The sequence below is a fragment of the Coregonus clupeaformis genome, chromosome 1, assembly GCF_020615455.1.
Source record: "Coregonus clupeaformis isolate EN_2021a chromosome 1, ASM2061545v1, whole genome shotgun sequence".
NCBI classification, from domain to species: Eukaryota; Metazoa; Chordata; class Actinopteri; order Salmoniformes; family Salmonidae; genus Coregonus; species Coregonus clupeaformis.
Window position 1 is genome coordinate 58,523,640 of NC_059192.1, and position 144,179 is coordinate 58,667,818.

At 42.5% G+C, this 144,179-nt stretch overlaps 2 protein-coding genes across 3 annotated transcripts; both read left to right on the forward strand.

The window, feature by feature from the left end:
* The first annotated feature begins 344 nt into the window (after positions 1-344).
* On the forward strand, positions 345-45,473 carry LOC121571206 (protein FAM53B). 2 transcript variants are annotated; one of them, XM_041882545.2, is made up of 5 exons: positions 345-488; positions 24,722-24,979; positions 25,631-25,685; positions 28,003-28,853; positions 43,437-45,473. In XM_041882545.2, exons 2-5 carry the CDS (start codon positions 24,899-24,901, stop codon positions 43,794-43,796), a joined length of 1,347 nt encoding a protein of 448 aa, XP_041738479.1. In that variant the 5' UTR covers positions 345-488; positions 24,722-24,898; the 3' UTR covers positions 43,797-45,473. The 2 variants fall into 2 exon arrangements, with proteins under 2 accessions (XP_041738479.1, XP_041738487.1); XM_041882553.2 differs by lacking the exon at positions 345-488 and adding an exon at positions 8,166-8,215.
* A 53,409-nt stretch (positions 45,474-98,882) lies between these two features.
* nkx1.2la (NK1 transcription factor related 2-like,a) lies at positions 98,883-101,410 on the forward strand. Its single transcript, XM_041899363.1, has 2 exons — positions 98,883-99,282; positions 100,248-101,410. The coding sequence occupies exons 1-2, from the start codon at positions 99,066-99,068 to the stop codon at positions 100,862-100,864; spliced, it is 834 nt and encodes a 277-aa protein (XP_041755297.1). The 5' UTR covers positions 98,883-99,065; the 3' UTR covers positions 100,865-101,410.
* Positions 101,411-144,179: the final 42,769 nt, after the last annotated feature.

Genomic DNA, 144,179 nt, shown 5'->3' on the forward strand with positions numbered 1-144,179 from the left:
CAGATTTGTGATAGTGGACACATTTTCAAGTTAACTAGTTACAGTGTTACTACAGAGTTGTAAATTCTAATTGTTTGTGGGGGAGAAGGACACACGAGCAGACGATACCAATACGGAGGGGGGCGTGTGTTAAATGATGTAGTTTCTATTTAACTAGAAGTAAAACAATGTGTAATGAATGGCAAAAAACATAGCATGCCGGATCTATTACATATTCTCTATAGAAGCATTGCTAAGCTGAATTGTTAAAATTGTCTACAACACTGGGGAACCAATAGTTGCTTTCCCGCCTGCGTGAGAAATGGTTTTGCTGAACGCGGATTTTGTTACAACCTTCTAGCGAGTACGGAGTTTCATGCAGTTGCTCAGTCCCACACTGGCAACGTCGCTCTGGTGGCAGCAGTGCGCATGAGGACCCACATACTTTTCAGGTCCTTTGTTGCGGAAATCGAAGATGACTTAACTTCGACAGACACTCAGCTGGCCAGGTAGTAAGGCATCCATCCCGATATCATTGTACTTATGACAATGTATGTTCATCCTCTTTTGGGTGTCTTTGTTGTCCAAAGTAGTTTATTGATTGCTGAAGTTTGCTTGAGATTTTTTCCATTGCTAACTGACATGCAAAAAGTAAAAAAAATGCATACAATATTGTTGCTTAGGCTAACCTATGGCTAGAGAAAGTCAAATATTGTCAACAAAAGAAACTTGGAAGTGTTGCTTGATTGTTATCCATGCTTTCATAATAGCAAGTGTTTGGGAAATTATGATTATCGTGTTTTATTTATCTTAAAATAGGCAACTGCACAATGTAATTGAGGAACAAGGCAAATACCGTTTTGCGATTCTGCGCTAATTAAACTTGCTTGCTTTCTAGCTGCCTGTTGACTCCACAGTAGTGGAACAGCGCGTAGTCGTATAGGAGAATAGACTCCACTGTAGTAGAACAGCGCGTAGTCGTATAGGAGAATAGACTCCACAGTAGGAGAACAGCGCGTAGTCGTATAGGAGAATAGACTCTACTGTAGTAGAACTGCGCGTAGCCGTATAGGAGAATAGAGAGTAGTTGATTGATAGATGATTTGCTTTGTGCGCTGCGCAGTGCTTGGGCCACTGGGACAAAAACCTTACTGTATTCAAGGCTCCAGCTTTGTAACGCCGTTCGGTTAGCGGTACTTGACTCAACTCAACCCCCCTCTCGCCCTCTTCTACCCGCACTCACCCCTGTAGAGTGCTACTTTTTTCTCTCCCCCTCCTCTCACCTAGCCTAGGCAGCCTCACTATCGGCTGCTTAGGCTACCTCTCACCATGCTTTCATACCCTCAAATATCCAGAGGGGGAATTGTCGAGCTGGATATGTTGTTATTATGGTTGTGCAGGCACATTGGGGTTTGGGCAATTTCACAGTAACAGAGTGATGCTGAGACTCACTTTTTCACTTTAAAATGTATGCCAAGCAAAAACCATTGATTGCTAAGTTTAACAAACCATACACCTACACTGAGTGTACAAAACATTATGAATACCTGCTCTTTTCATGACATAGACTGACCAGGTGAATCCAGGTGAAAGCTATGATCCCTTATTGATGTAAATTGTTAAATCCACTTCAATCAGTTTAGATGAAGGGGAGGAGACAGGCTAAAGAAGGATTTTTAAGCCTTGAGACAATTGAGACACGGATTGTGTGTGTGCCATTCAGAGGGTGAATGGGCAAGACAAAATATTTAAGTGCCTTTGAATGGGGTATGGTAGTAGGTGCCAGGCACACCAGTTTGTGTCAAGAACTGCAACACTGCTGGGTTTTTCATGCTCAACAGTTTCTTGTGTGCATCAAGAATGGTCCACCACCCAAAGGACATACACCCAATTTGATACAACTGTGGGAAGTATTGGAGTCAACATGGGCCAGCATCCCTGTGGAATGCATTCGACACCTTGTAGAGTCCATGCCCCGAGAAATAGAGGCTGTTCTGAGTGCAAAAGGGCTGTAACTCAATATTAGGAAGGTGTTCTTAATGTTTTGTACACTCAGTGTATATGCAGAAGTCTACTTTTAACAATTGGCACTGAAAATGTTACTAAAACACATTTACTTGAGGAACAGTGCAGATGCAATGACAGTAAAATCTCCCTCTGCTTTTTATGTGACCACGTTTTCCAAAAACAGTGAAATATCTACTTCGAATTGAGATTCAAAGATGTCTGAGAAAGAATGTGGTTTCAGCTATGATATGACACCTTGAGTTTGAAAAAAACCTATTTTGGTTATTTAACTACAGTAAGTGAAGTGGATCAACAGCCGGTAACAGAATAACATCATGGGTCCTTGATCTGTAATGTACAGAAATGCATAATTATGAATGCTATTCTCTTCATGGTGATGTATCCTGAATAGGTACACAAAGGTAGAAAAATGTAATATCCTCCTATGTATGTTTGGGTATTATTCTACACACTGGCTATAATTCTAATGAGCTCCGCCCCCAAACAAGACCAAATTTGGTTGGTCCAGACCGGACCTAATCTGTACCAATCATAGACATCTCTGTTTCACAGTTTGGACATCACAGCCAATCCAGTAAATGTTGGGTAACAGGCTCTCTTTCCATTTCCCCTGAAAAACGGATGCATCCAATTGTTTCCGACCCCGCAGAGGGTGGTACCGTAGAGCACAGTAGAGTACAGTAAAGAAAAGTAGAGTATAGTACAGTAGAGTACAGTCCATTAGAGTATATTACATCACTCATGTGTGCTCTACTGTACTGAACTCTACTGTACTTAATTATACTCTAATGTGCTCTATTGTGCTGTACTGTGCTCTACTGCACCTGTGGTTTGTGACTATTGTGACTTCCCATTGTGGCCAATTCAATTGCAGTCATTCTGTTATAGATATTTTGATCACTCTGTTACCGATTTGGTAACAGAGTGATGCGTTTTAATCACTTAATAATTCATAAACAAAATTGATATCAGTAAAAACACTATAACTAGTTGATAGGTCTACCTTTACTTGTTACTTCTGTGAACTTTCATAATCCTCCCTCTTCATGAGTGAGAGAAATTACAAAATATCTTAAAGATATGTGGGTTTTTGGTAACATAATGACAAGACACTAGGCAGTATTTTTTAAACTTACAGAAGGCAAATAGTTTCTGCTAATCTAAATAAATGTTGATATTAGTTGGCAGGGTTCTTCACTTCAACATTATTGTGTTTTATGTATTTCTAATACCTTTTAAGACTTTTAGACTTCTAGTAGATGTTTTCTAAGACCCCTTTTCCATCTGTGTGACCAGAAATCAAAGCCTTTGCTTATTCCTAATTTTTAGGATGGAAAAAGGTTGAAAAATGTATCTATGCCTTCATTTCCCCAAAATATAGACTCTTAGCTTCCATTTGACACCAAATTTCCACTTTCATGTCATGTTTTGTGCCTGTAACCGTTGTCTGTTTTCAGGAACTGCAAGTCGGAGGGTAATGTTGCTTTATTATCTAATTGTATTCATTGACACACTCCTCCGCACCGCAACCTGAGAAGAGATTGTGGTGTTCCATGAGTTATGACACACACACGCATATACACACACACACACACACACACACACACACACACTGGGCAAGACACCACACTCAACAATATATTTCAGTCTTCTCGTTCGTGGTTTAGCAGAGGATGGGTGCAGCAGGTATATCTTGATATGAGTCACTTTGTTCTTTGTTTTTGTTGCTGAATGGAATGCAACACCTAGACTTTCGAGAAAACGCTTTAAATGCAACTTGGACAAAGTTGGTCTGAATTGTGTGCTCATTCAGTTTCAATGAGCTCAGGCAACCAAACTTCTCCTCTGCTCTCTAAACAAAACAAACAAAGTGATGAGATTGAGGAGCTGGCAGGGAAGTGCTGTATTGTTAGATTGCATTGTTTTTGGAGTCTTATTTTGGATCATGGTTGGAGTGTGTAATGTAATTGGGGGGCTACAGAATATTTGGGTACACTGAGTCACTGACAATCGTACACTTTGACTATGGGTTTGTCAGGGTCGTTTCCTTTGGGACTAGGGAAGTTCGATCCCCGGGACCACCCATACACAAAAAAATTATGCACGCATGACTGTAAGTCGCTTTGGATAAAAGCGTCTGCTAAGTGGCATGTTATATATGTTATATATTATTGTTAGAGTATTTGTTTTTCCCCTCTGGTTATGTTGAGGGAGAGATGGTTGATATTTGCAGACATCATGCACTAAATACCAGGCAGGACTGGTTTTGTATCAGGATGGCCTGAAATTCTATGGAATGTTTACAGTGTATCTGTGTGTGTCTCTTCTCACCTTACTGGGACAGCCTGAAGGGAGGTATGCCTATGTGTGTTTATATGCCTTGGTTACCTCTAGGTTTACTAAGGTGGTTATTGGCAAATAAACTAAAGTGTGGTTTTAGTGAACGCCCCATGTACATAGTTGACCTTTCCCCTTCTTACTTACAGCCAGGTGTGAATTTACTCATTCACTTGAAAACGAATCTCAGTTCAACTGGCAAACTAGGTGCAAAGTCAGGCTTAGATTGAATCTGATGCCCAGCTCTAGTATCTAAATCAGGGGTGTCAAACGTTCAGCCCGCGGGCCAGATCAGGCCCGCAAACGGGTTTAATCCGGCCCGCGAGATGATTTTGTAAAGTATAAAAATTAGCTGCAATTTTTCAATAAAAGAAACTGCTGTTCCAATTGTGTCCACTGGATGGCGCAATAGCAATTGTGTTAAGCAAGCAAACTGTTTATACCGGGGCAGAGCAAATAGGTCAAGCAAGTGCAGCCAGTCCGGATGAGCTACTTTGTTTTGCCCGCAATATTTATTACGGCTTCTACTTTTAACATTATGTGCTTTGGCACCCTCATTGCCCCTTCTATTTATTCACGGAATTGAATGGGAAAGCTGTATGTTTGGTGTGTTCACAGCATCTTGCAGTGCTGAAAGAATATAACCTTTGTCGCCACTATGTGAGTCTTCATGCCGACAAATATGACAACTTTCAAGGACAGCGGAGAAGAGAGAAGGTGAATGAACTGTTGGTGGGTCTGAAGAAACAGCAGTCTGTGTTTACTCACAGCCGAGACATCAGTGACGCTGCAGTGAAAGCTAGCTACCTCATTGCTAATGAAATCGCAGTGGCTTCAAAACCATTTAGTGAGGGTGAATTTGTAAAAACATGCATGATGAAGGCAGCAGAGATTGTGTGCCCTGAAAAGCACCAGGCTTTTGCAAATATCAGCCTGACAAGAAACACAGTTGCAGACAGGATTTCCGATCTTTCAGTGGATTTGGACAGCCAGTTGAAGCAAAAAGTAAAGTCATTTATTGCGTTTTGGTTGCAATTGATGAAAGCACGGACATTACAGATGTTGCACAACTGGCCATTTTCATCCGCGGAGTTGATGACACATTGACCGTCACCGAGGAGTTCGTGGAGTTGGTGCCGATGACAGATACAACGACAGCAGCTGATATTTTCACTGCACTCGTCGACGCGCTGGACAGGGTCGGAGTGGACTGGTCCCGCGCTGTCAGCCTGGCTACAGATGGTGCGCCCTCAATTATCGGGAAAAAAGCAGGCGTTGTGACAAAGTTCAGAGAGAAAGTGCAATCTGCAAATGGAGGACGTGATCTTTGGACTTTTCACTGTATTTTGCACCAGGAGGCTTTGTGTTGCAAGTCATTAAAGATGGATAACGTCATGAAGGTGGTCATCCAAACTGTTAATTTCATCCGATCCAGAAGCCTGAATCACCGTCAGTTTGACAGCCTTCTCAGAGAGAAAGACCACATCTATGGCCTGCCATACCACACTGAGGTAAGATGGTTAAGCCGAGGTGCTGTGCTGAGGCGTTTCTTTGATTTACGAGAAGAAATTGAACAGTTCATGGAAGAAAAGGGCAAACCAGTGTTAGAATTTAATTCCGCAGAATGGATGCAGGACCTTGCATTTATGGTGGATGTTACAGAGCACCTGAATAACTTGAACAAACAGCTGCAAGGGCGCAACAAAGTTGCCACGCAGTATTATGACAGCATACGTTCTTTCAAGTTGAAGCTGTCGTTGTGGGAGACGCAACTCGCTGGTGGTGATGCAGCTCACTTCCCCTGTCTGAAAAATGTGTGCGCGACCCAACATGTGGCAGACATGAAGCGGTTCAAAGATAAAATAACGGGACTGTTAAGGGAGTTTGAGCAACGCTTTCAGATTTTTGGTGAACTGGAGAAAGACTTCAAAGTTTTTTGTTCGCCATTCACCGTGAATCCCTCTGATCTGCCCGTCAGCATCCAACTTGAAATAATAGACTTGCAGTGTGACTCTGATTTGAAGGGCAAATTTGCCGCAGCTGGCTTGGACACATTTTATCAGAATCTCTTGCCAGGTTACCCCAACTTGACAGCCCTCGCTGCAAAACTGTTGTGCATGTTTGGAACCACATATCTTTGTGAGCAAGTTCTCTGTAATGAGCATAAATAAAACAAAGCTGCGCTCAAGGCTCACGCACAAGCACTTGAATCACATCCTGAAGTTGTCTGGCACTCAGGATGTGACGCCTGATATTGATGCGCTGGTGAAAGCTAAAAGATGCCAGGTATCAGGATTCAAATAAACTATGCAACCCCACTTAACGTGCTGAATGAGACACCCTGATATAGTTCTGTGATCTGTGATATACTTCTGTGAATCACTGAGGCATTGTGTGTTTGTGTGTTGTTTGTCCTCAGAATTTCAAATAACTTGAGATGTTTTATGATTAATAGTGATGTTGTGCTTTTGGACACACTATCCTCAGGCTCCAGCTTTATGTTTATATGTTTTTATGTTGATGTGCTATTGTTTTTAATTGATTTTATTTTATTTGTATATTTAACCTATTCTTGACTCTGTGGTTCTTGCACTTGTTTGGGGAACAGGATTTCATTATTTGTATCTACATTTCTGCCTGAGAAATGACACCCTGATATAGTTCTGTGATCTGTGAAACAGTTATGTGAATCACTGAGGCATTGTGTGTTTGTGTGTTCTTTTTCTTTAGAATTTTCAAATAAACTTCAGGTGTTTTATGATTAATAGTGATGTTGTGCTTGTACTATTTTGGACACACTGTCCTCAGGCTCCAGCTTTATGTTTTATGTTGATAGTATTAAAACAAAGAAAACAATCTGAAGTTGTTGTTTTTAAGTTATATATACCATGATTTTACCGGTCCGGCCCACTTGGGAATAGATTTTCCTCCATGTGGCCCCTGAGCTAAAATGAGTTTGACACCCCTGATCTAAATACAAAGGGGATGTTGATAGGGGTAGGCCTCCAGCCCTGTGTGTGTCTGAGACAGTCTAGGGGCTGTTTGTTCAGGACAGAACAGTTTATTGTGTGTTGGTTCATACTTCTTAGCTATGATGGTAAACACAGTTATGATAACTAAGCTTTGTCTTTCTTGTGATTGCCAAAGAAAGCTGTGATACTCCGCATTGTTTAGTGTCACAATGATTGAAGATCATATCTTCCTCAAACCTTTCCAGACAATCTGTTGATATCAAACAACTGTGCTGTGTGGCTATTTGAAGAATCTCAAATATAACATATATTTTGATTTGTTTAACACTTTTTTGGTTACTACATGATTCCATATGTGTTATTTCATAGTTTTGATGTCTTCACTATTATTCTACAATGTAGAAAATAGTAAAAATAAAGAAAACCCTGGAATGAGTAGATGTGTCCAAACTTTTGACTGGTACTGAATATATAATAACGTTTTGTTGTTACTGTTCTGAACTTATTGCCCGCAAGTCGTCGTGACGTTGCCAAGACGTCGTCAAGTTCGCCACCCCATCCGTTGGTTGCGCCTGTTGGTCTGCCCTGTACAGAGCTCGCACCTTTTCCCCAGTCTGCCCTGTAGGCTACTGAGATTGCGCACGCCCGGTATCCAAACATGCATGGCTTGAGATGCTGTCACCGGTTAAGTGTCTGTAGCTAGCTACCTAATATAAATACCAACAGTACTCCCACAGCAGCATAACATTTGATTAACACTTGATAACACATGACTTACATCATCAATATTGGGTCTGGTTGGCTGATAGGCGCAGCAGAGAGAGGCAGAAAGACAGAGAGGAGAGGCTGCATCAACGACCCTCGCGCCGACCCAACTCCATCTGGCAGCAGCTACACAGGTAGTCTAGACTCTAGCTAATCATTATACCCGAAAATATCCACACAAGCCACTAGCCAGCCAGTCATATATTATGAGTTAGAAGAATATGAATATAATATTATTATTTAAGATAAATCACAATCAGTAAGAAGCTTGCAGATTTACATCAATCATCAACATCAATGATCAGCTGATAGCCCGCCCTCTTTTCCCGATGTCAATCATGTCTTTAGGAGGCACCGTAACTAGCTTACTTACAATTAGTCATGAGTCAGTATGAATTTCAAGATATGTTTTTTTTTTTTTTTTGCTTGAGCACCTGCCCCCTGAAAGATCTGTGCACGGCCCTGCAAAGTAGATTTGCATGACAATCATGATACCCCAAACTTTCCACTGCAGTGTTAAAAATGGTTGTCCTTGCTTCAATTTCTTATTTTTAGCACAGTAAAACCTGAAAGGCCTATGCTGGAATCTGCATGTGAAACACAGTCAAGTTGAACAGGGTTGTCTCAGATAGCTAGACAGGCGGTAGGCAGACAACAGGGACTTGTTTTGGACATGGGATAGCTGCAGTAATGTATGGAGGTAATTCAACCAAGTAGGTTTTTAAAGGGGATCACTCTATGCTCCTGTGTGTGCTTAAGACGCACACATTTGCAAGACCTTTGTGTGTGAGGCCCTAATAGGGCTCCATTCTCTGAGTGGGCAGCTGCGTGCCTGTGTGCAAGGCACTGGCCCATTCTCTCCCTCTCTGTAACCCTGTCACTCTCTCACTTTATCTCTCTCCCCCTCTTTCTTTCTGTGGTTCCTTGGCCCAAGGCATTATGCAAAGCCTCCAGAAAAAAGTATTGTTAGTCATGCCTGTCTGTGCCTCTGTGTTGCACACATTTAATTTTAACGACGGCCCTTTCTCTCTTTCTGTGTGACCTTCAGTCATAACTGCTCTGCTTCGCCCACAATGTCAAAATCTGTGAGCTGAGTTCAAAATAAATAGTAATGTTCCCCGGTTCCCCCCACGTTTCTGTGTGTATGTCATCTAAATTATGCATTTGTAAATGTTGCATCTCGAACGCCCACAGAGTCTAAGACCGGCTGGTGATAAGAAAGGAGACATTTTGGCGTACACCAGAGAAACCCTCCCCAACCCCCTGCCAATGGCAAGATGCGGTTTTAGTTGAACAAGGGAAGCAAAAAAAATTTAAAGCCGTGAGGCACATCGCCACATCTTTCTGTTGATGTGTCTCATCACTAGTTTGAAATGGCTTCTTTTATTACCACTGATTGGTGAGAGGCCTGATGAGAAGCCTTATGTTGAGATGGACAAAGAAAGGACACTATTGAAGACTGTTGGGTTCAATAAGTCAGGGTTCGATGTAGTTATATTATGTTGTGGACCGAACCTGAGAGAGATGACTGATAGTGTTTTTGTCTAGAATTTCAATGTATGCATGTCCCCAAGAATTTCAATACATACATACATACAATACATTGACTTTGGCTGAAAGAGAACTCCTGTCTGCATGGTGTAAAGTTTCCAGTGTTGTTCTTGCACTGCATTCTCTAGGGGCGGACTGGGACAAGAATTTGGCCCTGTCCCTGGCATTTTATACACACCAGCCCACATCACTGTGCGTGCCACCAACTCGAAACCCCAAAAATATTTTTTTAGATTTTTTTTATAGATTTTCATATCGTCATACCGTCCTACTCTCATCCCGGTATTTACGTATTACCAGCTTAGTACACAAGGGGACACCAAAAAACACAAAAAATCCCTTTGGGCGTCTATTACCAGAATACTAACAAATTAGCACAAGTATTAGCGAATTTGAAAGGATGCTGCTAGCTAAATATGCTAATGAGCGCAAACGAATATAAACAAATTGCAAAGACAGGCAATCCAACTCATAAATTAATACATATATAGGTAGGAGCTACCAAATGTCATTTTTGGTGAGTTTGGACATTTACAACGAATGTAAACGAGAGACATTGTGCAAATGAACAAAGTTTTGAAGCAAGCTTGTCTGAAGGAAGAACAGAACTGGCTCTGGAGCAGCATGTATACACACTGTGTCTGTGTGGAGTCTGGAGCCGCTAGGGCAACGGGCCTGCCTGCTCAGCTCAGAGAAGATCGGGGAGGAGCAGAACAGAGAGGAGAAAAAACCGCAAGGAAATCAAAATATAGCAGCGACAGCTGTACAGATAACTCATGCAAAGGGCTTTGACTTCTCAAACACGGCAGAAAGCTAACACAATATGATGCCCTGTCACCTTATTAATTCAGCCACTTACTTAGATAACTAGCAAGTTAAACTTAGGGGTCGAGTTAACGCAGAATTCTTCGTTTTTTCCAAATGCATAAGAAATGTCTTGCTGCGTTTTGTAAACGCAGATCTAAAATCCTTCTTATTATAATTTCTGCTTGGCATCAGACAAATGTTGTGCTTCAGTTGTACTTCTCTAGTCGGATGAGAATTCACGAACAGGCATTCTATCAGCAGACAGCACTCTGACTGATGTGTAGCTACTTTTCTCAGTGTAGCCAGCCTACTTTTCTCTGGTAAAATGCAAGATTCAAAACATTAGGAAATGTAGCTGGCTACATTCTTTCTATTATAAACATTGATGGCCATGCATCATTTTCTGCATAAAAGACCTTGCTGAAATACTTTCAACGTTATTGAGGGTATTGAAAACCATCCCGTGGCTATTTCCAAATACCTCGATATACGGTATACTGCCCATGCCTATATATTTTTACTAAAAACTTTGGGGGGCCCCAAAAAATCACTTGCAGGCCTGTTTTGTCCCACGGGCAGCCTGTTGCCGACCCCTGCCCTACCCTGACCCTACACACACCCTACTTAGACACAGGCAGTAGTGCTGACACATAACATTGGCAGTACAGTACAGCATTTCTCAAAAATGTCTGTAGCAGTGACTGGCGAGACATGGTCCTCCTCATTTCTTTTAACCAGCTCATGTTTAAAAGAAATACAATATGTAAAAACACCACTGGAGATACAACTCACCACTATAACTGTGCCTCTGCTCTAGCCATTTTCTTTGCCTCCCTGTTGTGCTTTCTATCTGTCTCAGCATCTTCTCTGCTGTCACTCTGTGCTTTTTGTTGTCTTTGTTTGTCTGTCTGTCTGCTTAAGCCTTATACATTATAAAAGCCAAGCTAAGCATATACAGTGGGGAAAAAAAGTATTTAGTCAGCCACCAATTGTGCAAGTTCTCCCACTTAAAAAGATGAGAGAGGCCTGTAATTTTCATCATAGGTACACGTCAACTATGACAGACAAATTGAGAAAAGAAAATCCAGAAAATCACATTGTAGGATTTTTTATGAATTTATTTGCAAATTATGGTGGAAAATAAGTATTTGGTCACCTACAAACAAGCAAGATTTCTGGCTCTCACAGACCTGTAACTTCTTCTTTAAGAGGCTCCTCTGTCCTCCACTCGTTACCTGTATTAATGGCACCTGTTTGAACTTGTTATCAGTATAAAAGACACCTGTCCACAACCTCAAACAGTCACACTCCAAACTCCACTATGGCCAAGACCAAAGAGCTGTCAAAGGACACCAGAAACAAAATTGTAGACCTGCACCAGGCTGGGAAGACTGAATCTGCAATAGGTAAGCAGCTTGGTTTGAAGAAATCAACTGTGGGAGCAATTATTAGGAAATGGAAGACATACAAGACCACTGATAATGTCCCTCGATCTGGGGCTCCACGCAAGATCTCACCCCGTGGGGTCAAAATGATCACAAGAACGGTGAGCAAAAATCCCAGAACCACACGGGGGGACCTAGTGAATGACCTGCAGAGAGCTGGGACCAAAGTAACAAAGCCTACCATCAGTAACATACTACGCCGCCAGGGACTCAAATCCTGCAGTGCTAGACGTGTCCCCCTGCTTAAGCCAGTACATGTCCAGGCCCGTCTGAAGTTTGCTAGAGTGCATCCAGAAGAGGATTGGGAGAATGTCATATGGTCAGATGAAACCAAAATATAACTTTTTGGTAAAAACTCAACTCGTCGTGTTTGGAGGACAAAGAATGCTGAGTTGCATCCAAAGAACACCATACCTACTGTGAAGCATGGGAGTGAAAACATCATACTTTGGGGCTGTTTTTTCTGCAAAGGGACCAGGACGACTGATCCGTGTAAAGGAAAGAATGAATGGGGCCATGTATCGTGAGATTTTGAGTGAAAACCTCCTTCCATCAGCAAGGGCATTGAAGATGAAACGTGGCTGGGTCTTTCAGCATGACAATGATCCCAAACACACCGCCCGGGCAACGAAGGAGTGGCTTCGTAAGAAGCATTTCAAGGTCCTGGAGTCTCCAGATCTCAACCCCATAGAAAATCTTTGGAGGGAGTTGAAAGTCCGTGTTGCCCAGCGACAGCCCAAAAACATCACTGCTCTAGAGGAGATCTGCATGGAGGAATGGGCCAAAATACCAGCAACAGTGTGTGAAAACCTTGTGAAGACTTACAGAAAACGTTTGACCTGTGTCATTGCCAACAAAGGGTATACAACAAAGTATTGAGAAACTTTTGTTATTGACCAAATACTTATTTTCCACCATAATTTGCAAATAAATTCATTAAAAATCCTACAATGGGATTTTCTGGATTTTTTTTCCTCATTTTGTCTGTCATAGTTGACGTGTACCTATGATGAAAATTACAGGCCTCTCTCATCTTTTTAAGTGGGAGAACTTGCACAATTGGTGGCTGACTAAATACTTTTTTCCCCACTGTATGATAACTGAATATATGAATATATCTGAATGAATATGACTTTGAATGTTATACCTGTACCTGTAACCCCCTTCTGAAAAAATGACAAACTAAATAAAAAAGCCAAGCTAACGACTTAGGATATATTGTCATATGTTCCCCTGAATCAGCACCTACCCTAAGTGTTCATTACTACAGGGCTCCAGAGGAACATTTTCCCCTGGTGTCACTGGTGCCTCTAACTTTTGGTTGGACCCAAATCATGAGTAATCATCTTATAAAGCCATTCATAGTGCTTTATTAAGAAGTGTAATAAATAGACTACTGATGTATTCAAGAAATAAGTTGTTTCATCTAACACGTCCAAGCAGGAATGCATATACATATTTTTATGTGCAACCTAATCCAGTGATTTACATGAATTTTGGGTTGCCAATTAGACTATAGTTGCCATATTTTACTGTCAAATTATGACTCCAGAATGTCCAGATTTCTGGGGGGTTCAATAGAGATGAATTATATACATCTTTATGTGCACTAACTAATACCATAGGCTAATTAATTTGGGGTTCAACACCTGAGGAAGTGGAAATTCAAAACACATTAACTAGATCGCTAACTCTAAATATAATACCCACTGCTAGTAGCCATGTATTCATCCAACAGTAAATGTAATGTCCTAAAAAAGACATTGCAGCTGTATGCAACCACCCATGAGACCTATAGGCCTATGCCCTCGCAATGGCCGATGAGCATTTCATGCGCGTGCCACTCCGTATCTCAAAGCCATATAAAATATATTGGTTGTGGGCCTCCCGAGTGGCGCAGCGGTATAAGGCACTGCATCCACCTCTACGCAGACAACACCATTTTGTATACATCTGGCCCTTCATTGGACACTGTGTTAACAAACCTCCAAACGAGCTTCAATTCCATACAACACTCCTTCAGTAGCCTCCAACTGCTCTTAAACACTAGTAAAACTAAATGCATGCTCTTCAACCGAACGCTGCTTGCACCCGCCTACCCGACTAGAATCACTACTCTCGACGGGTCTGACCTAGAGTATGTGGACAACTACAAATATCTAGGTGTCTGGTTAGACTGTAAACTCTCCTTCCAGACTCACATTAAGAATCTCCAATCCAAAGTTACATCTAGAATCGGTTTCCTATTTCGCAACAAAGCCTCCTTCACTCATGCTGCCAAACATGCCCTCGTAAAACTGACTATCCTACCGATCCTTGACTTCGGCGATGTCATTTACAAAATAGCCTCCAACACTCTACTCAGCAAATTGGATGTAGTCTATCACAGTGCCATCCGTTTTGTCTCCAAAGCCCCATATAATACCCACCACTGTGACCTGTACGCTCTTGTTGGCTGGTCCTCACTACATATTCATCGCCAAACCCACTGGCTCCAGGCCATCTATAAATCACTGCTAGGCAAATCCCCGCCTTATCTTAGCTCATTGGTCACCATAGCAACACCCACCCGTAGTCTGCGCTCCAGCGGGTATATCTCACTGGTCATCCCCAAAGCCAACACCTCCTTTGGCCGCAATTCCTTCCAGTTCTCTGCTGCCAATGACTGGAACAAATTGCAAAAATCTCTGAAGCTGGAGACACTTATCTCCCTCACTAACTTTAAGCATCAGTTGTCAGAGCACCTTACCGATCACTGCACCTGTACACAGCCCATCTGAAATTAGCCCGCCCAACTACCTCATCCCTATATTGTTATTTATTTTGCTCATTTGTACCCCAGTATCTCTATTTGCACATCATCTCTTGCACATCTATCATTCCAGTGTTAATACTAATTGTAATTATTTTGCACTATAGCCTATTTTATTGCCTTACCTCCATAACTTGCTAAATTTGCACACTGTATATTATATGTATTTCTGTTGTATTTTTGACTTTGTTTTGTTTTACCCCATATGTAACTCTGTGTTGTTGTTTTTATCGCACTGCTTTGCTTTATCTTGGCCAGGTCGCAGTTGTAAATGAGAACTTGTTCTCAACTGGTTTACCTGGTTAAATAAAGGTGAAAAAAAAAAATTTGCAGTGCTTGAGGCATCACTACAGACCCGGGTTTGATCCCAGGCTGTGTCACAACAGGCTGTGACCGGGAGTCCCATAGGGAGGTGCACAATTGGCCCAGCGTCGTCTGGGTTAGGGGAGGGCTCATCGCGCTCTAGCCTGCCTGTTTAACCCGGTCGTCAGTTTAACGGTGTTTCCTCCAACACGGCGGGTGTTAAGAAGTGCGGTTTGGTGTGTCATGTTTCGGAGGATGCATAACTCAACCTTCGCCTCTCCCAAGTCCGTTGGGGAGTTGCAGCGATGATATCACGAAATTGGGGAGAACAAGGGGGTAAAATAATAATAAAAAAATATAGATATATATCTTGGTTGTAAAATAGTTGCTATTAAGCTGAATGTTGAGAGATACAAATTTTACCTACAGAAAGTTGAGACCGTCTTCTCTCCGACAGGGACAAGGGGACAAACTTCCAAAGCTGTATTTTTCCCGCAATTGCATGTTTTCCATGCTAGTGCTGAAGCAGTGGCCTTCCTGCACTTTACAATTTTTCATAGTATTTGCCATTGTATTTCACAGTTTCTCTGCCAATAAGTTTTGCCTCTCATAATTGTGAAGTTTAATGAGCTGAGGGACATCATGTTTCTTCCATCTCAGTTGTGGTCATAATGGTAGCTAAATTAGGGTTGGTGTGTTTTGGCAATCCCTTTGCACTACACTACACTACACCTTTTACATTATGTGAACGTATACTTTTATTATTACAGTGTTACACTTTAGTAAGTAAAACTTAGCAATCATCTCTAATGTATATTTGCAGGATCAATACTTGATTGTGATCGCTGTGTGTCAGGAGAGGAGACACACCTGTATATGTGTGTAATGCACATTGCTTCTATTACACCTGAGGTATGTCCTTGAACCGATTATTTTAAAATTGCACACAGAAGACGTTATAAGGATAATTTAGTAGCGAATGGCAGCCTGCGGTACCCCGGTCGGCCTTCAACTTCAGATACTCAATGAGAGGGGGCAGCACCAAGCTAGCCTGCAACGTCTTTTCCTGTTGTAGCTCAAACTGCATGTTATGTCTACATAAATCTCCCACATGAGACGCCACCTTAACCGATTTCCTTGGCTTCAAATGCGCTATTGAGTCTTCACATAGGAATGAATGCTATCACGTTACCGATGGCTTTGTCCATTCATATATACAGTCATTGGCACAGACATTGACCAGTTTTTTTCCAACCCTGGATCCACACACCCACACACATACACATGAATACACACAAACACACACACACAGTTCTCAAGACAGTTGCCAAGAAAGTAACAGATGGATGTTTGGTTGAATGGGTCAGGCTCACCTTTCTCATGAATGAGTGGATGTCTTGACTCAATAGAATGCCCATAATTGCCCGTCACCCTCCACCCCAGCACTCCCCCACACCCACACCATTCATCCCCTAGCTCCCCCCATACGAGACCTACAGTGTTATGTAACTAGCTTGGAGGGGACAGCTACCTGAGACATGCGATATGGGATTGGAAGTGACTGTCTGTATAATGTCACCTATTTACACACCATAGGAGTGGCCCCCTTCCTTAGGCTTGATGGACTCCTGTGAGGTGGATTAACCATCATGGTCTGGTCTGAAGGCTCTCATGTAACGTATCCCTGGTGGATAAGGGCCTGATTAATGTGCATAGAGCAGCCTGTCAGGAGTAATGGGAGAAACCATATACTGAGGGAGGAAGGGGTGAGGGGGTGAGAGAGGAGGTAATTAGTGGCATAACTGATGTGTGGAGAGCCCTGGCTGGCATGCAATGGTTTTTCCAGAGGCCAAGGAGGGCCCCTGGCCTATACCTCCTTTATAGCTGTCTCCAACACATGGACCTACCCGGTTCAGTTTTGTGCTACAGATTAGTGATGATTTGGGAAGAAGTGATCCTAAATCAGCTTTGAAGAGCATAGAATCATTACTGCTCATTAGGGCTGGCACAATTACCATATAACCGTGTAACCGACGGTTATGATTGAACGAGCAGCTGACTGAAGACGGGACAACCGGGCATTCGTGTGGTTGAGTCTGTTTCTGCGGCAACATGTTGCTCATTGCTGAAACAAGCAAGGTGTTGTAGCAAACAAGTCTTCGGTTGCCTTGGCAACGTCCCCTCCCTGCAGCAGCAACACACATAGAAATAGAATTCATAGAAAGGGCTTGGAACCTTTAACCCTGGCAATTTGAATGGTAAACTCATGGGTACACTCGCAATGGCTGCCGGGTATTGTGATGCAATAATTTCCATGGTAATGTAGAATGTTCATTTAAATGCGTGGAATGTATTTTGTGTAATGTCAGTTGAGTAGAATCAACAAATCAAAGCACATATTGATAGGTACACTTCCTGCTTTTATTTCCTGCTTTTACTTTTTGCTTGGCTCCTTGCAATGACCGCCAGTCCACCCATTATACCATTATTGACTTGAATGGGCAGCAGCAGTCATACTGGGCAGCAGCACTGTTTGGGGTCTCCGATGTCTTACTCTCAAGCCTGAACTAATGTACCCCATTGATAAGGAAGTGATGTTCTGTCTAGACATGATGTAGTCCTAGTTTATAACATCCAGGTGGAAGATTGGCCTTTTTCCACATCACTACATGTCTGTGTTATGCCCAATGTTACACATCCATACTGTTGCTATGCCCACCCAATTTGGACTAGTAATTGTACAGATTAACTAGTAGCACTGTAGTGTAGTGAAGAAACACAGACAGATGTTGCGGTAGTTTGAAAAACAGCATTGGCACATCTGGATGGATGTGTTGATAACATCTTGATGTTTACTGTGTACTGACCAATAAAAGTGGATGTGAAAATATGATGGGATATTGCACAAATGGACTGTGTTCCTCATTTTCTGACTGAGGGGCAATGTGTGTGCAGCACCAGATATCTGGGCATGAGAGTATAGCTTTGACAAGGGTTTGTGGATTTCCTTAGTTTTCTTTCTTATCACGTGTTAGCTAATGAAGTCACTGCTGCTCACCAGCACCCTGACATAGAGTGCTGACTTGTGACCACAGGGGAAGTGTTATTTGTGTATGTGTCGGTCGGTGATTAAGAAATCATAGGCCCTGGGGTGTAGTTATTTTTATGGGCCTCCCACGGGCCTGGGCCCAGGGGCTTCAGTCCCCGGCATTCATCCGGCCCTGTGTGTCGGTAGCTTTAAAATGGCAACAAAGCAGCAGTATTGTAATCAACACACACTTAGACCTCCTGTGTGTGTACGTGTGTGTATGCCTACGTGTGTGTGAGCGTGTGTGTGTGTTTGTTTAACATGTCAGCGCCCTGGAAACCTTTCTCAAGAAAGGTGTGTTTCTTCTCTGTTTTGTTTTTCTCTGTTTGTCACAGGACTGGGTTGTCATGGTCACTGCTCTTCTTTCAGAGATAAATAAGTTAATGGTCTTTAAAACTGCTCATAGAGATAAAGACAGCTTTTATTTGTGTAGAAGCTCATGGTCACTGTTGTTAAAAAAATGTCATTTAGAATCGACTTGGAAGGCCAAAATCAACCGCAGTTACCGCATATCAAGTCAAATGTTGTCAAGTAAAAAGTTGAATTAATGAGAGCTGCATTGTTTATGTTCTCACAAGGCTCCTGTTGCATGATGGGGTGGTGTTTGGGACAAAGTGTCCAGCCAATGGGTGCTGGGGTGATGGCCGGAGGGCAGCTTGGTATGCAGTGACCTCTCCAGCCCTGTTTTACAACCTCATCCTCAACATGAGAAAGGGCTGACCCAGCATTAACTCTTCATGCCCACACAGACGCTGTCTGAGACTTTCACAAGAGAATGGTAGCTCTCCTTCTCTCCGAGTGGGCCTGAAAACACCGCCTGATGAGGAAGAATAATTTTTGTACCACCTTTTAAGACAATATAACTATAATATAGTCAATAGTGTGTCTTTTGTCATAATAAAACCAAGTCATCACATTAAATCGCCTGAAGAACTTGAGTATGCAGAGAATGGCCTGGTTGGTTGGTTGGTTGGTTGGTTGGTTGGTTGGTTGGTTGGTAGGTTGGTTGGTAGGTTGGTAGGTTGGTAGGTTGGTAGGTAGGTAGGTAGGTAGGTAGGTAGGTAGGTAGGTAGGTAGGTAGGTAGGTAGAACAAAAAGGACAGGATGACATTGTCATAGCCTAGGGGTACTCAACTCTTACCCTACGACAGGGTTCCCAACTGGCGGCCCACGGGTGATTTTATTTGGCTCCCAAAGTATTGAGGCAAAAAAATATATATATAGTTTTTTATTTTAATGTTAAAATTGTTGGACATAAAAGACTGTAAAAACACCAGCAAATCAGCTCCAAGTGATTTTAATTTGTAATTATGTTCCGGTCCCTTGACCATCCGCTCAAGAAAAAAATGATCCCGCGGCTGAATCTAGTTGATGATCCCTACCCTACGAGGTCCGGAGCCTGCTGCTTTTCTGTTCTACCTGATAATTCATTGCACACACTTGGTGTCCCAGGTCTAAATCCCTGATTGAAAAAATGCAGTGGAACTGGCTTCGAGGTCCAGAGTTGAGTTTGAGGGGCCTAGAGCATTACATACAGACATTACATTTATTTTTCTATTGCTCGATCAGCTCTATTTGTTATTTTCTTTGACTCACCCTCTCATCAACCCCAAGTTGCGGAGTTAATTGATGCATTGTGTTTGTTTATTTCAACATAACTGATCAAAGCTGTGACACTAGACGCACTCCTCACAAGTTTACCGTAACCACATCCAATCTGTGATGGACGCCAAACACTGTGCCACAGAACCGTACAGTGCCCCATATTGTCCCCCCAGGTGCACATTCATGTGTCTGTGCAGAATCAGCCTGGGCATGGTGCCATTACCAGTACTGCCCTTTCAAATCCTTCTCAGTAATCGACCATTGAGAGCCAAGGGGCCTCTGCCCAGACCCAACTTCTGTGATGAAGGAGAATCTGGTTAGAATTACTGTTAGGTACAGTACGTCCCCTATGGAATTGGATCATATTTAGCTATTTTTTCCTTTAGGGATTTATAGATTGAATTATTATTGCCATTTAATATGATCCCTTTTTGGACCTAAACTTGAATTGGAGCCAACGAGTCAGCCATCTGCTGCAGTATAATCTACTCAGATATTAAACATGATTTAACAAGCATAGCACCATGGTAAAAATGTTACACGAGGCAAATGTAAGTTGAAGATGTACCACAGAAATGTGCCAATGTAGAACTACTAGGGTTTTGAGATTCCTCAAGTTCATTAAGCAAATTAAAGAGAAGGGGGTAGCTGCAGCCCAATATGGCGAGTGAGTGTGTCGAAAGGAAGGTAGTGGGCGTGTGGAAAGGAGTGGGTGTGTCGAAAGCACTCTGCTATAGGTTTGACGGTTAGATTGAGCAGTTTTTTGTTTTGTTTCTTACAATGCGCCTACTGTATATTGAGCTACCGTACCGCGAGAGTTTGGACTTCTGTTTGGAAGCTAGAGGATGAGTCTGAGTCGTATTTCAGATTTGATTTTTTGATTTTAGATTTTTTTGGGGGGGTAGATCAGCTTTAATATTGCAGATAGATTGTAACTTCCATCAATGTAATTTTCTGCATCCCCCATATGGTTTTTTTCTCGCAAATATATACATATACACATACATACATATAAATACATATACATACATATACATATCCGTTTTTAAAATATATTTCCCTTTATTACTTTCCAACCCCACCACCCCTTCCCTGATTGGAGTAAACTAGTGAACAACAAAGCTTAGGCCTCTACTTCCAGCTTATACATACTATATACATTTTATGGACACAGTCAATTTGACAATAATTCTATTTTGTTTGTTTTTTACCCTGAACTTCCTCTACCCTTAACCTCTCTGATCATTTTCATGATGTCCATCCGGTTTGCTTCTAAATGCCATATCTTTCTAACTGTGCTCTTTCACAAAAGCTCTCAACCTATAACCTATATACTTATTATGGACACAGTATTCTTTACATTAGTTATCTTGTTGTTATTAGTTGTTATTAGTCCCATCCTTCAGCTCCATTCAACACCTCCCATCTATCTCTTAACACCATGCATATTGGATTTCTATTTGCCATATATTTTTCAACTGTACTGTGATGTTTCACAAAAGTTCTGAACCCTTCTATTCTCATTGTTTCTACAGATTGTAAATTGAAAATAAACATTTTTGCTAAAAGTATTATTATATTATTGATCGATTGACTATGACTTTTCAGATCACCCAGTAGTGCTATCTGCAGGGTGAGCTCCAGGTAAATATTGTAATCCTTTAGCCATTCCAGGACCTGTGACCAAAAACAAGCTACAAATGGACAGTACAAAAACAAATGATCTAATGATTGTGTCTCTTCGCAGCAAAATCTGCAGAGCTGGGAAGATTGTATCCCCCATATAAATAACATTCTATTGGTAGCAAGAATTTTGTATAATAATTTAAATTGAAAAATTCAAAGTTTTGAATCCGGCGTCGTTTTGCGTATCAGTTCATAAACACTATGCCATGGAATCGGTACGTCAAAAATCTCTTCCCAACTATTTTGCTATCTGTATGGGACGGCTGTCAATCCATTGGTCCTTAAATGAAACTGGTACACCTTTTTATTTATCACAATTTTCTTTAACCAATTATGTTCTTTAATGCAGGGCCGACAGACAAGTTCCTTACTTTTTCCCCCTTCCACTTTCCTCTTCCATTTTTGCGGTAATGTTGCAATTATTTGGTTGTAATTTTGGGTAGAGCAGACATTTCCATATGTTGTTGTTAGCTGCATGTGCAACATAATTCCACCAGTCCTACCTATGATATCATTTACGAAGATTATACCTTTTTTAAACATTTTTTCAAAAGATAATGGTTTTTTATCAATTAGTATATTTGAGTTTAACCACAATATTTGTTGCATTATTTGTTCTGTCATTTCTGGAGGATTAAATTGAAATTGCAACTAACTTTCTATGGCTTGTTTTAGAAATAGTGATATTTGGGAGATTATTTCCTTTTCAAATAACTGAAAGTGAGAGGTTGTAATCTGAATAAGGGAAAAAGGCCATTCTTGAACATGGGGTGAGACAATCTTGCTAATTTGCTAGAGAACCAGTTTGTATTTAAATATAACTTTTGTATGACTGAAGCTTTTAGTGATAGGTCTAATGCTTTAATATTTAATTAATTTCTGTCCTCCGAATTCATATTCATTATATAAATAAGCCCGTTTAATTTTGTCTGGCTTGCCTTTCCAAGTAAAATTGAATATTATTTTCTCATATAATTTAAAAAACTGTTCGCTAGGTGTAGGCAAGACCATAAGCAAATAGGTAAACTGGGATAATACTAAAGAGTTAATCAGGGTGGTTTTTCCACAAATTGACAGGTATTTACCTTTCCATGGTAGCAAGATCTTATCTATTTTTGCTAACTTTCTATTAAAATGTATTGGAGTGAGATCATTTATTTCATTTGGGATATGTATTCCGAGTATATCCATCAGACCATTTTATTGGTAAACTACATGGTAATGTAAAAATTTTATTTTTTAGTGATCCAATACGTAATATAGTACATTTATCATAATTTGGTTGTAATCCAAAGAGATTAGAAAAAGTATCATCACAACACTGAAGTGTAAGGGGCTTCCAATTTTTTATTTCACACTTAGTTTTACACAAATAATTGTTCAATTTCAGTCATGTAAGTACTGATGATGGGTGTACTGTTGCTTCATGCGTTCTATGCATGTGCCTACTGTGACTGTCACCCTGATATTGGCTACTAGGTAGCTACTTCCCAAGCTGTTGGCGGACAGTAGTGCTTGGCAAGCGTGCACGAAGGGCACTGTGTCCCAGTGTTGTTGCCGTTCATTCCCTCCCTATTGAGTAGTAGACCGTATGTACTGTATGTATCAAGGTGACATCTAGATGGTTATCAATATTAATACCGTCGGCGACATGACCATGATGCAGCAGCAAAACGGTCTCGAGTGGCAACAAATCTGCTCAATTAGCTGATTCGCTTTCCATACAACCACTCCTTTCAACACACCGACTCACCCATACTCCGGTCACCATATTGGGCTCCAGCGACCCATACTTGAAATAAAATGAGTCAGTAAGCATTGACCAATTGACTAATTTTGCCAACATAAGTCCCAGGGTGCTCCTGGTTCTGCATCATGTGGAATCGGATCACATGGCTCCAGGGGGTAATTCTCATTGTGTTTGCCCTCTCCCATGACCCCCCGTAGCCACCTAGGCTACACACATGCTTGTACTCACGCACACACACATGCTCGAACATATGCATACACACGCATGTGTACACCTCAGTGGTCTAGGGTCCTGGTGGACACTTGTCTTCCTCTTCCTGACCCCATCACTCACATGGTCCACTGTTAAGACCCCCCCCACACACACACACACACACACACACACACACTCCACCGCGGTGCTGTCTCACCCATAACTCTGTGCCACTACTAATCAGTAAACTAATCTGAGTTGCCAGATAAAGAAGAACATTCTACCTCTCCCTGCCTCCCGCCACCGCCACCCCCTCCAGCCTCATGAGACCCAGTCCTGCTCCACCGCCCCCTCCAGCCTCAGGAGACCCAGTCCTGCTCCACCACCCCCTCCACCCTCATGAGTCCCAGTCCTGCTCCACTGCCCCCTCCAGCCTCATGAGGCCCAGTCCTGCTCCACTGACTCCCAGGGTTACATGGAGATAATGGGAATCATATGCCGGCAGTGGGCCTGCATGGGCTGGGCTGGCCCACATGAAACATTAGGAGGCTACATGCCGTCAAGGGGCCAGAGAGGAGAGCAGAGCCCCTGGTCTCTTTGGCCCCTGTGGGTGGAGGACAGCCGCAATAACCCGTGAAGGCCTCATGTCACCTTCTTTGTTTCCCACAGTTGGCAAGCCTTTCTTTGTCATGTAGTATATCAATGCAATCTCACCGTCCAGTACTTTCCTCTCCAACTGGCCCCATCCTTTTTCTGTCATCAACCCTTTACATGCTCTCTCTCCTCCCACTTCATTCAACCATATATTATGGAGAACCCAGAGTGGTCATGGGGTTAGCTGAGAAGCTCTGGAGGCTGTGGTAGCTGTGTCTGTTGGCCCACAGTAGAATCTGAAAGCAGTCAGTAGGCTGTTGATTAGAGGATCAGGCCTGGTCCTCTCTAATCAGCTGTTTTACAGCGTGTGGTCGGGACAACCCCAAGGTCACTGCTGTGATAGCTATTCCTGATATAGCCTAGCTCTGTCTGTCTGGGGGATTCAACTATATTGTTTTGGATTAGCTCCCTAGTGTTGTGAGTTAAACATATGTAAAGGAGGACTCAGCACATACTGTGGTGTACTCTGTATGTGCTGTCCAAGCCCAGTGTGCTGTATGTGTTTAGGCCTGCTGCCTGCCATACAGACACCCACGAGGAGCAATCCTGCTGTCCTCCTCACCCTGCGCCTGGGGACACACTGTTGGGGTTTGATAGAAAAATGTAATCATGACATGTACTGCAATTCTGACGTGCTCACACACGTGTGCCCACATGCACTCACGCAGGCGTGCACTTTATGGATTTGTAAATATGTGTGTGTAATGTGTGCTCACCACATCTCTCTTTCTGTCTGTTGTTGCACAGGGATGGCTGAAGAGTGAGAGACGCTCCCCTACCACCCGAGGACACTCTGCAGATGGAAGGTGGTCATCTGCCCATCCAACCTGCCCAAAAGACCGTCTTCCCTCCGCCCTCACCTAAGATGGCTTCCCACGGCCTTCTCCTGCACTGGAACGGACTGGAGCAGAGCTGCGCCCTACCATGGTGATCATATTCTCAAAAACACTGGAAAATAAGAAGGGTGTCGATGATGTAAGGTCCAAGGACACTGAATTACTGCTGGTGAGTACAACTCTGCTAGACCTATAACTAAAGAACTGTAACAAGTACCTTACAGGTGCCTCTCTCTCAACTGACCATGGAAACATGAGTCTTGGGCTCTCTACTGCCTTCTCTACAGTACAGCGTATTGTAGTTTTTGGCAGGGTGCTTGCCACCAAGGTCTTAAATTAATTGATATGGCCTCTAGGTTGGCCCTTCTAAATAAATTGTATATTATTCTATCTCAGCAGTCGATGACATACAAGGGCTGCTTTTCAAATCAAGCAATTTGGGTGAAAAGGCTTCAACAGAAATGGGGCCCATTTGAGTAGTTTTACCTCTTTATAGCCACCAGTGTGTACTGAAAGGTGTCTAGCAGCGCTGACATAACACTGTATTGTTGTGACGATGAACCTAGTGTGTCTCCCAGTAACGTTAATGACTCTGTCCCTTTACCCTATTTCTCTATGAGCCTGCCTGCACCACCCTGTTTGTTCTCTTTTCTGAATTGTTCTGTACATTCTAGGACAAACAGGGATAGGGGATAGGTGTGTGTGTGTGCGCAGGTGCTCCTTCATGTTCGATGCTTGAACAGTTATGTACGGACATGTTTAGAGTCTGATAGTCTAAGCCATGTCCTCTTTGTCTGTTCCTCCATCTCTCCATCAACAGCGTGAGCTCCACACCATGAGCAGAGGGACTACCCTCTTCTCCTGTGGCACTGTGGGTGAGTGCATCCATCCCTCAGACTATGGCCTTTGCTCTGTTATCCTCACCATTACGTTTCTTACCGTCTTCTATCAGGCTTTATCTTCATTTTCTTTGTGTTGTTCACCAGCTTTATGTCTTGTTATAAGCTCCCCTCCTCTATAACTGTTTCTGCTGATCCCCTTCTGTCACTCTCCTCTCTTTTTCTTTCATGTCCAGTGTGCACCTGCCTTCACACAGAGCTGTGCACTTTTTTAATTTTTTTATAAAACCTTTAACTAGGCAAGTCAGTTAAGGACAAATTCTTATTTACAATGACGGCCTACACCGGACGACGCTGGGACAATTGTGTGCCGCCCTATGGTACTCCCAGTCACGGCCGGTATACAGCCTGGAATCGAACCAGGGGGTCTGTAGTGACGCCTCAAGCACTGAGATGCAGTGCCTTAGGCCGCTGCGCCACTCGGGAGCACTCATGGGACTTAAAAGTAATTGAGTGTTGTGTTGCCTTTGTCAATGATTTCCTTGGCTCATTGAATATCACACTCCTTACCCCATGTGTTGAAAGACAAGCTACTGTATATAAGAGTCCGATTAGACCCGCCCTGTCATCTGTCCCATGTACCGGAGAGGGGGTAAAACAAAGGGATGCACATTGCATATGTCCTACAACTACTGTATCTGTTGTTACAGCTGACATTACAAGACATAGTATACTATTATATGGCTCTTGGTGGGATTTCAGTCCTTTGCTGAACACATTTTTCACTGTGCGAGGCTATTTCTTTTAGATTCTTTCTCCTATTGTCATTTTGTATTCTTGACATTCTTGTCAGGTCATGTCATAGCCCCCGTCCATTGTTCTTTGGGACTGAAAAATACTTCTGCCCACCAAAGAGAGTAGCATTTGAAGGGATGGATTTGGACAGAGATGAGCCCCTGGTTGCCAATTGGGTATCAATAGAGTTCTGTGCTAGCTTTGAGATCAGTAGCGGCTACGTTAGCCAGAACCAGTGTGGTGTTTTGCCCACTGGACTGTCATATTCTTCCTTTGTGCCTGTGATGAGTAATGTTGGCATAGTCATTTGACAAGTTCTGTCTGAATTTAAACCAATCAAGTCAGGCTGCAATTCTGTCATTGATGGAGGAAGCCACCATCAAAGAATAGTTAGCCTAGCTAGCCTATCTTTCTAACCAAACCAGCCTTCGGACTAAGACATATTTCCCAGTCAGAGGACTTTTGGAAGTTCTCCTTCAGTCTAAACTTGTCTGCACTTAACTTTTCAGTTGGAGAAACCCCCATCAACAGTCAAACAAGTGGCACAACATTGGCCAGTTCATAGACCTGAAAGTCAGTGTTTGTTATGTGACTGGTACCGTTGTTGGCCAAACACCACCGTGCCAAGTTTGGTTAGCTAAGCATTCTGTGACAACTGAAGCGTTCTGTGACAACTGTAGTGCTATATAATAAAAAATGTGATTGATTAATGACACACGTATGTTGTCATTTGACATTTACGTGTCTAGTAGAGGCTGCCAGGTTGCTTGTAGAATCCTGTAATACCAATAAGCTCAGACTATTTCCCTGCCAGCCATAATGCAACTGTTGATCTACCCAACTCAGGAGCTAGCAGCTCTGTTTCAGATAGTGTACTGTCAAGCAGTGTAGCTTGGGTTGAACCAATCCCCTGTCTATAGCTAGCTGTTTTTTACTATCCTGTCTTAAACCACCTTTACCGAGAATCTAGACCTTGAGTAATGTGCTCCATCTCTCTCTTTTAGAGTTTCTACAGATTTGACGATACTCACCAGGACACACTGTACTGTCTTACTAATCAAGAGCTGCTACTGCTTACTGTCTATTGTTTTCTGAAGTGTGTGTGTGTGTGCATGTGCATGCGTGTGTGGTTATTTACTGGGTTGATCATCCTAAGGTGAGGCCCTACGTGAAGAAGATGCACACTGCACATTGAACCTCACCCTGGAAGCTTAGCCCTGTTTTCCCTGTCGTTATTGCCTCACTTAAAGCTACACTTTATCTTGACATAGCCTCTGTAGAGGAGATAAAGTGGGATTTCCAAAACCCCATGAGATGGCAAATGGGAGCTTATGTTGCCAGAGGGGGGACAAGTAATATAGGAGGAGCATTATGAGGTATTATGATACTAATGATTTCAAATGACAAGCTTCCCATCTGTTCTGTCTGGATTTATATGCCCACTTGGAAATTACATTAAGTCAAATTAGATTATATATACAGTATATAACATATCTGAGTTTAATTGTCTGTTCATATGTGTGTGTTCATGTATTTATTCTGTGTCCTTGTGTTCCAGAGGCAGACAGGTGGCTGGACCTGGGCAGAGGCTGTGCCATCCAGCGAGGGACCCCCTGCCAGTCCAGCGCCAGTCTGGAGAGCCTGTGGGACGTTCTGCCCGAGGAGTGCCAGCGGAGTAGCCGGGTCTGGGGCCATGAGGTGGGCACCGCCACCGCCATCACCAGCCTCATCCGAGATCTCAACCTGGGCGATGCCAAGCTGGCAGCCACCCAGTCCCTGGCCCTCGCCACCTCCACCTCAGCTGCCACGGCGCCCCCTAGCAAGCGCCAGTGCCGCTCACTCTCACTCTCCTCCGAAGAGTTTGGGGGCTGCCGGTCGTCATGGAGACCTCAGGGGTCGCGAGTGTGGACGGCGGTGGAGAAGAGGAGGTGCCACAGCGGGGGGAGTGTGCAGCGCTGCTCAGGAGGAGGTGGAATAGGAGGTGGTGGAAGTTTTTCAGGGGTTCATTTTCCTGCCATGCAGCGGAGCTCCAGTTTCAGCCTGCCATCCAGCTCCAACAACCCCACAGACGGCACCCTGGAGCTGCCCTGCTTCAACCACCACCTGCCCCTTCACCCCCTGTTCATTGCCTCCCCTACCTCCCCCTCCAACCACCACTCCCTCAGGCCCCTCTCCTTGTCCCATGAGCAGATCAGCCTGCCAGACCACCACAGAGAGGGGGCCAGCTCACCGGACTGCAACCCACAGCTTGAGAGACGCGCTGGGCAGAGAGCAGGGGGGACTGGGGGGCTGTCGCGGAGCAAGTCCCAGCCCTGCGTCCTGAACAATAAGAAGATCGGTATGAAGCGCAGGAGACCAGAGGATGCTAAGGAACCACGGCCCTCCCTGGACCTGGCCAAGATGACCCAGGTTAGTAACCATGGACACACACACCCCTCAATAGTCTGCCCAGAGTGTCTGTCAATGCCAAATTACTGAAAGGCAACTTTAGATCAAAACATATTAGTGGAATTTCATTATATTATGATGACATCATAAATAAACTTGTAAGAGTTTAGAATTTGACAGTGTGTTTCCCGGGAAACAGAACCAAAGTCAAATGTGCATTCTACACCAAAGAGAGATGCTTCAAATCAGAACACTAAGACATTTCACAGAGCTTCATCGTTATTTTCTCATCTTGATTAAGAATGGATTAAATGAAGATCTTACAAAGGGCATACATCACACCACACAAGTTGTAAAAGTTGGAGCAAAGCCTTTCAGACTTGTGTTGGCATGGCTGTGGTGAGGTCGGTACACTAATGCATCTGTTCTGCAAATGTCCAGCTTTCAAAAGATTCTGGACTGAGTTAGTTGATATGTCGTCTGAAATCTTGAATGTATGTATCCCACTGTTTCCTGTAGTGTGCCTATTAGGGAGTAAGGTGGGTAATATCCAACCTAGAACCACGCAACACATCATTGCTCGGGCCCAACTATCCGTAAAATGGACAATTCTTATGATTGGAAAGTGCGTAAACCTCAGTGTTTCAGCACGGACACTTGGTTAAAGGACTTCTTGGACTATGGAAGGAGCGGCCTCCAGGACTATGACAATGGACTAGATGGTCTCTGGGACACTATCAGAACACGTGTAAACCATAGATCAAGGGTATTCAACTCTTACCCTACAAGGTCCGGAGCCTACTGGTTTTCTGTTTTACCTGATAATTAATTGCGCCCACCTGGTGTCCCAGGTCTAAATCAGTCCCTGAAAAAACGCAGTGGAATTGGCTTGAGGTCCAGAGTTGAGTTTGAGGGCCATAGAACATAACCTAAATAAATCAAGCTGTAGAGGGCATGTGTGCTGGTCCTGATGATTGTGGGTGCGCTCGCTTCCTTGCCCGCCCGGGTGTCCAGAGGGGCTTGGTCCTTCCCGTCCTTGGAAAATCTCTTTGGGCAGGGGGCAGGGGGCTTCGCCCTGCCGGCGGTTCGGAGCGTGTGGTGGCGAGTGCACCCACTGATGTATTAAGACACCTTAACTTAATTGTTTTGTGTACTGTAAAAAATATATAGCTCAACTTTCAAGTCTTTAAACTCCTTAATACCTTTAAAAACCTGACTACATAAGGTTAGATCAGACCAAACAAAATGACCAACAAAGGTATACTTCTGTTCAGAGATGGGGAATGTTCAAGAGCTCTTCAAACATAATTTGGCTTCTTTCTTTGTGTCTGATCTGGGGGATTAAATCAGGCTGTATTAAGTTTTTCTGGGTCGATGGTTTGTAGTGCGGGGGTAAATATTTTAAAGTCTTCCCTTTGGGAAATGCCGTTAACTAAGGAGCATTCCTTGTGTTTGGTCATGCTTCGCACCGCCATGCTCTAGCACACTTGGCTCCAGTTATCATTTCATTGACTCTGTTGGGTAAACACACGATGCAAAGGTTGAACCCACACAATCCATTTCCCTCTCCCTCCCTCCCTCCGTCACTCTATCCCTCCCTCCTGTGGTTGACTCGTGGGGGAGGGAGATTTGATTAATGATCAAGCTATTTAGTCACACAGGTTTTTATTTTTAGCTGGATCACATTATGCCTGGCCTGCAGGAGGCTTGTTTGTGCTTGTGTAACGTCATAGGAAGTCGTGGAACTGCTCTGAGATTACTACTTGATGGCTCCAGCCTGCTTCATGTAGAATGGATGGATAGCATAATGGATACAGTCTAATTTTGCACATTAATCAGATGTTGAATGCAGCCAATTAATGATGATACAGCACTATATGCAGTCCCTCTCTTAACTTGCCTGGCTCACTTAGCTCTATCCCTCTGACGAAGGTGTCTCCCTTGAGAATGTGCTGAGATAGCACAGTTTAGAATTAAATCCAGCACATATAGGGGTCCTCCAGGACTAGCACAGTGTAAACACTGATGTAGCTAGCTGATATCATTACTTTGTGCCTCTCCTCCCTCCTCAACCCTGCCAGGGTTGGATCATCAAGTGTTCAGTAATGGAGCCTAGCATGTTTCCTGTGTCCATGCCAGCCACTAAGAGGGAAAAACCAAGAGCATTTTCGTTATCTGCACCAGTTACCTCCGCTCTCTGGAATTACCTAGTACGCCTCTCCAATGGCTCACAGGCTATTCTTTTCACATGGATAGTACCAATAATGAATGGCGGCTAGTTTTTTATTACTTTGTTTTTGTTTGGGGTTGGGATTGCTCAACTATGCTTTAGCATTGTGTGAGGAGGACTGATGAGATCGGGTGGTGCAGGTTTTATCAGTAGTTTCAGCCACCACACACGCATGAAACCAGATATGCACTTACCAATTTACTCTCTCACAGCACAGAATACTGTAGGTCACGAAAGCACACTGACACATACACACACACATTGTTACAGATGCACACACCCAAACTCGGTCACTCTTGATCAAACTTGGTCCTGTTGAGTATAGTATGGCTTAGGTAAGGTATTGAGTCTGACTCAGTACTATAAACTTGGCTGCAATACTGATACACAAGCAGAAACAGTCCGTATATAGCACTACAAATGTACGGTAGCTCCATATAACCGCACTTTATGTATGAAACTATGAATATGGTTGTTGTATTTGTACTGATTATTGCTTTGGAAGTTGTGTAATGTCGGTTTAGGGGTGAGGGGTTTGCCAGACGCAGAGGGGTGTGCTTCCTGTGTACAAACAAAAGCTCAAACAGGAAGTACCGTGACGCGCTCCGTAGAGAAATGGTCCTCCGAATTGGAGGCTATGTTGTAGGACTGCTTTGCTGGAATATGTTTTGGGACTCTGCTGATAGCATCGACGAGCTAACCACCTCCGCCTCGGGCTTCATCAGGAAATGCATCACTGACGTTGTCCCCACAGCTGCTTCCCCAGTCAAAAGCCCTGGATTAACACAGAGGTATGCGCTAAACTATAGGACAGAGTTACCGCACACAGGGCTATCGCAGCCAACATAGAGGCTACGACTGAGGAAACGAACGCGTACAATAAGTCCCGTTACGACCTCAGCAGAGCCATCGAACAGGCAAAAGGAGAATATAGAAACAAAGAGGAATCCTATTACACCGGCTCCGACGCTCGACACGTGGCAGGGGCTACAGTCCATTACCGATTACAAAGATAGATTTAGCCGTGATCTGCCCAACGATGCCTCTCTATCAGACTAACTCAATGCATTTTATGCACGCTTCGACAAAAACAACACAGAGCCGTGCACTAGGGCCCCCACCGCACCAGAGTACTGGATGATCTCGCTCTCCGAAGCCGACGTAATTAAGGTTTTTAATCTGGTCAACACTCGCAAGGCCGCGGGGCCGGACGGTATTTCATGGCGCATTCTCAGAGCATGCACTGACCAGCTGTCAGGCATCTTCACGTAATTTTCAACCTCTCCTTGTCCCAGTCTGTAATCCTCAAGTCTCAAGCTGACCACCATCATTCCTGTTCCAAGAACTGTAATGCTACCTGCCACAATGACTATCGTCCTGTAGCAACTAACATCTGTAATCATGAAGTGCTTTGAAAGGTTAGTCATGGCACACATCACCTCCATCATCCCAGACACCCTAGACCAACTCCAATTTGCACTCCACATTGCCCTCTCCCACCTGGACAAGAGGAATACCTATGTGAGAATGCTGTTCATCGACTACAGCTCAGCATTCAACACCATAGTGCCCTCCAAGCTCATCACCAAGCTCGAAACCCTGGGACTGAACACCTCCCTCTGCCACTGGATGAGAGAGGCCAGAAAAATTGCCAAAGACTCCAGCCACCCGAGACATGGACTGTTCTCCATGCTCCCGTCCGGCAAGTGGTACCGGTGCATAAAGTCTCAGACCAACAGACTCCTAAACAGCTTCTATCCCCTGGCCAAAATACTGTAAAATGGCTAACAACTACTGCTCTCCCGCTCCCACATACTATCCACAATGACTCTATGCCCATCCACAGGTCTTTACCCACCCCTCAACCTACGCTGCTGCTAATATGATTATTGATTTGATTTATTACTCCATTATGCTGCTGTCCATTGATTATTGATTGCCATTACCATTAATATTTATATTTTATCTTCTACTACTGTTTCTATGTATATATTACCATTAGTATATTATAAGTATTTTATATTCCTGCTACCAGTCACTTTTCAGCCCTGTTTACATGTATATCATACTACCAGTCACTTTGTATGTACACAACCACCTCAACCACTCCAGTACCCCTGCACATTGAATAAGGTACTGGCACTGACCTGTATATACAGTGGGGAGAACAAGTATTTGATACACTGCCGATTTTGCAGGTTTTCCTACTTACAAAGCATGTAGAGGTCTGTAATTTTTATCATAGGTACACTTCAACTGTGAGAGACGGAATCTAAAACAAAAATCCAGAAAATCACATTGTATGATTTGTAAGTAATTAATTTGCATTTTATTGCATGACATAAGTATTTGATACATCAGAAAAGCATAACTTAATATTTGGTACAGAAACCTTTGTTTGCAATTACAGAGATCATACGTTTCCTGTAGGTCTTGACCAGGTTTGCACACACTGCAGCAGGGATTTTGGCCCACTCCTCCATACAGACCTTCTCCAGATCCTTCAGGTTTCGGGGCTGTCGCTGGGCAATACGGACTTTCAGCTCCCTCCAAAGATTCTCTATTGGGTTCAGGTCTGGAGACTGGCTAGGCCACTCCAGGACCTTGAGATGCTTCTTACGGAGCCACTCCTTAGTTGCCCTGGCTGTGTGTTTCGGGTCGTTGTCATGCTGGAAGACCCAGCCACGACCCATCTTCAATGCTCTTACTGAGAGAAGGAGGTTGTTGGCCAAGATCTCATGATACATGGCCCCATCCATTCTCCCCTCAATACGGTGCAGTCGTCCTGTCCCCTTTGCAGAAAAGCATCCCCAAAGAATGATGTTTCCACCTCCATGCTTCACGGTTGGGATGGTGTTCTTGGGGTTGTAATCATCCTTCTTCTTCCTCCAAACACGGCGAGTGGAGTTTAGACCAAAAAGCTATATTTTTGTCTCATCAGACCACATGACCTTCTCCCATTCCTCCTCTGGATCATCCAGATGGTCATTGGCAAACTTCAGACGGGCCTGGACATGCGCTGGCTTGAGCAGGGGGACCTTGCGTGCGCTGCAGGATTTTAATCCATGACGGCGTAGTGTGTTACTAATGGTTTTCTTTGAGACTGTGGTCCCAGCTCTCTTCAGGTCATTGACCAGGTCCTGATGTGTAGTTCTGGGCTGATCCCTTACCTTCCTCATGATCATTGATGCCCCACGAGGTGAGATCTTGCATGGAGCCCCAGACCGAGGGTGATTGACCGTCATCTTGAACTTCTTCCATTTTCTAAAAATTGCGCCAACAGTTGTTGCCGTCTCACCAAGCTGCTTGCCTATTGTCCTGTAGCCCATCCCAGCCTTGTGCAGGTCTACAATTTTATCCCTGATGTCCTTACACAGCTCTCTGGTCTTGGCCATTGTGGAGAGGTTGGATTCTGTTTGATTGAGTGTGTGGACAGGTGTCTTTTATACAGGTAACGAGTTCAAACAGGTGCAGTTAATACAGGTAATGAGTGGAGAACAGGAGGGCTTCTTAAAGAAAAACTAACAGGTCTGTGAGAGCTGGAATTCTTAATGGTTGGTAGGTGATCAAATACTTATGTCATGCAATAAAATGCAAATTAATTACATATAAATCATACAATGTGATTTTCTGGATTTTTGTTTTAGATTCAGTCTCTCACAGTTGAAGTGTACCTATGATAAAAATTACAGACCTCTACATGCTTTGTAAGTAGGAAAACCTGCAAAATCGGCAGTGTATCAAATACTTGTTCTCCCCACTGTACTTGCATTCTCGTGTTTTCTTTAACTCGTAGTTCTTGTGTGTTTTTAAATGTTTTTAATTATATTTTCTATTATTATCTATATTATTATTCTCATTGCATTGTTGGAAAAGAGCTCTCAAGGTAAGAATTTCACTGTACTGTTTTATACCTGTTGTATACTGTGCATGTGGTGAATAAACTTTGAAACGTTAAAACTTTGGTCTCTGGATGAGGACAGATGAGGAGGATTAACTGCTGGTTGGAAAAGGAAATGTGAAGGTGGAAATTTGAGGCTGGTTACAACCTGTGTTCTGCCTGGCATCTAGAGAGAATTACTGGAAAGGAGGGAATGTTGGGAACAGATGCGATTTGATGGCTTGTTGCTGGAATTCTGTCCTCTCTAATCCAAGTAGGATTGGTGGGGGAATAATTGTATTTTCTGGTAATTGAGATGTTCATTTGTCATTTCACTCTGTTCATGTTTATTGACATTTGACTTGTTCGTGTGGAAAGCAAATCAGATTGAATTAAACAAACATAATTGCATGAGAATGTGATTGCCCAATTCTCTCAGAGGCTGTTTTCACTCACTATGGGTGTGTATGCATATGTCCTAGAATTAGAAGTGAATGCTTCTTCACGTATGAGAGTTAGACCTCACCTTAGGATGATTAACCCAGTGAATAACCACACACACACACACGACTCTGTGTAGAGAAACTAGGTGTGAGGTGTCAGGACTATTGCATAATAGTCTAGGTCTCCCATGGATTGTTAAAAACTCCATTGGTCCCAGGCTTCCCACAGTGAAATTGCTGAAATTCACTACTTTCATTCATCTGCTTGCTCTGCCCTCATATTTAGCCTCACATTGAATTGTTTTACAATTTTCTTTTCAGGACAACCAGGGCTACAAGTAGAACACAATTTGACATAAACAGTTGCTTTTATGAGTTTTATTGACAAATGTCAATAAACAAATATGGTCCGCCAAGCAAAACCTGATAAAAAATGAATTTATAAAACTGCTGTAAGTACAGAAATTGTTTGCTGATGTAAAAAGGGCTTTATGAATACATTTGATTTGATTTTGATTTGGTTTTCTCAGTGGGAAATGAATATCCAACTAGTCAGTGACAACTGTGTGTAGTTTGGAGTTTGTGACAGCAACTATGTGAGTTTATTACAGTATCATGGACACTATGTCCTGTGATTTCCTATGATCTACAGTGCATTCGGAAAGTATTCAGACCCTTTGACTTTTTCCACATTTTGTTACGTTACAGCCTTATTCTAAAATGGATTAAATACACATTTTCCCTCATCAATCTACACACAATACCCAATAATGACAAAGCAAAAACAGGTTTTTATAATTTTTTGCAAAAAACAGAAATACCTTATTTACATAAGTATTTGCTATGAGACTCGAAATTGAGCTCAGGTGCATCCTGTTTCCATTGATCATCGTTGATATGTTTCAACAACTCGATTGGAGTCCACCTGTGGTAAATCCAATTGATTGGACATGATTTGGAAAGGCACAGACCTGTCTATATAAGGTCCAACAGTTGACAGTGCATGTCAGAGCAAAAACCAAGCCATGAGGTCGAAGGAATTGTCCGTAGAGCTCCGAGACAGGATTGTGTCAAGGCACAGATCTGGGGAAGGGTACCCAAAAAAGTATGCAGCATTGAAGGTCCCCAAGAACACAGTGGCCTCCATCATTCTTAAATGGAAGAAGTTTGGAACCATCAAGGCACTTCCTAGAGCTGGCCGCCCGGTCACACTGAGCAATCAGGGGAGAAGGACCTTGGTCAGGGAGGTGACCAAGAACCCGATGGTCACTCTGACAGAGCTCCAGAGTTCCTCTGTGGAGATGGGAGAATCTTCCAGAAGGACAACCAACTCTGCAGCTCTCCACAAATCAGGCCTTTATGGTAGAGTGGCCAGGAAGAAGCCACTCCTCAGTAAAAGGCACATGACAGCCCACTTGGAGTTTGCCAAAAAGCACCTAAAGGACTCTCAGACCATGAGAAACAAGATTCTCTGGTCTGATGAAATCAAGATTGAACTCTTTGGCCTGAATGCCAAGTGTCACGTCTGGAGGAAACCTGGCCCCATCCCTACGATGAAGCATGGTGGTGGCAGCATCATGCTGTGGGGATGTTTTTCAGCGGCAGGGAATGGGAGACTAGTCAGGATTGAGGGAAAGATGAACGGAGCAAAGTACAGAGAGATCCTTGATGAAAACCTGCTCCAGAGCGCTCAGGACCTCAGACTGGGGCAAAGGTTTGCCTTCCAACAGGACATCGACCCTGAGCACTCGGCCAAGAGAACATAGGAGTGGCTTCGGGACAAGTCTCTGAATGTCCTTGAGTGGCCCAGCCAGAGCCCAGACCAGAAACCGATCGAATATCTCAGGAGAGACCTGTAAATGGCTGTGCAGCGATGCTCCCCATCCAACCTGATAGAGCTTGAGAGGATCTGCAGAGAAGAATGGGAGAAACTCCCCAAATACAGGTGTGCCAAGCTTGTAGCGTCATACCCAAGAACACTCAAGGCTGTAATCACTACCAAAGGTGCTTCAAGAAAGTACTGAGTAAAGGGTCTGAATACTTATGTAAATGTAATATTTTATATTTCTATATTTTATAAATGTTCAAAAATTTCTACCAACCTGTTTATGCTTTGTCATTATGGGATATTGTGTGTAGATTGATGAGGGGAAAAAACAATTTAATCAATTTTAGAATAAGACTGTAACATAACAAAATGTGGAAGAAGTCAAGGGGTCTGAATACTTTCCGAATACACTGTATGTAAAATAACTTCTTACCTTCTAACGACTCTTGTGTGGCTTGTGAGAGAGTAAACAGCAGTTCCGACTGTTTACATAAGACAAAACATTGCACGTTGTTTTGCTTGAAAAATACTGCACACCTTAGTTAGACGTAAAATTGTGCAACTAAAACATCCTCAGCAAAAACATCAAAATGAAGTGTTATTTTAGATTAATTCTGGGGATTTTGAGGAAGTGAAATAGGCTTCCGTGTCTACAGTGTCTCATGGGGGACAAACATCATTAACCAAACATGGAATCGGTCAGGAAACACACCTCCAAGACTGAAATCGTGTTTTTCTAATGAGCAACAGAAAAACATACGTGCCAATCGGCGTGTTCAGTGTTGCTGTAGCTACCATGTAGGCCTAGCAGTGCTCCTATGGCCTCTGTCAAGACTACATCTAAAGGAACAATGGTGTTTGGCTACAGTGAGAATAGAAGGTTTCTGTTATTCAGCAAGTGAAACATGTTGTACCCCCATGTGTTTTGGATCAGACTTGTAATATGTGTCCAGTGCATGTTGTAGATCATGGAACATTGTGTTAGTGTAGAATACCAGGGTGGCTCTAGTGTATATCCTTCAGCCACACTGATGCAACGGATGCATGCCGTGCTAGTGGGCTACGGGATTTGTGTGGTGTTTAAAACCACTCCCCCATAATTCCCCACATAGCGTATATTGTGGTTGTGAACTATGTGTCTATCATTTCATCCATTCTCCCTGTAGTCATTTACAAGCTGAAATTAGGGCTGTAACTATAGTGAGCTCCAAAAGTATTGGGAAAGTGACACATTGTTTGTTGTTTTGTATTTGAAATGATACATTGATTATGAGGTTAAAGTGCAGTCATTACGTATAGTCCTGAATGAATCCTGAATAATGATGAGTGGGAAAGTTACAGACAAACAAATATCATATATCATATATCATACCCCCGCCCCCAAAACAATGCTAACCTGTTATTGTAATGGTGAGAGGGTAGCATGTCTTGGGGGTATTCTCACTCATCATTAATTACGATTAATTCAGGACTATACGTAATCATGGTAACATCCAGATGAATGTAGAAGTGTTTAGAAACATATTATATTCTTATTTACAATAAAAGTGACTCCAAAATGACACAATACATTATTTACCATTCATTTCTATTAACCTCATAGTCATTGAATCATTTCAAATCCAAAGTGCTGGAGTACAGAGCCAAAACAAAACAAAAATGGTCACTGTCCCAATACTTTTGGAACTCACTGTATATTAACAAAACTCTGTGCTTGTCAGTAAGTGGCTTGTGTGTGTGTTCTTGTGTGTGTGAACTATAGTGGCTTTGCACAGTAGAGCTCACTGGCTATGCACCATATTGTCTCCCCTTCTTCATTTTTGTTCTCACATTTTGTTTTCACATAGGTAATTGCAGGGTCTGGCGACACCAAAAATGTCAGTTGGGAAAAAATATTTAGTTTCTAGTTATTTTGTGTCTTTGCTGTGATCCTGGAGGTATTCAAGAGAACTAGGTGGGATGCCTTCCCTGCCTGAGTTAAACTATGAATATGTGTGTGCGTACGAGTGTGCAAGAGAAATTGCAGTGTAGAGAGAGGGGTTATTTATTTCTCCCTAAATCTCCCCTGCTGGTGGAGGGCTGGCAGAGCAGAGTCATCGTGGCCTATTAATACCTCCTCATTGGCCTGGGTTCAGGCTCGTGAAATGATTGGGGGCACTTCTCTCCTCCTCTCCATTCCTGAGATGACAGGCATGGTGAGCATAGCTGAGCTGCAGTCCCTATGGGGTTGTGGGAATACCTAAGTGGGTGGGTTGGTGTGGTGGCGTGGGGCCCTGCTGTGGCAGCAAACTGTGACATGGTGACACAAACACACGCGCACACACACATACACATACACATACACACACGCACACAGGTAAATATGTTAGACTTGTACTAGTCTCTGTCTGTCTGTCTGTCTGCCAGTAATGGGTAAAGCTCCATTATTTCCCTCCTGTGTGTCTGTGTTTGTCTGTTCCAGGAGGTCCCTCTCTCTCCCATAACACACTGTCTCTCTGGGGGCATTTTATTATACCAGTACCATGCTTTTTATATGGGGCTAGGAAATACGCTCTGATCAAGAGCTTTAGCTGAGTGACTGCTATTTTATGTGTGTGTGTGTACATTGCCTTCAGAAAGTATTCATATCCCCTTGACTTATTCAACATTTTGTTGTTTTAAAGCCTGAATTCAAAATTGATTGAATTATTTTTTTGTCTCACCCATCTACACACACTACCCCATAACAACAAAGTGAAAACATGTTTTTAGAAATGTTAGCAAATGTATTTCAAATGAAATATCTCTATTGCATAAGTTTTCAGACCCCTGAGTCAATACATGTTAGAATCACCTTTGGCAGCGATTACAGATCTGAGTAATAATAATATGCCATTTAGCAGACGCTTTTATCCAAAGCGACTTACAGTCATGCGTGCATATTTTTTTTTGTGTATGGGGGATCGAACCCACTACCTTGGCGTTACAAGCGCCGTGCTCAACCAGCTGAGCTACAGAGGACCAGTCTTTCTGGGTATGTCTCTAAGAGCGTTGCACACCTGGATTGTAAAATATTTGCACATTATTAATTTTGAAATTCTTCCGAGCTCTGTCAAGTTGGTAGTTGATCATTGCTAGACGGCCATTTTCAAATCTTGCCATAGATTTTCAAGCCGATTTAAGTCAAAACTGTAACTAGGCCACTCAGGAACATTCAATGTCATCTTAGTAAGCAACTCCAGTGTATATTTGGCCTTGTGGTTTAAGTTATTGTCCTGCTGAAAGGTGAATTTGTCTAGCAGTGTCTGTTGGAAAGCAGACTGAACCAGGTTTTCCTCTAGAATTTTGCCTGTGCTTAGCTCTATTCCAGGTTTTTGTTTCATTAAAAACTCCCTAGTCCTTGCCTATGACAAGCATACCCATAACATGATGCAGCCACCACCATGCTTGAAAATATGAAGAGCGGTACTCAGTGAAGTGTTGTGTTGGATTTGCCCCAAACATAACGCTTTGTATTCAGGACATAAAGTTCATTTATTTGCCACATTTGTTGCAGTTTTACTTTAGTGCCTTATTGCATACAGGGTGCATGTTTTGGAATATTTGTATTCGGTACAGACTTCCTTCTTTTCACTCTGTCATTTAGGTTAGTATTGTGGAGTAACCACAATGTTGTTGATCGATCCTCCGTTTTTTCCTATCACAGCCATCAAACTCTGTAACTGTTTTAAAGTCACCATTGGCCTCATGGTGAAATCCCTTAGCGGTTTCCTTCCTCTCCGACAACTGAGTTAGGAAGGACGCCTGTGTCTTTGTAGTGACTGGGTGTATTGATACACCATCCAAAGTGTAATTAATAACTTCACCATGCTCAAAGGGATATTCAATGTCTGCTTTTTGTATTTTTACCCATCTACCAATAGGTGCCCTTCTTTGTGAGGCATTGGAAAACCTCCCTTGTCTTTGTGGTTGAATCTCTGTTTGAAATTCACTGCTCGACTGAGGGACCTTACAGATAATTGTATGTGTGGAGTACAGAGATGAGGTAGTCATTCAAAAATCATGTTAAACACTATTATTTCACACAGAGTGAGTCCATGCAACTTATTATGTGCTCTAGAAAATAAAAGGTGGGTAAACTGCAGAGGATTAAACCCCTCCTTTTCCCAAATCCTGGTCTTAGCTCAAGATGATTTAATAGGAAGCATATTGTAGAGAATACCATCCTCCTGCCATCCTCTTCCCCTCTACTCTGTGTGATATAGTTAGAAAGTGGGTACTACAGGGGTTGAAGAAATATAGTGAGGCACTCAAAAATCCCCTTTCCACTCCATTGAGGTAACTACAGCAAAGCATTGGCCTTCAGTGGTCACCTGATATATTATTGGTATACCAGAGCGTGTCTGAATGTTAGCTTTGTGAATGTTTTAACCACAGAATGTAAAGCTGACATTGTCCAAAGATAGTAAACGTTAAAGTTATTTAAACCCAGCACTTTATATTTGTATTTTATTTCTCTAATAACAAAGTGTATTTGGGAGCCACAACCCAAAACATGTAAGTTTTGTAAAAACATTTGGTAAAAGTCTCTACCAGTCCATTGTAACTGGAAGAAGTCAATGAGGGATTTGAGGAACATTAGAGTTGTCCATCATGTGTGCCGTGGGCTATAGGAACACACTCATCTCTATTCACCTCCATGCCTTCAACATCTGCTACTGGGAGAGAAGGATGTTTCACCCTTTCACTGCTGGAATGTCTCTGCTCTGGATCTATTGTAAGGTTGAGGGAATGAATGGCTTTGCCATTCATTCATTTTTGAATGATTATCAGCTGTTGTCAAACACACGTGGGTGTGAAAATACAATTATCTTCCTCAATAGTGTGCAGTGAATTCTATTTGATGAAAAGCCTAAATGAGTATGACATCCTGGCGTTTAAAGCATACATTTTTTGAAGTTGCACATTATACTATAAAACATTATATTCTCGCATAACCAAAAAGCCTAGTGTTTAGAACGCAAGTATGGGTATTCAGACACCACCAGTCTAACTAGCTCTCTCTCTCTCTCTCTCTCTCTCTCTCTCTCTCTCTCTCTCTCTCTCTCTCTCTCTCTCTCTCTCTCTCTCTCTCTCTCTCTCTCTCTCTCTCTCTCTCTCTCTCTCTCTCTCTCTCTCTCTCTCTCTCTCTCTCTCTCTCTCTCTCTCTCTCTCTCTCTCTCTCTCTCTCTCTCTCTCTCTCTCTCTCTCTCTCTCTCTCTCTCTCTCTCTCTCTCTCTCTCTCGCTCTCTCGCTCTCTCTCTCTCTCTCTCTCTCTGTGTGGTTCACTCGTTAGTAAACACACACACACACGCACTCTCTTAAGCAAACATTTAATATAATTTAATATGCCATTTAACATGTAGTTGTCACCCAAATAGCCTGATTTACACACCTTTCCTGGGCACGGTGTGTTTGTCATACACACATGGCTCTGGTCTCTGAAAGGAGAGATCACACCTAAGTAAACCCAGAGCTGCTCCAGAGTGATCTCTCCTCTCCTGAGGGCTTGTGACATCCATTTGCTGGGTGTTTGCTCACTAGAGCATGCACAGACACACACACACACACACACACACAGACACACACACACAAACACACACACAATATACATTTTCCCTTTTATCCAACACACAATTGTCAACTTGATGATGGGTGTGTGAGTTGACCAGTGCAGGAAGTTCAAGAAGCTAGGTCAAGCCAAACAATAGGAGGAATCGTATATAGAACATTATAAGTCTTCAGGAAAGCTTGTCCCTTTGCCTGGTGTGTGTTTTAGTGCTTCATCCACTCAGTGCAGCAGGACAGGGAGAGACATGGGGTTGGGAGGAAGAGGATACCTTTGTGGTTTGCAACTGATCTCACCATGTTGTCTTTCCACTGTGTTTCCTCTGACTGTAAACAGACTAACCAGGACATTAACAAAACCAGCTCCCTAGTGGGAGGGTGTGTTCAGCTCCACCAGTGAAGCACAAGTCACACATCCACATGCCATAAAGACCTAGCTCTCAGGTTTCTCTGAACAACTCTCACAGAGTGTTACTGACGGCTTAATGAAGTTACTGAGGTGTACATACATAGGTTGTGTGACCTGAATCAAGATTGAACAGTAAGACAACGATACTGTAAATGTGTTATGTGTTGTTATAAAGTTATACCAATCAAAATCACCCTTTCTTTCCCTCTTATTTCTTCTCTCAAACAGAAACTCCAGACTTTCCACAGCTTGAGCTGCCCTGGGTTCTCTGGTCCGGACAGCTGTCAATCAAACATGCCCCCACCCTCCTCCAGGAGCTTGAGCCAATCGGAATCTTACTTCACCTTTGCGTCTGACCTAGGTGCTGAGACTCAACAGGAAGTGGAAGAGGAGGAAGATGAGTCTTCCTATGAGGAGCTGGACAGTGACTCTGCATGTAGCCTGGACTCTAGGCCCGGGTCCCCATGCAGGGGAGGGGGGGAGAGAATGGGGGAGGGACACACCCTCTGGAAGGGTGAGTGTGGGACAGAGAGGGACATCTACCAGCTGGGGGGAGAGCTGGACATCGACCAGATCGAGAGGAACTGAACGGAACCTAAAGCCTTTGGATAAAGGATTGTCGTAACGTTTGGGAATTTTGCGGAAAGACAGAGAATTTGAAACTTCATGACCACGCGAAGGATGCCTTACATATGATAGGTAAATATTGAGTGGATTGAAAGGACCTTATAGAGAGGAACTTTTTTTGGGGAGCCGAGTTGTTTTTGGAACATTACAGGGATGTTTGCGAATGCAGTGGGAGGCAAGGGATGTTGTACTGTATGTGATGTCAATGAAGCACAAAGCATGTGGAACTATTGATAGAAAGTGTTGCATGTTGACTTTGGTGGAACTTTGAGGTCCTGCGGGACAAACAGTTGTTTTGAACTGTCTCGTTGTCTTTCTGAATCTAAGGGCAGTGGCTTTTGCTTAGTGACGTGCAGCCTAACTCTGGAGTGGGGAAGCAAGGGATAGTCTTTAACACCTCCAAAAACCCCTCTCTCCTCAACTTGAGTACCTCCCTATACAACTGGACTGAACTAACGATAAGGTTTTTGTACTGTAGCATTTGCTATAACTTCTGATTTTCTCTACATTATGACCTGAGAGAGAGAGGGATGAATTAGAGGAGGAGAGAAACAATATGTTATTTTCATATAGACCTCCCCTTGACCCTTTTCTTCAACTATTCTTACAGGAAGAATATCCCCTGCTGAATTCCAAGTTAACCCCTATACCTTAGGCATTCCTGTAGATCTGAAAGGAAGAAAGTACCAGTATTATGGTAATTTCTTCATCTTTCCTTCTGATAGGCTGTGTGTTGTTTTCATCATATTGCTTACATCTATCCAAGTGTTTCAGGTCTACAGGAGTGCCTTTCAATTTGGAATTCAGAAAGTATTCACACATTATCGCTGAATGTAAACAAGCTTTAAGTGGTTTGGAAATACCTGGCGATTTGTTCGGTCATATACATGTCCTTTTCACCTCAGAAATCCCTGCTCGAAACAAACCTTTCTGACTTTTTATAGATTCTAATATGCAAACTGTATATTTGAATAAACACAGAATTTTAAGTTCTAATATCAATGTATATTTTTCTAAATGTATGTTTTTATGATCTGTTTGTGAAGGATCAGCAATAAGAGGCTTTACTTTTACAGGATAGACATAAAATAAAAACGCAAACTGCCTCTGCTGTGGTCATGTTGTGTTTCATTATTATCAGGGAAGGGTGCCATTATACATGATGGTACAGCTTGACATTAAGCCTTCATGTCATAAACATGACATAGTGTGTGGTTACATAGATGTGCTTTTGATCTGATGTCCTCTAATTGTTTATGAAGTCATTGAACTGCCATTGATGTCACGTAAGCTGTTTATACCCTGTGATGGATACAGTCAGTTAGGTAAACATCTGTGTGCTCTATGATGCCGTTACACAGCCCACCGGCACCAAACAAAATGGCAGGAAGTCTAGACACAGAAAACCCCCGCAACGCCACTGACCTTTCTCTGAGGCAAGAGGAAGTGATGTCACAGCCACAGGAAGGCTTCTTCTCTCCTCAGTTCAGTTGGAAGGCAAACAGACACATCGTCAAGGCAGGGCTGTTTTGCCTGGGGATATCCTGTCATGTGTCTCTAATGTCTGTCCATGTCGGAGGGAGCTAAAAGCACCTGCTGCCACAGTGAAATAAAAAAGACTTAAAATTAAGTTCTAGAGTTACATGTCTACACTGTATTTTCTTCTGCACCCGGGATGCTTCATTATTCAAATAAAGTCTTAGTGGAGTGTAGTTTTCCCACAGTGGACTGATAGGGAGAAGGAAGTGTGCGGACCTGTTTACAAGGTCTCTCACAACCAGATGTTGCTACCAGCTGAATGCCCTATCCAAACTCTAACCCCAGTGGGGTGTTACCTTACTACACACACACACACACACACACACACACACACACAGCAAAAGGCCCTTGAATGAATGCTAACTGTGCACTCTGTCAGTAAACAGAGAAAACTGGTCAGAAAATATTTGGACTGCCTTTCTCGCATCCATGAAGGGATGGGATGTACTCCCAACGACTCCCTCTCCTCAGAGCTGTTGTCACAGCTGCCCACACAGTGCCAGAGGGGGAGTACCGGGTCGATTAAAGGATGGATGGATGCAGGGAGTTTTGAGGGGGGGATGAAAGATTCAATGAAGGAAAGGGAGGCGAAGCTGTCTTGGCTGTTGAAAGCAACAAACCTCCAGTTCACAGCCCACTTCTCTCTTCAACACAGTGAGCCTGGAAACACAGCATCACGTTGCCACGGACAACACGTCAGTCGCTCGCTCAGACCCAAAGGTCACTGACCGCCCTCCACACACTCATATACACTTCCTGTCAGACAGGAAGTAGCAGGCTGAGAGGAATAGAGATTTAGAGTCTGAGGTAACAAACACCCACTTACACAACTGGCCCAGGCCTATAAATAGGGGGCATTGTGTAGTAGAGGATGTTAAATGTGGGCATTAGTGAGAAAGAGGGAAAGAGTAGTGTTACTCTAAGTCACAGATCCTGGGCTATATAACCTCGATTACTTGTGTGAAAACACTGGTGAGGTTTTCAGGGAAAGCAGAAAAGGGCGTGTGAAAAGGGCGTGTGAGTTGCGTACGATGCATTCATTAGTCTTGTAATGGGTCATTTCAACACGGATTCAAAGAGCATAGCCCAACCACTGCAATAAAGAATAAAGAAAATAAATCTGGTCTTCCATGTTCATAAAGGCCAACCTACAGTGCCTTCAGAAAGTATTCACACCCCTTGACTTTATCAATTTTTTGTTGTTTAACAGCATTCATTTAAAATTGATTAAATTGATATTTTGTGTCACTGGCCTACGCACAATACCCCATAACTTCAAAGGTGTATTATGTTTTTTGAAATGTTAACACATTAATTAAATATGAAAAGCTGAAATGTCTTGAGTCGATAAGTATTCAACCCCTTTTGTTATGGAAAGCCTAAATAAGTTCAGGAGTACACATTTGCTTAACAAGTCATATAATAAGTTGCATGGACTCATTCTGTGTGCAATAATAGTGTTTAACATGATTTTTGAATGACTACCTCATCTCTGTACCCCACACATAAAATTATTTGTAAGGTCCCTCAGTCGAGCAGTGAATTTCAAATACAGATTCAACCACAAAGACAAGGGAGGTTTTCCAATGCCTAACAAAGAAGGGCACCTATTGGTGAATAGCAACAACAACAGAAGCAGACATTGAATATCCCTTTGAGCATGGTGAAGTTATTAATACAATTTTGGATGGTGTATCAATACACCCAGTCACTAAAAAGATACATGCGTCCTTCCTAATTAAGTTGCCGGAGAGGAAGGAAAGGAGTTAGGGATTTTACCATGAGGCCAATGGTGACTTTAAAACAGTTACATAGCTTAATGGCTGTGATAAGAGAAAACTGAGGATGGATCAACAACATCTTTACTCCACAATACTAACGTAAATGGCAGAGTGGAAAGAAGAAAGCCTGTACAGAATAAAAATATTCCAAAACATGCATCTTGTTTGCAATAAGGCACTAAAGTAAAACTGCATAAAATGTCCTGAATACAAAGCGTTATGTTTGGGGCAAATCCAACACAACACATCACTGAGTACCACTCTCCATATTTTCAAGCATGGTTGTGGCTGCATCATGTTATTGGTCTGCTTGTCATCAGCAAGGACTAGGGAGTTTTTAGGATAAAAATAAATGGAATAGAACTAAGCACAGGCAAACTCCTAGAGGAAAACCTGGTTCATTCTGCTTTCCACCAGACACTGGGAGACAAATTCACCTTTCAGCAGGACAATAACCTAAAACAAGACGACATTGAATGTTCCTGTGGCCTAGTTACAGTTTTGACTTAAATTGGCTTGAAAATCTATGGCAAGACTTGAAAATGGCTGTCTAGCAATGTTCAACAACCAACTTGACAGTGCTTGAAGAATTTAAAATTTGCAAATATTCTACAATCCAAGTGTGCAAAGCTCTTAGAGACTTACCCAGAAAGACTCACAGCTATAATCGCTGCCAAAGGTGATTCTAACATGTATTGACTTATGGGTGCGAATACTTATGTAAATGAGATCTTTCTGTATTTCATTTTCAATATATTTTCAATAATTTCTAAAAACATGTTTTCATTTTGTCGTTATGGGGTATTGTGTGTAGATGGGTGAGAAAAATATATTTAATCCATTATGAATTCAGGCTGTAACACAACAAAATGTGGAATAAGTCAAGGGGTATGAATACTTCCTGAAGACACTGTACCTCATAACTACCTCACACTGCATCATGACCAGGGCTTTTAGTTCACTGAATTTCATGTCCTATACCTATCTCACTCAGTGGGTCATATTAGTCTCCACTGTTTGCTGGGTGAGCAGAGACACCTATCTGTGTCTGACAGGTGGCCAGTGTCACGTCACTGATTAACTATACCTCTCCACTCAAAGGTCAATGGGATCTGGCACCACGGCCCTACAGTTTATCACCATGGTTTCTGCTAAGCCTTTCTCTCTATCGCTACATCTTAATCTATTTTATCTCCCTCATAAGGCCAGAATGGATGGATTTGTGTGGTAGTGCGTTATACAGTTACACGGACCATTTGTAGTTCAATTCAAGGTGGAAAGGTAGATTAGTGGTTAGAGCGTTGGGCCAATAACCGGAAGGTCACTGGTTCAATTTCCCTTAGCCGAAAAGATGAGAAATCTGAAGATGTGCCTTTGAACAAGGCATTTAACCCAAATTGTTCCAGGAGTTGCCGTTGATAATGGCTGACCCTTGATGTGACCCATTTAGCAGACGCTCTTATCCAGAGCAAGTTACAGCAGTGATTGCATACATTTTTCATACTTTTGCAAGCGCCATGCTCTACCAACTGAGCCACACGGGAGGAGTTGGGTTATGCTCTACCAACTGAGCCTCAGGAGGTGTTGGGATATGCAAAAAACACATTTCCAATTCACACAAGCATATAATACACACTTATACTGTCACGCCCTGGCTCTGGGGACTCTTGTATGTTGAGCCAGGGTGTTAGTTTCTTTGTGTAGTGTCTATGTTTCGTTTCCTATGTTCTGTTCTAGGTTATGTGTTTCTATGTTGGCCGGGGTGGTTCTCAATCAGAGGCAACGAGAATCAGCTGTTGCTTGTTGTCTCTGATTGGGAACCATACTTAGGCAGCCTTTTGTGCACTTGTGATTCGTGGGATCTTGTTCCGTGTAGGTTTGTGTATGACCGAGGACTTCACGTTTCGTTTTGTTATTTGTATCGTGTTGCTAAGTACACTATTAAAGAGATGTACGCATATCACGCTGCGCCTTGGTCCACTCATTATGACGATCGTGACATATACATGTGTGAAATAGGACAAATATAAGCACCCACCAAATTTGTATTATTGTATTGACTTTTTATTGTATCAACACCACATATAACCAATTCATATACTTGCCTATTGTCTTTGCTTAACCATGACATAAAATGTGGCATTCAAACATGGCAGCTAGCTCTCAGTGGGTCATATGAACATTGTAATTATTGTACACTGAACAAAAATATAAACGCAACATGCAACAATTTCAAAGATTTTACTGAGCTACAGTTCATATATGGAAATCAGTAAATTTAAATAAATTAATTACGCCTTAATATATGGATTTCACATGACTGGGAATACAGATATGCATCTGTTAGTTACAGACACCTTTTTTTTTAAATGTAGGGGTGTGGATCAGAAAACCAGTCAGTATCTGGTGTGACCACCATTTGCCTCATGCAGCGCGACACATCTCCTTCGCATAGAGTTGATCAGGCTGTTGATTGTGGCCTGTGGAATGTTGTCCCACTCCTCTTCAATGGCTGTGTGAAATTGCTGGATATTGGCGGGAATTGGAACACGCTGTCGTACATGTCGATCCAGAGCATTCCAAACATGCTCAATGGGTGACATGTCTGGTGAGTATGCAGGCCATGGAAGAACTGGGACATTTTCAGCTTCCAGGAATTGTGTACAGATCCTTGCGACATGAGGTGATGGTGGTGGATGAATGGCACAACAATGGGCCTCAGGATCTCGTCACGGTATCTCTGTGCGTTCAAATTGCCATCGATAAAATGCATTGTGTTCGTTGTCCGTAGCTTATGCCTGCCCATACCAAAACACCACCGCCACCATGGGGCACACTGTTCACAATGTTCACATCAGGAAACCGCTCGCCTACACGACACCATACACGCTGTCTGCCATCTGCCCGGTACAGTTGAAACCGTGATTCATCCATGAAGAGCAGACTTCTCTAGCGTGCCAGTGGCCATCGAAGGTGAGCATCTGCCCACTGAAGTCCAGGCATAAGCGACATAAATGCCCCCGAGTTTTTAGGAACTGAGTTGGGGTCTCAACTTACTTTTGAGAGTTAGAATAGTAGAATACATCAGGTGCAATTCTGAAATGTGGTTGTGCATCATTCAGGAGTTTTTCTCTTGCTATGTCATTCACTGACACTCAAATAGCCATGTCAGCTAACAATGTTTAGATCAGTAGTTAGTCTAGCCAGCTATCTAAACCATTGATTTTGTTAGTCACTCACACTGAGATATCAAATTAATATGGCATAACTCATGTCAAAACTTTTAGAATTGGATGAAATTAGCTTTAGAACTGAAATACATTCTCTACACACCAAGGAACATTTGGAGAATTGCAGGAAATTAACTTCAATCAAGAGCGGCCCACTAAAATGTTTTGAAGCAAGGTGGGGGGGCCCCAACCAAATCTCGCTTAGGGCCCCCAAAAGGCTAGAGACGGCTCTGTCCCCAACCAGTGCATTAGTGAGATTGTATGGGAGGAAAGAGGGAAGTACAGCACTGTTACTCTGTGGAAGGACACGTGCTGAGAGAAAGGAAACACATGCTCTGTGTATTTCCCATAAACTCTCCTCCCATCCTATGTGAGGTGAACTGGGCTGGCTGTTGACTGGCTGCTAGTGATGACTGAACGCTGAACTGAAATAGACGAACCATGGTAACTCTCCTCCACATCCACATCATTTCTGTCACATCTGGGTCGGCTTGTTGTGCTTTGATTGTTCCTGCTGTCCTGGATCCAGAATGGTTACCTTCTTATAGGCCACCTTACACTGGCATTGCATTGTAGACCCCTTTATGTACATGGACAGGATTAAAGGGAAAATCCATTGTTTCATTAGTCCACTGTTGATACAGTTCCAAAATGTTTTGCATGTCAGCAGCCAGGTTTTCAAGATTTTGGACTTTCAAGAAGCAAAGTGTCACCGGCCACATCATAATGATGCAAAATGCGTGTGTGTAGGAGTCCATTTTCTTTAACATTATGCTTAACCTTTATTTGTCTGCCGTTAGGATGAATACACAATTACACTTATACAACCGTTCCGTGTGTACAATGACTACATGCCAGCCCAAGTGAACCCTATCCATATGATCACCTACGCCGCAGTGTACACACAGCTAAATCCTGGCTTACGTAAACAGATCTGTATCTCAGCTACTGAGGGAACGGTGGAGTGGAGTTGAGCTGAACCCTATGTTCGGTAGTATACTGTACTGTATGGGAGGGAGCTGCTTTAACCCAGGACTCTGATTACCTCCACGTGAGTGTTTGTTTAACCCAGGCATCTGAAGGAGACGTAGGCAGGCAGGGAGGTTGAGTGAGGCCGTCTGTGCTATAATCGTACGATCCCTTCGATCTCCACTGTGTTAGGTACATTTGCTTTTAGCTTTTTTGCACCTTATTTGTGGAATAATCTCCAAGGCTCTCTAAAGTTTGATGAATTGGTGCCTCTAGGAGGGCAATTCAAAAGGCTGATTGAGGACCTTTTTACTGAAGAATGTGTTTGTTTTCTATGATGGTGTTTTGCTTTTCATGTATTGATGTGAATATTGATGTACATAGTGTATATTGATGTGTTTGATGTGTACTGATGTCTATACAGGCCTCATCTGTGAAAGAGACCTTGGGCTCAGCATGACTTCCTGTTAAAATAAAGGTTAAATAATAAAATCAATCTGCAGTGATTAGAGAGTCAGTGCCATCAGAGGAAACTACAGACCTGTGAAAACCATAGAGAATGATAGAGGCCTCTAGTGGCCAAAAAGCCATGTTAGCATGGGCAGTGCCATTGAGGGCTTTCACCATTTTAATGTAGTCAACTGGGGTGGGATTTTCAACTTCATTGGCTGATCCCTCCTGGTGACCCTGTTGGAGTCATCAGGAGGGATCAGCCAATCGTGAAGAATAAAATGTACTACTTAAAAATGGAGATTGCCTCAATGGCCCTGCCCATACTGTCACAGACGCATAATGGCACAGATAGAAAGATGACTCCTCCATCTATCTCTATGGTGAAAACACACAGAGACAATGCAGCTGCCATGTGGCCATGACCTTTGACCCAGCGTTCAGACCTTAACGACTGGCTGCCTTAGCAACCTTATCGGCTGGCTAATGGAGGACTGGTTAGTGTGTTACTTAGCTACCTGGGGTCATTTTGCGGTTTTGTCTAGAAGGATACAAATGTTTTCAAAATTGACTTTTCGTAGCAGGTTAGGTGAACTTATGCAGCAGGTTAGGATACTTAACGTAGCAGGGTAGGAGAATTAGGTTAAGGTTGTATTATGGTTAGCTATTGACGTCAATTTGACAAAAGCTGTATCCCATCTAGACATGACCGTCATTATGGGTGTTAGCATGGACATTACTCTTGGTATGCTGTGAAATGTGCACTCTTTGTCATGCGTTTTTGTTTACAGGAACTGATCAACAATTCTGAGCAGAGCAGTCTTCATAACTTGCAAGTCAGCAGGTAGACAGCTGCCAGAAATCACCTTTAAAGACCTTACCCTTGCAACTGACAGCAATGAACCTTTGACCTTTGTCTTGATTTTGACACCCACATGGGATATCTATGGACTGGAGCTTGGTCTGAATCACAGAGAGGTACAGTAGCCTACAAATAACATGCTGATCTACACCACTACTGGTAGCAACCTGTATTAGAGCTAACGTTTGCTTTGCCATAACATTTAGCGAAATGGAATTTAGCCAATATTGTTACTAATTTCATTTCATTTTTATTTTTTATTTTTGTGTTGCACTGGTGCCCCCAAAATCAAACTCCGGGTTGCACATCAAATTGGTCGCACTTTAGAGCCCTGTTCACAGCTCTCCTAAATGTATGGGCCAGGAAAAGGAAACACATGGGAATGTTTTATGATGCTCTGACTGAGCGATGGCAGATGCTACTTGTAGCTCTGCACCGAAACGAAACAGGCGGGAATCTCCAGCCGATGGGAATTCCATGAGCTGCAACAATCGTTCCGTATCCCTGTGGCCCCTCACTGGATCCCGTGTGGAGAAAGTGATGTAAGCCCATGCCCGAATGAATTTGTGGTCCTCTGTAGCTCAGCTGGTAGAGCACGGCGCTTGTAACGCCAAGGTAGTGGGTTCGATCCCCGGGACCACCCATACACAAAAATGTATGCACGCATGACTGTAAGTCGCTTTGGATAAAAGCGTCTGCTAAATGGCATATTATTATTTTTATTTAATTTCCCAGGTCATCTGGATCTGTCCATTTGACATTGGCTGGGGCCGTGATGTCCTCCTGTCCTGCATTCTCTTCCAGTGACTCTCCTGGTTGGATTGACCTACATGTATAAGAAGTAGAGAGGTTTCAGAAGTTTCAGAATACATGATCTGTAAGTGTGCATTTCAGAATATCAGCCATGGTGCACTGAATCACTCAGTCGACCATACTATCAGGCCTACCACCCTTCAAGGCGGCCCTGTGGGCACTAACAGGAAGGGGCAAGCACCTGCCACACACCCACCTACACATCTGTAAACATCTGCAGACGTGTGGGCCACTGTCACCGATGCTATCACCGAGAACATTAGCTACTGGAGAGATAACAGAACTAGAGGAAGGGGCTGATTACAAATGGATGGGGTAACTGAGTCAGCTAGGGTGACTGGCTGACCAATAGGGAGACAGCAGATTATGTTTGGGTACAATTTCATTGTAATTATGCATTGTTGTAGCTTATTTTACTGTAATCATGAACATTCTAACATTTTCTGTGTTGTATTACAATGAAGGGGTCAATTCGTCTGGACATCAAGTCAGAATGATGCTAAATTGATAGCATAATTGGGAGCTAATTTCAAAGGCATCTGGTTAGATCTGTTATAATTTTTCCCAAAATATCTCATAAAAGGAGGAAAAGTTATGTGGTTGCCATGGCGCCGTAAGGCAGCCTTTTAACAGAGAGCTCTGTAACTTTTGTACATATTTGAGATGTTTTAAAGTGTTTTTTTTTATCATTTTCTAATAAGCTTTTTTTGTTTTTGATAAGTCATTGAGTTGTTGATTTGATATATCTGGTTGTTTTTACCCACAGAGTTGCATGACTGATGGCTTTTCTGGTTTGGCTAGCTAGCTAGCTGGCTAATGTTTGCATTTAAAACATGCATCTCAGCACTGGCTGCTTCTTGATCAATAAGACCTGACTGCATTATGGAAATGTAAGAGAGCTCGTAGTGAGGATGACTAGTGCTCTGGACTGATGTGTGGTGGGATTTTTTGCACCGTGTAGCAGCAGCAGAGGTCCTTCTTTGCAGCACTTGACCATATGACTGGACAATAATCAAGATAAGATCAAACTAGAGCCTGCAGGACTTGCTTTGTGGAGTGTGGTGTCAAAAAAGCAGAGCATTTCTTTATCACGGACAGACCTCGCCCCATCTTTACAACCATTGAATCAATATGTTTTGACCATGACAGTTTACAATCTAAGGTAACACCAAGTATTTTAGTCTCCTCAACTTGCTCAACAGCCACACCATTCATTACCAGATTCAGCTGAGGTCTAGAACTTAGGGAATGATTTGTACCAAATACAATGCTCTTAGTTTTAGGACCAGCTTATTACTGGCCACCCATTCTAAAACTGACTGCAACTCTTTGTTTAGGATTGCATTGATTTCACTAGCTGTGGTTGTTGACACATATAGAGTTGAATCATCAGCATACATGGACACACAGGCTTTGTTTAATGCCAGTGGCAGGTCATTGGTATAAATAGAAAAGAGTAGTGGGCCAAGAGAGCTGCCCTGTGGTACACCACACTTTACATGTTTATCATTCGAAAAACTTCCATTAAAGAAAACCCTCTCTGTTCTATTAGATACAGTGCCTACAGAAAGTATTCACACCCCTTGACTTTTTCCACATTTTGTTGTTTTACAGCCTGAATTTTTTATGGATTAAATTGAGATTTTTTTGAGTCACTGGACTACACCCAATATACCCCATAATGTCAAAGTAGAATTATGTTTTTTGAAATTTATGCAAAAATGAAAAGCTGAAATGTCTTGACTCAATAAGTATTCAACCCGTTTTATGGTAACCCTAGATAAGTTCAGGAGTAAAAATGTGCTTAGCAAGTCACATAATGTGTGGTCCTCTGTAGCTCAGCTGGTAGAGCATGGCGCTTGTAACGCCAAGGTAGTGGGTTCGATCCCCGGGACCACACAAAAATGTATGCACGCATGACTGTAAGTCGCTTTGGATAAAAGCGTCTGCTAAATGGCATATTATTATAATAAGTTGCAGGACTCACTTTTAATAATAGTGTTTAACATGATTTTTGAATGACTACCTCATCTCGGTATGCTTCTACAAAGTATTGACTCAGGGGTGTGAATACGTTTGTAAATGAGATATTTCTGTATTTCATTTTCAATAAATTAGCTAAAATTTCTAAAAACATGTTTTCACTTTGTCAATATGGGGTATTGTGTGTAGATGGATGAGACAAACAATCAATATAATCAATTTTGAATTCAGGCTGTAACACAACAAAAATGTGGAATATGTTAAGGAGTATGAATACTTTCTGAATCCACGATATGGCAGAGGTTGAAAAGCCATAAGACATACGTTTGTTCAACAACAGGTAATGGTCAGTAATATCAAAGGCTGCATTGAAAGTTCAGCTCCCACTTTCAATCTATCATCAGTCATTTGTGTCAGTGCAGTACATATTGAATGCCCTTCTCTATAAGCATGCTGAAAGTCTGTTGTTAATTTGTTTACAGAGAAATAGCATTGTATTTGGACAAACACAATTTTTTCCAACAGTTTGCTAAGAGCTGGTAGTAAGGTGATAGGTTGGCTGTTAGAATCAGTAAAGGCCACTTTACCGTTCTTGGGTAGCGGAGCGACTTTGGCTTAACTCCAAGCCTGAGGACAAACACTTTCCTCTAGGCTCAGATTAAAGATATGACAGATAGGGTTGGATATAGCATCAGCTATCATCCTCAGTAGCTTTCCATCTATGTTGTCAATGCCAGGAAGTTTGTCATTACTGATCAATAACAATAATTTTTCCACCTCACCCACACTAACTTTACAAATTTCATACTTACGATGCTTTTATTTCATTATTTGTTTTTTTTATGCATGAATACGATGGCTCACTGTTCGTTGTTGGCATTTCCTGCCTAGGTTTGCCCACTTTGCCAATTAAGTAATCATTAAAATAATTGGCAACATCAAATGGTTTTGTGATGAATAAGCCATCTGATTCGATAAAAGTTGTAGTTGAATATGTCTTTCTGCCCATAATTTCATTTAAAGTACTCCAGTTTTTTTGTATATAATTGATCTTGGCTTCTTAATACAGTTTCTTCTTATTTTTGTTGAGTTTAGTCACATAATTTCTCAATTTGCAATAAGTCAGCCAGTCAGATGTGCAGCCAGACTTATTAGCCACTCCTTTCTCCATACAGTTTTTAGATTCCTCATCAATCCATTGAGCCTTAACAGTTCTGATCAACTGAGCGAGTCCTGCTCTATGGCTATGACAATGTCGTCCTGTCCTTTTTGTTATGTGTTATATGTGTGACCCAAGTATACCTAGTAGGCTAGGTCTACTGTGTAGCCTACGCCTACTATATTGACATGTTTGTAAACATTTTTAACCATTTATTTAAGAGGACCACAATGAAAATACGTTTTCAAACTATTTTTTGTATCATCCTCGATGATTTTAAATGCCTTATCCACATGTGTGGTTGTATTCTTTTTTAAATTGTCAAATAAATATATCTATCTATAAAAGAAACCGGGAACCTGGAATGCTATCCATCCAATTTGGCATGAGACTGGAATGTGAAGGGACTGAAGGGATTGTGCCTATAGTTTTCCAGGTTCCCACAAATGTTTATACCCCTCTTATCTGTTGATGTTGCTGTTGTTCCTTTGTCATACAGTAGATCTCTGTCAGTTATAATGGTATTTGGCATAGGTCTCTGTCAATGATAGCCATAGGTAGGTTTGATCTAGCAGGAAGGACAATAAGAATGTTTGCAAAACTCTAAGGTATTGGTGCTCTTCCTGTACCATGTGCATCTTTGATGTAGTGGTGGGCTGAATTTCAATACAATTCTGCTTCTGTAGGGGTGTTATCATATTAATGTTCACTCTGACCTTAGCCCTGCTCAACAGTGGGAATAGAGAGGGTTACTTTGATGTAGTCAGTTTGACAGTCTACTGAGATAGGAGAGACATTGTTGTGTTTATAGTTGTCTGTCTGTGGCTTGCTCTCTGGAAGGGCTGGGTTTTCCTGGGTAACACCAACTCCGTTGTGTCTGTTGAAATGTTTTCTCAACCCCTCCACCCCTTACCCAATCTTTCACACATGCACGCATAAGCACAAACAAAATCAAATGCAAGGCAACCCAGTGTTACCCAACTGTCCTTCTGTGTCTACATTGTTGGGGAAGTGTAATAATGAGATACAAGAGATATGCCATGTTATAGTTTTAGTCAAATTAACTTATTCTGATCTTTTCTAGATCTTATATATGTTATTCTAACACACACACACACACACACACACACACACACACACACACACACACACACACACACACACACACACACACACACACACACACACACACACACACACACACACACACACACACACACACACACACACACACACACACACACAGTACACTTCAGTACAGTGCAGTATGTCAGTAGTAATTAGGGGTGGTGTAACATAATAATAATCCAGGCAGGTTTTTCTTTAGCAGAGAATCGTATACAGTCTCTACAGTACCTGGAGAGATGAGCTGTCCTTGGAACCCACATATGCATGCAAGCATGCACACACACACATGGTCCTGTGGCATCACAGAGATATGAGAGTGTGTGAAATACCTTCATACCTGCACTTGAAAGATGTGAAGGATGATGGATAGATAACTGGTCAGACTAGGACACAGCTGATGTTTGTGTGCGTGCTATGTGTCAGTGAGAGAGAGAGAGAGAGAGAGAGAGAGAGAGAGAGAGAGAGAGAGAGAGAGAGAGAGAGAGAGAGAGAGAGAGAGAGAGAGAGAGAGAGAGACAGAAAGAGAGAGACAGAAAGAGAGAGGGAGATAGCGAGAGAGAGAGAGAGAGAGAGACAGAAAGAGAGAGGGAGATAGCGAGAGATAATAAGAAAGTGTCTGTACATGCCAATGTTAACTGCATTCCAATTTTGTAGCTTACTGTACTGAACACTTTTTGTACAATACGTGACTGTATACAGTAGTTCCATTATCAAACAGCCTGGCCTGTGCATGAGAGTCAGTGTTTGTGTATGTGAGTGAACAAGTGAACGCACTTCACACTTGACTGAGATGTGAACGTTCCCTTCTCTCTGTCTCTTTACCCTTCCACCCGCCGTTTGATATACTCACCTAATCAGCAGACTGGCATAGTGGGAGGATGTCGAGGGGGGGGGGGCAGGATAACATGACATGAGGGTCTTCATCAGCAAGATGTGCGACCTCTAAATCTGGAGCACGTGGCATCTCTTTCCCAAGGTTAGGGAGGGGGAGCCACTCTAAGCGGAGGAAGTTCAACCGTCACGGCTGCTTTGATTTATCAGCTTCCTTTTGAAATTTACTGCCCTATCTGTCTCTACTCCCCAGCACTGGAATCCACAGGGTACTATGGAGACACACAGTCATACAGTACACTCCAACACAAACACACACCCCGGGACCCCCAGACCCAGACGCTGATTTGGGCCAGCCTTCTTTTTCACAAAAGAAAGGGAAGAAAATAAAAAAGGGCAAAAGGGGGGAGTACAGGGTCAGTGGCTGGCTGCATCTCCCTGTGTGTTTTCCAGTGCGAATGTAAACAAATAAAGACTTAAGAGGGCAAAACAGAGGATACAAAAAGAGGGAAAGAAACGGTCAGCGGCATATTTTGGCACTAGGCGTGAGACAGAAGTTACCCACTCTGTTATGTGTACCACTGCCAAACACAAAGACAAAAAAACACTGCACTGTTACAGGACAAAAAGGCTACAGTCCAGAGGCATTGGCAGGGACATGCCAGTTTATGTCAGTTTATGACAGGGTTTTGACATCGGAGTTGACACTTATTGGAACTGACATACTGAAGTTACACAGCATGACACAGTAAACAAATTAGTTTGACAGCTCGTGACCATTTATGACATCCAATCTGACACTTATAAAAATGTATATAAGACATGCCACACAGAGCTGTAACATCTGAACAGGGTCGTGTTCTCCAACAGACCTCTCTGTATGAATGAGGCCTCTGAGGTGATTGATTTGGTGTCAGGAGACGAGGAGGAAAGAGCTCTATGAGTTAAAGCTGCGGTTTCTGTTTTCAACATTATTCACTCGCCTCTCTCTCTCCCTGTTAATGACTGAGGGATCTCTATGCATGCTACATGGGTTATTTTTCACCTGTCAGCAGTGGACTGTTATTTTCCTTGGGGGCTGCCAAGCTGTGTGTTTTGTTTGGAATTACCTGAACACCGTCTGCTTTAAGGGTATGAGGGCCTGTAATGTAGAGCATGTGTGACTGGCAGACAGAGAGCGAGGGGAGAGAGAGAGACCATTACTAGGGGATCTGGCATTGAGTGTGTGTGAAGTGTGGGTTTTTAGAGGGAGGGGCTTGATCCCTATTGATCAGCCTTGCCCCTTTGGATGGTAGAGTGAGGGGGGTGGGGGAGAAGTGCTTCACTCTCAGACACACACTTAACAAGTCTGGTGTAAAGTTTTAGCGAACCAGCGTCTTTCTCCTCTTCTGTCTCTGTCTATCAATGAACAACAATTGTAGTGTGTGGACAAAAGTCTGTCCATACTGTAAAGGGAGTGCTTCTGTGCCTCTGTGAGAAAGAAATGTATTAATCATTTAGAACTGGACTAATTGACATAAAAAGAGGGGGTGATGCAAAAAACGTTACATGTACACTCCCCTCCATATGCATTTGGACAGTGAAGTTAAAATGAAAAGTTGTTCTATACTCCACCATTTTGGATTTGAGATCAAATGTTTCATGAGGTGACAGTACAGAATGCCACATTTTATTTGAGGGTATTTTCATACATATCTGTTTTACCGTTTAGAAAGTAATGCACTTTATGTATCTAGTCCCCCCATTTGAGGAAGTCATAAGTGTTTGGACAAATTCACTTAAAGTGGATTAAAGTAGTAAAAAGTGTAATATTTGGTCCCATATTCATTGCACTCAATGACTACATTAAGCTTGTGACTCTAAAAACTTGTTGGATGCATTTGCAGTTTTTTTTGGTTGTGTTTCGGATTCTGTTTTGCCCAATAGGAACTGAAAGGTGAATAATGTATTGGGTCATTTTGGAGTCTGCCCTTCTTTGCGAGGCATTGGAAAACCTCCCTGCTCTTTGTGGTTGAATCTCACTGCTTGACTGAGGGACCTTACAGATAATTGTATGTGTGGGGTACAGAGATGAGGTAGTCATTCAAAAATCATGTTAAACAATATTATTGCACACAGAGTGAGTCCATGCAACTTATTATGTGACTTGTTAAGCACATTTTTACTCCTTATTTAGGCTTGCCATAACAAAGGGGTTGAATACTTATTGACCCAAGACATTTCAGCTTTTCATTTTGAATTAATATGTAAAAATTTGTAAAAATGTCTAAAAACATAATTCCACTTTGACATTATGGGGTATTGTGTGTAGGCCAGTGACAAAAAAATCTAAATGTAATCCATTTAAACTCAGGCTGTAACACAACAAAATGTAGAAAAGTCAAGGGGTGAGAATACTTTCTGAAGGCACTGTACATACATGACCCACCTCTACGTCTGAATGACTTGGTGTGCAGTGACATGCAGTGATGTCTGATATCGGGTAGGCACTGTTTTTCGGTATGACACGATCACAAAGATCAAACAAACACAACCAACCATCAAACAGCAGCAGGTAGGCAGTGATACCATTAGACACACACAACTGCCCTGCACGAACAGGCGACATTCAGCACCAGACAGCGACCCAAATACCAGCGGGTAGGCCTACTTGTAGACAGCGCTACACACACAAAATGCCTAGTAGTCAGCGCTACTGATTGGGATATACAGTGAGGGAAAAATGTATTTGATCCCCTGCTGATATTGTATGTTTGCCCACTGACAAATAAATTATCAGTCTATAATTTTAATGGTAGGTTTATTTGAACAGTGAGAGACAGAATAACAACAACAAAAATCCAGAAAAACGCATGTCAAAAATTTTATAAATTGATTTGCATTTTAATGAGGGAAATAAGTATTTGACCCCTCTGCAAAACATGACTTAGTACTTGGTGGAAAAACCCTTGTTGGCAATCACAGAGGTCAGACGTTTCTTGTGGTCCTCTGTAGCTCAGCTGGTAGAGCACGGCGCTTGTAACGCCAAGGTAGTGGGTTCGATCCCCGGGACCACCCAAACACAAAAATGTATGCACGCATGACTGTAAGTCGCTTTGGATAAAAGCGTCTGCTAAATGGCATATTATTATTGTAGTTGGCCACCAGGTTTGCACACATCTCAGGAGGGATTTTGTCCCACTCCTCTTTGCAGATCTTCTCCATGTCATTAAGGTTTCGAGGCTGACGTTTAGCAACTCGAACCTTCAGCTCCCTCCACAGATTTTCTATGGGATTAAGGTCTGGAGACTGGCTAGGCCACTCCAGGACCTTAATGTGCTTCTTCTTGAGCCACTCCTTTGTTGCCTTGGCCGTGTGTTTTGGGTCATTGTCATGCTGGAATACCCATCCCAAGATTTGATGGTACATGGCCCCGTCCATCGTCCCTTTGATGCGGTGAAGTTGTCCTGTCCCCTTAGCAGAAAAACACCCCCAAAGCATAATGTTTCCACCTCCATGTTTGAAGGTGGGGATGGTGTTCTTGGGGTCATAGGCAGCATTCCTCCTCCTCCAAACACGGCGAGTTGAGTTGATGCCAAAGAGCTCGATTTTGGTCTCATCTGACCACAACACTTTCACCCAGTTCTCCTCTGAATCATTCAGATATTAATTGGCAAACTTCAGACGGCCCTTTATATGTGCTTTCTTGATCAGGGGGACTTTGCGGGCGCTGCAGGATTTCAGTCCTTCACGGCGTAGTGTGTTACCAATTGTTTTCTTGGTGACTATGGTCCCAGCTGCCTTGAGATCATTGACAAGATCATCCCGTGTAGTTCTGGGCTGATTCCTCACCATTCTCATGATCATTGCAACTCCACAAGGTGAGATCTTGCATGGAGCTCCCAGGCCGAGGGAGATTGACAGTTATTTTGTGTTTCTTCCATTTGAGAATAATCGCACCAACTGTTGTCACCTTCTCACCAAGCTGCTTGGCGATGGTCTTGTAGCCCATTCCAGCCTTGTGTAGGTCTACAATCTTGTCCCTGACATCCTTGGAGAGCTCTTTGGTCTTGGCCATGGTGGAGAGTTTGGAATCTGATTGATTGATTGCTTCTGTGGACAGGTCTCTTTTATATAGGTAACAAGCTGAGATTAGGAGCACTCCCTTTAAAAGTGTGCTCCTAATCTCAGCTCGTTGCCTGTATAAAAGACACCTGGGAGCCAGAAATCTTTCTGATTGAGAGGGGGTCAAATACTTATTTCCCTCATTAAAATGCAAATCAATTCATAACATTTTTGACATGCGTTTTTCTGGATTTTTGTTGTTGTTATTCTGTCTCTCACTGTTCAAATAAACCTACCATTAAAATTATAGACTGATCATTTCTTTGTCAGTGGGCAAACGTACAAAATCAGCAGGGGATTAAATACTTTTTTCCCTCACTGTACACTCACACACACACACACACATATACACATCAGCCCTGTTTCTGTCTGCTCACTGGAATCAGCATCCCCACAGGAAGCTTCTAGCCTCACGCCCACGGCTTGGGTTAGAGAGCACCTTTCACACCATTCTAAACTGGCCTCTTTCTTTCTCTCTTTCCCTTCCTTAATCTCTCTCTACCTCCCTTTGTGTATATATCTGACTCTCTGTGTCTCTGTCACTCACTCTGTCTCCTCTTACCAGAGGTTGAGTGAGTTCAGCAAACATAGACATCACTATTTCAAAACCCTCTAGTGGTACATTGCACAGTCCTGAACTAGTCTTGTCTGGTCCCCATTGACTATGTTATGATTGATTGCTCCCAAGCGATTATAGAGTCACCAGCAATGCAAACTGTTAATGCTCTGTCAAACACTAACTATGCAGCACTTCCATGTCTCAAAAACACTCTGTTCAGGCCTCCCGAGTGGCACTTCGGTCTAAGGCACTGCATCGCAGTGCTTGAGGCGTCACTACAGACCTGGGTTTGATCCCATGCTGTGTCACAACTGGCCGTGACCAGGAGTCCCATAGGGCGGCGCACAATTGGCCCAGCGTCGTCTGGGTTAGGGGAGGGTTTGGCCGGGGGGCTTTACTTGGCTCATTGTGCTCTAGTGACTCCTTGTGGCGGGCCGGGCACCTGCAGGCTGACTTTGGTCGTCAGTTAAACAGTGTTTCCTCCGACACATTGGTGTGGGCGGGTGTTAAGATGCGTGGTTTGGTGGGTCATGTTTCGGAGGACACATGACTCGACCTTCCCCTCTCCCAAGCCCATTGGGGAGTTGCAACGATGAGACAAGATCGTAATTGAAAAAGGAAAAAACTAATTGAAAAAAACATTTTTTGCATATAATTACTTTTTGTACTACATTTTGCCATTTTGTTTTCTAGACACACTCATTTCAAAATGCACTTTCTTTAAGGGTTTTCTCCAGTCTGTTGTCAAAACAAGAACAGGCTGTTATTATTATGACGTCAATTATATGCAAATCTACTCTAGGATCAGTTCCAGACGATAATGAGAGATAATTAAACAGGGAGTGGTCTGATTTATCGATAATGATTTATTGGACTGTGAAACATAACATAGTGATGATAATATAAAAATGATAGTCATTTTTTTTGCCATATTGCAAGCAGAGGCACCTCCCTCACTAGTTTGGATTCTCCTAATCTAGGCTTCATTCACCTCTATTCTGAGCTGGGCTAGGTTTGGCTAACTCTTTTAGCAATACCACTGGGACAACAGAGGATACAGAGGGAATTTGCTGAACTGTTTCTCAGTTCCGGAGTCAAGCAGGATATCTTGCTGGAATGACCCATAAACAACAAGCAGAACCGTTAGGAGGAAAACAGCTGGACAACACAACAGAGAAAAGTGGGAAGTTGTGAACTGCATTGAGATAGTGAGAGAGGATTATACTCTACGCTAGCCTATTCTTTGTTATACAACAGGTGGGTCTAATCCTGAATGCTGATTGGTTAAAACCGCATTCCAGACGGTGTCTATTCCACAAGATACCACCGGCTAAATCTATGACGTTAAAATGTCTATTTACTCTGTTCCATCTGACTGCGCAATCCACTGTCTCATCAGCCCAGCAAGGCAATTTATAAACTTGATCTCCACGACAAAAAGCATCTGTACATTACCTCACATTTCTTTTAGACTAACATTTCGTTTTCAACAACGGATATTTGTATAAACCTTGCTGTCTGTGTCTCTGACATTTGCAACATTGTTTCAATATTCAAATTCGATCTCCAGCTGTCCCATAGTAATGAACATGACGTGAGTCAGGAGTCGGGATGAGACAGAGAGGCAGACAGCTTTTTTCAGCCAGTTGAAAACATGAATCAGCATCATTTCTATGGATACAGTGCATTCGGAAAGTATTCTGACCCCTTTACTTTTTCCACTTTGTTACATTACAGCCTTATTCTAAAATTGATTAAATTGATTTTTCCTCATCAATCTACTAACAATACCATATAATAACAAAGCAAAAACAGATATTTAAAATTTTTGGCAAATGTATTTAAAATAAGAAAATGAAATATCACATTTACGTAAGTATTCAGACGCTTTCCTCAGTACTTTGTTGAAGGACCTTTGGCAGAGATTACAGCCTCGAGTCTTCTTGGGTATGATGCTACAAGCTTGGCACACCTGTATTTGGGGAGTTTCTCCCGTTCCTCTCTGCAGATCCTCTCAGGCTCTGTCAGGTTGGATGAGGAGCATTGCTGCAGAGCTATTTTCAGTTCTCTCCAGAGATGTTTGATCGGGTTCAAGTCCGGGCTCTGGCTGGGACCCTCAAGGACATTCAGAGACTTGTCCCAAAGCCACCCCTGTGTTGTCTTGGCTGTGTGCTTAGGGTCGTTGTCCTGTTGTAAGGTGAACCGTCGGCCCAGTCTGAGTTCCTGAGCGCTCTGGAGCAGGTTTTCACCAAGGATCTCTCTGTACTTTGCTCCGTTCAGCTTTGCCTCGATCCTGACTAGTCTCCCAGTCCCTGCCGCTGAAAAACATCCCCACAGCATGATGCTGCCACCACCATGCTTCACCGTAGGGATGGTGCCAGGTTTCCTCCAGACGTGACGCTTGGCATTCAGGCCAAAGAGTTCAATCTTGGTTTCATCAGACCAGAGAATCTTGTTTCTCATGGTCTGAGAGTCTTTAGGTGCCTTTTGGCAAACTCCAAGCAGGATGTCATGTGCCTTTTACTGAGGAATGGCTTCTGTCTGGCCACTCTACCATAAAGGTCTGATAGGTGGAGTGCTGCAGAGATGGTTGTACTTCTGGAAGTTTCTCCCATATCCACAGAGGAACTCTAGAGCTCTGTCAGAGTGACCGTCGGGTTCTTGGTCACCACCCTGACCAAGGCCCTTCTCCCCCGATTGCTCAGTTTGGCGGACAGCTCTAGGTAGGGTATTGGTGGTTCCAAACTTCTTCCATTTAAGAATGATGGAGACCACTGTGTTCTTGGGGACATTCAATGCTGCAGAAATGTTTTCGTACCCTTCCCCAGATCGACAAAATCCTGTCTCGGAGCTCTGTGGACAATTCCTTCGACCTCATGGCTTGGTTTTTGCTCTGATATGCACTGGCAACTGTGGGACCATATATAGACAGGTGTGTGCCTTTCCAAATCATGTCCAATCAATTGAATTTACCACATGTGGACTCCAATCAAGTTGTAGAAACACCTCAAGGATGATCAGTGGAAACAGGATGCACCTGACCTCAATTTCGAGTCTCATAGCAAAGGGTCTGAATGCTTATGTAAATAAGGTATTTCTGTTTCATATTTTTTATACATTTGCAAAAAAATTAAAATAAACGCTTTTTGCTTTGTCATTATAGGGTATTGTGTGTAGATTGCTGAAAAAAAGAAAATATTTAATCCATTAAAAAAAAAGGCTGTAACGTAACAAAATGTCAAGGGGTCTGAATACTTTCAAAAGGAAACAGGTCAAACGAAACTAAGTGCAGCTAGATTCTAGGCTTTCCAGCTTGAAGTTATTGTGTTAGCTGTGTTATTGGCTAGCTCCTCTGAACAACAGTGTCCTGACGAGAGAGCACATTTTCTATGCCAGGTGAAATCACGCATCATTAGCTCATTGTTACATTTTAGTCATTTAGAAGACGCTCTTATCCAGAGCGACTTACAGCTAGTGAGTGCATACATTTTTCATACTGGCCCCCCGTGGGAAACGAGCCCAAAACCCTGGCGTTGCAAGCGCCATGCTCTACCAACTGAGCTACATCCCTACCTGCCATTCCCTCCCCTACCCTGGACGATGCTGGGCCAATTGTGTGCCGCCCCATGGATTTAAAGTTGAAAGCTGGTATATTCAATCCTGGAGGCCCTGTAGCTCAGTTGTTATGGATGTATACAAATAAATATCAGTAGAAAACAACTTAAAATGCAAAACAGCTTAAAATACTTTGTTGTTATTCTGGCTGCACTGTTTGAAGTGAATGTAAGTTAGCCGTAGGTCGCTGGCTAGCTAGCAAGCAAGGGATAAGAACATTGCCAGCCAGTATGGCATAATAACATTTAGAACGAATGACTGGGTCGCGTCCATATACAGTCCCAGTCAAATGTTTGGGCACACCTACTCATTTCAGGGTTTTTCTTTATTTTTACTATTTTCTAAAACTATAAAATAACACATATGGAATCATGTAGTAAACAAAAAAGTGTTAAACAAATTAAAATATATTTTATACTTGAGATTCTTCAAAGTAGCCACCCTTTGCCTTGATGACAGCTTTGTACACTCTTGGCATTCTCTCAACCAGCTTCATGTAGTCACCTTGATGCATTTCAATTGACAGGTGTGCCTTGTTAAAAGTTAATTTGTGGAATTTCTTTCCTTCTTAATGCATTTGAGCAAATCAGTTGTGTTGTGATAAGGTAGGGATGGTATACAGAAGATAGCACTTTTTGGTAAAAGACCAAGTCCATATTATGGCAAGAACAGCTCAAATAAGCAAAGAGAAACGACAGTCCATCATTACTTTAAGACATGAAGGTCAGTCAATCCGGAAAATTTCAAGAACTTTGAAAGTTTCTTCAAGTGCAGTAGCAAAAACCATCAAGTGCTATGATGAAACTGGCTCTCATGAGGACCGCCACAGGAAAGGAAGACCCAGTTACCTCTGCTGCAGAGGATAAGTTCATTAGTGTTAACTGCACCTCAGATTGCAGCCCAAATAAATGCTTCACAGAGTTCAAGTACAGACACATCTCAACATCAACTGTTCAGAGGAGACTGCGTGAATCAGGCCTTCATGGTCGAATTGCTGCAAAGAAACCCCTACTAAAGGATGCCAATAATAAGAAGAGACTTGCTTGGGCCAAGAAACACGAGCAATGAACATTAGACTGGTGGACATCTGTCCTTTGGTCTGATGAGTCCAAATTTGAGATTTTTGGTTCCAACCGCCGTGTCTTTGTGAGACACAGAGTAGGTGAACGGATGATCTCCGCATGTGTGGTTCCCACCGTGAAGCATGGAGGAGGAGGTGTGATGGTGTGGGGGTGCTTTGCTGGTGACACGGTCAGTGGTTTATTTAGAATTCAAGGCACACTTAACCAGCATGGCTACCACAGCATTCTGCAGTGATACGTCATCCTATCTGGTTTTCACATAGTGGGACTATCATTTGTTTTTCAACAGGACAATGACCCAAAACACACCTCCAGTCTGTGTAAGGGCTATTTGACCAAGAAGGAGAGTGATGGAGTGCTGCATCAGATGACCTGGCCTCCACAATCACCCGACCTCAACCCAATTGAGATGGTTTGGGATGGGTTGGACCGCAGAGTGAAGGAAAAACAGCCAACAAGTGCTCAGCATATGTGGGAACTCCTTCAAGACTGTTGGAAATGCATTCCTTATGAAGCTGGTTGAGAGAATGCCAAGAGTGTGCAAATTTGTCATCAAGGCAAAGGGTGGCTACTTTGAAGAATCTAAAATATAAAATATATTTTGATTTGTTTAACACTTTTTTGGTTACTACATGATTCCATATGTGTTATTTCATAGTTTTGATGTATTCACTATTATTCTACAATTTAGAAAATAGTAAAAATAAAGAAAAACACTGCAATGAGTAGGTGTGTCCAAACTTTTGACTGGTACTGTATATGCAGAACAAAAAGACTTAACGACTGGGTGGCGTCTCTGGCAACCGATCCGATAGAACGAACGACCAGCCCGCTTGGGTAGCAACCCTAAATTTATGTCGGGACAATTTATTGTGAAAGGATGAAATAGTATGAATAAATTCATCAAAATAACGATTTTAATGAAGATATGTAAATCATTATTTGAACATGTTGGTAACCCGTTGTATAAAAGTTATAATGCCCTCGAAGCTGGTGTTTGGAGGATATATTGGCACGGTTTAACAACACCCGTGGTAATATATCCTCCAAACATCGGCTTCTCTGGCATTATCAGTAAAATAACAAACCCCTTGACACATTTACACTCATCCTGATAGTGTCATCCCTGCCTTTCCCATGCCTGTGTACAGTATGTTGCAGGTCACCACAATGATTAATCACTTATACTAACAGTGTGGTCAGCGGCAGTTGGTTCCCAGGCACTACAGGCCTCATTAGTCTTGGGGTCTGTTCAGAAATAGCTCCTGTAATCAATGGACATTATTTTGAATGTAATTACCCATGGTCCTTCAGGGGTTCACCGTCAGTCTGTGTGTCTGTCCACATAATCTACACAATGCTATTAGAGCCCATAGCCCACCCCCTAAAATAAAAACCCCAAATAAAAACCATGCTAAGTGGTTTCTTTGATAAGTTTCGCTCTGTTGATTGTGTGTGTGAGTTTTATAATAAAGCATGTTGAGTCTCCAGGGATGTTAATTTGGCGGTTTGCTGGGTAAGTGTCACGCCCTGGCTCGGGGGACTCTAGTATGTTGAGCCAGGGTGTGAGTTTTCATTTGTGTTCATTCTAGTATTGTGTTTCTATGTTGGCCAGTGTGGTTCTCAATCAGAGGCAACGAGTATCAGCTGTTGCTTGTTGTCTCTGATTGGGAACCATACTTAAGCAGCCAGTTTTCCCACAGTGTTTGTGGGATCTTGTTCCTGTATAGGTTTTAGTTTTGCACGGCACGTTATCGTTTGTTGTTTTTGTTCGTGTTATCATTCAAATTAATAAAATATGTTCACCTTCCGCGCTGCGCCTTGGTCCTCTGTACCTGACGATCGTGACAGTAAGTAGCCTACCCAACCGATTGTCTCAGGACAACTAATTATGGGAAAGTCTGATGACAAATGAGGGATACCTTTGAACAAGCTGAACTAATACTCCCTATTTCTTAATCTCTCTATTCAACCTCACCCAGTCAAACCAGGATGACGTATATTCGTACACTAGAACATGAGCTGATGTGAAATTAAACTGCCACTACCGTATGCTGTACACCTCCTGTCTTACCCCATCCAAACATAGAGCTCTGTTACACAGTGTTCCTGCCTATGTGACCCCCGTCATAAACCACAATAGGAAACATTAGAAGCCATGACCAAACAAATTATCCTAGTGATTACTTTTCAACACAAACGGCATCTGTCTGAGACGGTTAGTCATATATTCCTTCTCTTTAAACATGAGCGGTGATACGCACACATACACAAACACTCACCCACTCACACACGCACACTCACACACGCACACACACTGAACCCAGAACAGCAGCTTGTGTCTGTGCTAAAGTGTTAGAGAACATTTGTCACCTGGAGAAGGTCTTGACAGTTAGGATGACCTTCTGTTAACTCCCTCCTCAAATGGCGAATACACCCTAGCAATGTTTAACAAGCATACAGGCCAGAGAGATTGTGTGTGTGTGTATACTAGGGCCGGGACGATACCAGTATCGCAAACTCTTTGGTCCTTTGAAAACCTGCTGTATGTAAAATATTGTGCTATAGCTAGGAAAATAAATAAATGTGACTCTGGATGACAACATAATGAGGTTTGTTTCCAACATTAGGACTGTTTTCCTGAAGTTGTTAAATCCGCTTCGTGCTTTGTTTCCTTGCCATGATACTAACGAGTATCGTGATACTGGTATCATCTTGGCCCTGTGCAAAACAGCTAGTAGCCCTACATACTGTATCCCTGACATGACCTTTTCACACAGAGAAGTGTGCTAATAGTCTTCCTATTTTTTCAGCCCAGTAATCATTTCACAATGTTGCACAACGTCTTTCATTGGCTCCAAGGAACAAACTGTGCTGCCAATGACTCTCATATACTTAATGAAGGTAGCCAGCACGTTCATGGTACGTGAACACACACACACACATTTTAAACCCTTTATTTGAAGAAACAAATCACATTACATCATAAAGGATTCAAACATTTCAAACGTCATTGATGCAAGGACACTTAAGGAAACAAAAAGTGTATTTTCCTCCACACAGCTAGGCTGATCATAACAGCTGAAATAGAGCAGTACCTAGCCAGTTGTTTTGCTCTACTCTTAGGCAGGCCTGCAATCTGAAGGCCATGTACCATAAGCCTATGTACTTGACTGAGACTGCCAAATAACAATGCCACCAACTCGCTTTGGTATCCCAGGCTGTCCGAGCGTGATATGAGGGGCTGATATTTAAGGAGATTTTCAGAAAACCTATGTAACAATCGAATGAGCAGCCCACCTCGAAAATCAACACCTCCCTCTGGACTCCCCCCACATCAACAATATCTGGCTTATTTGGCATACAAGAAAACACATTATCATCAACAATAAACCAGGCTCCTCTGACAAGAGAATGTTTGTGTATGTGTGCTGTTGGTGAGACCACCTGTCTCACCTCAGTAGCTACCAGGTCGACAAGGTGGCCATGTCTAGCAATATACAATCTAGCAATGTATTCTTTTCTTTGTTTTTTTTGGGGGGGGTAGATCAGCTTAATATTGCAGATAGATTGTAACTTCCATCAGTGTAATTGTCTGCATCACTTCCAATCCCCCATGTTTTTTTTTTATATATACACCTACACATACATACACATACATATACACATACATACATACACTGCTCAAAAAAAATAAAGGGAACACTAAAATAACACATCCTAGATCTGAATGAATGAAATAATCTTATGAAATACTTTTTTCTTTACATAGTTGAATGTGCTGACAACAAAATCACACAAATTATCAATGGAAATCAAATTTATCAACCCAAGGAGGTCTGGATTTGGAGTCATCCTCAAAATTAAAGTGGAAAACCACACTACAGGCTGATCCAACTTTGATGTAATGTCCTTAAAACAAGTCAAAATGAGGCTCAGTAGTGTGTGTGGCCTCCACGTGCCTGTATGACCTCCCTACAACGCCTGGGCATGCTCCTGATGTGGTGGCGGATGGTCTCCTGAGGGATCTCCTCCCAGACCTGGACTAAAGCATCCGCCAACTACTGGACAGTCTGGTGCAACGTGGCGTTGGTGGATGGAGCGAGACATGATGTCTCAGATGTGCTCAATTGGATTCAGGTCTGGGGAACGGGCGGGCCAGTCCATAGCATCAATGCCTTCCTCTTGCAGGAACTGCTGACACACTCCAGCCACATGAGGTCTAGCATTGTCTTGCATTAGGAGGAACCCAGGGCCAACCGCACCAGCATATGGTCTCACAAGGGGTCTGAGGATCTCATCTCGGTACCTAATGGCAGTCAGGCTACCTCTGGCGAGCACATGGAGGGCTGTGCGGCCTCCCAAAGGAATGCCACCCCACACCATGACTGACCCACTGCCAAACCGGTCATGCTGGAGGATGTTGCAGGCAGCAGAACGTTCTCCACGGCGTCTCCAGACTCTGTCACGTCTGTCACGTGCTCAGTGTGAACCTACTTTCATCTGTGAAGAGCACAGGGCGCCAGTGGCGAATTTGCCAATCTTGGTGTTCTCTGGCAAATGCCAAACGTCCTGCACGGAATTGGGCTGTAAGCACAACCCCCACCTGTGGACGTCGGGCCCTCATACCACCCTCATGGAGTCTGTTTCTGACCGCTTGAGCAGACATATGCACATTTGTGGCCTGCTGGAGGTCATTTTGCAGGGCTCTGGCAGTGCTCCTCCTGCTCCTCCTTGCACAAAGGCGGAGGTAGCAGTCCTGCTGCTGGGTTGTTGCCCTCCTACGGCCTCCTCCACGTCTCCTGATGTACTGGCCTGTCTCCTGGTAGCGCCTCCATGCTCTGGACACTACGCTGACAGACACAGCAAACCTTCTTGCCACAGCTCGCATTGATGTGCCATCCTGGATGAGCTGCACTACCTGAGCCACTTGTGTGGGTTGTAGACTCCGTCTCATGCTACCACTAGAGTGAAAGCACCGCCAGCATTCAAAAGTGACCAAAACATCAGCCAGGAAGCATAGGAACTGAGAAGTGGTCTGTGGTCACCATCTGCAAAACCAGTCCTTAATTGGGGGTGTCTTGCTAATTGCCTATAATTTCCACCTGTTGTCTATTCCATTTGCACAACAGCATTTGAAATGTATTGTCAATCAGTGTTTCTTCCTAAGTGGACAGTTTGATTTCACAGAAGTGTGATTGACTTGGAGTTACATTGTGTTGTTTAAGTGTTCCCTTAATTTTTTTGAGCAGTGTACATACATACACATACATACAGTGGGGGAAAAAAGTATTTAGTCAGCCACCAATTGTGCAAGTTCTCCCACTTAAAAAGATGAGAGAGGCCTGTAATTTTCATCATAGGTACACGTCAACTATGACAGACAAAATGAGAAAAGAAAATCCAGAAAATCACATTGTAGGATTTTTAATGAATTTATTTGCAAATTATGGTGGAAAATAAGTATTTGGTCAATAACAAAAGTTTCTCAATACTTTGTTATATACCCTTTGTTGGCAATGACACAGGTCAAACGTTTTCTGTAAGTCTTCACAAGGTTTTCAGACACTGTTGCTGGTATTTTGGCCCATTCCTCCATGCAGATCTCCTCTAGAGCAGTGATGTTTTGGGGCTGTCGCTGGGCAACACGGACTTTCAACTCCCTCCAAAGATTTTCTATGGGGTTGAGATCTGGAGACTGGCTAGGCCACTCCAGGACCTTGCAATGCTTCTTACGAAGCCACTCCTTCGTTGCCCGGGTGGTGTGTTTGGGATCATTGTCATGTTGAAAGATCCAGCCACGTTTCATCTTCAATGCCCTTGCTGATGGAAGGAGGTTTTCACTCAAAATCTCACGATACATGGCCCCATTCATTCTTTCCTTTACACGGATCAGTCGTCCTGGTCCCTTTGCAGAAAAACAGCCCCAAAGCATGATATTTCCACCCCCATGCTTCACAGTAGGTATGGTGTTCTTTGGATGCAACTCAGCATTCTTTGTCCTCCAAACAGGACGAGTTGAGTTTTTACCAAAAAGTTCTATTTTGGTTTCATCTGACCATATGACATTCTCCCAATCCTCTTCTGGATCATCCAAATGCACTCTAGCAAACTTCAGACGGGCCTGGACATGTACTGGCTTAAGCAGGGGGACACGTCTGGCACTGCAGGATTTGAGTCCCTGGCGGCGTAGTGTGTTACTGATGGTATGCTTTATTACTTTGGTCCCAGCTCTCTGCAGGTCATTCACTAGGTACCCCCGTGTGGTTCTGGGAATTTTGCTCACCGTTCTTGTGATCATTTTGACCCCACGGGGTGAGATCATGCGTGGAGCCTCAGATCGAGGGAGATAATCAGTGGTCTTGTATGTCTTCCATTTCCTAATAATTGTTCCCACAGTTGATTTCTTCAAACCAAGCTGCTTACCTATTGCAGATTCAGTCTTCCCATTCTGGTGCAGGTCTACAATTGTGTTTCTGGTGTCCTTTGACAGCTCTTTGGTCTTGGCCATAGTGGAGTTTGGAGTGTGACTGTTTGAGGTTGTGGACAGGTGTCTTTTATACTGATAACAAGTTCAAACAGGTGCCATTAATACAGGTAACGAGTGGAGGACAGAGGAGCCACTTAAAGAAGAAGCTACAGGTCTGTGAGAGCCAGAAATCTTGCTTGTTTGTAGGTGACCAAATACTTATTTTCCACCATAATTTGCAAATAAATTCATAAAAAATCCTACAATGTGATTTTCTGGATTTTTTTCCCTCAATTTGTCTGTCATAGTTGACGTGTACCTATGATGAAAATTACAGGCCTCTCTCATCTTTTTAAGTGGGAGAACTTGCACAATTGGTGGCTGACTAAATACTTTTTTCCCCCACTGTATCCTTAAAAAAAAAATCTATATATATATATATATATATTTCCCTTTATTACTTTCCAACCCCGCCACCCTTTCCCCACTTGGAGTAAACTAGTGAACTACAACGCCTAGGCTTCTACTTCAGCCCATACCCACTATCTACAGTTTATGGACACAGTCAATTTCAGAGTAATTACATTTGGTTTGTTCTTTCTCCTGAACTTCTACTCTCAACCTCTCCAATCATTTTCATGATGTCCATCCGGTTTGCGTCTATATGCCATATATTTCTAACTGTGCTCCTTCACAAAAGCTCCCAACCTACAACCCATACACTTATTATGGACACAGCGTGCCTACATTATTAGTTATCTTGTTATTGTTTGTTAATAGTTGTTATTAGTCCCATCCTTCAATTCCATTCAACACCTCCCATCTATCTTTTAACACCATCCATATAGGATTTCTATTTGCCATATATATTTCAACTGTACTGTGATGTCTTACAAAAGTTCTGAACCTTTCTATTCTCATTGTTTCTACAGATTGTGAATTGAAAATAAAACAATTTGCTAATAGTATTATTATGTTATTGATTGATTGACTATGACTTTTCAGATCACCCAGTAGTGCTATCTGCAGGGTTAGCTCCAGGTAAATATTGCAATCCTTTAGCCATTCCTGGACCTGTGTCCAAAAACAAGCTACAAATGGACAGTACCAAAACAAATGATCTAATGATTCTGTCTCTTCGCAGCAAAATCGCAGAGCTGGGAAGATTGTATCCCCCATATAAATAACATTCTATTGGTAGCAATAATTTTATATAATAATTCAAATTGAAAGATTCTAAGTTTTGAATCCGGTGTCGTTTTGCGTATTAGTTCATAAACACTATGCCATGGGATCAGTACGTCAAAAATCTCTTCCCAACTATTTTGCAATCTACAGTGGGGAAAAAAAGTATTTAGTCAGCCACCAATTGTGCAAGTTTTCCCACTTAAAAAGATGAGAGAGGCCTGTAATTTTCATCATAGGTACACGTCAACTATGACAGACAAATTGAGGGAAAAAAATCCAGAAAATCACATTGTAGGATTTTTTATGAATTTATTTGCAAATTATGGTGGAAAATAAGTATTTGGTCACCTACAAACAAGCAAGATTTCTGGCTCTCACAGACCTGTAGCTTCTTCTTTAAGTGGCTCCTCTGTCCTCCACTCGTTACCTGTATTAATGGCACCTGTTTGAACTTGTTATCAGTATAAAAGACACCTGTCCACAACCTCAAACAGTCACACTCCAAACTCCACTATGGCCAAGACCAAAGAGCTGTCAAAGGACACCAGAAACACAATTGTAGACCTGCACCAGAATGGGAAGACTGAATCTGCAATAGGTAAGCAGCTTGGTTTGAAGAAATCAACTGTGGGAACAATTATTAGGAAATGGAAGACATACAAGACCACTGATTATCTCCCTCGATCTGAGGCTCCACGCATGATCTCACCCCGTGGGGTCAAAATGATCACAAGAACGGTGAGCAAAATTCCCAGAACCACACGGGGGTACCTAGTGAATGACCTGCAGAGAGCTGGGACCAAAGTAATAAAGCATACCATCAGTAACACACTACGCCGCCAGGGACTCAAATCCTGCAGTGCCAGACGTGTCCCCCTGCTTAAGCCAGTACATGTCCAGGCCCGTCTGAAGTTTGCTAGAGTGCATTTGGATGATCCAGAAGAGGATTGGGAGAATGTCATATGGTCAGATGAAACCAAAATATAACTTTTTGGTAAAAACTCAACTCGTCCTGTTTGGAGGACAAAGAATGCTGAGTTGCATCCAAAGAACACCATACCTGCTGTGAAGCATGGGGGTGGAAACATCAAGCTTTGGGGCTGTTTTTCTGCAAAGGGACCAGGACGACTGATCCGTGTAAAGGAAAAAATGAATGGGGCCATGTATCGTGAGATTTTGAGTGAAAACCTCCTTCCATCAGCAAGGGCATTGAAGATGAAACGTGGCTGGGTCTTTCAGCATGACAATGATACCAAACACACCGCCCGGGCAACGAAGGAGTGGCTTCGTAAGAAGCATTTCAAGGTCCTGGAGGGGTCTAGCCAGTCTCCAGATCTCAACCCCATAGAAAATCTTTGGAGGGAGTTGAAAGTCCGTGTTGCCCAGCGACAGCCCCAAAACATCACTGCTCTAGAGGAGATCTGCATGGAGGAATGGGCCAAAATACCAGCAACAGTGTCTGAAAACCTTGTGAAGACTTATAGAAAACGTTTGACCTGTGTCATTGCCAACAAAGGGTATACAACAAAGTATTGAGAAACTTTTGTTATTGACCAAATACTTATTTTCCACCATAATTTGCAAATAAATTCATTAAAAATCCTACAATGTGATTTTCTGGATTTTCTTTTCTCATTTTGTCTGTCATAGTTGACATGTACCTATGATGAAAATTACAGGCCTCTCATCTTTTTAAGTGGGAGAACTTGCACAATTGGTGGCTGACTAAATACTTTTTTCCCCCACTGTAGATAGATAGATCTCAGTAACCACAGCTGTCACCGAAAGGTGTAAGCATAATTATTACTCTCTTTAATTTCTAAAGAAATGTGTGTATATTTATGCTGTGTCATTGAGCTGCTACCAGCTTAGCTTCCTCCACTGTCCCTGTCCCCATACTGGGTTCGAACCAGTGGTCCTCTGTGAATACGCGTCACCACTCTCCTTACAAAGACCAGGGATGCATTCAGCAGGACACAACGTTTTAGAACGTTCAAATACAAATATGCTATGAATAACAAACACCCCTCACTGACATGTAGAATATGGAATCACATTAGTACTATTTGTGTGATCTAGGTGCAATGTTCCACAATGTTTGGCTACCGAACGTGGCCCTTCTGTAGATAGATTCATTCATTCATTCATTCATTCATGGACATGTTATTGTTCTTATATTGTAGAATAATGCTCATATTTGAAATGACCATCAAAAATAAAATAATAAAAACCTCCTGCTGACTCAACTTTAACTGACACAAGTTGCCTCAAGTCCAGATGACACAACTCCTACTGAGATAGTCCTAATATGGACACCGTACTAAGTACATCATGATTATGATGTGGCAAGATGGCGCCGACAGATATGGCAGCTCTGCTTCTAGCTCCTAAGCAACTTTGAAGTATTTCTTTTTTGTGTGTGTTATTTCTTACTAAAAAAGTTAGATACTGCTGCACTGTTGGTGCTAGGAACACAAGCATTTCGCTACACCCGCAATAGCATCTGCTAAATATGTGTATGTGACCAATACAATTTGAATTGATTTGATTTGATGTAATTTGTGGTGTTGAAGTTGGCTGTCATTTACATCTTGGGACTAGATGACACCATATAGCCAGAGGGGGGTGCCAAAGCTCTTATTATGACTGAGAAACCACAGTTCTGCTCATCCCCGCAGTTCATCCTGTCATTTAAACAGGTCTATGGTTCATACAAATATCCTTAATAAGTTTAAAGGTGCAGCTTAGTTTTGCTCTGTGATAATTATAGTCTCTATTCATATGGATTTAAGATGTTCTCAATATCTTGTTGTTTAAATATTAAAGACTGTATAGCATAAAAGCATAATATTACATTTATTACATTGGTGTTCTTTGCCACCTTAATCATAAGGTGAGGATGTGTAGAAAGACATGGAAATGGACAATCGGTGTAGCAGAACATGAGGAGTAGACTGTGATCTCTGAAGTTACAGCACCCTCTTCTGACACAAACACATAGCTCATGACGTCAGGCCGGGTTTACTTATCTATCATTTGCTCCTGTTATTTTCAAGAAGGAATTCTACATCAAAATGAAATCTGAAGGTAGTGAAACAATTTAGAGAAGAGGGAACAAGGTACAGTGGAATCAACAGAAATCAGTGTCTCCAGCGTGTCTTAATCATACATTATAAAGTTTTCATGGACTCAGTATTTTTTTTATTTTGGCTCCCTTTTTTATGTACTATTCCCCTCTTGAAGCGTTGTCTAAACTTAGCCCTGCTGTAAACCAACTATGCACAGATTTAAAGCTTAGTGGTCAGCAGAAGGAGAGTGATTTCACTTTGACCCTGCTAAAGGTCATACAGTTGACCCTCCAATACCTCAGTGTTTAATCTCTCCAGCCCCCAGCTGGGTGACTGTGAGATGAGGTCTCAGAGGTCCTGGTTGCAGTGCTGGCTGTCCCTATGGCCTGTTTGCTGTTTGCTGTCACCCCATCAGATATATTGCAGTCTAATAGAGAGGCCTTGGTGCAGTAAAGTGACTGAGCTGTAAATCTAGATTGACCTGAACTGCCGCTATCTCGCATCATCTCTAAACTCATTCAGCGCTCACGTCCTCTCTCTCACACGACACGACACCCGGCTGGCCCACAGACGCTATCATCACTCAATGGTTCATCACCGGCCATCAGCTGAACGAGAGAGGGAGGGAGCGAGAGAGCGAGAGATAATAACGAAAGGAAGAGAGAATGTGTGAGTTTATGTGAGAGAAAGAGAGAGGTTAAAAGAGGGAGTAGAAAAAGAGAAAGAGAGAGAGAGAGCGCTGACGCGTCAAATGGCACTTCTAAGATGATCTCTTAATCAACTCAGAGTCTCCAGCATCCTTCAGTGTTGAGTGACGTGTTCGTAAACATGAACACTACTGTAATGGGATCTGTCTATAAAAACCACGGCGACATGATTTATGGGCGTTTACTGAGGAGACGAGTGGCCAGGCTGTTAGACAACTGGGATCAAATTTTCTCAATATGAGCCTCTAACTCAATGGGCTAAAGGTCCCATAACTCACAAACACATCACAGAGATTTCTGAACTTCTCTAGAATAGATAGTGTAATCTAGACTCTAGAGAATATTTATTGTAATGACATTGTGCCATTCTCAAATGAATGATAAACCTATAGGCCTAACGGTATGTACCATTACTGTAAAATTAGCCTTATTTCTGTCACCATGGTGATCAGACAGATTATGAGGAACAGTTTATGATGAATGATTAGGAAGTGGAAGATTTAGAGTTCATATGTATGGCATGATAAATGAAATGAAATCAAAATAAATGTTATTGTCACATGCACCGAATACAACAGGTGTAGACCTTACCGTGAAACGCTTACTTACAAGCCATTAACAAACAATGCAGTTTTAAGAAAAAAAAAGAGTTAAGAAAAATATTTACTAAATAAACTAAAGTAAAAAATAAAAGAGCAACAATAAAATAACAATAACGAGGCTATATACAGGGAGTACCGGTACCGTGTCAATGTGTGGGGGTACAGGTTAGTCAAGGTAATTGAAGTAATATGTACATGTAGGTAGGGGTAAATTGACTAAGCATAGATAATAGATAATAAACAGTGAGTAGCAGCAGCGTAAAAAAAGAGTGGGGGGTGGGGGGGAGGGTCAATGCAAATAGTCCGGGTAGCCATTTGATTGGCTCAGCAGTCTTATGGCTTGGGGGTAGATGCTGTTAAGAAGCCTTTTGGACCTAGACTTGGCGCTCTGGTACCGCTTGCCTTGCGGTAGCAGAGAGAACAGTCTATGACTAGGGTGGCTGAAGTCTTTGCAAATTTTTAGGGCTTTCCTCTGACACCACCTGGTATAGAGGTCCTTGATGGCAGGAAGCTTGGCCCCAGTGACGTACTGGGCCATACGCACTACCCTCTGTAGCACCTTGCGGTCGGAGGCCGGGAAGTTGGTATACCAGGCAGTGATGCAACCAGTCAGGATGCTTTCGATGGTGCAGCTATAGAACTTTTGAGGATCTGAGGACCCATGCCAAATCTTTTCAGTCTCCTGAGGGGGAATAGGCGTTGTCGTGCCCTCTTCACGACTGTCTCGGTGTGTTTGGACCATGATAGTTTGTTGGTGATGTGGACACCAAGGAACTTGAAGCTCTCAACCTGCTCCACTACAGCCCTGTCGATGAGAATGGGGGCGTGCTCAGCCCTCATTTTCCTGTAGTCCACGATCATCTCCTTTGTCTTGATCACGTTGAGGGAGAGGTTGTTGTCCTGGCACCACACTTCCAGGTCTCTGACCTCCTCCCTATAGGCTGTCTCATCGTTGTCGGTGATCAGGCCTACCACCGTTGTGTCGTTGGCAAACTTAATGATGGTGTTGGAGTCGTCCTTTGCCACACAGTCATGGGTGAACAGGGAGTACAGGAGGGACTAAGCACGCACCACTGAGGGGTCCCCGTGTTGAGGATCAGTGTGGCAGATGTGTTGTTGCCTACCCTTACCACCTGGGGGCAGCCCGTCAGGAAGTCCAGGACCCAGTTGCAGAGGGAGGTGTTTAGTCCCAGGGTCCTTAGCTTAGTGATGAGCTTTGAGGGCGCTATGGTGTTGAACACTGAGCTGTAGTCAATGAACAGCATTCTCACGTAGGTGTTCCTTTTGTCCAGGTGGGAAAGGGCAGTGTGGAGTGCAATAGAGATTGCATTATCTGTGGATCTGTTGGGGCGGTATGCAAATTAAAGTGGGTCTAGGGTTTCTGGGATAATGGTGTTGATGTGAACCATGACCAGCCTTTCAAAGCACTTCATGGCTACAGACGTGAGTGCTACGGGTCGGTAGTAATTTAGGCAGGTTACCTCTGTGTTCTTGGGAACAGGGACTATAGTGGTCTGCTTGAAACATGTAGGTATTACAGATTCGGCCAGGGACAGGTTGAAAATGTCAGTGAAGACACTTGCCAGTTGGTCAGCGCATGCTCGGAGTGCACTTTCTGGTAATCTGTCTGAAGTAAATCCTTCGAGGCGACTTGTTAAAGAAAAAACCTTAGTCCAGTTCGAGGTGAGTAATCACTGTTCTGACATCCAGAAGCTCTTTTCGGTCATAAGAGACGGCGCCAGAAACATTATGTACATAATAAGTTACCAACAACTTGAAAAAACACTCAAAATAGCACAATTGGTTAGGAGCCCGTAAAACGGCAGCCATCTCCTCCGGTGATGTGGGCTAATGTCATGTGGTGTGGTTTGTGTGTGTGAGAGAGTGTAGTAGAGTAGTGTGTGTTATAGCAACTCTAGACCTCGAAGCCAGTTCCTCTGCATTTTTTCATTGTTCCCCTCTAATCAGGGACTGATTTAGACCTGGGACACCAGGTGTTTGCAATTCATTATTAAGTAGAACAGAAAACCAGCAGGCTCCGGACCTTGTAGGCTAAGAGTTGAGTACCCCTGGTGTAGGGGATTAGAAAAATTACTGAGATACACACTCACACATCCACTCACATAAATACACAGACATAGACACAGTGCTACACACACATGCAGACATGCACATACACACATTGGCAACGCAAGCACACAAATAAACACAGGCACTGTCCAAACATTATGCACACACTGTCCTTATTAGATAAATAAATAACATCTCTGATGAGGGTATCTTAGAATGGGGGAGGAGGAGGAACCAGATCCCAGTCAATCTTCCCAGACAGACGAGCAGAAGTCAAAGGTTTAAATTCACGGATGGTATTAATTAATTAATTAATTAGTGAATTTACTACTTTTAGAGATACCACTCTTCTTACCAAATCTGTAGTGAAGGACCTCAATGACCACAAATGTTTGATGGTACCCACCTGGGTGGTGCACGGTAGCCATTTTGTGTCACACATAATTTGTTGTTGAGGAGAGAGAGGGGCGAGAGGAGAGGGGCGGGCCATGGGCGCTCCACATGGGTAGTGATGCCTGCAGAGGCCAGCCATGCTGTGGCAGGGGACTGAGGGGAGGCATCTGGAGGTAGTCGCCTGGCCCCCCTGGTCTCCCCTGAGAGAGAAAAGGAGGGGAGAGGAGAGGGACCATGCTGATTTACTATCAGTGAAGGGCAATAATGGCTAAAGGAGAGCAATTACGCCCCAATCATTTCTGGGTCTTTGACAGAGTCATGGGCCAAGGGGCTGGGGAGCCAGGGAGTGAAGGTTAGGGGGTGGAACGGTCACCCTTACCCTGTTAAAACACTTTATCCTGACTGGGTGGATGTGGAGTTATTACAGTTTGTTTTTATAGGATTGTGAATGTCAGGTCAATTTAGTTTAAAATAAATTAGTTTCTGATACTTGTTCTTATGCTATTATTTGGCTGTGGTAGTCATTGAACTGTAAATTGCTGTGGAGTGCATCTGTGCATACTGCCTGATATACAATGGGTGAAAAGCTCCCATGTTAAACCCTTTACTGTTGTCTGGGGGTGGGATTTGTTCCATTCAATTGAAGCTTGCCTATTATTTTGAATGGGGGGTTCTGTGCAAGTTTCTGTTGAATTCAAACAGCAGTGTGAAGTGTCAGAGGTGAGTGTGTCTTGGGGCAGCTAAAGTTTGGATGGATCAACAGTAATTCAGTGCACTGTCAAAGGTCACTGTCAAGTTTGTTGTGAAAGGTTCCCTCAGCCATGTGTTGCCAAAGTTCCATTAGCAATCTGTCAACCCCCAGTCCATTGAGAGGGAGGAGGTTGAAATGGAACACGGGCTACAGTGAACAAACACACACCATTTTTTTTTTTTGTCATTTAGCAGACGCTCTTATCCAGAGCGACTTACAGTTATTGAGTGCATACATTTTTCATACTGGCCCACTGTGGGAATCAAACCCACAACCCTGGCGTTGCAAGCGCCATGCTCTACCAACTGAGCTACACGGGACTACACACACGCAAGCTCACACACACACACACACATGGCGCAAACCTTGTTTGATGAAAAATAAAGATTAGGGGAGAAATGAGGGAGAACCATCGGGGGAAATGGCTGATGAAGACTTTATTGATTAGAGAAGCTTCACTGATCCAGCGCTCAGTGTAGCAATTACACTACCCTCAACAGGGGCCTCGCGGCATGGAACAGCCCTCATGGTACAGTCTAGACCAGACAGGGAAATACATAGTCAGGATGATGGTGTCATCATTCAACGTTTCTCACTCACATTTAACATGATGTTCCACAGTATGAAAATGTATGCACTCACTCACTACTCTGGATAAGAGCATCTGCTAAATAACTCAAATGTAAATGTAAATATTTCAAATTATTTTATGTTTTTCTGAATTACTTATAACATCAAAGTTATGCATTGTAACTAATGGATGTACAGTATTGTTTAAATTTAAAGTGGAATTGTATTTTATCGATATTGTATTTGACACATTCATACACCATGGAATAGTTTACCAATAGATTAGACCAGCCTCAATGGGACTGGGACGAGTCAGTCTGTTTAGTTTGAGGAATGGGAAAAGAGGGAGGAGAGATGGGGGTGGGTGGCCTGTGTGTGTGTGTGTCTGGGGGTGGGAGGGGTCAGGTGTAATGTGTTTGTTGTGCAAAATCTGCCCTTCATTTCCATTAATAGTTTATCTTCACCCGTCGCTCTCGCTTAACTCAGTCAACGACCTTTGACCTCTGTAGACGTTCAGCACACACACTGTGAGAGAGAGGGGCTAGCTCCAACACAGGAACATGACAGAGGGAACAAAGCAGTCAGACAACTTAACGCTACCACACACACACACACACACACACACACATACACACGCACACACACACACGCACACAGTGAATAACACAATAAAGCTCCAAGACTCTGCCATCTGAATCAACACACTTACCTTCCAGTAGTGCATGGCTGATCTTTTCAATTAGTCTATTTGCACTGCCACCATGACAGATGGTTGTTTTTCAAATCAGAATGCTGTCTTTGCTTAGAACAAAGCAGAGACTAGCCATTGATATACAGTACCTGTCAAAAGTTTATACACACCTACTCATTCAAGGGTTTTTCTTTAATTTGACTATTTTTTACATTGTAGAATAATACTGAAGACATCAAAACTATGAAATAACACATATGGAATAATGTAGTGACCAAAAAAAGTGTTAAACAAATCAAAATATATTTTATATTTGAGATTCTTCAAATAGCCACCCGTTGCCTTGACGACAGCTTTCACACTCTTGGCATTCTCTCAACCAGCTTCACCTGGAATGCTTTTCCAACAGTCTTGAAGGAGTTCCCACATATGCTGAGCACTTGTTGGCTGCTTTTCCTTCACTCTGCCGTCCGACTCATCCCAAACCATCTCAATTGGGTTGAGGTCGGGAGATTGTGGAGGTCAGGTCATCTGATGCAGCACTCCAGCACTCTCCTTCTTGGTCAAATAGCCCTTACACAGCCTGGAGGTGTGTTGGGTCATTGTCCTGTTGAAAAATAAATGATAGTCCCACTAAGCCCAAACCAGATGGGATGGCGTATCGCTGCAGAATGCTGTGGTAGCCATGCTGGTTAAGTGTGCCTTGAATTCTAAATAAATCACAGACAGTGTCACCAGCAAAGCACCCCTATAACATAACACCTCCTCCTCCATGCTTTACAGTGGGAAATATACATGCGGAGATCATCCGTTCACCCACACTGCGTCTCACAAAGCCATGGTGGTTGGAACCAAAAATGTCAAATGTCCATTGCTCATGTTTCTTGGCCCATGCAGGTCTCTTCTTCTTATTGGTGTCCTTTAGTAGTGGTTTCTTTGCAGCAATTCGACCATGAAGGCCTGATTCACACAGTCCCCTCTGAACAGTTGATGTTGAGATGTGTCTGTTACTTGAACTCTGTGAAAAATTTATTTGGGCTGCAATTTCTGAGGCTGGTAACTCTAATGAACTTATCCCACTGCAGCAGAGGTAACTCTGGTCTTCCATTCTTGTGGCGGTCCTCATGAGAGCTAATTTCATCATAGCGCTTGATAGTTTTTGCGACTGCACTTGAAGAAACTTTGAAAGTTCTTGAAATGTTCTGTATTGACTGACCTTCATGTCTTAAAGTAATGATGGACTGTCGTTTCTCTTTGCTTATTTAAACTGTTCTTGACATAATATGGACATGGTCTTTTACCAAATAGGGCTATCTTCTGTATACCCCCCCCCATTAACTTTTAAGAAGGCACAGCTGTTAATTGAAATGCATTCCAGGTGACTACCTCATGAAGCTGGTTGAGAGGATGCCAAGAGTGTGCAAAGCTGTCATCAAGGCAAAGGGTGGCTATTTGAAGAATCTCAAATATAAAATATATTGTGATTTGTTTAACACTTTTTTGGTTACTACATGATTCCAAACGTGTTATTTCATAGTTTTGATGTCTTCACTATTATTCTACAATGTAAAAAATGGTAAAAATAAAGAAAAACCCTTGTATGAGTAGGTGTGTCCAAACTTTTGACTGGAAGTGTATATGTCGTCTTGGTAATGCAGGTGTGTACGTAGTGGACACTCCACTGGACAGTTACATATGCAGTTGATTTAGGATGTCATCTCCAAATAGAACAGTGGCTCATGTGGTTAATTGTGATGAGGCAGGTATAGCTCAGACTGTTGGTTATATAATGTACTTTCACATCCCACAAAAGGTCAGTCCAATGGATGATGAATTGGATAGGTTACTTCTTCCTGTGTCACTGTCTCCTAATCACGGCCATCATAAACCCAAATGGAGGGCTATAGTGACAGTTTCTGAGTAGGGTTTCAAATCAAATCAAATCAAATTGTATTTGTCATATACACGTGTTTAACAGATGTTATTGCGGGTGTAGCAAAATGCTTGTGCTTCTAGCTCCGACAGTGCAGTAATATCTACAATGTAATATCTAACATATACCCAATACACACAAATCTAAGTAAGGAATGGAATTTAAGAATATATACATATATACATATATGGACAAGCAATGACAGAGCGGCATGGACTAAGATACAGTAGAATATTATAGAATACAGTATATAAATATGAGATGAGTAATGCAACATATGTAAACATTATTAAAGTGACTAGTGTTCCATTTCTTAAAGTGGCCAGTGATTTCAATAGGCAGCAGCAGCCTCTAATGTGCTAGTGATGGTTTGGACTAGCTTAGATGTTCTGTCCCTCAGGGGTGCAGACACCAAGTTCAAAGGTCATGAGCGTTGACCTTGAGAGAACACAGAGGTCAAGGCCACAGATTTCATTAGTACTTTGACCTGACTCAAATGACAGATGACACATGTATGAGAACATCTCTGATTAGTTTTCTATGGGCTGCTCAATGGACTAAACCAATATGACCCAACAGTCAATCAGGTAACTCCTGATGCCTGCATTCTGATGAAATCTCATTCAAGGTTGAGAATTCAATGGTCTGGATAGTCCATGATAGAAGGAGGGAATATAAGTATTGAATTGTCAAAGACTCCAGCCAAGTCATAGACTGTTCTATCTGCTACAGCACGACAAGCTGTCCCGGAGCGCCAAGTCTGGGACCAAAAGGCTCCTGAACAGCTTCTACCCCTAAACCATAAGACTGCTGAACAGTTAATCAAATGGCTACCCTGACTATTTGCATTGACCCCCTTTTTATTTGCACTGACTCTCTTGCACCGGCTCTATGCACACTCACTGAACTCTACCCACACACTCACACATACTACACTGACACTCCAACACACACATACACACATACACACACACACATAGACTACATACGACTACATACGCTCACACACACAAAACACACACATATGCATATTAACGCCACACACACACTCATAAATAGACACACTTCACACCCTTTCACACTCTTTACATATGTTTCTGCTACTGTTTATTGTCAATCCTGATTCCCTAGTCACTTTTACCCCTACCTACAGTACATGTACATATTACCTCAATTACCTCAACTACCTCATACCCCTGCACATTGACTCAGTACTGGTACTCCTTATATATAATCTCGTTATTGTTATTTTATTGTGTTACTATTTCCTTTTTTTTTAAAATCCTAATTGTTCTTACTTTTTAACTCTGCATTGTTGGGAAAGTGCTCATATGTAAGCATTTCATGGTGAAGTCTACACCTGTTGTATTTGGCGCATGTAACAAATAAAATGTGATTTGATTTGATATTGCATTCTCAATGCGAACTGATCGACCGAACTGAGAGACACTGGACAGATGTCACCATGAGAAGAACAGATACAAAATAGACCTCTTTTATAATTCACATTTGATTGTCATTCATACACATTGAATAATTTCCAATGATAATACACAACAATTCAGTGTCATTATTCAATTCCAGATGCAGGATAGACCCACTGTAGCTACCTAATGACATAGTATTTGGCAAGGACATAGAAACAAAAAAGAGATAACGGTCAATGGAGAAATAGAAAGGGACAAAAACAATCTGTTTCTACACTAGATATAGATAAATGGCACCTCAACCCCTTACTTTACATCACGCATGCTCTGCCTCATCCACCGCCGTTCCCCTTCCGCAGCTCAATGATGACAAATCCCATCCCCACTATTTATATTTCCTAATTGTAATTAGTATGAATGATCAATTGTGGTTAGTGCCTAATTGCCCTTCATAAAGACAGCTCCCTAGGTTTAACCAGGTCCATTTAAATAATGTAACTAATAGCTCTTGCCTTTAAATGGCGGATACACATTGTTTGGTGCGCTGCAGCGTGATAGTCACTCGTTATTTTATGGGGCAATCGAGTGAAGGAGTGCAGGTGGCGTCGGGGGAATCATTATTGTTAATGAATTATGATGTGACCTTCTCAGAACAATGGTTAATCAATGCTAGCATTGACTGACAGTAGAGCCACCACAGCTGCCAGCTATTACACACAGACCTCTGCCTCTAGAAGGATGGCAGCAAGTTATCTAGCTTGGAGCTGTGTGTGTGTGTTTACAGGGCCACCTTGTCTACTGAACCGTTGTCAGCGTTTAACCTCACAGTTTAACTCCCAAGCCATGCTATTTTCTAAGCAAGTGTTGACATGAAATACTGTTTAATTTTGGCTCAGAGGGCATGTTACTTATAGAGGTAAAACATATAACGTCGACTAGAGCCTTTACAGATGAATAAGCTATGATCTAAATTAAAAGGTTATGGAAGAGATAAATGGTATGAGATGATGTACAATGACAATGAAAAAGCCTATGGGTAGCCTATGACTATCAACATAGATGTATTGGAGCAGTGCCATGCAAATTATTTCTGGGTGATACATTTTGCATACCTGCAGTGGTGTGAGGAAAAGCATGAATATTTGTGTGTTTTCAGTAGGACAGAAACCAATACAAATCAAGGCCTTCCTCACATATTGTCACTGCTGCTCAGGGAGAGTGCGTTGATAGAAAATGGTGGCAACTTTGCTTCTCATCTCTACGAACTTGCATATAGGGTCTGGCCCAGATCCCTACTTTATATTGTTCTAGTCTTATTGTTGTGGTCTCTAGACCCTGGTCCATTGCACTCACCTTGCAGGCTAGGTTGTTTGTTGTATCTACTATGTTGCCAATCTGCTGAAGATACCCTGCTACTTGTTGTGGGGGATGCTTGGACATAAACTTCTATGATTATTTAGTCAAATAAGTTGAGGTTTTTCTCTCTTTTTGTCCCCTTGTGGCATACACCTTAGCCAAATACATTTAAACTCAGTTTTTCACAATTCCTGACATTTAATCCTAGTAAGAATTCCCTGTCTTAGGTCAGTTAGGATCACCACTTTATTTTAAGAATGTGAAATGTCAGAATAATAGTAGAGAGAATTATTTATTTCAGCTTTTATTTCTTTCATCACATTCCCAGTGGGTCAGAAGTTTACATACACTCAATTAGTATTTGGTAGCATTGCCTTTAAATTGTTTAACTTGGGTCAAATGTTTCGGATAGCCTTCCACAAGCTTCCCACAATAAGTTGGGTGAATTTTGGCCCATTCCTCCTGACAGAACTGGTGTAACTGAGTCAGGTTTGTAGGCCTCCTCGCTCGCATACGCTTTTTCAGTTCTGTCCACACATTTTCTATAGGATTGAGGTCAGAGCTTTGTGATGGCCACTCCAATACCTTGACTTTGTTGTCCTTAAGCAATTTTGCCACAACTTTGGAAGTATGCTTGGGGTCATTGTCCATTTGGAAGACCCATTTGCGACCAAGCTTTAACTTCCTGACTGATGTCTTGAGATGTTGCTTCAATATATCCACATCATTTTCCTTCCTCATGATGCCATCTATTTTGTAAAGTGCACCAGTCCCTCCTGCAGCAAAGCACCCCCCAAGCATGATGCTGCCACCCCCGTGCTTCACGGTTGGGATGGTGTTCTTTGGCTTGCAAGCAACCCCCTCCCGAGTGGCGCAGTGGTCTAAGGCACTGCATCGCAGTGCTAGCTGTGCCACTAGAGATCCTGGTTCGAATCCAGGCTCTGTCGTAGCCGGCCGCGACCGGGAGACCCATGGGGCGGCGCACAATTGGCCCAGCGTCGTCCAGGGTAGGGGAGGGAATGGCCGGCAGGGATGTAGCTCAGTTGGTAGAGCATGGTGTTTGCAACGCCAGGGTTGTGGGTTTGAAAAATACAAAAAATAATGTATGCACTCACTAACTGTAAGTCGCTCTGGATAAGAGCGTCTGCTAAATGACTAAAATGTAAATGTGTTCTTCGGCTTGCAAGCAACCCCCTTTTTCCTCCAAACATAATGATGGTCATTATGGCCAAACAGTTCTATTTTTGTTTCATCAGACCAGAGATTTCTCCAAAAAGTATGATCTTTGTCACCATGTGCAGTTTGCCATGTGCAAACCATAGCCTGGCTTTTTTATGGCGGTTTTGGAGCAGTGGCTTCTTCCTTGCTGAGTGGCCTTTCAGGTTATGTCGATATAGGACTTGTTTTACTGTGGATATAGATCCTTTTGTACCTGTTTCCTCCAGCATCTTCACAAGGTCCTTTGCTGTTGTTCTGGGATTGATTTGCACTTTTCGCACCAAAGTACGTTCATCTCTAGGAGACAGAACGCGTCACCTTCCTGAGCAGTATGACGGCTGCGTGGTCCCATGTTGATTATACTTGCGTACTATTGTTTGTACAGATGAACGTGGTACCTTCAGGCATTTGGACATTTCTCCCAAGGATGAACCAGACTTGTGAAGATCTACTATTTTTTTCCTGAGGTCTTGGCTGATTTATTTTGATTTTCCCATGATGTCAAGCAAAGACGCACTGAGTTTGAAGGTAGGCCTTGAAATACATACACAGGTACACCTCCAATTGACTCAAATGATGTCAATTAGCCTATCAGAAGCTTCTAATGCCATGACATAATTTTCTGGAATTTTACAAGCTGTTTAAAGGCACAGTCAACTTAGTGTATGTAAACTTCTGACCCACTGGAATTGTGATACAGTAAATTATAAGTGGAATAATCTGTCTGTAAGCAATTGTTGGAAATATTACTTGTGTCATGCACAAAGTAGATGTCCTAACCGACTTGCCAAAATTATAGTTTGTTAACAATACATTTGTGGAGTGGTTGAAAAACGAGTTTTAATGACTCCAACCTAAGTGTATGTAAACTTCCGACTTCAACTGTATATGTTGTTATCACTAAACAGGACGAGTTGAACTGACCTTTACCTCGCCATGACAGCGGCGTTCCTTGACTGACAGTGTCCCTCATTGTAATTTACCCCTCCCACCCCCCTTCACCCCCTCACGTCGTCCTCAGTCCCCTCCGACGATAGAGTCAACCCCTTTACAAATCACCCCCAACTTTACACATCTGCTGCCTGTCAGCATCTGCCAGAGGCACTCACCCGTCCCGGCCGTAATGAAAAACTCTCATTACCGCCCCCCCAACAGGTACAGAGGCCGTTAGGACAATTACTGGGCAATGCGACTGACCTTGTAGTCACAGTCAAACTAAAGCAGAACTCTCCAACTCCAGGTCTGGTGGTGTCAATAGGTGAGGTGAGGAGACTAGGCATAACCAAACCTGTGCTAATGGAGGGTGTTGTACTATATCAATCAAAGGTCTCACTGCAGCCAACAGAGACACAGTGTTAGGGGAGGTGATATCTGTATGGTGCATGGCTTGGCTCAGTTTGGTTCGCTTGGGGATGGGATTTTGCTTTGCACTCACATCAGAAAAGGTGCCAGTAACTTGGGAAGTATGCTGGGTTGGAGTATTGTGGGAATAAGAATCATTGAACTTTGCTTGAATTTACAAAGCAAGGGTTTATTGTTGTATGTATCCGTATAATTTAAACTTTCCTAAAAGCCATAATAAACCATACACAATCATTCACTTCCTGCATTTGTGTTTGCTTGGATGTATTTAGCAACATGACTAAAGATTCCTGAGAGTCTGGAAGTGAAGCCAAGAGACCATGAGTGGTTTAGGGTTTAGGAGGCACAGTGGAGCTTACAAGTACCTCTGATAGTACCTAACACTCACTGATCCTCTTTGTGTGCTGCACTTTACATTGGGACAGGGGAGATAGGAGGACAAAAGAGACACAATAGCCTGTCAATGGAAGCCCACCTCATAATGTGACTCCTGCCATTAGACATATTATCTGACATTTAGCAGACTGGGACAGCCTCCCTAGTGAGGTAATGACTTTATTGGCCCTGGAAGGGGATCCTGAATGGAAGCGTGCCCCCCCTAGCACCCCAGGAGCTTTGGCTGGGTCTGAGGTCCCCCTCTGATCTATGGCTCTGCCCACTGTGGATGCAGACAAGGCCAGCTGATGTCACCGTCCTCTGATGTCTACCTGGTCCCTCTATGTCCCCGGGGGCGTGCTTTGTGTCCTGGCCTAACGCACACAGATGTTCGACTACTGGGCCAACTCGCATCAAGTTGTAAACCTCCAGCATGCATTGCTCTATTCATATGGAGTCCCCACAGTAATAGCTGTGCCATCGCCATACACATGCTAATGTAGACAAACAGGCTACTCAGTTGGGCTGCTTTAACAAATGTTTGACTATGTAACTACTATGGATCATGCCAGTCCACCAGACTACGACTGGCAGGAACAAAGCAGCGATGGGAAAGCTTAATTACGTATAGTCATAAACTACACACGATCAGGGAGGAAATGGAAGATGGGGAAGAATTTGGGAGATCGTTTAACAGTGTGTAAACTTCATTTTGGTCCCCTTCCTCACTAACAGACATGGCCACAGTGTAATAGCCCTTCTGTTCGCCTCCTTCACCCATAAGAGTGCACTGGTAGGACCACACATAAGTTTCTGTGGTAGATACTGTCATGTGATATTCCCACCCGGAAGCGGGAGCTAAGGAATTTTCATTCCAAATTATCCCACTCACTCTTTAACAGCGACATTACTGCCCCTGATTGTTTCTGCCTTAATAAAAATGTCAGGAAAAGTTACACTACATGCTTTTTACTTACCGAGAAACACATACCAACCGTTTTGTTCACATTTTATCATTTATAAACTAAGACCCCACAGCACAAAGATGTCAGTTCAATGTGTATTTCTGATTTATATTTGGTTGATTTGTCAACTAACCTGAATTCAACATGGAATCAACAAAATATTTCACAATGGCATTGGATTTAGTTTAAAAGTTGGGTGAAAAAAAGACTGATTCCCTTATGTTGATGACTTTTTTCAATTTCAATGAGTATTCCAGATTGATTCAATGTCATCATGTTGAATTTTTTTGTTGAAATGACATGGAAACAACATTGATTCAACCAGTTTTGCCTAGTGGGACATGACTGCTCAAGCCATTGTGATACATGTGCCATAGCTTCAGTTAGCTCAGATGCAACTTCTTCTGCAGTTGTGGCATGTATATAACGGTATCATTTGCATGCATTTTAATATAAACACCATCACACACGAGGCAGGTTATTTCTATATAAGCTAAATATATTTTATCCCTAGGCAACCTAGGTTTTCAAGCCTTGTCATTACACTGTGATCTCATAGATGTCTAAATTATCTTCAAAACATCTAAGACCATCTCCTTCACCTTCCCAGCAGTAGAGACATCTACAGTGGGGTCTGAAATTGTTGACACCATTGGTAAAGATGAGCAAAAACTATTTTATAAAATAGTTGTATGCTCAAAAACATTGGGAAATTATATTATGTTATAGTAATACAATTGCTCAGAGAAAGAGATTTTGTTTAACAATTAATACTTATTTGTCTCATAAAAGGTATGGGTCAAAATTATTGACACCCCTGATTTCAATACCTTTCAATACCTCACCTTACGAGGATAACGGCACTGAGCCTTTTTCTAAAATGTTTTATGAGTTGGGGAACACGTTGGGAGGGATCTTGTACCATTCATCCATACAGAATCCTTCCAGATCCTTGATATCCTTCATCTGCACTTATGGACTGCCCTTTTCAATTCAAACCTGAGTGACTCCAGAGTGGCACAGTGGTCTAAGGCACTGCATCACAGTGCTAGCTGTGCCACTAGAGATCCTGGTTCGAGTCCAGACTCTGTCGCAGCTGGCCGCAACTGGGAGACCCATGGGCGGTGCACAATTGGTCCAAGGTAGGGGAGGGTTTGGCCGGCAGGGATGTGGGTTCGTTTCCCACGGGGGACCAGTATAAAAAAAATAAGTTAATTCACTAACTGTAAGTTGCTCTGGATAAGAGCGTCTGCTAAATGACTGAAATGTAAACCTCAAGTCTGGAGACTGAGATGGCCATTGCAAAATGTTGGTCTTTGTGGATTTTGATGTGTGCTTGGGGTTATTGTTTTACTGGAGATTCCACTTGCGGCCAAGTTTCAGCCTCATGGCAGAGGCAACCAGGTTTTTGTCTAAAATGTCCTTGTAGGTTCATTCTGTTGTTGACCTTAACAAGGGCTCCAGGACCAGTGGAAGGTAAATAGCTCATGCATTCTCATTTTGACGGCAAACCCACCACTGGTGTCTGTGGCCAAAGAGCTATATTTTCATGTCATCTGACCAAAGCACCGGTTACAATCTATGTGCCAATGCTGTTTAGCAAACTCCAGGCGTTTACATTTGTTGGATGACATGATAATTGAGCTCTTTGGCCTTGCACACCAGTGGTGGGTTTGGCGTCGAAATGAGAATGCATGAGCAGAAAAGAACCACATGCCTTCTGTAAAATATGGAGGTGGATCTTTGATGTTATGGGCTATTTTGCTTCCACTGGTCCTGGGGCCCTTGTTAAGGTCAATGGCATCATGAACTTTACCCTGTACCAGAATGTTTTAGCCAAAAACCTGCTTAAAACATTTCAGAAAATGTCTCAGTGCCATTATCCTCACAAGGTGAGATGTTGAAAACAACGATGTCAATCATTTTGACCCCTAATTTTTGGAGAGAAAACAAATTACTTGTTAAACAAAATCTCTTTCTCTGAGATAAAATAACATAATACCCAATATAGTTCAGTATTTTAATTATTTATTTTATACAGTTGTTTTTGCTCATCTTTATAAAGGGTGTCAATAATTTCAGACCCCACTGTATCTTGACTAGTTCCAATCCTGCCACCTAAATTTAGCAGCCTGGTCCACTGATCAAATATATTTGTATTGTTTATTAACCTTCAAACATTGTGTTAAAAACAACAAATAAAACTTCCTCTTTACAAGCCATTATCCCTCGCTTCGAGTTTTATGCATACATTTCTCACAAGGTTTATCAGGATGCCCTCATAAAGTTACTTCTAAAGCATGCAGGACTATCCTATAGCTCCTGTCTCTAGCCTAGTAAGGCAGAATCAATTACACTTACGGAATCTTTTTTATCGGTTCGTAAATAGTATTAGAGCAAATATTGGCCACGTAGTATCGCAAGGTTGTATCTGGTTACTTTTCACCAGTTCACTGCCTTTTTAAATAATTGCTATCAACTACTAATTAATGTGTATTTCATAGAATTCCTTCTCTCAATGCCCCGCATATGGGCGCCATAATTGCCACATGCAATTTCCACAATGAAGCGGGAGCTATCGAATTTCCATTGCAAATTATCCCACTCACTCTTTAACAGCAACAATACTGCCCCTAGAGCCAGGACCAGCTTTTAGAGGATTTCTTGTTAGTTCGTTTTGTGGGCTGAGAGGAGATCAGTGGTGTGCAGACAGTCAGGTTAGGCAGTGCTTACCCTGTGATAATGTTATACAACTTTTTTAAATATAAAAAGCTAAAGAAAAAATACTATTACATAAAAAGTTGTCATTCTTTTTTGACATCTAATGTTTCTTTCTCAATGATTCTGGTGGTTTATATTCTTTAAAAAATGTTGTTGCTAAAACAGCATCACCAGGGTATTCATGTCTTCCATTCCATCCATTCAAATCGTTGACGACTGCGGCCGTTCCTGACTCCAGTCACTGAGTACAGTTACATGCACGCAATGATTATTGTGGATAATCAGATGAATATAATAGTTCCATTACAACGTTTACATGCTTTGCAAGATGAACAATTTCCCTAATAATCCTGTTTACATGGACACATCTGAAATCAGGCTACCTGAAACCACTCTGTATAATGCAGAAAATCGCCAGTCAAAATACACGTTCTACCACGTAGTTTTTTGGTAAGCGTATTTTACATTTAAGTTTGTAAGTGAAAACTGCTTCTAAGACACATATATTCAGTTGTTTCCGAACTCACTTCACTCATGCTAAAGAGGGAGGCTCATTCGGTTTGTGCAAGCACATGTGCAGATCAAATTCGAAAAATGGCTCAGAAAACCAGATGTTTTAATCGGCGTATGCCTACTTCGATTTTGATTAAGATAAGCAGAGTAAGGTCTTTACATGACTATTGCATACTGCCATAATCAGTTTAATATCGAATTATTACTGTGCACGTAAACGTACTCACTATAATTCAGGGGAGTCAAACTTATTCCATGGAGGCCTAGTGTCTGCAGGTTTATTTTTTTTTCCTTTCAATTAAGACCTAGACGACCAGGTGAGGGGAGTTATTTACCTATTAGTGACCTTAATTCATTAATCAAGTACAAGGGAGGAGCGAAAACCTGCAGACACTCGGCCCTCCGTGGAATGAGTCTGACACGTGCTGTAAATGGACAGGGTCAGCAAAGGTGGGGTCGCTTTGCCTAGTTTGAAGTAGCACAATGTATTGCATTGAGCCGAGTTCATATTTGGCGTATGCTTACCCCTAAACATGTTGTGTGGGTATTAACCTGGAGTAAGTCAGAGAGGAAGAGGCAAAGCGAGAGGTTTCACTCTCGCCAAAATCTGTCCAAAATAAATCCAATGCGTTTCTATGGGCTTCTTTTCGACCTAAACTAGGGCGGACACATGAGCATCTCGTTACTTATATACAGATCTCTGGATAAACTCTGCACATTTGGGCGTGTCTGCATAATTTGGCACTCACATACCTTGAACTGAAGGAAGTTACTCAATGGCACACACTGGTTGATTCAATGTTGTTTCCACGTCATTTCAATGAAATTGTGTTGAACCAACGTAGAATAGATGTTGAATTGAGCTCTGTGCCCAGTGGGTAGCTAACTAGCAAAAAGAACCTGACAAATGGACACAAAGGACTGCACCTCAAACTATTTTCCAAGTTAGAATAATGTAATATGCCATTTGAAGTGTTCAAAGAGTGGAACGTCAACTATAATGAAAATTGCAACACACACACACATTGTTTCACCATTGGGCGGCAGGTAGCTTAGTGGTTAAGAGCGTTGTGCCAGTAACCGAAAGGTCTGTGGATGTGCCCTTGAGCAAGGCACTTAACCCTACTTGCTCTGGATAAGAGCGTCTGCTAAATGACAAAAATGTAAAATGTTTTCTAAAAGTGACAAGAGACGAACATCTCCAAGTTCCTAAATAGTTACTGTGCCTATAGTAATTAACTAGCATTCATTATTTCAATATCATAAAAAAAATGTATAAAAAGTGCCAATCAAGCAATAATACTTCTAATAGGCCTCATTTTAGCTATGGATTGGCCTCCTAACCGAAGCGACGCTTTGTAATGATTTCCAGTTTTATCAGTGTGGGACACTCCCTGGGAATATTGATCCAGTGATGGTTTCACTGTTTCGGCTGTAGGCATCAATGTTTAAAACAATCCTGTGGGCTCCTGAGTGGCGCAGTGGTCTAAGGCACTGCATCTCAGTGCTTGAGGTATCACTACAGACCCCCTGGTTCAATTCCAGGCTGTATCACAACCGGCAGTGATTGGGAGTCCCATAGGGCGGTGCACAATTGGTCCAGTGTAGGCCATCATTGTAAATAAGAATTTGTTCTTAACTGACTTGCCTAGTTAAATTAAATAAATGTGCATTCTATTCTATACAGCAGGGGTGTCAAACTCATTCTGCTGAGTGACTTCGGGTTTTAGTTTTTTTCTTTCAATTAAGACCTAGACAACCAGGTGAGGGGAGTTATTTACTAATTAGTGACCTTAATTCATCAATCAAATACAAGGGAGGAGCGAAAACCCGCAGACACTCGGCCCTCCGTGGAATGAGTTCGACACTTGCTTTAGAGCCCATCGATTGATTGTGAACATTGAATCTATTACAAAACCAAAGTAAATAATCAGACAACATACATACTGTAGATACGTTTGCTCATGTTGTGGGGCAGACCTGCCTGTAATCATGTGGATCATATAGTTAATTTGTATAATAGATAATCCACATTAAGATATAATTAGAATACAGGAATGTTGGGTTATCCAAAACTATTAGTATTGGAAATCTATTCCAAACAAACCCAACTATGTACCTATTAGATGCAGTAATGCTGACTGAGGTCTCGCTTTATTTTTGTTGTGTGCACTGTGCATTGGCTATCTTTGTGTCCCTTTGGAATTCAGCAACAGCAAAATTTTCCTACATGGCAAAAATGACAAACCAACATTTTAAAACTCTCAAACACTCAAACTTTTTACAGATAATAAAAATAAAAAAAAATATGAAGGGGAAATAGAGGATTGTATCACATATTATTTCCATGACAGAAGAGTTGCACAGACAGTTTTATTTAGCAACCTGTCACCCATTCACTTTCGGTAAAGGGTCGGAAATCATTGGATTTAATGATATGGGTGATTATCGACGAATGCTTTATGCCAATTACAGGAGGTCGTGTGAAACGCTAATGTGTCTGTCACGTGGGAGCCAGAAACCGCGTCTCTTCGAATCGAGCAGAGAGGACAGACGCTTTAAGATCTCACTAACCGACCATCACTTGGCCAGACTGACGGAGAAATCTGAGGACAGGTGCACTTTGTGGGACAGCCAGTTGACCAGTTTAACGTGCAGAAAGTCTGCCAAGTGCCTACCCAGAAGCGTAATATCGCGTGCGACTTCTCACCTCTTCTCTTTGATCAATTTAGAGGGATTTCAAAGGATGTTGGATTCCAAGGATTCTAATGTGAAAATGACATCTAGTCATAGGATTTCTTTTTCTATAATTGATATATTGGACCCAAATAAATTTAATAGCAAGAAGATAATCGAACTTTCTCCAACAAAGGACAAGTTTCCTTTGCTGAACGCAGGAGTGGCAAGTTTAGAAGCGGACACTGGCTCAGATGGAGAGCAGCCACTTGAGCACATGGAAGCAGGTAATGATATCACAAAACTACAGACAATAATGCGTTTTTGATATGGCTATATCTTCTGTTCTTTTTTGTTTTAAGGGAACATAGTGGATCAATAAACGAATGAAGCCAATGTAGTGTTTTATTAATTCAGTTCAGCATAATGTGTTTAGCATTATCAAATTAATTATGTCCATATAATTTATTTTGAACATAAGGGATCAAATAAAATACATAATATGTCCATAGTGTATACGATGTAGGTCTAATAGCCAATATAAGAAACCCCTATAGATTCTTGGTTCACTGACCAACTAAGAGTGGCTATTATATCAGATAAAATGTTGTCATCTCTATATGACCTTCCCTTAATTTCCAAGGCTAGGTTTCCTTTTAAGAAACCCACAAAGGGTTGCTCCCACAGCCCGGGTGTGTGATTGGCATTGGGACAGACTTGCCAGATAATTGTTTAAATCGTCCCATTTAGGATGCCTTCGCTCGCTTTGATCGATATCCCATTACTGCATCCTGCATATCTCCCTCCAGCACCTTGCAGGTACAAACTCTAAACCCCATCCATGTCTGATCCTAAATATCGTTCGATTAAAACTTCCCTTTAAATAGATGACATTTATCGATCCACCCACAAATATGAAACTCCATTAGCACGTCATGGGTAGATGGTGGAGAAGGATTTAGCTGTGATTTCTCTCCGCAACATGACATTTGAGGCGATTTGTGATTTATAAATGATTTAGGGATTAGAGGCCAAGCCACCCTAGTCCGCTTCTTAACCCTCGCTTCGTTCCACACGCACAACTCCCTGATTTCAATCAAACACATTTTACAGTTACGCTATTAGATAGACCTATTTTCGGTGCGGTCTTATTTCCCTGTGTATGAGATCAAAAACATGAGCATTTTCAGGGAATTGGATTTTCTCTTGAAAATCCCATTTACAGTACTAATGTTCATGTCTGTGTTCACAGGCGAAGACACTGACCACTCAAGTAGCACAGATCTCAAACACAAGGTAGCTGTCGACAACCCACTTTTATTACGCTCAACGACTGAGCCAGAGGAGCAAGAAGAGGGGGACGTGGACAGCATCAGCAGCAGCGCCGAAACTTCAGCAACACATGACCTCTCGCCCCACAAACGGCTGCGCTCGGATCACAGTTGTGCCAAGCCGCGACGCGCCAGAACTGCCTTCACCTACGAACAACTGGTGGCTCTGGAGAACAAATTCCGCTCTACGAGATACCTGTCCGTGTGTGAGAGACTCAACCTGGCTCTGTCCCTCAGCCTCACTGAGACCCAGGTCAAGATCTGGTTCCAGAACAGAAGAACCAAGTGGAAAAAACAGAACCCGGGCGCAGACAGCACGATGCCACCCGGGTCCAACTCTTTGGTCAGTGTCAACCCAAGCCCTGTGACTTGTGTGTCGAGTTCAGCCAATTACCAAACTTTCCCATCCTTCAGCTCTGTGAATATGATATTCCATACTGATGGTGCGGTTCCTCTGTCGTCCACTGGAGGGATGTTACATCCCTTTTTACCCAATGGTTATCATCTCCAGCCGTCCTACTTTACCCCACATTTATGAGACATGCCCTGCTTAATCTATTGTGACTTGATGGTCACATTGTGATAGGAGGATTATAACTATTGGACTCTCACAAAAGTGTAATCTTTAACACTGTCTGTCCATAGACATAATGACAGACATCAGTCTGCACCCTTAGATGATTTGTTCAGATGATGGAGAAAAATGTCCCGAAGGAGCCTAAAATGTAAGGCTTCTTTTCAGACAAATGGGTGGTGAACAAGACTATTTGTAATTACTGTCTGATGTTGATACATCTGCTTATCATCGAATTCCTCTGCAGCAATGTAATAAGGAAAAAGTGCTGTATGCAGATATGTAGATCCTTCAGTGTATGTACTATAGAGATTGTCGGCCTGCATAACCAATATCCTGTTTTCTCTATCCCTGTATTTGACTATCTGGCGGGCGCAAAATGTGGCATGATAAAAAAAAAACATCTCTCCTTACTGTATGTTTGTAGGGTGTCTCACTCACATGCGTTCACTGTTAAATCTGTCAATCTTGAAATGAACACATTTAAATTAAAAACATATGTACAACATATAGCCCTAATATTTGATGAATTGTTTTTGGTAGTGAGAAGCAAGATGGAATTAATTGTGCAAAAAACATAGCGCATTTAGACTGTCACAGAATGAACTACGATCATGGATGGGAAGCTGGTGAAGTAGGTTTAATCGCAGATCAGATTAATTTGACTCAATACTGTACCTCCTACAGGCCAGTTATTGATGTAAAAAATTCGATTTTTACACCACTACAAAAAATAGTTCGTTTGCAAGGACTGACTCAATTGCTGAATTCAGGTCTAAAATGTTTTATTTACATTTACTAGGGTGCATGTTTGTGGTGATGATGCACTTGAGATGAGTGTTGTTGAAATGCATTTTGGGTCACAACAGGTTGCTTAATTTGTTTTTAGTGAAAGAGTAGCTATGTTTAGTGCAAATAATTGTATTTGTTTTTATCAATGATGCCTCCGTCCAATAAATTCAGAATGTTTTTCATATACTGCCATCTCTTGGACAAAAAAGGTCAGACTTCAGGGGGCCTACTACATACATAGGCACTCACAGAAATATGCTTCAACTACACACTATAACCACAGAGAGTCGCCATCTCCTCACTTTGTGTTGTATACCTAATAAGCAGTGAGTGCATGAAGACCAAACACTGATTCAACACAGATTCAACTACATATCTTGTTTTCACAACACTGGTACTACTGAGGACCTAGTTTGTATGCTAGTAATATTGGTTATCTAGTTCAACTCAAATGTATGTACATTACCAATCAAAAGTTAGGACACACCCACTCATTCAAGGGTTTGTCTTTTATTTTTACTATTCTTTACATTGTATAATAATAGTGAAGACATCAAAACTATGAAATAACACATGGAATCATGTAGTAACCAAAAAAGTGTTATAACATATTTTGATTTGTTTATTTGAGATTCTTCAAATAGCCACCCTTTGCCTTGATAACAGCTTTACACACTCTTGGCATTCTCTCAACCAGCTTCACCTGGAATGCTTTCCCAACAGTCTTGAAGGAGTTCCCACATATGCTGAGCACTTGTTGGCTGCTTTTCCTTCACTCTGCCGTTCGACTCATCCCAAACCATCTCAATTGGGTTGAGGTCGGGGGATTGTGGAGGCCAGGTCTTCTGATGCAGCACTCCGTCAATCTACTTCTTGGTAAAATAGCCCTTACACAGCTTGGAGGTGTGTTGGGTCATTGTCCTGTTGAAAAACAAATGATAGTCCCACTAAGCCCAAACCAGATGGGATGGCGTATCGCTGCAGAATGCTGTGGTAGCCATGCTGGTTAAGTGTGCCTTGAATTCTAAATAAATCACCAACAGTGTCACCAGCAAAGCACCCCCACACCATAACACCTCCTCCATGCTTTACGGTGGGAACTACACATGCGGAGATCATCCGTTCACCCACACGCGTCTCACAAAGACACATTTCCACTGGTCTAATGTCCATTGCTCGTGTTTCTTGGCCCAAGCAGGTCTCTTCTTCTTATTGGTGTCCTTTAGTAGTGGTTTCTTTGCAGCAATTCGACCATGAAGGCCTGATTCACATAGTCCCTTCTGAACAGTTGATGTTGAGATGTCTGTTACTTGAACTCTGTGAAGCATTTATTTGGGCTGCAATTTCTGAGGCTGGTAACTCTAATGAACTTATCTTCTGCAGTAGAGGTAACTTTGGGTCTTCCATTCCTGTGGTAGTCCTCAGAGCCAGTTTCATCATTGCGCTTTATGGTTTTTGTGGCTGCACTTGAAGAAACTTTAAAATCTCTTGAAATGTTCCATATTGACTGTCCTTCATATCTTAAAGTAATGATGAACTGTCGTTTCTCTTTGCTTATTTGAGCTGTTCTCCCCATAATATGGACTTAGCCTTATTTGGTAAAATACCATCTTCTGTATACCCCCCCCCTACCTTGTCACAACACAACTGATTGGCTCAAATGCATTAAGACGGAAATAAATTCCACAAATGAACTCTTAAGAAGGCACACCTGTTAATTGAAATGCATTCCAGGTGACTACCTCATGAAGCTGGCTGAGAGAATGCCAAGAGTGTGCAAAGCTGTCATCAAGGCAAAGGGTGGCTATTTGTAAACTGTAAATCGCTCTGGATAAGAGCGTCTGCTAAATGACTAAAATGTAAATGTTTTGAAGAATCTCAAATATAAAATATTTTTAATTTGTTTAACACTTTTTTACTAAATGATTCCATATGTGTTATTTCATAGTTTTGATGTCTTCACTATTATTCTACAATGTAGAACAAAGTAAAAATAAAGAAAAACCCTTGAATGATTAGGTGTGTCCAAAGATTTGACTGGTGCTGTATGTATGTATGTATGTATGTATGTTAGAGTAAATGCATAGGCTCGTTTGTGTTCAGTAGCCAGAGAGTCAACTTCCATTTAGATTATTGTGTAAGTCACGTGTGCCTATGTTTCTTTTAGTCCTTTTTCCTTTTCTCTCGTGTGCTTTATTTTGAATTGATTTACTTAAAGTGCTTTGTTTATTTATTCTTAGCTTGTGCTGTGTTTTTGGTTTACTTATTTACTTATTTGAGTGACTTCCTTTCCTTTGAATTCGTTAACCCCTTTTAAGTGCTCGTCTTGTTGTGTGAATGAGGGAATGAGTGTGTTAATTAGGGACCTGAGCCATGACCCCCACATCTGAGGAGGATTGGGGTTAATGATCTGTCCCTGCACAAAGGCAACTCTGACAATGTTCAGCAGAGATTCAAGCCAGCAAAGGGAGAGGACAGGTGCCACAGGCTGTGCTCAGCCACACCACTATCGCCGCGTCTGGAGAGAGAGGACCGGATGAGTGTGACCCTGCTTGCGAAGAGCCGAACGGAACGACCCTGCTCGGGATGAAGAGCCGAACGACGTGTGAGTGCGTACCAATGGTTTCGAGTATGATGACGTTACTGATTAAGCTTTCTCCACCCTCTCCAGACGTGGCCTGCTACGACGAGACTGCAGAGGCCTTGACTACCGCATCAGAACCCCATGATGCCAACGCAGAAGCGATGAATGCTCCATGCCAATCAACTATGGACTCTAGCGTATATGTGGTGTGAGTGTGCCCGGGCCTGTCCTTGTGTTTTGTACTGTTGTTTTTATTCTGTAAACCCCTTTTTAATACTAAGACAAAATTAAGATATTAAAGAACCATAAACACTGACTGTCCGCCTCCTGCCTGTGTCTGGGGTATTGGGATCGAAATAACTTTTGTTTTGGACATACTCGTGACACAGTATTACTATAACCTCAACCAAAGGTATTCAGCTAATGCGGTGTACATAACAATATAAGCAATCAGTGTAGACTACAAGGCTGGTCACTGACCTCAACATGGTGTTAATCTCAGACAAAATGTAAACAGACCACAAACATGGAGAGGCTGGAATGTCATGACTATCCACAACTATGAGAGGTAAGCAAAGCTTGTAAGAGGTGTGTTTACACAGACATCCCACTAAGCAAAATTATGTTGAAAATATGTATTTTCGATGTCTTTTCCAGACGTCGAAATCGGGTGCATTTTAGTTGATGACTGTAAGCTGAAAATACTTAATTTACAGATGTTGAAAATGCGTCTTTCAGTCATTGATTCTATGGCAAAATTTCAACTGCACATACATTCTGAATGAAGTAAGCATATCACAATTTTTCAAGCATCCTAATATAGGAAAGAGGGGCCAACTGAAGATTAAAACAGAATATTACTGCTGAAAAATTCTGTCACATGCACTTGTTAGCTTTTTCAAAAGCTTTAAAACTGGTAATGTTCAAAGTTGTTCAACCTACAGAATAAAACAATCGACCACTTCAACATTCTCAGTAACGGTTACAGATATTTTTTTCTATGACTTTATCTACCTTAGTTGAATGTACTGACTAAGTCGCTCTGGATAAGAGCGTATGCTGAATGACCAAATTGTATCCGTCAAAACAACAAGGCACACAGGGAAATATCCCAGCGATACAAAATACAAGGAGCTCCACCGAGCTTCTCTAACCTCCACAATAAACAATCACACACAAAGACAAGGGGGCAGAGGGAACACTTATACAGGTACTGATGAGGGGATATGAACCAGGTGTGTGTAATAAACAAGACAAAACAAATGGAATGATGAGATGAGGAGCGGCAGTGGCTAGAAGGCTGGTGAAGACGAACGCTGAAGCCTGCCCGTACAAGGAGAGGAGGAAGTCGTGACAATAGTATTTAAACCACATAAAATATGCAAACAAGCCGAACTGAAATCTTCTCAGAGACATGTTGGGTCGTTTACACAGCTTTCTATTTCCTTACAACCGGTCAAACTGATGTCATTTTGACATTTTGCACAGGAAATATTTTTTGTTGTTGTTGTTATTGCATTTTCTCCCTAGTCCCTAAACGTCTTTGCTCTGCGAAATAAGCAGAGATGACCGAGAAAACTTCACCGATGTCAACTAGCATTAATTCTATCGATTCATGGCATTATTCTGGTGAGCAAGGGTTTATTTAGTCTTCTAGGGCAACATACAGTGCCTTCGGAAAGTATTCAGACCCCTTGACTTTTTCCATATTTTGTTACATTACAGTCTTCTTCTAAAATTGATTTATTTTTTTATCTCAGCAATCTACACACAGTACCCCATAATGACAAAGCGAAAACAGGTTTTTAGAAAATAGACCTACCTTATTTACATAAGTATTCAGACCCTTTGCTATGAGACTCGGAATTGAGCCCAGGTGCATCCTGTTTCCATTGATCATCCTTGAGATGTTTCTACAACTTGATTGGAGTCCACCTGTGGTAAATTAAATTGATTGGACATGATTTGGAAAGGCACACACCGGTCTATATAAGGTCCCACAGTTGATAGTGCATGTCAGAGCAAAAGCCAAGCCATGACGTCGAAGGAATTGTCCATAGAGCTCCGAGACAGGATTGTGTCAAGGCACAGATCTGGGGAAGGGTACCAAAAAAATTCTGCAGCATTGAAGGTCCCCAAGAACACAGTGGCCTTCATCTTTCTTCAATGGAATAAGTTTGGAACCACCAAGACTCTTCCTAGAGCTGGACTTCCGGCCAAACTGAGCAATCAGGGGAGAAGGGCCTTGGTCAGGGAGGTGACCAAGAACCCGATGGTCACTCTGACAGAGCTCTAGAGTTCCTCTGTGGAGATGGGAGAAACTTCCAGAAGGACAACCATCTCTGCAGCACTCAACCAATCAGGCCTTTATGGTAGAGTGGCCAGACGGAAGCCACTCCTCAGTAAAAGACACATGACAGCCCGCTTGTAGTTACCAAAAGGCACCTAAAGACTCTCAGACCATGAGAAACAAGATTGAACTCTTTAGTCTGAATGCCAAGCGTCGCGTCTGGAGGAAACCTGGCACCATCTCTACGGTGAATCATGGTGGTGGCAGCATTATGCTGTGGGGATGTTTTTCAGCAGCAGGGACTGGGAGACTAGTCAGGATCAAGGCAAAGATGAACGGAGCAAAGTACAGAGAGATCCTTGATGAAAACCTGCTCCAGAGCGCTCAGGACCTCAGTCTGGGGTGAAGGTTTACCTTCCAACAACGCAGAAGTGGCTTCGGGACAAGTCTCTGAATGTCCTTGAGTGGCTCAGCCAGAGCTCGCACTTGAAGTCTGGAGAGACCTGAAAATAGCTGTGCAGCAACGCTCCCCATTCAACCTGAGAGGATCTGCAGAGAAGAATGGGAGAAACTCCCCAAATACAGGTGTGCCAAGCTTGTAGCGTCATACCCAGGAAGACTCAAGGCTGTAATCGCTGCCAAAGGTGCTTCAACAAAGTACATACTGAATACTTATGTAAATGTAATATTTCCGTTGTTTATTTTTAATACATTTTAAACCTGTTTGTGCTTTGCCATTATGGGGTATTGTGTGTAGATTGATAAGGGGAAAAACAATTTACTCCATTTTACAATAAGGCTGTAACGTAACAAAATGTGGAAAAAGTCAACGGGTCTGAATACTTTCTGAATGCACTGTATAATGACAGAAGAGAAGCTGCATGTATCTAATTGTAGACAAGTTGACTAACAGATAGCCTACCATAATAATAAGCAGAAACATATCCAAATCAGGCAACAACAAAAAAATCCTGCACCTCCTGTTAAAAAATTGTTCTGCATTTTCTATATTAACGGGTTAGGGTCGGGTGTGGGCCTCAGATTTTCACTTTATCACATCTAGTCGAGCGGTTGTGGATGGGTTTTTAGCAATTGTGGGCGGGTGTGGGTGAACAAACAGCTGACCCGCGCACCACTACAGTAGAGTACAGTACAGTATAGTTTAAATCAGTAAAGTACAGAACAGTAGAGTTTAATTCAGTACATTACAGTAAAGTAGGGTACAATACAGTACACTATATTTACTTTTTTTCACTTTACTCTGCTGTGCTCTACTGTATTGTACTGTACTCTACTATACTCTACTTTTCTTTACTGTACTGTGTACTGTAATCTACTGTACTCTGCTGTGCTCTACTGTACTGTATTGTGCTGCACTGTACTGTCCAAATGTGAAACATAGACGTCTATGATTGGTTCAGATTTGGTCCGGACCAGACCAAATCTGAACCAATTATAGACATCTATGTTTGGGCCAGAACGGACGTCTGTGGGCGGTGAAATCAAGGCCGGTCCAGACCGCACAAAATCTGAACCAAACATAGACGTCCTTGGACGTTGAAATCAAAGCCGGTCCAGACTGCAAAAAATAAATACATAAAAAAGACGCCCAAAAGACATCTCTGTCGGTAAATAGTGGGATGTTTAACATGGCCAAGGAATGCTCACGCTGGCCTCAACTCGCTATTGCAACCTGTCCCTGGTCATCCATCATGATTTTCAGGAGAATAAGAATACCAAGGCCATCCCTCTTTTCACACCCCTTTTTGATTCACTACATACCTTCCATAGCTCTCCATTCTTAAACTATTAATATCAAATGTTTAAGACATCTATTTCCAGAATAATATTTACTGACCATGTGTGTCTGCCTTCATTATGCTTCTGCTGCTGGTGTGTGTTATCTCATTATGGAGGATGAAAATGGCACTCTTTGTAGAGCAGCCAGAGGGTATATACTGTAGTAGACCACCCATGTACGATATGCTGTACGTCTGCCACCACCGTTCCATCCACTGCAGTGAATCTCATATATACGTACTACCATTAATTACCAAGGCTATAGTACAGTGATACATGGCCACAGCGAGAGAGAAACCTCGACCTAGCTTTCAATTACTGGATGCTTCTACCACACTGACTGCTTTGATCTGTTAGTCCTCTTTATGTGGGCGAGTGGGAGAGGAACTCCCTTAGACTTTAAATTAATGCCATGTCTATTGACAGCAGTGGAGAATTGTGAAGGGAAGGGGAGGGAGGTTGGTAGAACTGTGAAATGTGTCAAATTTACTCTTGACATCAGCTTGACGTCTGGAGGGTTGACACATTTCTTTCGACGAGACGGAAGACTCCGCTGTCAAAGGATGAGGACTGTCAACATGTCACAACGGGGCTGGCATCCTGTCACCCTTCTACCTCTCTTGCTCGCTCTCCTCTCTCTCTCTGTCTTTCTCTCTCTCTCTCTCTCTCTGTTTCTATCTCTCTCGCGCTCTCTTCTGTCTGTTTCTGTATCTCTCTCCTCTCTCTGTTTCTATCTCTCTATCTTTCACTCTCCTGTTATGCTTCTCAGCAGTCTTGCTGCTATGTACATTGCTGGAAAATGATCGGTCCCTGTCATAGTGCACAGTGTTTCATTCCAACACAGTCATAAAATCAAGGTGAAAACTTACAGTCAACACTTCTAATCAATATTTGATGAAAGGCAGCATAATTCAAGATTCCATTGGCTTTTAGCTGGAAGCTAGCCAATGACAATGCACTTAATCAAATCAAATGCAATTTTATTTGTCACATGCTTCGTAAACAACAGGTGTAAACTAACAGTGAAAAGCTTTCTTACTGGTCCTTTTCCAACAATGCAGAGTAAAAAAAAAGAAGAAAAAAAAGATATATACATAGAAATAGTGACACGAGGGATAAATACAATAAAGAGTAAAAAGAACATGGCTATATACAGAGAGCACCAGTACCAGCACCAGCACCAGCACCAGTCCTCTGTAGCTCAGCTGGTAGAGCACGGCGCTTGTAACGCCAAGGTAGTGGGTTCGATCCCCGGGACCACCCATACACAGAAAAAAAAAAATGTATGCACGCATGACTGTAAGTCGCTTTGGATAAAAGCGTCTGCTAAATGGCATATTATTATTATTATTATATTACCGAGTCGATGTGAACGGGTAGAAGGTAATTGATGTAGCTATCAGAGGAGGCTTGTGGGAGGAGCTATAGGAGGATGGGCTCATTGTAATGGCTGGAATGGAATTAATGTAACGGTATCAAACATATTAAACAAATGGAAACCACATGTTTAACTCTGTTCCACATATTACATTCCAGCCATTACAATGAGCCTGTCCTCTTATAGCTCCTCCCACCAGCCTCCACTGGTAACTATGTACCTATAGGTAGGGGTAAAGTGACTAGGCAAAAGGATAGATAATATATAGACAGTAGCAGCGGTGTATGTGGTGAGTGTGAAAGTGTGTGTCTGCGAGTGTGTATGTGTGTGTAAGTGTGTGTGTGTGTGGTGTCAGTATGCATTTGTGCGCATGTTATGTGTGTTTGTGTGTGTGTGTGTGTGTGTTGGGGTGTCAGTGTAAGTATGTGTGAGTGTGTTGGTAGAGTCCAGTGTGTGTGCATAGAGTCAGTGCTGGAGAGATGGTGCCAAAAATTGTCAATGCAGCTATTCCGGGTAGCCATTTGATTAGCTATTTAGCAGTCTTATGGCTTGGGGGTAGATGCTGTTCAGGGTCCTGTTGGTTCCAGACTTGGTGCACTAGTACCGCTATATACAGTGCATTTGGAAAGTATTCAGACCCCTTTCCTTTTTCCACATTTTGTTACATTACAGCCTTATTCTAAAATCGATGTAAAAACAAATGTGCTCATCAATCTACACACAATACCCCATAATATCAAAGCGAAAACAGGTTTTTAGAATTTTTTGCAAGTTTATTAAAAATAAAAAACAGAAATACCTTATTTACATAAGTATTCAGACCCTTTGCTATGAGACTCAAAATTGAGCTCAGGTGCATCCTATTTCCATTGATCATCCTTGAGATGTTTCTACAACTTGATTGGAGTCAACCTGTGGTAAATTCAATTGCTTGGACATGATTTGGAAAGGCACACACCTGTCTATATAAGGTCCCACAGTTGACAGTGCATGTCAGAGCAAAAAACAAGCCATGAGGTCGAAGGAATTGTCCACAGAGCTCCGAGACAGGATTGTGTCAAGGCACAGATCTGGGGAGGGGTACCAACACATTTCTGCAGCATTGAAGGTCTACAAGAACACAGTAGCCTCCATCATTCTTAAATGGAACAAGTCTGGACCACCAAAACTCTTCCTAGAGCTGGCTGCCAATCGGGGTAGAAGGGCCTTGGTTTAGGGAGGTGACCAAGAACCCGATGGTCATTCTGACAGAGCTCTAGAGTTCCTCTGTGGAGATGGGAGAACCTTCCAGAAGGACAACCATCTCTGCAGCACTCCACCAATCAGGCCTTTATGGTAGAGTGGCCAGACGGAAGCCACTCCTTTGTAAAAGGCAGATGACAGCCCGCTCTGAGTTTGCCAAAAGGCACCTAAAGGACTCTCAGACCATGAGAAACAAGATTCTCTGGTCTGATGAAACCAAGATTGAACTCTTTGGCCTGAATGCCAAGTGTCACGTCTGGAGGAAACCTGGCACCATCCCTACGGTGAAGCATGGTGGTGGCAGCATCATGCTGTGGCGATGTTTTTCAGCGGCAGTGACTCAGAGACTAGTCAGGATCAAGGGAAAGATGAACGGAGCAAAGTACAGAGAGATCCTTGATGAAAACCTGTTCCAGAGCGATCACGACCTCAGACTGGGGTGAAGGTTCACCTTCCAACAGGACAACGACCCAAGCACACAGCCAAGACAACGCAGGAGTGGCTTCGGGCCAAGTCTCTGAATGTCCTTGAGTGGTCCAACCAGAGCCTGGACTTGAACCCAATCTAACATCTCTGGAGAGACATGAAAATAGCTGCGCAGCAATGCTCCCCATCCACCTGACAGAGCTTGAGAGGATCTGCAGAGAAGAACAGGAGAAACTCCCCAAATACAGGTGTGCCAAGCTTGTAGCGTCATACCCAAGAAGACTTGAGGCTGTAATCGCTGCCAAACATGCTTCAACAAAGTACTGAGTAAAGGGTCTGAATACTTAGGTAAATGTGATATTTCAGTTTTGTTTTTTTAAATAAATTTGCAAAGAGTTCTAAAAACCTGTTTTTGCTCTGTCATTATGGGGTATTGTGTGTAGATTGATGAGAGGGGAAAACAATTTACTAAATTTTAGAATAAGGCTGTAACGTAACAAAATGTGGAAAAAGTAAAGGGGTCTGAATATTTTCTGAATGCACTGTATATCCATGGTGTCTATTGGGGTCATTTGGGTCTGAGAGGGAGGAGTCCTGTTTAAAATTAATCTGATAGTATTCTCTTGGGCAAGGTCAGATGCTAATGTTACCAGTGTCCTTATATGCCTGAAGTGGTAAGCGTGAAAATTCCATCCACAGTCCCTGTTTACTTTTCTTATCTATTTGACGGTAAGGGTGGGCAGGAGAGTGAAATTAACCCGGATAACAGGTGGCAGAGAAAGCAGGCCGAATTGTGTATGACGCTGCTTATATTCTCCTGCCATAGAGGTCCATAGGTCCGTAGCATTTCAACTGAGGACCGTAGGGCCCGAAGGGAGAGAGAGAGGCAGACAGTAATTGGAAAACCTAGCATGGACTAAAGATGTCCAGATTCCAATAAATGATGTTGTGATATCATTGAGCTACAGAGATGAAAACATTGGATGTCTGGGTGTCTGATTCTCATCTTGAACTCAATCTTTGGTGTGGAAGGTTTCCTTGTTGTCATGGATACAGAGGCTTTGGGCTGCACCAAGGAATGTACTTGACATTTCTTGGGCTACACTGATAAACATTTAGCTGGTAGATCTTCTGAACAGGTCTCTCATGGTAAACTGCATAGATACATTGATATATTTTATTTTTCCTTTGATTTAAACATCAATTATCACAAAACCACTCAAGTCATTAAAATACACTACAAGGAGTGTGGTGAGGGGAGGGAGGCAGGCTCATAGTAAGGCTGGAACAAACTAAATGGAACGGTATTCATCAATTCTGCACACTAGAGAGTCATATGACTCAAGCCCTACTCAGATAATCCCTAGCCTTGTGTCGCTGAGTTGTCGTAGTCCTGCTGCAGATGTACATTGTCCCTGGGGTGCTGGAAGTCATAATGTAAGTAACCTACTTTATGTTCCTCTAACTCCCCTGAATGCCTCTGTCAATCCAACAGCTATTGTCAGCAGTAATCATGTGCCTATGAACCTGAGTTATACTGTTAGCACTGAGGTGGTTTGCCCTAGCAGGAAGCCCACTGTATGCAGTTGGACCTGCAACATAATATCACTGTCATGTCTACCTCTGAGAAGCCTCCCAGTAAAGCAATGAAAATGATCAAGAATCAGAAAAACGCAACAAATAGCCCATATTAACATATGTAGCCTAAGAAACAAGGTTCATGAAATCGATAACTTGCTAGTAAAATATAATATTAATATACTGACTATCTCTGAAACTCACTACGACAATACCTTTGATGATACAGTGGTAGCAATACATGGTTACAACATCTTCAGAAGAGACAGGAATGCCATTGGAGGTGGTGTTGCTGTTTATATTCAGAGTCATATTCCTGTAAAGCTTAAAGAGGATCTAATGTCAAATGCTGTTGAAGTAATATGCCTGCCTTACCTAAAGCCTATTCTTGTGGGAGGTTGCTATAGACCACCAAGTGCTAACAGTCAGTGTCTGGATAATATGTGTGAAATGCTTGATAATGTATGTGATATCAACAGAAGTATATTTTCTGGGTGACTTAAATATTGACTGGCTTTCATCAAGCTGTCCACTCAAGAAAAATCTTCAAACTGTAACATGTTCCTGCAACTTGGTTCAGGTTATCAGTCAACCTACCAGGGTATTCACGAAACAGCACAGGAATGAAATCAAGTATTGATCACATCTTTACTTATGCTGCAGAGTTCTGCTCCAAAGCAGTATCCATATCCATCGGATGTAGTGATCATAATATGATAGCCATATCTAGGAAAAACTAAGTTCCAAAGGCTAGGCCTAATATAGTGTATAAGAGATCATACAAGAGGCTTTGTAATGATTCCTATATTTGCTTGTCTGTTGTGTGTAATGAGGATGAACCAGACGCTGCACTTGACACATTTGTGAAATTGCTTATTCCAGTTACTAATAAGCATGCACCCATTTAAGAAAATTACTGTAAAAAATGTTAAATCCCCATGGATTGATGAGGAATTGTATGGTTGAAAAGGAATGAGGCAAAAGGAATTGCAAATAAGTCTGGCTGCACAGCTGATCATCAAACATACTGTATATTGAGAAGTCATGTGACTAAACTAAACTAAAAGAAGAAGAAACTGTTGTCATGACTGTCCTGCTTTGGTGCAAATGGGCAGATCAGGTTTACAATTGATAAACTTCTACCAGACCCCTCTCACCCGCAAGAGGGGAGGAGGGAACTGATATGGGGGTCTTTGACACCTCACGCCCTTTTGTAAATTTAAGCAGGAGAGGACTCTCTCTTTACACTCTAGTATTGGTGAAAGGAATGTTCCTTTGTCTAACATACTTTTTCCTGCTGAAACTCTAATGTTCAAATTATGAATACTGGAACAATATTTTTAACATAAGAACGTGGGGAATGGTCAAAGGTGGTCTATAGAACAATATTGTCAATTGGGTTCCTATTTTGTGATGTCATTAAAAATGGTATGAAGGAAATACTGTAACTTCAAAAGTATACACACTATATATGTCAAGTTTTCATCCTTTACGTTGTATATGAAATATGAAAACTGATTAAAGTATTTTTGTTAAGATAGGATTTTGATATTAGTTTTCTAATGAGATAATACTTTTTGATAATACTTTGCACAAGTAAGTACCCACGTCCCGAGGGAGCTCAGAGAGCGCGTCAGCATGACGGAATGACCCTTTTAACCAGAGTGTATAAATGGATGGGTTAAGAATTAACATATCAGACCAGGAAGACTCGAGCTGCAGCTCATGTCTCTAAGTGGTTTGAACCCTGAAAATCAACACGAGGTGGAGACGATAAAGACGCCTCCCTGACAATCACTGTTACGGCTGATTAGCTGTCCAAAGTAGTGTCTAAAAAAGTGAAGTTAAGTTGGACCATTCTATTACTCTTTTCAAACCATCGTCTACTACGCTGCTCTCATCACCCCACTGGGGACCATTGACATGGCTGATTAGCCTATTTTCAGAGGACCAATCTTCCAGAATGAGTGAAAGGAAACACCACTCTTTAGTTCTGTTCAAGACTACATGACAAGTCATTGGCGCCATGGACCACTAAGAAGAAGGACATTGTGACCTATTGTGGACAATCAGAGCCTTGCACTCAAAGTCAGAGAGAAGGCCCAACCAAACCCCTTTCCAAGAAGGCTTGGTTCCGACAGAGATAAACGATGAATGAAGGCATTCACAAGTAAATACATTCATGATTTCTTACTCCAAACGGGCGGCGGTTCGTGTGCAAAGTATTATGATTACTGTGAGAGTAGTTTCCAAATGTATACAAGTGTTGTGTCTCTCTTTCTCTCTCTCTTTCTCTTAAACTCTCCATCTTTTGTAACAAACTGTCATATTGTGTCAGTCTGCTAGGGACCTGTTTCTATCGAATTAAGTTTCTAATCAATAACCTATACCGTGTGTGTGTGATTATCCTGTGTTATCATTTAGTTAGCTTATAAATAAAAAATTTAACACATTTGCGTGGTACGGAATCATCAGTAAGGCTGGGGTTTTTGCAGATGCAAGGATTATACGACTTTCAGAATGATGATATGATATGAGGTAATGATTAATAAGTGACTGTTATCGATGTAGAGTTTAATTTGGGAGATGGTAACTCTTTAAACAACCTTGTCTGTGGTGCCCCAAATCCTAATGAGTTAATTGTTACATGATTAATTTATTCGGGTAACAATTAAACATAGTTAGTTAATTTGACCAATAACAGTAATCAGATTAATGTTGAGTCACGTCACAACACTGTACTATGAAACAAAGATAAATGATAGCGAAAAGTGTTGGAGCACCTTAAATGACATTTTTGTCTTGTTCATCACAAAACCTACTGATATTGCCAATTACTTTAATGAATTTTTTCACCGGCAAGATTTGCAAATTTAGGCATGACCTGCCAACAAGAAACCTACACATCTATTCATAACTGACCAAATTATGAAAGACAAGCATTGTTATTTAGAATTCAGTAAAGTGAGTGTGGAAGAGGTGGGTTTGACGACTTGGATGGAAAATGACTGAGAATGATAGCGGACTATATTGCCACTCCTATTTGCCATTTCTTCAATCTAAGCCTCAGGCCTGGAGGGAAGCAAAAGTCATTCAGATACCCAAGAATAGCAAAGCACCCTTTACTGGATCAATCAGCCGAACAATCAGCCTGCTACCAACCCTTAGTAAACTTCTGGAAAAAATTGTGTTTGACCAGATACAGTGGGGAAAAAAAGTATTTAGTCAGCCAACAATTGTGCATGTTCTCCCACTTAAAAAGATGAGAGAGGCCTGTAATTTTCATCATAGGTACACGTCAAATATGACAGACAAAATGAGGGAAAAAAATCAAGAAAATCACATTGTAGGATTTTTAATGAATTTATTTGCAAATTATGGTGGAAAATAAGTATTTGGTCAATAACAAAAGTTTCTCAATACTTTGTTATATACCCTTTGTTGGCAATGACACAGGTCAAACTTTTTCTGTAAGTCTTCACAAGGTTTTCACACACTGTTGCTGGTATTTTGGCCCATTCCTCCATGCAGATCTCCTCTAGAGCAGTGATGTTTTGGGGCTGTCGCTGGGCAACACGGACTTCCAACTCCCTCCAAAGATTTTCTATGGGGTTGTGATCTAGGGACTGGCTAGGCCACTCCAGGACCTTGAAATGCTTCTTACGAAGCCACTCCTTCGTTGCCCGGGCGGTGTGTTTGGGATCATTGTCATGCTGAAAGACCCAGCCACGTTTCATCTTCAATGCCCTTGCTGATGGAAGGAGGTTTTCACTCAAAATCTCACGATACATGGCCCCATTCATTATTTCCTTTACAAGGATCAGTCGTCCTGGTCCCTTTGCAGAAAAAACAGCCCCAAAGCATGATGTTTCCACCCCCATGCTTCACAGTAGGTATGGTGTTCTTTGGATGCAACTCAGCATTCTTTGTCCTCCAAACACGACGAGTTGAGTTTTTACCAAAAAAGTTCTATTTTGGTTTCATCTGACCATATGACATTCTCCCAATCCTCTTCTGGATCATCCAAATGCACTCTAGCAAACTTCAGACGGGCCTGGACATAAGCAGGGGGACACGTCTGGCACTGCAGGATTTGAGTCCCTGGCGGCGTAGTGTGTTACTGATGGTAGGCTTTGTTACTTTGGTCCCAGCTCTCTGCAGGTCATTCACTAGGTCCCCCCGTGTGGTTCTGGGATTTTTGCTCACCGTTCTTGTGATCATTTTGACCCCACGGGGTGAGATCTTGCGTGGAGCCCCAGATCGAGGGAGATTATCAGTGGTCTTGTATGTCTTCCATTTCCTAATAATTGCTCCCACAGTTGATTTCTTCAAACCAAGCTGCTTACCTATTGCAGATTCAGTCTTCCCAGCCTGGTGCAGGTCTACAATTTTGTTTCTGGTGTCCTTTGACAGCTCTTTGGTCTTGGCCATAGTGGAGTTTGGAGTGTGACTGTTTGAGGTTGTGGACAGGTGTCTTTTATACTGATAACAAGTTCAAACAGGTGCCATTAATACAGGTAACGAGTGGAGGACAGAGGAGCCTCTTAAATAAGAAGTTACAGGTCTGTGAGAGCCAGAAACCTTGCTTGTTTGTAGGTGACCAAATACTTATTTTCCACCATAATTTGCAAATAAATTCATTAAAAATCCTACAATGTGATTTTCTGGAAAAAAAATTTCTCAATTTGTCTGTCATAGTTGACGTGTACCTATGATGAAAATTACAGGCCTCTCTCATCTTTTTAAGTGGGAGAACTTGCACAATTGGTGGCTGACTAAATACTTTTTTCCCCCACTGTACAATGCTATTTCACAGTAAACAAATTAACAACTGACTTTCAGCATGCTTATAGGGAGGGGCACTCAACATGTACAGCACTTACTTAAATGACTGATTATTGGCTGAAAGTAATTGATAGTAAGAAGCATGTGGAAGCTGTTCTGTTAGACTTCAGTGCAGCTTTTGACATTATCGATCATAATCTGCTGCTGGAAAAAACTGTGTTATGGCTTTACAACCCCTGCCATTTCTTGGATTGAGAGTTACCTGTCTAACAGAACACAGAGGATGCTCTTTAATGGAAGCCTCTTCAACATAATCGAGGTAGAGTTGGGCATTCTCCAGGGCAGTTGTCTAGGCCACTTAATTTTTTCAATCTTTACTAAGGACCTGCCACTGGCACTGAGTAAAGCCTGTGTGTCTATGTATGCTGATGACTCAACATTATACACGTCAGCTACCACAGCAAGTGAAATCACTGTAACACTTAACCTCTATGGGATCGATGTCCCGTATACGGACGGTTGAGCTAACGTGCGCTAATGTAATTAGCATGACTGTTGTACGTAACAGCAACCTTTCCAGGACATAGACATGTCTTATATGGGTAGAAAGCTTAAATTATTGTTAATCTAACTGCACTGTCCAATTTACAGTAGCTATTAAGGGTAGGTAACAACACATCTGCCACACTGATCCTCAACACGGGGGCCCCTCAGGGGTGCGTGCTCAGTCCCCTCCTGTACTCTCTGTTCACCCATGACTGCATGGCCAGGCACGACTCCAACACCATCATTAAGTTTGCCGACGACACAACAGTGGTAGGCCTGATCACCGACAACGATGAGACAGCCTATAGGGAGGAGGTCAGAGACCTGGCCGTGTGGTGCCAGGACAACAACCTCTCCCTCAACGTGACCAAGACAAAGGGAGATGATTGTGGACTACAGGAAAAAAAGAGGACTGCGCACGCCCCCATTCTCATCAACGGGGCTGTAGTGGAACAGGTTGAGAGCTTCAAGTTCCTTGGTGTCCACATCACCAACGAACTATCATGGTCCAAACACACCAAGACAGTCGTGAAGAGGGCACGACAAAGCCTATTCCCCCTCAGGAGACTGAAAAGATTTGGCATGGGTCCTCAGATCCTAAAAAAATTCTACAGCTGCACCATCGAGAGCATCCTGACTGGTTGCATCACCGCCTGGTATGGCAACTGCTTGGCCTCCGACCGCAAGGCACTACAGAGGGTAGTGCGTACAGCCCAGTACATCACTGGGGCCAAGCTTCCTTCCAACCAGGACCTCTATACCAGGCGGTGTCAGAGGAAGGCCCTCAAAATTGTCAAAGACTCCAGCCACCCTAGTCATAGACTGTTCTCTCTGCTACCGCACAGCAAGCGGTACCGGAGTGCCAAGTCTAGGTCCAAACGACTTCTCAACAGCTTCTACCCCCAAGCCATAAGACTCCTGAACAGCTAATCATGGCTCCCCGGACTATTTGCACTGCCCCCCCACCCCATCCTTTTTACGCTGCTGCTACTCTGTTAATTATTTATGCATAGTCACTTTAACTCTACCCACATGTACGTATTACTTCAACTACCTCAACTAGCCGGTGCCCCCGCACATTGACTCTGCACCGGTACCCCCCTATATATATAGCCTCCCTACTGTTATTTTATTTTACTTCTGCTCTTTTATTCTCAACACTTTTTTTGTTGTTGTTTTATTTGTACTTTTTTTTGTAAAAAATAAATGCACTGTTGGTTAAGGGCTGTAAGTAAGCATTTCACTGTAATGTCTGCACCTGTTGTATTCGGCGCATGTGACCAATACAATTTGATTTGATTTGATTTGATTATTACAGTGAAAAAATACTATGCTATTGTTTGAGGAGAGTGCACAACAACAAAAAAGGTATCACGGCAACTGGTTTGATGCATTCACCTCTGAATTTAAGTAATGTACTTACATTTTGTAATCTTGCTCTGATTTGTCATCCTAAGGGTCCCAGAGATAAAATGTAGCATAGTTTTGTTTGATAAAATCCATTTTAATATTCAAATGTAGGAACTGGGTTCTATGGTTTGAACCCCTGCTGTCTCTGGCTCCACACCCACCCCGCCCGGCCATCTAGATGTGCAAAAGTGTCACGCCCTGACTCTGGGGACTCTTATTTATTGAGTCAGGGTGTGATTTTCTATGTTGTATTTTCTATGTTTTCTATCTAGTATGTCTAGATCTATGTTGGCCGGTGTGGTTCCCAATCAGAGGCAGCTGTCGCTCGTTGTCTCTGATTGGGGACCATACTTAGGCAGCCTATTGGCACTCGTTAAGTTGTGGGATCTTGTTCCGTGTGAGGTTTGTTGTGTGTACCTTAGGACGTCACGTATCGTTTGTTTATTGTTTTGCCGTTGTGTTTATTCGTTAAATAAACATTTATGCATATCACGCTGCGCCTTGGTCTGACCCGTCTATGAACGAACGTGACAGAAAGTTAGTGTATAAGCTAATGATCCATCATGTATGACATTCCTGGGAGTGTGTATAATTACATTTTGTATTACCATATCATTTTTGTATGTTTTCTATAGTTATGTACCTGAAAATGTATCAATTGACCAATTCGGCACATTTGGGCAGACTTTCTACAAAATAGTCCAGTAATGCACACACACTGATGCCATCTAGTGGCCGAAATCTAAATTGCGCCTACACTCCAATATTATATTGTGGCCTTTCTCTTGCATACAAAAAATTTAAATAGAAAACGCATGTTTTTTTTGTTTGTATTATCTTTTACCAGATCTAATGTGTTATATTCTCCTACATTAATTTAACATTTCCACAACCTTCAAAAGTGTTTCCTTTCAAATGGTATTAAGAATATGCATATCCTTGCTTCAGGTCCTGAGCTACAGGCAGTTAGATTTGGGTATGTCATTTTAGGTGAAAATTGAAAAAAAGGGTCTGATCCTTAGGAGGTTATCAAAGAGCTGCAGTCAGTTTTAGAATGGGCGGCAAGTAATAAGCTAGTACTAAATATTTCTAAAACTAAAAGCATTGTATTAGGGACAAACCATTCACTAAACCCTAAACCTCAACTAAATCTTGTAATGAGTAATGAGGAAATTGAGCAACTTGAGGAGACTAAACTGCTTGCTGTAACCCTGGATGGTAAACTGTCATGGTCAAAACATATTGATGCAACGGTAGCTAAGATGGGGAGAGGTCTATCCGTAATAAAGCGCTGCTCTGCTTTCTTGTCTTTGCTATCAACAAAACAAGTCCTACAGGCCCTAGTTTTGTTGCACCTGGACTACCGCCCAGTCATTTGGTCAAGTGCCAAAAAGAGAGACATAGGCAACAGTTGGCCCAGTTGTACACAGAGAGTTAACATCAATGACATACATGCATGTCAATCTCTCCTGGCTCAAAGTAGAGGAGAGATTGACTGCATCACTACTTGTCTTTGTGAGAGGTATTGACATGTTGAAAGCACCGAGCTATCTGTTCAAATGACTAGCACACAGCTCAGATACCCATGCATTGTCACGATCGTTTACGGACGAGAAGGACCAAGGTGCAGCGTGATATAAATTCATATTTATTTACGGCTAAACACACGACAAAACAACAAACGAAACGTGAAGTCCAAGGTAGACAAATAACATACCTCAACACGGAACAAGATCCCACACCCCACTAGTGCCAACAGGCTACCTAAGTATGGTCCCAATCAGAGACAACGAGCTACAGCTGCCTCTGATTGGGAACCACCCTGGCCAACATAGATCTAAACGATCTAGAAACTAACATAGACAAACCCAACACAGAAAATACACACCCTGACTCAACCAATACAAGTCCCTAGAGTCAGGGCGTGACAGTACCCCCCCCCAAAGGTGCGGACTCCGACCACGCCACATAAACCTAACAGGGTAGGGGCCGGGTGGGCATTCCGCCTCGGAGGCGGATCCGGCTCCGGAGTGGAGCCGCTGGCCGGAGCTGGACTGGACCCCGGTGGAGCGGATTGCTCTGGCTCCGGAGTGGAGCCGCTGACCGGAGCTGGACCAGGCACCGGTGGAACAGGCACGGGCCGTGCCGGACTGGACACACGCACCACTGGCTTGGTGCGGGGAGCAGGAACGGGCCGGACTGGGCTGACGACGCGCACCCCTGGCTTGGTGCGGGGAGCAGGGACGGGCCGGACTGGGCTGACGACGCACACCACTGGCTTGGTGCGGGGAGCAGGAACGGGCCGGACTGGGCTGACGACGCGCACCACTGGCTTGGTGCGGGGAGCAGGAACGGGCCGTACCGGACTGGCAACGCGCACCACTGGCCTGGTGCGGGGAGCAGGAACAGGCCGGGCCGGGCTGGCGACGCGCACCACTGGCTTGGTGCGAGGGACAGGAACAGGCCGGGCCGGGCTTGCGACGTGCACCACTGACTTGGTGCGAGGTACAGGAACAGGTCGGACCGGGCTGGCGACGCGCACCACTGGCTTGGTGCACGGGGCAGGAACAGGCCGGGCCGGGCTGGCGACGCGCACCACTGGCTTGATGCGAGGAGCAGGAACGGCCGAACCATACTGGGAACACCCACCACTGGCTTAGTGCGGGAATCAGGAACGGGCCGGACCGGACTGGCGACACGCACCACTTGATTGGTGCGAGGAGCGGGACTGGGTTCCTTCATTAACCCCCGCTCCTTCTGCTGCCTAACCAGCTCCTCTCGCCGTGCCTCTACACTTTCCTTCTGTTCCCTCTGAACCAATGACCCCCTTAATCTGGCGGCCTCCTCTGCTAAACAGCTGAACCGCTCTATCGCGGCCTCCTGCTGCCTCGTCGTCCACGGCGTGAGCCCCCCCTAAAACATTTTTGGGCTTGTCTCTCCCCCGTGATCATGGCCTCCATCCCTCTTGCCAGACTCTCGCTCATCTCCTCCCAAGTCCATCCTCTCTCCTCGTCACGCTGCTTGATCCAGGATTGGTGGGATCTTCTGTCACGATCGTTTACGGACGAGAAGGACCAAGGCGCAGCGTGATATGCATTCATATTTATTTACGGCTAAACACACGACAAAACAGCAAACGAAACGTGAAGTCCAAGGTAGACAAATAACATACCTCAACACGGAACAAGATCCCACACCCCACTAGTGCCAACAGGCTACCTAAGTATGGTCCCCAATCAGAGACAACGAGCTACAGCTGCCTCTGATTGGGAACCACCCTGGCCAACATAGATCTAAACGATCTAGAAACTAACATAGACAAACCCAACACAGAAAATACACACCCTGACTCAACCAATACAAGTCCCTAGAGTCAGGGCGTGACATGCATACCCCACAAAACATGCCACCAGGGGTCTCTTCACAGTTCCCAAGTCCAGAACTGACTCTGAGAACGTACAGTACTAAACATAGCCATGACTACATGGAACTCTATTCCACATCAAGTAACTAATGCAAGCAGTAAAATCAGATACAAAAAACATAAAACTACACCTTTTGGAACAATGCAGACTGTGAAGAGACACACAAACAGGCACACACACGCATACTCACACATGCACTCTACACACCGTGCATTTTAATATTGTTGTATGGTGGTATTATAGATTTTGTGTTATAGATATATAGTGGTGTAATTATGTTACATGATGTACTGTTTTATTCATTTATGTTGTACGTTTTTTTGTGTGATGTGCCTTAATGTGTTTGGACTGCAGGAAGAGTAGCTGCTGCCTTGGCAGCAGCTAATGGGGATCCATAATAAGTACAAATATAACAAGCAGTGCTAACCTCTGAAGTGGAATGATATTTGTACTTCTAAATTGAAAGCTATAATTACGCTTTTAGCTTTTGAGAAGGATCTTCCATCTTTGTGTTTGGCAAATAATTGCCTTTATTATTGTTGGTTCTCAACTGGGTTATTAATTCCTAATGAGAGCTGTCAGCGTCCATTGAACACGCATTCCTTTAAGCAGCAGAGGAAAATCAATGTTAGTACCAAGGTTGTTTTGGTCAGAGATAAGCATGGCACAGACAGCAGAACAAGCAACAGTCCTGATGTTGCCACTCACACACGTAGCATTCCACTGCAGCGGCAGGTCACCAAGGTTATCTTTCCATCTCATATTTTTGCATTAGAATGAGGGAGCCTGAAAAGTGATCAATTTTGATCATATTAACTCTTTCAGCACTGCGAGTGCTGTTTTGTTGTACCTGCAAACTTCTGGATACAGGTTCAGTTTGAATAGAGCCCTTTGTTTTATCAGTTTTACTCAGAAATAGCAAACCTTATTATATATATGGCTTGGAGAGAATAGCATTTTATTAAAGACTATTCACTGGAGCTGCAGTGTATCTCAAACTGAAATATTTGTGATAAATTACCAGCTAAGGGATTTCACAATTACAATACCTTACTATATACCCCAACAATGCAGGCTTGTCAGTAGTGTCAAAGATTGGGCTTGGTGCTCCAATAATTACTGAATAGAGGGGGAACTGGTGATTTCTGTCTCCTTATTGACTGTTACAAACATGATAAATATTAAAGTTCCAGCTTTGTGTATTGGAGATAGTGTAGTACAGGATTAGTATGGCTGAATCCATCTCCATCTTTATTCTAAGAGCAGCTTGAAGATGCACACTTAAACTCTATCTCCTAGGTACTTCAGTTGAAATATTGTCACATTAAACGTGTTTTGAGCAGGGACACTATCAGTCGTCAGACCAACATGGCTCAGACTACTTCCATTTGTAAGGCCTGGTCTCAACACAGAGTTGGATTGGTTGATATGTGCACATAGGAGGTAATGTAAAATGACTGGGCATTTCTCACTGCATGAATTCAGACTACGTTGTAGGTTTTACTTAAAATCTGACTGACTTCTCTAAAGAGGATATGTTTTATTAGTCTATTCAATATTATAATAATTGTAAAGAAATCCCGATTAATTTCACTGCCATTATGCTGGTAAAAAAAGAACATGCTTGACCCAGTAGTAGGCGAGAAAGTATCCAATGTAAGCCAATATCGCAGTGTATGAAGGCAAGGCACCACAGGCTAAATGTCACGACTTTCTCCGAAGCTGCCTCCTCTCCTTGTTCGGGCAGGCTTCGGCATTCGTCGTCACCGGCCTTCTAGCCACTGCCGCTCCTCATCTCATCATTCCATTTGTTTTGTCTTGTTTTTACACACACCTGGTTCATATCCCCTCATCAGTCCCTGTATAAGTATTCCCTCTGCCCCCCATGTCTTTGTGTGTGATTGTTTCATGTGGATGTGTCGATAGCTCGGTGGAGCTTTATGTATTGTATCGCCGGGATATTCACCCGTGTTTGGTTTTCTCCAGTGCGCCGTTATACCGCACTGTAGTTGTTTTACGCATTGCTGCGTACCGCTGTATTTGCCCTATAATCCATTTATTCTGTGATTTACCGCTCCTGCGCTTGACTCCGTCCAAATCATCCGCTACACAAAAATCAATTTTTTTGCATCTACATATCCATTTTGAGATTTTTTCGTATTTTGGTCCATTAATTAGTATTTTCGAAAAAATAACACATTAAAATGTCAAAAAGTTAATGAAAACGTATATTTTCATTAGTTTAATATTACCGTCATTAAATGTTTATGAATTGTGACCACTTTTAACTGAACATACATCTATAATTTCAAAGCTACTTTGAAACACACATAATTTAAAAGCCCATTTCATAAAGAATGTTACAAACTGGACTATATGTAGTAACTTCGAAGAGATGGTGATTGGGTCTAAACAGGTGTTTGGTAGTCGATATTCAGTGTACTTGTCTTTAACTGCCATTTCCCAAAGTCAGACTCTTTCCACACGCCAACACATTTTTCTCAACCTCAGAAGAATATGCATTCACCACATTCTGTTTGATTATACTTAGACGTATTCTCCAGACTAATAGGGAATTGTTGATACAGTATGTTGTACATTTTTTCTTCTAGATTATATTTTCTTAACTGCCAAAAATGTATTTAACTTACCTTTCTTTAGTATTTTACAGATAGAAAGTATTTACAGATAAAATAAGTATTTATCCACACAATCTGCCAGTGGCGACCCGTAATTCAGGGCGTAATTTGAGCCCCACATTCCTAGCAAAAAAGATATATAATAATCATAATAAAAATGTTTTGCATGTTATTTTGGCATTAATATGTGTCACATATCAGTTTGCATAAAAATTATTGCGTTAATAAAGCCTCGATACAAACATGGTCTCTTTCTTGCTTTCTTGAGTAAGGCAGCTCCAAAATGCAGGTGTTTCAGCCTAGCTCAGTGCTTTTTGTGGTGGTGGGGCAGCCAGCGGAAAATACGAAGCGTAGGGGTTGGTAATGTTCTCTAGTTGCGCCATGATTGGCTCAGTGTTCTGTCACTCATGGGGACACTACGTCACTGCCAAATCTAAGGGTAGAGCTAGAAAATTCAAGCCCCTTTGGGTGCTGCCATAGAGTTACATTAGAAGTGCCCATCCAAGAAGGCTCAAGATCATTGGCCAGTCAAATCACGTTATATCTACAGAAGCTTTGATTGGACTGATCATGTCAACATTATTCTTTCAACATTTTAGCTAGCAGTCATCATCATGAATCAAGTCGACAATCTACTGGCAAATCCTTTTTTATCCTTGTCATATGAAGAGAAATAATGAAGAGAAATTATAGATAAAACGTATTGGTGCTCATCGGCCATTGGACATAAACATTCCACAACAAGTTGGAAATCGCAAATTCAACAATGAGTGGTTAGGAAGGAATCTGTGGCTATCTGCAAGCATTGCACAGCAATCACTAGCCTGCTATTCAGTGGAGTGGGTGTGTGGTCCCAATTCTCGATTTAAGGGTCTCTTTTCCAAGCTTAAAATTATAAACAGTCAACATTGGCCATGCTGTCAATTCAGCATGATTTCTGCCGCGCTCAAAACAACTGTTAACTCAGAACTGGGAAATCTGACTTCAGTGAATTCAAAACAACTGGGAACTTGTTTTGAACGGTCATCCAACTCGGAATTGTAAGTCGGGAACTCGGGCCTCTTTCTAAAGCTATGACCTGAAGATCAATGACGTCATCATGATTCAACCTTGTTTTTTTCAGAGTTCCCGAGAATGCCAGACTTTGATGACAAAGTTTGATGACAAACCTTGCCCACGAAGGACCGCTGCGCCATCTTCCCGTTCAAGTGAGCACAGCACAACAAGGTGAGTCCAAAAATGTATTGTATGCTGCTGCATAAATGATGTAATATGCCAGGGAGATATGTATACTGTAACTAAGAAAGTAATACTAAGTGTATGTTGTGTAGTAAGCTGTTAGTAGCCCATGTGCCTCAACCTAATAATTTGGTCAATTTTCCCCTCTTAATTTTGCCTACTGTTCTGACTTGGTGGTGCACATGTAGCCTATAACCTGTTTTAGAGAAATGTAATCATTGAATATTGTAAGAGCTTTCATTGTCTGCTTATATGCCCCCTTTATTTATCCTACGGTTCTGACTTGGTGTAGACAGGGAGAACACTGTAAGAATGGCCCATGTTCTGAATTATGTCGCTGTACATTTCAAAAGTGCTGAACAAATAGTTATATTGACTACGTCCTTCCTAGCTCCCTCATTAATGTCTTAATCGAAATTACGGATTGCCTCTTATCCGCTTGTCGTCCCTTATGCCATAGTTTGTACATCTCAATTGTCATTAGAAACCACATTTGTTTAAGCAAGTCAGCCATATCAGCTACATTTTTTTAAAAGGCAGTAAATGAGGCTGAATTAACTGTTTTGCTGCCAGACAAGGCTCCGCTGATAGCCAGGTGTAGCAGTGGTAAGGTGTTGGGACTGCTGTTGGGACTCTGCTGTTGGGAAAGCTTTATGTAGGCCCAAACAGTTTGTAGGCACCGTTGTCACCGTTATTGTGCAATTAATGTATTGTTTAGTGTTATGTTGTGTTGTGTAGTGGCTTTGCATCCCCAAATTTTTTATTTTATTTGCACAACTAAGATCTACATGCTAAAATTGGCAATGCAATCTGATATGTATAAGTCTGCTCCTGGAGTGTATTAACAAAATTAAATATAATACCCTGACTTCATCCAATGTCCAGAAAAGAATATATTTGTGTGATGCAAATATATAATGGTATATTTCAGAAAAATGTAAATACAAGAAAGTATTATATTTGTGTCCACATTCAACTGGTAAAAGTTGTGTGGTGCCTGGCCTTAAAGTATCTGTCCAGTGTTCCAGATTAGAGATTTACACAGGAACAGGACTCCAGCGGTTCTTGCGGGTCCTGCAGGATTCAGGCAGGAATGGGAGTGAATTTCTAGAGTAAAGTTCGGGACAGGACGGGACAGGATCGACAGTCCACAGGAAATATGTAATGTGTGGAGCATTTCATTAAAAAAAACTCGTTAGGCCTAATATAGTTTACTTAATACAAATCTATCAAAAACGAAATTGTCATTTCCCCCTCTCCTTTTCGTCAGCTCCAGTTGTAGCCATGGCCACTGCGCAGTCTCTACTTTACCTCAGATGCCAACGCATACTACCAGTCAAAAGTTTGGACACACCTACTCATTCAAGGGTTTTTCTTACTTAAAAAATAATAATTACATTGTAGAATAATAGTGAAGACATCAGAACTATGAAATAACAAATATGGAATCATGTAGTAACCAAAAAAGTGTTAAACAAATCAACATATATTTTATATTTGAGATTGTTCAAATAGCCACCCTTTGCCTTGATGACAGCTTTGCACACTCTTGGCATTCTCTCAACCAGCTTCATGAGGTAGTCACCTGGAATGCATTTCAATTTGCAGGTGTGCCTTCTTAAAAGTTAATTTGTGGAATTGATTTCCTTCTTAATGCGTTTGAGCCAATCAGTTGTGTTGTGACAAGGTAGGGGTGGTATACAGAAGATAGCCCTATTTGGTAAAAGATCAAGTCCATATTATGGGAAGAACAGCTCAAATAAGCAAAGAGAAATGACAGTCCATCATTACTTTAAGACATGAAGGTCAGTCATTACGGAACATTTCAAGAACTTTAAAAGTTTCTTCAAGTGCAGTCGCATAAACCATCAAGCTCTATGATGAAACTTGCTCTCATGAGGACCGCCACAGGAATGGAAGACCCAGAGTTACCTCTGCTAAAGAGGATAAGTTCATTAGTTACCAGCCTCAGAAATTGCAGCCCAAATAAATGCTTCACAGAGTTCAAGTAACAGACACATCTCAACATCAACTGTTCAGAGTAGATTGTGTGAATCAGGCCTTCATGGTTGAATTGCTGCAAAGAAGCCACTACTAAAGGACACCAATAAGAAGAAGAGACCTGCTTGGGCCAAGAAACACGAGCAATGGACATTAGACCGGTGAAAATGTGTCCTTTGGTCTGGAGTCCAAATTTGAGGTTTTTGGTTCAAACCGCCGTGTCTTTGTGAGACGCGGTGTGGGTGAACTGATGATCTCCGCATGTGTATTTCCCACCGAAAAGCATGGAGGAGGAGGAGTTATGGTGTGGGGGTGTGGGGGTGCTGTCTGTGATTTGATTAGAATTCAAGGCACACTTAACCAGCATGGCTACCACTGCATTCTGCAGCAATACACCATCCCATCTGGTTTGGGCTTAGTGGGACTATCATTTGTTTTTCAACAGGACAATGTCCCAACACACCTCCAGGCTGTGTAAAGGCTATTTTACCAAGAAGGAGAGTGATGGAGTGCTGCATCAGATGACCTGGCCTCCACAATCCCCCGACCTCAATCCAATTGAGATGGTTTGGGATGAGTTGGACGGCAGAGTGAAGGAAATGCAGCCAACAAGTGCTCAGCATATGTGGGAACTCCTTCAAGACTGTTGGAAAAGCATTCCAGGTGAAGGTGGTTGAGAGAATGCCAAGAGTTGGCAAAGCTGTCATCAAGGCAAAGGGTAGCTACTTTGAAGAATCTAAAATATAAACATATATTTTGATTTGTTTAACACTTTTTGGGTTACTACATGATTCCATATGTGTTATTTCATAGTTTTGATGTCTTCACTATTATTCTACAAGGTTGAAAATAGTAAAAATAAAGAAAAACCCTTGAATGAATAGGTGGTCAGTGAATGATGAAGCCTTCAAGAGAGGTATTGAGTTAATCCAATTCTGGGTAAGTAGAAGAGCTGCCTTCATTGCCAAAATCTCATTCAAATGTGGATGTTATCAGCTGTGTGAGCAGGCAACTGTCTCGTAAGCGCTGAGCAGGAGCCAAACAGAGCAGTTGCTATGGCTACTCACACACAGAGTGGGGGACAGACAGACAAGCATCTAATGGAGGAAGTGAACTATAATAATTTCAAAAAATTAGCACGAGACAAGACGGGAGTGATTTTTATCGAGACAGGAAAGTTCCAGGGTTATAGAACTGTTGCGGGATCAGGACAGTATGGGAAAACATTTGACAGGAATAGGCGGGACCAGGAATGGATTTTCACTCCGGTGTTAACCCCTTTTCCAAATTTCTATGAAATATGACCTAAAATGAATTACAATATGAATTAAATAATTTTCTTCCATAAAATGATTAAGGGTGTTAAAAAGCAGCCTTTCTCTGTGCCCCTGCTAAGCCTGTTAGGAAACAACAGAGTGGTGTGGGCATATACAGGTCAAAAACAGCTGATTTGCCAGCTCAGCCAATGAGAAGATATACACTCAAATGTTCTACCCCAGGTGGCAGGGCAGGCTGCACCAGGAACTACCCAGCAGCCTTGCCTTGGCTTGTTTACCCATGCCAAGAGGATGGATGGATTCAGGATTTGGAAACACATAATGGAACTACTTGGGCACTTTACTATAATTGCAATAAATGCAGACTGATTATTTTACAAACGTGAGTCGTTTCTGTCCATTGCTTTTACACTATTTCTGATATTTTTTTGTTCGCTAGCTAACTAGCTAGCCAGCTAGCCACGATTGTTAGAAGCTAAGCTAGCGAGCTTACTGCTGCTACCTACAGTGCCTTCAGAAAATATTCACACCCCTTTACCTTTTCCACATTTTGTTGTGTTACAGCCTGAATTTAAAATGGATTAAATTGAGATTTATTTTTGTCGCTGGCCTACACACAATACTCCATAATGTCAAAGTGGAATTATGTTTTTAGAAAGTTTAACAAATTCATTTAAAATGAAAAGCTGAAATGTCTTGAGTCAATAAGTATTCAACCCCTCTGTTATGGCAAGCCTAAATAAGGTCAGGAGTAAAAATTTGCATAATATGTCACATAATAAGTTGTATGGACTCACTCTGTGTGCAATATTAGTGTTTAACAATATATATTTTTTTACATATACAATTATTTTTAAGGTCCCTCATTCGAGCAGTGAATTTCAAACACAGATTCAACAATAAAGACCAGGGAGGTTTTCCAATGCCTCACACAGAAGGGCAACTATTGGTAAATGGGTAAAAATAAAAAAGGAGACATGAATATCCCTAAGAGCATGGTGGAGTTATTAATTACACTTTGGATGGTGTATCAATACACCCGGTCACTACAAAGATACAGGCGTCCTTCCTAACTCAGTTGCCGGAGGGAAAGGAAACCGCCCAGGGATTCCACCATGAGGCCAATTTAAACAGTTACAGAGTTTAATGGCTGTGATAGGAGAAAACTGAGGATGGATAAACAACATTGTAGTTACTCCACAGTACTAACCCAATTGACAGATTGAAAAGAAGGAAGCCTGTACACAATACAAATATTCCAAAACATGCATCCTGTTTGCAACAAGGTGCTAAAGTAATACTGCAAAAAATGTGGCAAAGCAATTAACTTTTTGTCCTGAATACAAAGTGTTATGTTTGGGGCAAATTCAATACAACACATTATTGAGTACCACTCTCCATATTTTTAAGCATAGTGGTGGCTGCATCATGTTATGAGTATGCTTGCAATCGTTAAGGACTGGGGAGTTTTTCAGGATAAAAAATAAATGGAATGGCGCTAAGCACAGGCAAAATCCTAGAGGAAAACCTGGTTCAGTCTGCTTTCCACCAGACACTGGGAGATGAATTCACCTTTCAGCAAGACAATAAGCTAAAACATAAGGCCAAATCTACACTGGAGTTGCTTACCAAGAAGACATGGAATGTTCCTGAGTGGCTGAATTACAGTTTTGACTGTGACTACTTATGTAAATTATAAATTTCTGGATAATTTTTTTTATACATTTGCAAACATTTCTAAAAACATGTTTTCACTTTGTCATTATTTTGTGTAGATGGGTGAGAAAAATGATCAATTTAATCCATTTTGAATTCAGTCTGTAACAATAGGTCAAGGGGTATGAGTACTTTCTGAAGTCAACAACAACCTTTATTAACTAGGTTTCCTCTTGACATACCATATTTTGCTAAACCACAGCATTTGAAATAGAAGGGAATGGAGAGATGGTTGTTGGGTGGAGGATCTGCTTTGACTTTCATTCTTGTTGGCTAGCCTGATAGCTAAATTAGCCACAATAGCCAGCATGCTAGCGTACTTCGCCTAAACAGCCAACATGCCAACTCTTATAAACCACATAATTTGAAATAGAAGTAACTGGAGATATACAGTTGAAGTCGGAAGTTTACATACAACTTAGCCAAATACATTTAAACTCAGTGTTTCACAATTCCTGACATTTAATCCTAGTAAAAATTCCCTGTCTTAGGTCAGTTAGGATCACCACTTTATTTTAAGAATGTGAAATAGTAGAGAGAATTATTTATTTCAGCTTTTATTTCTTTCATCACATTCCCAGTGGGTCAGAAGTTTACATACACTCAATTAGTATTTGGTAGCATTGCCTTCAAATTGTTTAACTTGGGTCAAACATTTTGGCCCATTCCTCTTGACAGAGCTGGTGTAACTGAATCAGGTTTGTAGGCCTCCTTGCTCGTACACGCTTTTTCAGTTCTGCCCACACATTTTCTATAGGATTGAGGTCAGGGCTTTGTGATGGCCTCTCCAATACCTTGACTTTGTTGTCCATAAGCCATTTTGCCACAACTTTGGAAGTACACTTGGGGTCATTGTCCATTTGGAAGACCCATTTGTGACCAAGCTTTAACTTCCTGACTGATGTCTTGAGATGTTGCTTCAATATATCCACATAATTTTCCTTCCTCATGATGCCATCTATTTTGTGAAGTGCACCAGTCCCTCCTGCAGCAAAGCTCCCCCACAGCATGATGCTGCCACCCCCGTGCTTCACGTTTGGGATGGTGTTCTTCGGCTTGCAAGCAACCCTCTTTTTCCTCCAAACATAACGATGGTCATTATGGCCAAACAGTTCTATTTTTGTTTCATCAGACCAGAGGAGATTTCTCCAAAAAGTACGATCTTTGTCCCCATGTGCAGTTGCAAACTGTAGCCTGGCTTTTAATTATGGTTTTGGAGCAGTGGCTTCTTCCTTGCTGAGCGGCCTTTCAGGTTATGTCGATATAGGACTCGTTTTACTGTGGATATAGATCCTTTCCGCCAGCATCTTCAGAAAGTCCTTTGCTGTTGTTCTGGGATTGATTGGCACGCGTCTCCTTCCTGAGCGGTATGAAGGCTGCGTGGTCCCGTGGTGTTTATACTTGTGTACTATTGTTTGTACAGATGAGCGTGGTACCTTCAGGCATTTGGAAATTGCTCCCAAGGATGAACCAGACTTGTGGAGATCTACAATTGTTTTTCTGAGGTCTTGGCTGATTTCTTTTGATTTTCCCATGATGTCAAGCAAAGAGGCACTGAGTTTGAAGGTAGGCCTTGAAATAGATCCACAGGTACACCTCCAATTGACTCAGATGATGTCAATTAGTCTATCAGAAGCTTCTAAAGCCATGAGATCATTTTCTGGAATTTTCCAAGCCGTTTAAAGGCAGAGTCAGCTTAATGTATGTAAACTTCTGACCCACTGGAATTGTGATACAGTTTATTATAAGTGAAATAATCTGTTTGTAAACAATTGTTGGAAAAATTACTTGTGTCATGCACAAAGTAGATGTCCTAACCGACTTGCCAAAACTATAGTTTGTTAACAAGAAATGTATGTTGTGGTTGAAAAACGAGTTTTAATGACTCCAACCTACAGTGAGGGAAAAAGGTATTTGATCCCCTGCTGATTTTGTACGTTTGCCCACTGACAAAGAAATGATCAGTTTATAATTTTAATGGTAGGTTTATTTGAACAGTGAGAGACAGAATAACAACAACAAAATCCAGAAAAACACATGTCAAAAATGTTATAAATTGATTTCCATTTTAATGAGGGAAATAAGTATTTGACCCCTCTGCAAAACATGACTTAGTACTTGGTGGCAAAACCCTTGTTGGCAATCACAGAGGTCAGACGTTTCTTGTAGTTGGCCACCAGGTTTGCACACATCTCAGGAGGGATTTTGTCCCACTCCTCTTTGCAGATCTTCTCCAAGTCATTAAGGTTTCGAGGCTGACGTTTGGCAACTCGAACCTTCTGCTCCCTCCACAGATTTTCAATGGGATTAAGGTCTGGAGACTGGCTAGGCTACTCCAGGACCTTAATGTGCTTCTTCTTGAGCCACTCCTTTGTTGCCTTGGCCGTGTGTTTTGGGTCATTGTCATGCTGGAATACCCATCCACGACCCATTTTCAATGCCCTGGCTGAGGGAAGGAGGTTCTCACCCAAGATTTGACGGTACATGGCCCTGTCCATCGTCCCTTTGATGCGGTGAAGTTGCCCTGTACCCTTAGCAGAAAAACACCCCCAAAGCATAATGTTTCCACCTCCATGTTTGATGGTGGGGATGGTGTTCTTGGGGTCATAGGCAGCATTCCTCCTCCTCCAAACACGGTGAGTTGAGTTGATGCCAAAGAGCTCCATTTTGGTCTCATCTGACCACAACACTTTCACCCAGTTCTCCTCTGAATCATTCAGATGTTCATTGGCAAACTTCAGACAGGCATGTATTTGTGCTTTCTTGAGCAGGGGGACCTTGCGGCGCTGCAGGATTTCAGTACTTCACGGCGTAGTGTGTTACCAATTGTTTTCTTGGTGACTATGGTCCCAGCTGCCTTGAGATCATTGACAAGATCCTCCCGTGTAGTTCTGGGCTGATTCCTCACCATTCTCATGATCATTGCAACTCCACGAGGTGAGATCTTGCATGGAGCCCCAGGCCGAGGGAGATTGACAGTTATTTTGTGTTTCTTCCATTTGCGAATAATCGCACCAACTGTTGTCACCTTCTCACCAAGCTGCTTGGCGATGGTCTTGTAGCCAATTCCAGCCTTGTGTAGGTCTACAATCTTGTCCCTGACATCCTTGGAGAGCTCTTTAGTCTTGGCCATGGTGGAGAGTTTGGAATCTGATTGATTGATTGCTTCTGTGGACAGGTGTCTTTTATACAAGTAACAAACTGAGATTAGGAGCACTCCCTTTAAGAGTGTGCTCCTAATCTCAGCTCGTTACCTGTATAAAAGACACCTGGGAGCCAGAAATCTTTCTGATTGAGAGGGGGTCAAATACTTATTTCCCTCATTAAAATGCAAATCAATTTACAACATTTTTGACATGTGTTTTTCTGGATTTTTTGGTTGTTATTCTGTCTCTCACTGTTCAAATAAACCTACCATTAAAATTATAGACTGATAATTTCTTTGTCAGTGGGCAAACGTACAAAATCAGCAGGGGTCAAATACTTTTTTCCCTCACTGTAAGTGTATGTAAACTTCCAACTTCAACTGTAGTTTTTGCTAACACATTGTTTGGCTTGCTAGCTATCATTGTGCATTGTTTGGCTTGCTAGCTAGCATTTGTGCAGTGTGCACTCCTGAGCCCATGCCTCTCCTAGTCTCCTTCTCCCCACCGGACAATTTGAAAAAAATGAAAAAGCTGCCCTACATTTGTATAATACTGGTCTTCAACAAATCATAGACAAGCAAATGTCAAGCATTTTTCGAAATGGTCTGTTTCAAAAACAAGTTTGAGATAAGGTTTTACTGAGTGTTTTTTCTCTAATTTATGCTTTTGCCACAACTACAAGTAAAGGACGAGTCAACAACATTATTTTGTTATGAGTAAACAGAATATTAACCTTTAAAAATGAGATTTTCACTGGACAGTTACTTTAAAGCATAGCATTGGCAATGAGCAAGCTAATATTCCTTCCAGAGCAAACCCGTCATCTCTTCTACAGGGATTTGAAGTACGTAAGCATTGCATCAATACACACGCGCACACACAAACACCTTTCTAGGCCCCAGCCAATTGGTTTATACTGGTGTGGAATTGGTGTCAGTGGTACATCATGTATTCATTCACACTAGGTTTATAAGATTGATTGACTGCATTGGAATAACTTAAAAGGCACAGCTGGTTCGGTGTGGTTTTGGTGTATTTTAACTCATTATGAGTAATATTTGAATAAGCACCAATTAGCCTGGTATAAGCATCTTAGCCTCTACAGTATTTAAATGTGTTCACCCTGAAGAAATTGAGTGCCTTTCTATCACTATTAAATCATTCAATTTCTGTTTAACTATTGCATTTGCAGTAGACTCCTCCCCAAAAACCTAAAATGGTTTGACCAACTCGGTTTCCTTACCAATCAATCACAGCCAATTCAAAATAGTAGGTTTGATTAGGATACATAAATGTTTTATTTGCATCTGTCCAGCACAGATCTGCGCTCCTTTAGACCAATCCCAGTGTGTGTAGCCCTTTACCAATCAGGCACTGATCTGAGCGAGGTAGTTACACTAAGTTACACCTTCATCCACCTCAAAAATATTTCACGACTCAGACCCTCTTTCACTTACCCCACTGCTGAAACACTCATTCACGCTTTTAAAAAAAATCAGGCCTGAACTACTGCAACGCCATTCTCTACAGCCTCCTGCCAAAACACTGGACAGACTACAACCTAAATAATTCAGCTGCAAGAGTCCTCACGCACACCAGACCTTGGGACCACATCACCCTCATCAAACTCCACTGGCTCCAGGTTCAATACAGGATCATCTTTAAATTGCTCATGCTCACCTACAAAGCACTCAATGGTCTGGCGCCCACATACCTTACTGACCTCCTGCACCCCTACACTCCCACCTGTTCACTGCGCTCCTCTGACACTGGCCTCCTCTCCATCCCTCGCATCAGGCTTCGCTCCACGGGAGACCGGACTTTTAGCAGTGCAGCTCCCCAACTCTGGAACTCAATTACCCTCCCTCTCCATGTCAAAACCTCGAAATCCATGCACATGTTCAAGTCGACACTAAAGACACACCTCTTCACACAGGCTAAACCGGATTCTCTGTTGTCTTAGCTTTTCTCCTCTGTCTAGTTCACTTCCCTGTCATCATGTTTAGTGTTCTCCATGGTTAGTCTGTCCTTATGTTTAGTGTACTTTTATATACTTACTAATTTATAAATGTGATTTTATAGTTTTTTATCCTGCTAATTTTCTTGTGTATGTAAAGCGCTAAAAATAAGGCCAGATCTAAAATGCCTCTGTCTGGGAAGCTATGAAATTCCCCCTGGTTTCTCTGCAATCACAAGGCAATGTGAACAGATTGCAAACAACGTTCTTCACACCCTAGGTCATTATATCACACCCACGCAAGCCTTAAATGCCAGAGCCTGCTATCCTACACTTATCACATGAATCTACTACAGCTTATTCCAGCACAAGGAGTATGGGGTGGTAGTGTTTGAGTCCCTTGAAAATCCACATTGTGGCAAACCTTACCACTGCATATATAACATGTTGCAATTATGTTGTGTCTGTCAACTTGCGGAAGTATTATGATCATGTCTGGTTGCTTACAGTAGAAAATATAGCAAGCATTTATAAATCAATACAATGTTTAAAGCCACCGACAAATGACACATCTTGTGGCTATAGCATGCATTCAGGCATCCCAACTCCATCTGTTTGCATTGTTCCAGTTCTGCTACATCCTCAACACAGCAGGACCTCCCATCTTAGCATGAGAAGATCAAAACTGGTTCCCCAAAACCAGACAGCAGCCAACACGGTTGAAAGAGAAAGCCCAATCTATTTTCATCATCTAGGGAGTTACAGTACCTTCCCTGGAAGTAAAGATGTGCTTGAAAGGAGGCATATTTATTAGTTTACAAGTATTGAGTAAACTGTAGTCTGACGTGTTTAAGAAAGTGATTGAGGCTCTGATGACTAAGGTTTAAACTTGAGTGTGACAGACTAGCTCTCAACTTTATTTTTTAAAGTAGAAATTTCAAAATGCTGACTATATCCTCAGATGCTATACACATAATATTGTGCTATAGATACAGAAAGAGTACAACAAGTCATCTTAGAGTCAAGGTCTGTACAGTATACAATCATAGACCCATGTGGTTCTGTTACCCCTTGACATACTGTATCTCTCTCCATCCTCTTACAATAGAACGTCCCCTAACCCGAAATTAACCTGACACTGTGACTGTCAGTCAAGTGAAAGAAGTGCCAAGGTCGCAACAGCTCAAATACTCCCTTGTATGAGCCCAATGCCTGTCATGCCTTGAGCCTCCTGCCACAGCTGTCTCTGTACAAATAACTGGAATGAGGAATCTCTGAGCAGCATTATCAATCCATTCTCCTTGGTCATAACAAAATGAGTTGTATTTGAAATAACCAATCCCATTTTCAATGGTGGCTAGATACATTTGACATTTTAGTCATTTAGCAGACAATCTTATCCAGAGCGACTTACAGTTAGTACATTCACCTTAAGATAGCTAGGTGGGACAACCACATATCTCAGTCATAGTAAATCTTTCCTCAATAAAGTAGCTATAAGCAAAGTCATAGGTAGGGTTTCAGATGTTTTCGAAAGATAGGCAGGGACTCTGCTGTCCTAGCTTCAGGGGGAACCTGGTTCCACCATTGGGGTGCCAGGACAGGACAGAGAAGAGCTTTGACTGGGCTGAGTGGGAGCTTATCTCCCTTAGGGGTGGGAGGACCAAGAGACCAGAGGTGGCAGAAAGGATTACTCAGGTTGGGGTGTAGGGTTTGAGCATAGCCTGAAGGTAGGGAGGGGCAGTTCCTCTTGCTGCTCCGTAGGCAAGCACCATGGTATTGTAGTGGATGCGAACTTCGACTGGAAGCCAGTGGAGTGTTCGGAAGAGCAGGGTGACATGAGAGAACTTGGGAAGGTTGAACACCAGGTGGGCTGCGGCGTTCTGGATAAGTTGCAGGGGTTTGATGGCACAAGCAGGGAGCCCAGCCAACAGCGAGTTGCAGTAATCCAGACGGGAGATGACAAGTGTCTGGATTAGGACCTGTGCCGCTTTCTGTGTAAGGTAGGGTTGTACTCTGCGGATGTTGTAGAGCATGAACCTGCAGGTTCACCTGGTTAAATAAAGGTGAAATAAAAAAAACTAATAATAAAAGGAGCGAGGTTCTGCTTTGATGTTTGCAGAGAATGACAGGGTGTTGTCCAGGGTCACGCCAAGGTTCTTTGCACTCTGGGAGGAGGACACAATGGAGTTGTCAACCGTGATGGCGAGATCATGGAGCGGGCAGTCCTTCCCCAGAAGGAAGAGCAGCTCCGTCTTGCCGGGGTTCAGCTTGAGGTGGTGATCTGACATCCACACTGATATGTCTGCCAGACATGCAGAGATGCGATTCGCCACCTGGTTATCAGAACTGAGCCCTGAGGGACACCAGTGGTGAGAGCACGTGGTGCGGAGACAGATTCTCGCCACACCACCTGGCAGGAGCGACCTGTCAGGTAGGACGCAATCGGAGAGGGTGGAGAGGAGGATCTGATAGTTCGCAGTATCAAAGGCAGCAGATAGGTCTAGAGGGATAAGAGCAGAGGAGAGAGAGTTAGCTTTAGCAGTGCGGAGAACCTCCGTGACACAGAGAAGAGCAGTCTCAGTTGAATGACCAGTCTTGAAACCTGACTGGTTTGGATCAAGAAGGTCATTCTGAGAGAGAGAGCAGGAGAGTTGGCTAGAGACGGCACGCTCAAGAGTTTTGGAGAGAAAAGAAAGAAGGGATACTGTTCTGTAGTTGTTGACATCGGAGGGATCGAGTGTAGGTTTTTTGAGGAGTGGTGCAACTCTCGCTCTCTTGAAGATGGAAGGGACATAGCCAGCGGTCAAGGATGAGTTGATGAGCGAGGTGAGGTAAGGGAGAAGGTCTCCGGAAATGGTCTGGAGAAGAGAGGAGGGGATATGGTCAAGCGAGCACTCCAGTGTATCTGCCAGGCATGCAGAGATGTGTGTCGCCACCTGGGTGTCAGAAGGGGGGAAGGAGAAAAGTAGTTGTGTCATCCACATAGCAATGATAGGACAAACCATGTGAGGATATGACAGAGCCAAGTGACTTGGTGTATAGAGAGAAGAGGAGAAGTCCTAAAACTGAGCCCTGGGGGATACCAGTAGTGAGAGTACATGGTGCAGACACAGATCCTCTCGACGTCACCTGGTAGGAGCGGCCTGCCAGGTAGGATGCAATCCAAGATTGTGCAGAGCCTGAGACGCCCAGCCCTGAGATGGTGGAGAGGAAGATCTGATGGTTCATGGTGTCGAAGGATGAGAATGGAGGGAGTCACATTTGGCAGTGCGGAGAGCCTCCATGACACAGAGGAGAGCAGTCTCGGTTGAGTGACCCGTCTTGAAGCCTGACTGGTTAGGGTCAAGAAGATCATTCTGAGAGAGATAGCGAGAGAGTTGGTCAGAAAACCAGAACGTGCAAGTGTTTTGGAATGAAAACAAAGAAGATATACCGGTCTGTAGTTTTTGATGTTATAGGGGTCGAGTGTTGGTTTCTTGAGGAGGGGAGCGACTCTGGCCATTTTGAAGCCAGAGAGGATGCAGCCAGTGGTCAGGGATGAGTTGATGAGGGAAGTGAGGAATGGTAGGTCTCCAGAGATGGTCTGGAGAAGGGAAGAGGGGATGGGGTCGAGCGGGCAGGTTGACAGGTGGCTGGACCACACTAGTCACAGAATTTCATCTGGAGGGAGAGGGGAGAAAGAGGTCAAGGCACTGGAGTGGGACCAGTGGACTCAATAGGCTGAGTGAATGAGGAGCGGATGTCATCAACCTTATTTTCAAAGTGGTTGACAAAGTTGTCCGTGGAGAGGGAGGAGGGAGGGGAGGGGGTGGAGGATTAAGGAGGTAGGAGAAGGTGGTAAATAGTTTCCTAGGGTTAGAGGCAGAAGCTTGAAATTTAGAGTGATAGAAAGTGGCTTTAGCAGTGGATACAGAGGAAGAGAAGGTAGAGAGGAGGGAGTGAAAGGATGATAGGAAGTTTAGTTTTCCTCCATTTTTGCTCAGCTGCCCGCAGCCTGTTCTGTAAGCTTACAATGCGTCACTCAGCCACGGAGCAGGAGGGGAGGGGAGGGCCGAGCCAGCCGGGAAGAAAGGGGACAGTGCAAGTCATAGGATGCGGAAAGGGAGCAGAGTAGGGTCAAAGAGGCAGAATCAGGAGACAGGAGGGATAAGGATTTAGTAGAAGGGAGAGATGATAGGATAGAAGAGGAGAGAGTAGTGGGAGAGAGAGCAAAGATTGCGACTACGCATTACCATCTGGATGGGGCGGAGTGGGTAGGGTTGGAGGAGAGAGAGATGGAAAAGGAAACAAAGTAGTCATCAGAGACCTGGAGGGGGGTTGCAGTGAGATTAGTAAGCAAATACCCTCTAGTAAAGATGAGGTCAAGCGTATTGCCTACCTTGTGAGTGGGAGGGGATTGGGAAAGGGTCAGGTCAAAAGAGGTAAGGAGGGGAAAGAAAGAGGTAGAAATAAATTAATCGAAGGCAGACGTCGGGAGGTTGAAGTCGCCCAGTACGAAGAGCGATGAGCCATCGTCAAGAAATGAGCTCATCAAATCAAATCAAATTTTATTGGTCACATGCGCCGAATACAACAGGTGCAGACATTATAGTGAAATGCTTACTTACAGCCCTTAACCAACAGTGCATTTATTTTTAACAAAAAAAGTAAAAATAAAACAACAACAAAAAAAGTGTTGAGAAAAAAAGAGCAGAAGTAAATTAAATAACAGTAGGGAGGCTATATATACAGGGGGGTACCGGTGCAGAGTCAATGTAACGGGGCACCGGCTAGTTGAGGTAGTTGAAGTAATATGTACATGTACATGTACATATGTACAAGGTGCCAAGTTTCATTGAGGAACTCTCTAAGGGCAGTGAGATGAGAACACGTAGTCAGATGAAGAGAGAGCAGCTGGAGTAGCAGTGTTCACTGGAGGGCCAAAAAGTCTAGGGACTGAAGGGCAGCATAGGCTGAGATGAACTCAGCGTTCTTGACCGCAGATCGGCAGTTCCAAACTCTGCCGGAGACCAGGAATTCCACATGGGTTTGCACGCAGGGTACACTAAATTAGAAGGGTTGCAGCTCCACCGAACAACTCGGCAGAACCATATTTGTTTCGGCGACACGACCGCTGCTGAGAAAACAGGGGAGACTGAAGTACTAACACTAATTGCTAATTGCCTAGCAGAGGATAAACCACTCCCCCTCCAATACAGCCACTGATTAGCAAAACAACAACAGTCACAAATTGCCCTGCCCCTTAATCCTGGTTGATGTGTCAACAATCAGCTGCAAGGTATGAGAAGTCAGCAGTTAACACACCAAGTAGGCTACTTGGAAGACAGACAGCACTTAGAATGCCATAGTTAGTAAAAAGACAGTACTAGACAACAATTGATTAAGAAAAAATAGATATACTTATCATCAGGAGTCCTCTAGCTATAGATTGAAGCATGTAATAGTAGAACAGAACAGAATGTCTTGAGGTCTGGAAGAGAAACATGATTCATAATTTCATATCTGCATTTTTGTGATATTTCTGAGACTGTGCTTTCTCAACAATCTATCTTTGCTCCCAATATGTAAGTGTGCCCTTCCTCATATTATGAATACCGTTTTTTTTGTCTCCCTCAAGCAGTTCTTTCATAATAAAAAGTGACTTTGAAAAGCACAAAAGATACATGCTTGAGGGAGAAAACGAGGGCTTGGCAATGTTGTTGCTTGACAGAGAAAGGAAGGGACCAAACCCTATTACAAATCAGATATCTCAGGAATGTACACTGAACACACACTAAAGACCAGTGGCATAAAATAAATACAGGTAGGCTGCTTAATTTCAGCATATCATCAACAAACCTATTGCATTCTATATCCTACAGAGTTAAAAGCATAAAGATATACAGATAAATCACATTCCTCTGCTTAAATAAAGGTTAAATATGTTTTTTTGCAGTAAGCCATAGTGTGCTGGATGGATACGTTTTTAGCAGGATTAGTTCATACAACAGTTCATACAACTCAGAATTACTGCTACTCTTACTGTATAGGTCATTATCACTCCTGTGGATATTGTGGAGTCATGGAATTGTTAAGTCAAAATCAACATGACGTCAGAGTTTAATGTGATTTAGAACAGGGCTTGGAGTCTAATCTGACATTTGGGAAAACATTTTGATGGTTTCCCAGGCTGATTCCGAGCTCTACTTCAATTTACAAGACAGTCAGGAAATGGCACGTCAGTGTTTGAGTGATGCAAGCAGCAAGGCCTGAATAAATTCATGGCAAGCCATGAAGATTAAGCTTGTCCACTCCACAGTTTCATGTTTCAACTCCCCTCTCCCAAGTCTTTAGGAGGACATTGATATGGTTCTACTGCCATTCATCCCATTGCAAGCAGTGGATGAAAAAAGTTGTTGTATGAGAAAGCCTTTCAGCTAGGGGATGTGTGTGATCTAATCATGGCTGGAGGTGGAGAAATTCCGTATCTTTGAGTTAAAGGGGAATTTCATCCTGGCTCTGTCACGGCATATAGTCATTACTATATAAACAACATTACATTTTTGTCATAAACATCACCATTATCTAAACCACAAGCTAGAACGAGCACATTTTCATTTCACTGGTAGAATCAGGAAGTTTTGTAGTGAACCACATAGTGCAGCATTACATTTATATTTTAGTCAATTAGCAGACACTCTTATCCAGAGCGACTTACAGGAGCAATTAGGGTTAAGTGCCTTGCTCAAGGGCACATCGACAGATTTTTCACCTAGTTGGCTCGGGGATTAGAACCAGCGACCTTTCGGTTACTGGCACAACGCTCTTAACCACTACGCTACCTGCCGCATTCATATCAAATGAAGATACCACCCCGCTAGGTAGATGGGTCATGCCCACAAACTTGGTTCACGGCGTTGTTTACTTCGAACTACCAACACACAGTAATCTCAGAACTTCTCTAGGCATGCCCGTGTGGTGTTCTGTCTGTCTGTGCTAATTAAAAACAAAGCAAAAATGAGTTACTGTATCTTTCACCATTCTACCTTCAACAGATTTACCCAGA

Bases quoted from the DNA above. Each gene is read 5' to 3' on its own strand.
- LOC121571206 (XM_041882545.2), top strand. From the start codon at position 24,899: ATGGTGATCATATTCTCAAAAACACTGGAAAATAAGAAGGGTGTCGAT. The intron at 25,686-28,002 runs GTGAGTGCATCC...CTTGTGTTCCAG, and splicing joins CTTCTCCTGTGGCACTGTGG to AGGCAGACAGGTGGCTGGAC. The intron at 28,854-43,436 runs GTTAGTAACCAT...TCTCTCAAACAG, and splicing joins ACCTGGCCAAGATGACCCAG to AAACTCCAGACTTTCCACAG.
- nkx1.2la (XM_041899363.1), top strand. From the start codon at position 99,066: ATGTTGGATTCCAAGGATTCTAATGTGAAAATGACATCTAGTCATAGG. The intron at 99,283-100,247 runs GTAATGATATCA...CTGTGTTCACAG, and splicing joins ACTTGAGCACATGGAAGCAG to GCGAAGACACTGACCACTCA.